This window comes from Spermophilus citellus (assembly GCF_964194105.1).
Source record: "Spermophilus citellus genome assembly, chromosome: 11".
Taxonomy (NCBI): domain Eukaryota; kingdom Metazoa; phylum Chordata; class Mammalia; order Rodentia; family Sciuridae; genus Spermophilus; species Spermophilus citellus.
The window spans coordinates 123,031,536-123,175,714 of record NC_138192.1 but is presented as its reverse complement, the minus strand read 5'-3'; the positions used below and the strand labels follow the sequence as shown (position 1 = coordinate 123,175,714).

At 35.0% G+C, this 144,179-nt stretch overlaps 1 protein-coding gene across 1 annotated transcript; it reads left to right on the top strand.

Moving 5' to 3' along the window:
* Positions 1 to 25,318: 25,318 nt before the first annotated feature.
* Positions 25,319 to 111,358, top strand: CUL3 (cullin 3). Its single transcript, XM_081261672.1, has 16 exons — positions 25,319 to 25,809; positions 45,213 to 45,410; positions 61,895 to 62,008; positions 80,191 to 80,351; positions 81,359 to 81,473; positions 83,257 to 83,485; positions 86,822 to 86,967; positions 87,615 to 87,791; positions 89,043 to 89,213; positions 89,774 to 89,881; positions 91,741 to 91,865; positions 92,435 to 92,531; positions 94,163 to 94,297; positions 101,633 to 101,819; positions 104,658 to 104,803; positions 107,094 to 111,358. The coding sequence occupies exons 1-16, from the start codon at positions 25,744 to 25,746 to the stop codon at positions 107,223 to 107,225; spliced, it is 2,307 nt and encodes a 768-aa protein (XP_081117798.1). The 5' UTR covers positions 25,319 to 25,743; the 3' UTR covers positions 107,226 to 111,358.
* Positions 111,359 to 144,179: the final 32,821 nt, after the last annotated feature.

The following is a 144,179-nucleotide window of genomic DNA, read 5'->3' as shown; positions in this document are numbered from 1 at the left end:
TTATTCATTATAGTCAAAAAGTAGAAATAACTCAAATGTCCATCAATGGATGAACGGATAAGCAAAATGTGTTATAGCCATACAAAGGAATAACATCTGACTAGGAAAACAAAAAGAAGAAGAATGAAGTACTGATACACATTATCATGTGGCGAAGCCTGAAAACATGGTGCTAAGCAAAAGAACCAGACCCCAAAAGCCACATTCATGTAATTCCATTTACATCAACTGCTCAAAGTGGGATAATCCATACAAAAGGGAAGTAGTTTAAGGGTTGTCAGGGGCTGGTGGGATGATCAGAAAGTGACTACCAATGGGGTCAGGGGATAAAAAGATTTTAAAATGAGACAGTGATGTGGCTGCACAACTCTATGACTCTACCAGACACCACTGAGCTGTACCCGTTAAGGAATCAACTATAGTATATGACATGTCTCAATTTTAAATTTATGTGATACAAATACAGTATACAAATATTTTATTATTGCTGTCATGATTTATGAGTTTTGACTTCTAGCTTTGAGGTTTTTTTCCTGAGAATATGATACAGTTCTTCTGTTTTCAAAAAGAAAAAAAAAATCTCTTTTTAAATACTTGGAGATTCCACACCAGGCTATTCACAAACTATTTTTAAACAAAAGGGAACATAATTTTATTTAGTTGGGTCAATTGGAAGAACAAATAAACAATATCGATCAATCCAAAAATATATTTGGTAAAAATTACAACGTGAGTTTTTATAGAGAATTAAGTTGTTATTGAAGTAATAAATGAATAAAGAACTTTTTAAAGTGAAAGTAGCTGAAGCATATTGAATAACAGATATAAAAGTGAAAACAGGTTAAAAAGCAACAAACACATATGATACATTTCTGTTTTTAATATGAAAACAGGAAAAGAAGAAGCTGTGGAGGATAATTTATAGGTGTCTGTAAAATAGTGGGTAATGGACCATCTTAGCTGTGTAGACTCATCTGTGTCTGGGGACTGTCTTGCAAAAAGGATCTTTTTACAATCAGAAAAAAAAAAGTTGATTGCAAATAAGAACACTGTCATTGTTACCTCGAACTTATAAAAAAAAAAAAGTCTACTTAAATAAGACCAGCTTCTCTACGGCTTTAGAAAGACCGATATAAAAACAGGCTAAAATAAGGATGGCGATGGCTCAAAGCAAGTCCTTTGGAAGGTAGAAGTTTGTTAAGTCGTTTATACTGTTTGACTAGAGTTTTTCCTTTTTCAGCTTTTTAGTTTTCATTAGGGACTCAGCCTAAATTACTGAATGCTTTTAGAGAAACACTTTTTTCATTTTATAATGAGATTTCAAAAATAATTTGTAATTAGGACATTGCTTGCAAACAGCAGATGACTTCAAGTTTTTTTTTTCCTTAAGAAAGTAGAATATTTTTGTTTACACAATTATTTGCATTAGGAAAATCTATTCTCATAGAAAGCACAAAAGTAAAAAAGTGCAGTTTGCCATGTGTGCAAGTATAGTAACTGCATCTGATTCTTATATCAAGCCAATCCTCCCTGGAGTAAAATAGAATTTCTCCTACCTGGAAGGCTTTGAACTGGCACATAAGATTTCTTCCTGCATTTTGGACTCAAACTGAAACATCGACTCTTCTTGGTCTCCAGTCTCCGGGTCTTCAGACTAACACTGCAACATTGCTTTTCCTGGGTCTCCAACTGTGGACTCACCCTGCAGATCTTAGAACTTCTCAGCCTCCATGACCATGTGAGCCAATTCCTCATAACAAATCTCTTCAGGGGTGTGTGTGTGTGTGTGCTTGTGTGTGTGTGCGTGCACACGCGCACCCGTATGTGGGCATGTGCGGGTGTGTACTGTTGGTTCTATTTCTCTGGAGAACCCTAATATACAGAGGAGTCAAGGAAATATGATCCCAGCCGAGCTGGAACCCCAGATCATGCTATTATTATCCATTCTTAGAAGTAAACCACTCCTGACAAGTGTATCAAGGCTGGGAAAATCATTTAGTCATACACTCCCCACCTTAACATTATTCAAGAATTCTGACTCTGCTAGCTTTTCCTCTTTGTTTTGCATATTCTTAAGTGAACCTCCAATTTGTCATGGAAAACAGCAGCTAGTCTTTACTCGATTTCCTTCCCTTCCGTGTATATGGATATATGTGAATTGTATACAAAGGACTGCTTATCAGTAAGCAGATCTGCTAGATCATGTGAAGAGATGGATTTTTGCATCTTTCTAGCTTTGCAGTATCTGTAACCATGATGCATTATGAATGCATTCTGCAGGTAAGTGGCAGATAACTGCAGTTGGGGTAGATGTTTCAGGCCTGGGAATTGTTTTTGCTTAATTCAATTGCAATTGAGAAAGGAAGGATTTTAATAAGCCTCAGAATGTATATGTGCTCTTGACTTCTGAGTAAGAAAACAGAAGGATATTAACAAAAATAATTAATCTTATCACTTATGAGGGAAATAAAAGACATCATAAAATATCTGGGAAATAAGCAATTTTTTGAAGAGAACATTAAGAGTTGAACTTAAACTTGCAGGGAAGAAACAATTTGGCAATAAATTCTAAAGGGAATATATGCAGACAGAGTACATAGGCTAATAAACGGACAGTGGAAATGTAAAAAAAATCATAACAATGCATTCATATATGCAGCCTCATTTGATTAGTAAAACATCTGAATGACAGTAATGGTCCTGTTTTACAAACAAGAAATGTTAGGGGCTTGGAGGCTTCATTAATTTTAGAATATAAGACTACAAATCAGGGAAAATGCTTCCTTTTATCCACATTTCTTGTGTGTTCTGCTTTTCTTGTGTTCATTGCTCTCTACACAGTTCCAAGACAATAGAAATTGTGGTTTTCCCAATATAAGTGAATTGTTATGTAACCTGTGGAGTGAACTTGTCCTCTCTTTTTGTCCCATGAGGTATTCGTTGTCTGCAAGGTGCTTCTTCTGGACTTCAGGAGCACCTGGTGAGGGCCCCATGTAGGTAGGAAGCAGCTAGGGAAGAATCGGGAGCTGTGTCTCTGCCTCATATAGACACTTTCTGGGGCCCTATGGCTGAAGGGGCCATACATAGGACTACTTGAAAGGCCAAGCAAAGCTTGCAACCAAGACCAAAGGTATTCCAAATCATCTGGTAGGAAAAGCAACTTTTTCTTTTTCCTTTTCTTTCCTTCTATTTTTTTTTAATTTGAGTCTTTAGGTACATACAATTGGATGCCTCTGACATTTGAGATAATTCTAGGGCCTCTAAAGGCATTTCAATCTGTAGCTCCAGAAACAGGTCTGTACCACCAGAGGATAGGTTATTCCAAAGCTGCACCGAATGGAGGTGCAGGGACACGGGGTGAGGGGGCAGGAAGGAGGATGAAACACTGCATCCAAGGGCTCAGTTCTCATTACCTCACTATGGTTAAGATTTCACGTCTCACTTTCCCAGGAGGGAAGCTTTCAGAGGGTGCCCTGCCTGTTTTCTTATGTCCTCTCTCACTCCCTTTAACCCCTTCCACTACAATATCCCATTCCCTAAACTTTCCCCAGGATTTTGCACCCCTCCCTAAAGCAATAGCCAATTCTACAATCCTAGATACAGACTGCCAATGACAATGACAACCGTTTGCATGGATAGGGTTTATACTGTGTGCCAGGCACCATGTGCTAAGTCCTTCAGTACGTTGTCTGATGCTCAGGGGAATTATTCACTCTGTTTTATGTAAGAAAAAGTTGAAGTTCCAGGCACAGAATGACATTATTGGTGCCACCAGGCTATGGGATTCCAATCCAGACCTCTTGTCATGTCCCAGGATCTCACCCCCAGCACTACCTCTACCCGATGTCCTTCCTTTGAGGAAAGAGGGCTGGACTCTGAGGCAAGCTAGGGAAGTCTTTTTCAAGGAAGGAAGAATCAGGGAGGAGAACAGACAGAGGACGGGGAGGCAAGGGTCTGTCTTCCAGGATAAAACCCCTCTACCTACTTCTCCACATCTCCTCTGCAAAACCAAATACATCAGTAACATAAAGGCTCATTTCCTTCCGAAACTTGGTCTGATGGTCTAGCATGGAAATTCATGTTCTTCCCATTATAAAAAATTTGACTTTTTCCTACAAATTCATACCCTAGTCTTCTGCCTTGAGAACATTGCCCTGACTTTTCCTATGGATTACATTATGAAGTGTCCCATAATACAAGGCCCAAATCACCTTTCCCAACAAAGAATGTAGAGAAAGGGAAAACAGAAGGAGGGAGTAGTCTCAATGTTCCCTTTAATAGTTTAAATGTATGATACATTTTGATTAACCTTTCATGTCTTTATAATATTATGTCTTTACATCTCTACATATAAGAGGGAAAGACACCTGAAAAAAAGGGAAATGCATCCTGAAATAAAATCCTGGCGGGGCTGGGGATGTGGCTCAGGCGGTAGCCCACTCGCCTGGCATGCGTGCGGCCCGGGTTCGATCCTCAGCACCACATACCAACAAAGATGTTGTGTCCGCCGAGAACTAAAAAATAAATATTAAAAATTCTCTCTCTCTCTCTCTCTCTCTCTCTCTCTCTCTCTCTCTCTCAAAAAAAAAAAAAAAATCCTGGCAATCCAGAAATACACAGACATCTCAAAGCTGGCTCCACTCCTGTGCATTACAAGAAGTTGGCCTGTGTTCATGGAGGTGAAGATGTGTGGAGGGCTGTTGTGGGCCACCAGAGAGTGGCCTGATAATGATGCGAACCTCCCGCGCTCTGAAAGCCATCCATGTGGTAGTGACTACAGTGGCTTATAAAAGTTAAGTAAAGAAATAAGAAAAATAAACTAGGCATACACACATTCATACATTTATAATGTATTCAGGGTGGAAATCCATTCAATGCTAATTGCTAAGCAAATTAACAGACTAACTGAATTGCCAAGAAATTGTTATTTAGTTATGGGTAACATAATGCAGTGTGTTAAATACAAACTATTGCTGACCCTAGAGGAACTTTTATTTAGGAAGAGGGAGAAATTAAGCCTTAAAGCATTCACTTTTTAAGCTATCTGCCATCTGTTTGGGTGAAAGACTATATAAAGGCCGGTAATCACCATTATCACTAATTATCTGTCACTAGAAATCTTTTTCAGTTTACCATTAGCATTAAATTTGAAGCAAGAGGCAGGCTTATTAAATCCTAGAGTGGATTTTTATTCTCCTCAGAGACATGTAGTTTACAAAACACTTTGATATTCTAATGTGGACTCTCAGGCCAAAAATACATTCTCCAAGTCAACTGCACCTCTGTATATAGCTCTGCAGGTCTAGTCCTTAGGCTCAGAGGGCTGTATCATCTGGAATCTGCTAAGATCTAGGTGGATGGCTAGTTACCTGGAAGACTCTGATAACTGCTAGGAGTCTAACATGTAAGTTTAAGGGGTACTTTGACCCAGACTGAGTGGCAGAAGAATAGAGACTTTAAGGCTGAGCTTATTTAGGTTAAGGAAGGAAAAGTACAGAGTAAAAAACCTTTTCATCATCCTCGGACAAATGTAGTCATGAGCATATTCAATCATTGCTTCCAGAACTGTGACAAAACAGTGTTGGAAAGACCCTTGAGGCTTGGTATGATTACATCTGTCAGATAGAACTGAGATTTTGGCATGAGTTGAGACTCAGAGGAGTTTCCTGGGACTACCCTAAAACTTTGTGATGCTACCTCATTATGACCCACCTGCTTTCCTATTCTTTTTTTTTTTTTTTTGAGCAGAAAAACTCTATTTTTTTACAATGAATTGTCACACAGAATTCCAATAAGAAGAAAGGAGGAAAAAAGGCAATACTGAAAATAATTCTTCCATGAACATTAAAATCAAACAAAATTGTATCTGAAACACCTCCTCTTACCCCCTACTGGGTGATCATATTAATGAAGGAGAAAACATGTAATCTTATTTTAAAATATTAAATTTAAGATATAAATAATAGAGACTTCCAAAATCTTACTTCCTAGAGATAACCGCTATTGAACTTCATGTATTTTACCTCATTTTTAATTTTAATTTTTCTAAATTACATTAATAAGTACATTGTAAAAACTATAGATTCTAACAATACATTGAGAAAAAGAATTAAAATCCCTCTTACTCCTACCTACCATTACTTACCCTGCGTATGCATTCACAATGTTATATGCATTCTTCCAAAACTCTTCTGCATTTTATATATATGCAAGTACAATATTTCTTAAATATATTCAATCAAATGTGATCTTCCTATTCTTATGGTCTTGTAGTCCCTGCCTTACATAGAGACTTAATAGCCTGCTAGCCATAGAGCAGTGGTTCTCAGCCTGGAGTGATTCTGCCTCCAAGGCATATTTGGCAATGTCTGTTGTCACAGTCAGATGATGGAGATGTGCTACTCACATGTAGTGGGTAGAGATCAGGATTGCCACAAAACATCCTACACTGCACAACAGAGAAGTACCCAGCACCAAATGACCATACTGCAAAAGTCAAGAAATCCTATTAGAGTACTAGACAAATGACCTTGAGCAAGTTGTTTAACTTTATGCTTCAGAATCTCCTTCCATAAAAATATAGGCATATTTCCCCTAGGGATGTCATAGTACTTGTAGTGTCTGTATAGCTTTTAGTACTCTGCCATAATTGTTAGCACAATGGAAAAAAAAAAACTTGTTGAACTACTGTGCTGTTATGGAACTATTCTTTCCTTATTTTAGCTATATCTTAGGATTGAAAAAAATATTTTGAGACACAATCTTGCTAAATTGCCCACATTGGCCTCAAACTTGTGATTCTGCTGCCTGAGCATCCCAAGTTGCTAGGATTACAGGGGCTGTGCCATCATGCCCAGCTGAAAATATTCTTGACAGTGATGAATTACGTGTTTTCTAATCTAAAGTTTCAGGATTCTGAAGGCTTTGATCACATCCACTTGAATTTTTAAATCATTTTTAAATAAAATATTTTATTGTTATAAAATACACATAACATAAAAGTTTCCATCTTCATGATATCTAAATGTACAGTTCAGTGGTATTAAGAGCATTTATATTATTGAGCACCCATCACCACCATCCACCTCCAGAATTAGCCTCATCTTGCAAAACTGAAGCCCTACGCTCCCTATTTCCTGCCCTCCCAAACTCCTGGTAATCAGTTTTATTTTCTGTCTATATGAATTTGACCTAGTACTCACATACACAGAATCATGTAGCATTTGTCCTGTTGTGACTGGCTTATTTGACGTATGAGAAGAATGTCCTCAAGGTTCATTGACGTTGCAGCATATGTCAGAATTTCCTTCCTTTTTACAGCTGAGTATTATTTCGTGATTTCATACGAATCACGTTTTGTTCATCCATTCACCTGCAATGGATGCTTGGTTACTTCCATGTTTTAGCCATTGTGAATAATGGTTCCAGGAACATGGATGTACAAACATCTCTTCAAGACTCTGCTTTCAATTCTTTAGGGTACATCCTCAAAAGTGCAATTGCTGGATCATATTGTAATTCTATTTTTAATTTTTTGAGGAACAGTTGCTATGTCATTTTACATTCCTATAAACAATACACAAGGGCTCCAACTTTTTCATATCCTCTCCAATAGTTGTTATTTTCTGTTTTGTTTGTTTATCGTAGCCATCCTAATGGGAGTGAAATGATTATCTGCCTGTGGTTTTGGTTTTTGCATTTCCCTGAGGACTACTGATGTTGAACATCTTTTTCTGTGCTCATTGGCTATTTGTTTATCTGTCTGTTCAAGTCCTTTGCTTATTTTTAAATTAGGTTGTTTGATTTTTTGGTTGTTGAGTTTTAAGAGTTCTCCACATATTTTGGATATTAATCTTTTATCAACTATATGAGTTGCAACTATTTTCTCCCATTCTATGCATTGCCTTGAACCCTGTTGCGAATGTCTTTGATGCACAAATGTTTTCCATAAAGTCTAGTTTGTCTACTCATTGCCAAATCAATACTGTGACGTTTTCATCCTTTGTTTTCATCTGAGAGTTTAATAATTCATTCTCATTCTCCTCTTGATTTGTTTTAGAGCTTTATTTTTTGAGGTAAAGTCTGCAGCTTAAACATGCCCTGGGTAAAAATATTCACAGATATATTATATGTTGACAAAACCCAAAGGTAGTGATTGTGTATGTGGGTGTGTGTGCACCCAGTGTGCACTCTTGTGTACGCATGTGTAAGTTTTAGGGTATCACTTGCTACCAGAAAAAGCTTTTAATAGCAGTATAGAGAAATACAGGTATATTATATTGGCTAGACTAATTTAAAAACCTAAAAATATATAGTGATTCAAACAAAAAAAGTTATTTCTTGCTTGATGTCCAAAATGAATAGTAGTAGGCTGTTCTCAAACACTGATTTAGAGACACACATCTTTCTCTCTGTGCTATCTTTATCACAGGATGCCATGTCTTTTCCCACAAGCTGGTGGAAGGGACTAGGGAGAGTAGAGAGTTGTATCTGATTCTGATTCTTCACCACCTGGTTTTGGAAGTGACACACATAGCTTCCACTCCCAAATCTTTGGTAATAACTATCACCTCGCCATTCCTAGATGCAAAACAGACAGGAAATGTGATCCCTGAAAGCATGGTTGTTTTCCAATGACTGCTCTTTCCCTGTACTGTGCAATATGGTAGCTACTAGCCACAGGTGGCTGTTGAGCAGTTGGAATGTGCCTTGTCCCAAATAAGATGCATTGTAAGTATAAAACATACTGCAGAATGTAATGACTTAGCATATAAAAATAAGAATGCAAATGTCTCATTGATAATTTTTATATTGATTACATGTCGAAACAGCAATACTATGGATGTATTGAACTAAGTGAAATATATTGCAATTTATTTCATCTATTTCTTTTTTTAAGGTGATTACTAGAAAATTTTAAATTACATATACTGCTATGGAAGTTAACCTTCTCTGTTATACAGAATATCTATCACAAAGGTAGAAAGTGCATCTAGGCCACTCACAGACCTGGAAGAAAGAATAGGGAAGCTCTTTGGAATCAAGATATGTGTTCTCCCTTTTTCTTTCTTCCTCCCTCACTGGAGTCACATGGTCACTGTTTTCTGTCTTGCTACATATTGGCTTCATTTAGCCTTCCTTTTCTCTATCTCTCTGTCTCTTTCTTGTCTGTCTCTTGTCTCTCTTTCTTCTCTATTCCAATCAGCTGTGGTCAGAAGGGTAGGGTCATATGGCTTGCTGTCCATTCACCAGAAACAATGGGAACAGGTTCTCAAGAAGGGAGCAAGGGCAGGTCAGACAAACTGACTGACATATTTGCTCAGCATGTAAAACTTGTAAACACTGTATGGGTTTGGCCGCTGTCAACATTCCCCAGCTTTTACACTTAATAATCTATATTTGCTTTCAGTTCTTGTGTAAGAACTTTGTGTCAAATAGATGATATATTTAATCTAAAGTTATATTATTTAACTCATGTCATCATAAAAGAAAACATGCAACTAATCTTTCTTTCTGGGGCTTTTACCAGTGCCCAGAAATAGTCAACGTCACTAACACGCCTTGACTTTCCAACCCTGCACCTTGGGTTCAATGCAACTCATATAACATCAGATTCAACCCATAAGACAGGGTTCATCAAACCACATGCATCAATTATAAAAAGTAAATAAGTGGGTAGTGTACCCTCAAATCTGACTGTCTTGATGGTTTGGAGCTTTTACATTTTATTGCTATTCTTTGTAGTTTAAGAAATGAGTCAAAGTAGCCCCAGTTAGAATGTATTTAAGTGTCCTAAGGATCACCAGATGTTTTATATTCTCAGGAAGAATTATGTGGTAGACATGTTGTGCTAAATCTATTATCACAATTAATTGTTTATCATAAATAAATCATTCTGAGGTATTGGGGATTAAACTGGGAGCACATTCTTTCTGAACTACTTCCCCAGCACATTTTAAATTTTATTTTGAGACAGGAGCTCACTAAGTTATCTAGGCTGGCCTTGAACTTGCCATCCTTCTGCCTCAGTCCCCTGAACAGCTGGATTACAGACATGCTCTACCATCCTATCTAGAAATAGATATTTTGTTATCTTTCACCCCAAGAAAAGACAAAACAAAAATGGGGTCCATAAGGAATGGAATAAAAGGTAGTAACTTTTGTTGAAAGAAAGGATTTGGTTTGTTACAGACTATGTCTAGGAAAGATGAGCTTTAGTGGAAACTTACAGTAAAATATAGGACAATTAGGATCTGGACTGGAACACTTGGTATTTGGGAGGGAAATGAGGTAAGCAATGGTGCATAAAAAGGAGAACTTGAGTATTGACAGTGATACTGTTCTCTGCTAGTCCAGTTTCATAACCCTGCCTTGAGGCTTTGGTCTTCAAGTCATTAGGAGACTCCAAAGGTCCTAAGGTTCTTTTGGGCTGACCTCATCAAATGAATGATCTTCTAGAAATGAGCTGACAATGAGGAAAGAGACAGAATTCAATCAGTTATTACTGATACGTTATTTTTATAATTACATAAATACATAAAAGACTATTTAAAATATTTTAAAACAGTAAAATGTTTCTTAATAACCATAAATTTGTAATTCAATTTGAACTTATTTTAAAATCTTGAGATTTATTATATGTTTTATTTATAAAAGCATAGGTTAAAATATGCTGAATTTTGCTTGTTTTCCTCTCTAATACCTGAATAGGGCTGGGGATGTAGCTCAGTGGTAGAGCACTTGCCTAGCAAGTATGAGGCCCTAGGTTCTATCTCCAATACTGCAATAACAACAAGCCTAACAGCCTGAATATTCTAAGACAAAATCATTTAATTCCTCATTATCTAAATATACGTGAGTGTATATATATATATATATATATATATATATATATATACACACACACACACTCATGTGTGTGTATCAATCATATGCTTAAAATATGTTTTATTAAACTGATATTCAGCATGGAGGGAAATTGTAAGAAATAAAATTAGTGTCATATGGATAAAAATTGTAGAAAACTATCCTACCTTCTACTTAGAAAACTTATATAGGTCAATAAGACATCAAAAGTTTGAAAAGAAAGTTGACTAATGGATGGAAAGAAACTTTACAGGTTTTCCAAGTCTTCTTAGTCTGTAATAAAAATCAAGCACCATTTAATAGAGTTGAAATGTAAGACATTTAATATAGAAAAAATAGTAGCTAGAAAGAAATGTTTGTTAAAACTGTCAGATTTTTAGTGTGGATAAATTGCTTTTAGACTGTATTCTTATAAAATATTTATAAAAAGATTATTCTCTACTTTCTCATTTATGTCTGTATATAATATATATATATATATATATATATATATATATATATATATATGATATATAATATATGAGGGGCACTCAACCACTGAGCCACATCTCCAGCCCTATTTTGTATTTTATTTAGAGACAGGGTCTCACTCAGTTGCTTAGAGTCTCGATTTTGCTGAGGCTGACTTTGAACTGAGATCCTCCAACCTCAGCCTGCCGAGCTGCTGAAATTACAGATGTGCACCACTGCACCGGTCCTGACTGACATCTTTAAGTTAGGGGTCAAGAGGCAAGGCAGAGCAACCCAGGAAAGGCTGTTGGGTTATTAAAATTAAAGAAACGAAAAGGAGGGGAGGGAATAGAAGGGATGTTATTAGGGTGGGAAACAGGCAAACCTATGTGCCTCTGTAGAGTTAGTTTCCATAATACAGGTCTTGCTAGTAGGTTGTGGTTTTCTACTGATGTTTGTTTAACAGAGGAATTTTATCTAAATCAAAAGTGAACTAGGGGGCTGCAGTTATGGCTCAGTGGAAGAGTGCTTGCCTCATATGGGTGAGGCGCTGGGTTCAATTCTCAGCACCACATACAAATAAATAAAATAAAGGTCTAACAACTAAAAAATATTTTTTTAAAAAAGTGAAATAGGCTTACTAGAATTTTTGATGGTGAATCCCATTGTTACCATGATGTTGATTCAGAGGAGTCTGACACAGATGATACATAATGTTAGAAAATTTAGTTTAAAACACCCTTCTCTTTTATATTCTCATTCCCATAATAGAAGAACAAAAAACTAAATCTAATGCTGCTGTGTTAGTGACACTTCAAATAAGATTTAATTAGTTTCTCTGACAGAGCAGTAAATCTTTAAATTAAAGAGTTCAGGAGTGCTTAGCCCCATAAATTCTCTAAGGAAATTTAAATAGGAATAAGTTTTAAATACATCTTTCTTGATGCTTCCCGTGTGGCACCAATGTTGTCCCTTGACAAATGTCAGACATAAATACACCTTGAATACACCTTGAATATATGAGATCATCCCAGGCATTTAGTAAAATAAAACTTCACAATATTAAGGAAATATCAACCAACGAATAAGCTTTATGTTCTTCCAGAACAATAGCTGACATTTACTAAGTGCTTATGAATTGCTGTGATCTGTTTTAAGTGTTGTACATGGACTGAATCTTTAATCCTTCTACCAACCCTGTATCATTGATGGTAGTGCTGCTGCTGCTGCTGTTGCTGCTGCTGTTATTATTCATTTGTGGCAGTGGGGATTGAACCCAGGGCTTAGCACATTCTAAGTAAGTGCTCTGCCACTGAACTACATCTCCAGCGGTTTTCTTTTCTTTTTTCTTTTTCTTTTCTGCCTTTTTTTTTTTTTTGAGACAGGGTCTCCCAAAATTGTCTAGGCTGTCCTCAAACTTGTGATTCTCCTGTTCCAGCTTCCTGAATAGCTGGGATTACAAACATGTACCACCACATCTGGTAACTGGTACAATTTTTGTTCCCATTTTACAGATGAAGAAATAGAGGGGAAAAGCCAGGTTTGAGTCACTTGATAGGAATATACTCCTGGAGGGTGTCTGAAACAAAGGCTATGTGTGTGCCAACTATATTCCCTTGGGACTTAACAATGCCAGGTACAACCAGACCTCATTTCAAACTGCCAGAGCCTATTGCAGCCAACTTCTGCATGAAGGACAGGCCAGAAAATCCAGGACCTGAATCAGCACCTGCCCCACCCCAGGAACCCTCAACAAATGACAGATGGTATTTGGGGTATAGTATCCTAACTCCCTACCCACTCAGGTAGGATAACTCTGAGGCTCACATTCCCTATTGGCTACCAACAATTCCTGGGTAGAATTAAACTTTAAATGCCCGCAGTCATAACTTACTTGAAAATCCATCATTTATTGTCTACTTTCCCTTTTCTGTCTCACTTTCTCATTCTCTACCAATGAGTGCTAAGATCTCTTCACTCCTATCCTTGTCTCAGGGGAATCCAAACTAAAAGAGACCTCTAGCCAGAAGAACCTAGAGAGCCTGGCTGCAGAGGGTAGGTGCTTAATTACTAAAATATACTGCCCATTCTCCCCAAAAGCTGATGCAGATTTTCCAAAAATTGTCTCAAGAAATAATAGGAGGAAGGATCTTTGTCTCCATATTATATCTGAATTTCCTGTAAAGAACTGTGAGGAGTAGAGTGTTTACTTCTTGGCAGGTTAACAAATTAGCCTGATGCAGTTCAATAAAGGCTGTTAGAATGAGACTCCTGTGACAGAGACAAAAGGCTTTGTCACACTCTGTAGTTGAAGTATCAGCATTTGCACTGGTATTCCAAGGCCCATTTCCCATAGAGTGATGCAGAGGGGGTCAGATAGATAGCTGCACATACAATGGCTTGTGTTTAGTAGAGAAACCCTGAGTTAGGGAACCCAAATCTTTTAAACAGACAATAGCATATCTGCTCTTTGCTCCAGAGAAAGACCCTACCTCTATCATTCAAGGCTATTCTTATCCAAAAATCCTTGAAAAGATAGTCCATAATAAAAATAATGGGTGCCTCACAAGCTCATGGAAAATTGTCTTCCAATCCATCTATGTTCTGAAATCAAGAAAGATGTTGTTCATAATCTCATTACACATTAAAACTATATCACTGTGCTTGACAGAAAATGGTAAAGATAAACATATGTTAAGATTTTAACTGTTTGTTGTATTGGTTCTTACTTTTTATGCTTTTATTTTTTGTTTTCAAAACAAAAACACATTTGCCTGTGATGTTCATGATAAACCTACTATTAACTATGCTATCAGGTCAGAACTTTATAGTTGATGGGAAAATTGCTCAGAAATGCTCTTTTTATTCTTTAATGCTCAACTTTCCTTTCCTCTACCCATGTGTTTTTTTTTAATATTTTCAGTTGTAGATGGACACAATACCTTTATTCTGTTTAGTTTTTTTTAATGTAGTGCTCAGAATTGAACCCAGTGACTCATGCATGGTAGGCTAACACTCTAACACTGAGCCACAACCCCAGCCCCCTTGTGTTTAAGGTGGTTTGTACCATGTAAGTCAGTCACTGCTAAAATTAAACAACAATGAAAAGTCACAGGACTGTAATTGAGCTATGAAAAAAATTCAGAATTATCTGAATTATAATATTTTCACTCAAATGGGTGTAATATGTATTTATTTCAGCATTTCATGCATTTTTTTCCAGTAGGAAAATGTGCACAATGAGTGCATTTGAAAGCATAAGCTACTGTTACACTTATGGACCTACTGTTTATAGCATCAGGGTGCCCACATTTGTGGCATATTTCATACCTTAAAAAAGAATATAGATCAAATTCTATATTCTATTAAAGTGCTTTATGGAAATGATTTGCTTAAAAGAATCCTAAAGTAAATTCATTTTCTAAAAACAACTTTACTTAAAGAAAAACCATGATTAGTGGGAAGAGTCTTGGTCAGAGTAGAAATCCAGGATTCTATTGCTACTGAAACTTTATGTCATTTGTAGTAAGAGTTGGGGAAACGGAACCAGAAAAATCTCTTAAGTTCCCTAATTCAAATTTCTCTTTTGTAGAGAGACTAACAGTATTGGCTATACACTAAGAATGGTATGGTTTCAATCTCAGGTGTGCCTCTTGATGCACACCATCCTGCAAATTATGTAACCTTCTTATGCTCATTTCCAAACTAATAAAATAAGGAAAATAATACTTCAGGTGATACTTGTATTAAATTAAATTAGATAACACTTATGTACAGTTTCTGGCATACCCTGGATGCTGGATAAATTGTAGCTAATTCTATATTTTAGCGTACTGATTTCATTTAATGTGATATTTTTATAATATAAGCATATTCTGAACTCTTAAAATCTGACTCTAAGCAATTTACTTAGGTATTCATGTTTTCTCTAGCATAGTACTGAAGAATTTCAAATCTATCATAAAGTTAAGAGAACTGTTCAATGAACACTCATATACCCACCACAAAGATTCTGTAATTTACATTTTTACCTATTTGTGTTAGCTCATTTGTCTACCCATTCTTATATCCACCCAATAATCCTCCTTTCTCTGATGCAATTCATGTTTAGTTGAATAGGTCAGTGCACTTCACTGTGTATTATTAAATAGATTTCACAATTTTTTGTGTCTTTTTTTTTTGCCTTTGGAGCTAAAATCTAATATACAATAAAATAGTGCGTTTATTTTTGCATTTTGGAATTTATTTAAATATTAAAAATGCAATCAAAATTATATTTAATATAACAATGCATTGGAATACTTTTAAGATTCTGATGTTGAAGGACAACCTTACTCTACTAGGTCAGTGGAGGCCGACCTGTCATTTGCAATAAGGGTTGGGAAGACTGAACCAGAAACTCTCTTAAGGTCCCCAGTTCAAATTTCTCTTTTCTAGAGTGCAGTGGCTAACAGAATTGGCTGTATACTCTGACCGATATGGTATCAATCTCAGGTGTGTCTCTCGTTGCACACCATCCTGCAAATTATGTAACCGAGGCCTTATTACAAATGTCAGCCGAGAGAACATCAAGTTCCTTCCTCTTTGATGGTTGTCCAATTTGAGCATGTGCAATTTTACCCAGAGTATATCCAAATCCATAAATAATAAAATTTAATAAAAATAATAAATTGTGGTACAAAAGAAGCTCTGCTGTAGTTACTGAAGATTAGTTAATTTTAGCTGGGACATTCAGATATGTTTAAATTGTCTGGCAAATTAAGGAAATGTATTTTTCTCCAAAACTTATGTTGAAAGTTTAGTTCCTCTCTCTAAAATAGTAAGAATACATTCAACAAAACTGAATCTTTCTTTGCTAACTTATGTCTTTTTTTTTTTTTTTTTTTTTTTTTTGGTACCAGGGATTGAATTCAGGGGCACTCAACCACTGAGCCACATCCCCAGCCCTATTTTGTATTTTATTTAGAGACAGAGTCTCATTGAGTTGCTTAGTGCCTCACTGTTGCTGAGGCTGGCTTTGAACCTGCAACTCTCCTGTCTCAGCCTCTAGAGCCACTGGTGTGACAGGCATGTGCTACCACGCCAGGCTAACTTATGTCTTAAACTACAAAAAAAAGGGTCTTCATTAGTAAAGATGATGTAATGTGGGTAGAAATAAAGAAGCTGCAGATGGCATGAAAATTGACTGACTACAAGACCCCTGCCCCAACCCAAATCAAGCCCTCAAACGTATTACTGTTTTCAGTCCATCACTCAAAATTGTAGCAAGTTTGTTAGGATCTTAAACATAGATATCCCATTTGTTGTTCATTCAGTTAACAACCACTTAGTGATTTGTAGGTGCAGAACACTAAAAATGACACCAAAAAATTTTTTTTTTGATACCCACTTTTAGGAGCTTCATTCCATTGTCTTGTATAATTGGAATACGGTGTCTGGAATGGATGACTGAAATGAAAAATGACATAATTGTGAAACATACAGACTCTAGAATTGGAAGACCCAACATTAAATAAAAGGGTTCAAATCCCTCTTAGATAGAGATCTTCAGCAATATACTTAACCTTTCTCAGTTATGTTTTTTAATCTGTCTGAGGTGATTTTGGTGTGTATAAAATGAAGATAATAATGAAACAAGAGTAGACGTTTGCTAAGTGCCTAGTATTTTTGAGGTGCTGATCTAAGAGCACATAATGTTTCTTGGCTCATATAATCCTCACAACTATCTCACAAGATGGGTATTGTTATTATCTCTTTTTCTGTAGGCACATCCAGGGTCATTCAGCTAATTAGTAACAGAATCTAGCTTGAACACAATGCTGTTCATCATGATGCTAGCAATATTTAGTTGCTCAGGATCATGTGAGGAAGAAGGTGATGATGTCATGGTGAAGACAGGCATGGAAACTTCTCTAAATATACTTTTGTACATAACTTTGATTTTTGAAGTATGTATGCATTTTGCCTGTTTAAAAAGTAATTAAAAATAAGCCTAACTCTCCATAGAAAAAAATGGCTAAGAAAATTGTCACAAAGTTGGGCTGAAGCCTAGATGTAACATGCCTGGATCCTATCCTAACTCTGGACTTCTTGTTATTTGAGATAATACATTTGATTACTGCTAATTCCAATTGTATTTGGGTTTTTTGTTACCTGCAGTGAAAAGCAATATGGCTGATTTGGATGCACCATAATTTTGAGGCCAAACTTAAATGTTAATGGTCATCAAATTTCTTTTATATTTCTCCAGTCATTCAGCTACCCTATGGCTTTGATATAACTCTATAATAATTGCTAATATTCTTTAAATTCAAAGAATGCCAGTATTGATATAGAAGAAAGTCTCATAGCTTGTTTTAAAAAGCAATATTTCCTGTATTCAATTAATTCGTAATCCTTCCCTATCCTTACCCATGGCAACTCCTTACGATGCAGCACTGTAATGTGTAACATTAGGTGGTAGCTGTGGAATTTCACCAAAAACAATGGTGAATAAATTGACCAAACAAGAGTGACATGGATTGTTCTATTAATTACTTCTAAAAGCCTCCCTCTCAATAGAGATGAAAAACATCATACTTTTGATCAAATTCTTTTTTTTTTTTGAAAGAGAGAGAGAAGAGATCCTCTTTTTTTTCTTTGAGAGAGTGAGAGAGGAGAGAGAGAGAGAGAGAGAGAGAGAGAGAGAGAGAGAGAGAGAGAATTTTTAATATTTATTTTTTAGTTCTCGGTGGACACAGCATCTTTGTTTGTATGTGGTGCTGAGGATCGAACCCGGGCCGCACGCATGCCAGGCGATTGCGCTACCGCTTGAGCCACATCCCCAGCCATGATCAAATTCTTAAAGAATTTAATTTGCCATGTACTTAACATTTGAGGTGAGACTTGTAACTTTTCTGTTCTTGTCATGATAGGAAGCCCAGCTTTGTTGGCCTCTTGTACATGATAAAAGTGCCATTACAGCGGGGACAGAAATGCAGGAGCACTAATGACCATGCATTGTATCATGTATAATATACATACCCCAAAGTTTATAGTTTTTATGTTTAGGGAAGAATAAAAGAATAATCATGGTAAGCAACAGTTTGAGTTCAAACTGGTGTTGGGCTAAAAACTTTATCTACATTATTTTATTTAATCTTCACACTAGCCTTGTGAAGCTGGTACTATTATTAACTTGGTTTTAACTGATGAGAATAAATGGGGTTCATTCAATACATTGAGGAGTCCAGGTTAGAACCCAGGCCAGGGTGTGATGTCACATGCCTGTAATCCCAGAAGCTCGGGAGAATGAGGCAGTAGAATTGCAAGTTTAAAGCCAGCCTCAGCAATTTAGTGAGGTGCTAAGCAACTTAGCGAGATTTGTCTCAAAATAAAATGTAAAAAGAAGGATGTGGCTCAGTTGTTAAGCACCCCTTGTTCAATTCCTGGCACCAAAAAAATAAAAATAAAAATAAAATAAAATAAAAAACCAAAAACAAAACCCAAGCTATATGACTTCAGGACTGACCCTCTAAACCATGGTGCTATAGTATTTCGTAGTTTAAAATAATAGTGTGCTGGCCACTAATATTAGTTGTGCACAGCTGCTGTCAGTTTATATGGTGGCTTTGTGCAAATTAGAAAAAGATTCCCTCCACCCAAACAAATGCAGCCCTGCAGCATATAACACAGTTGGCATCTTTGAGCTCCTTCCTATGTGTGACAATAGCACTTGCAGGGCACATGGCTTGAGCAACAGCCTCTGCTCTCCTAGTTACCTCCTAGCTAGACACCTTATTATACTGCACAGACCCTACAACTGTATGAGGGCTTTAAAATAATTTATACATTTGTGTGCATATGTGTGTGCACGGGTATACACACATACACACACACTTTTATCAAAGGTCTTGTTTGCAAGCACTCTACTTGGATAATCCTTGCTATCCTCTTAGGATCTAGTCTCCACCCTTCTCCACCCAGTGCCCTGCTTGGGTTTTTATGGCCTCCATCAATGACTCCCTTACCCTTTAATTCATCCAGTGAGAGGCATCAGCCAGAGGTCCAAAGGAAGAAGGAATGTGAGTTCAAGGTATTTTGTTCCTGCCTGTCTTCCTACTTCCACAGAGCTTGTCAGTAAGTTCTCTCCTAAGGCCTCAGATTGTCAGGCAGCGCTCTTGTCTGGAGACAGCAAGAATTTCTGGCGGTCACTCTTCTCCTTAGTCCCTGGAGCCTAGATGTGTCCTGCTATTGCTAGTCCTGAGATGCTTCATCATCCCTTGATCACTGCCTAACTCTGCTGCTTTTTCTGTAGATAGTCCCTTAATTACACTGCCCTCAATGTCCCTCTTACAGTGAACCATCTGTTTCCTGCCAGGACCCTGACAGATACACAGCACAAACAAACTTTGACTATTTTTAAGCAAAAATAGAATTTGGGGAAGAAACATTTGGGGTCCCAGAAACAAGGGGAGAAGGGAAGGCAATGGGTGGAAAACAAACAGAGATTAGAGGACAGTTTACAGGCTGAGGAGCAGCAGTGAAAATCATTCAGTGCAAAGAGTCTAGGCCACCTACTGCCACTGCCTCTGAATGCTCAACTGACCCAGATCCATCACCTCCTCAAGTCAGTTTCTAGACAATTTGATTGCCTGTGTTTCCACTATACATCTACTCACAGAGCAAGCTGAGAAGTGGAGAGAGAGGATCAGGCCCCCTTGAGTATGTGCTTGGAAGTAGAAACCAAGACCTCACTCAGTGGGGGACTCTTTGAAAATAAGGGTCAGGGTGCTAATAGGAAACACTTCTCTACCTCTAAAAGGACAAGCACTGCTCTAATAAAAAATGTGAAAATGCCTTAATAATCCAAGCACCTAAATTAGTTGTTTAAAAAAAATGAAGATTCACATGGAGATAGGCGATACTTAATAAGAATGTCAGTAACAGAGAAATACTATTTCTAATAGTTTCATAAATTAAAAAAACTTAAGAAGTTTTTAACTGGGTTAAATTTAAAGTTGCCAGTTTCATCTTCACAAGGTGTTCATGGTGCTACTGTCTAAGAACTTACCATTTAAATTTATTGCTCAATAGCCAACCACGTAAGAATTAGAGGATTCAGAAAATAGTGACTAAAAATCAACTTATCTCTAGAACTTAATTCATCAGATCAATATGTGGCTAGAAATAGGTCCTAACAATTTTTATATCTTTTATTATCTTAAAGATTATTCTTGTCTTTTATCAGAGTTCCTTTATCTTTCAAGATTATGATGTCTACCAGTTCAAGATCTAAGAATTAAATATAAGGTTTTATTATGAACTCAAGACAAACAGCTTATTGAAGAAGTTTAAGCATAATACTATTTTATTACATTTGTTGATGGTTGTAGCTATAATTCATACAATTACTAAATTTCTTATAAAATTTAGACAATTTACTTTTATGACTCTTTGATCCCATGCTTTATTTCAACTCCAAAATTAACTTAATTCACAAAGACAGAGTTGGTGAATTACAAATTTCAATGTATACTTTACTTGTCACGAATGAAAGCGGTACATATTCATAATTGTCCCCTAGAGGCTTCTTGATACAGTTAGTGTTATAATGCTATGAATAAAGGGAAATTCTTTTCCTTGAAAATAAAATTACATGCAACAATGCCTTTAATTTTTAATTGAGAATTTATAGTCTGTTAAGCTAGTTGGTTGTGTATATATATATATAATTTTTTTTTATTTTCAAAATATTTAATTTAATGAGTACATGTGGAATAAACAGAACTACCCAAGTCAACTGGGAAGTGTCAAGAGCTGTCAGTGAGATGATTTTATTTGGCATGGTAGTTGATGAAAAATTGAAAGGAGGAATCTATGATATAATCAGACATTTAAGATGCAACTGTCTCATACACTTCATATGCTTTTTTTGAGAGAGAATTTTTTTAATATTTATTTTTTATTGGTGGACACAACATCTTTATTTTAGATTTATGTGGTGCTGAGGATCGAATCCAGTGCCCCGCACACGCCAGGCGAGTGTGCTACCGCTTGAGCCACATCCCCAGACCCTCATATGTTTTTGTTCTCAGTGACACAAGGAAATGGCAAGAACAAAGTAGAAACAGCACACAGAAAAGGCCTAAAGTTTTCATATGTTTAAGTGTTTATAGTCAAGTTCTCAATGGTCCACTTACTTTCCTCAAATAACATCATCTTATAGTGCATATATGTGTCCTACTACCCCACACATATATAATTCCACATCTAATGTCCTATAATATTTACCAGTTGCCTGGTGGGAACAATAAAGAAAATAGTAGATCCAGTCTTTCCATTCAAGGAGCTGGTAATATCACTACATTTTTTGTCTTCCATCTGAAAAACAGCCAGTTTTCCCTAACACAGTCTTGATCTATTCAAAACTATCGAACAAGTCTTTCTAATTGAATTGGTAGGCTGTGAGCTGATTTAATAACTAATATCTTCACAATCAAATCGGTGGGTCTGAAACAGTGATTAAAGTGGCTTGGTATCCTGGAAGAGGCTATTATTCCCTTTTGCAGTCTCCTCATACCTCATAGTGCCCCTTTACAGAAGGGGCAGAAGGAAAGAACACCACCCGACCTGTCTGACTGCACGTGCTCCATGTAGATAAATGAAAATGGGGCCACCATTTTCCTGTGTCAGGACAATGTCAGCATGAGTAGGAATACCAACTGTCAGGCATGCAAGATCTAGTGAGTTCCTATTCCAGGGCTGCTTTCTCTGCTGGATCAGTTGGCAGTCTGCAGAGAAGCTAACATTCTGAAAGTTCATTTGTTGTTTGCAAGTCAGGGAAAACCACTGGGCATAGAAAAATAGGTTCACCTCTGCTTTAGAGGGTAATTTCATGTACATTTGAGAATGATGCTTGTCTAGAATGGAAAATTCCTGGTTTCTGGACAGAAATATATGAAAAATTGTTTGCTAACTCTATTGTGGTTTCCAAATTTTGAGATGTAAAAAAGGACTACATGTTCTGTGATGGCAGGTCTCATCTGCGTTATTCACCCTAGTGTCTCACACATGTAGTGACATTCAGTAAATGTTTCTTGAATATATGAATAATTAAGTGAACAGCAGATTTTGAATGAAGAATTCATCTTGAAGCATTTTCCTACTTCTTTTTTTGTTAAAAGCATAGAAAATAAACAGTTGATAGTGATTCTTTTAAATGCAGCCAAATTTTGCTTAGGCAACACAAACATGAAAATGTGTGCTTGTAAAACAAAATGAATTAAATGGTGATTATACTGATTTACAATTAAAAAGAAACATACCTAAATTTGTGGGTTTTTAAATGCTGGTCCAGGGTGTCTTCTTAGGTTCATAGTGAAACAAGAATAATCAGTGCAATGTGTTGTTTATCATAAGGCTGAATTATCAATTTAAAGAACTGCCCTTTATTAAAAATATACTTTTGAGGTTGACATATTATTTTTTCTTTTATGAAATGATGAGAATGATCTACGATGCTTTTTTTTTTTCCTTCCTTTTCTCATTACTGGGGATGTAACATGGAGTTACATGCCTGAACTACATACCTGGCCCTTTTTATTTATTTATTTATTTTTAAATTTTTGAGACAGGGTCTCCCTAAGTTGCCCAGGCTGCTCTTGACTTGCAATCCTCCTGCCTCAGTCTCTCCAGAAGCTGAGATCACAAGAATGTACCACCACACAGCACCCCCTTCATTTTTAATTTTTTTGAGATGCGCAGGGCCTTGGGCATGTGAGGCAAATATACCACCACCAAGACACATCCCCAATCCCTCCTTATTCTTCTTTAATGTCCTTACTTGCCAAAGTAAAATTATCAACTCTCTATTGACTCCCTAGCTTATCTTCTTTGCTTTGTAAAATTCAAATGGACACTGGCTTTCAGATATAATCCATTTTATATAAGTATATAAATACTTCTTTTAGAAATCTACATATTGAGGGGCTGGGGATGTGGCTCAAGCGGTAGCGCGCTTGCCTGGCATGCGGGGGTACGGGTTCGATCCTCAGCACCACATACACACAAAGATACACACAAAGATGTTGTGTCTGCCGAAAACTAAAAAATAAATATTAAAATTCTAAAAAAAAAAGAAATCTACATATTGAGTAAAGGACAATAGTATAACTTCGACCTTAATGCCCCATAATCCTCATCAGAGGTTGAGTGGATGCTCTATGCTGAGCATTGCTCTAAGGGCTTTTAAAATATATTCTCTCATTGAAATTTCACAGTCATCCAAGGAGAAGTTATTCGTATTGTCTCTATTTCACCTTTGAAGAACTCTGTGGACAGTCAGGTGTTTGGCCCAGAAGAAATATAACACAGCTAGTAAAGCAGTAAGGCTGAGATTCAAACCAATGGTTCTATAACATAGATCCTTATATTACAAAGAAATTGAGTTAAAAGTCAAGAGGACCAATGAAAAAAACACCATTATGATATTCTAATGATTATGCAAATAAATGTTCGATTAGCATACATATTATAAACTCCCATCCTAGACTTATTATCTTATATACAAGTCAGAGTCCCTCCCAATTTTACATTATCAACCTATTGTTGATGACCTATTTTTAGTTTCAGTATTTACAGATATTGCCTTAAATAACATTCTCCTTAAATTCCTGTTTTGATTAGCAACTACACAGCAGGAAAAAATAAATTCCACAGGGGCATTTTTACCAAGAGGGACTGAAAGCACCATCATAATAATGGTGTTTTTTCATTGGTTTTTCCTGTCACATAGCTGAATTTCTTTATAATATAAAAAGCTTAGACATCAGGATTCAGTTAATTTAGGGCAAATTCAACCTGATAGTCACTAATAAAAAGTACCCCTCAGTTTACTTATTAAAGTTTGCTATTAAAAAACATATCAAAAGTCCAGTTTTTAAATGTAGATATTCACCCAAACAACAGCTTCTTACTTAAAATGGGAAAATCAGAAACTTTAGTAGGAACTCACACATTCTCCAGCAGACTTGAAAACCCAAGTATAGCAGCAGTTGCGCAAGCAGGTAAATCGGGAAGTAAAATGCATAATAAATGAAAGTCAAACAAACTGGACATTTTGACTATATGATGACTAAAAAAATAAAAAATTCTTCCAAATTCACAGCAAACTGAATCCAACAGTTACTTTGGTTTTAAATATCTACCGTGCTCTTGATAATGGTAAAAATGACTTATTTGGCAGGTTATAGATAGATTCTATTTAACATAATTTACCAAATATTGCACTACATTAAGGAAGCTGTCATTTTATTTCAATGGAAACAAAAATCAGATTTCAATAGTAAGCCCTGGGTTCCTCATAAAATATCAGTGAATCAAGAGGTCCTGGTGCTTCTCCAATTTAAGGAAACTGTAGATTAACGTCTCCACCCCTCAGACCTGAGAGCTGAGGTGGAATTCTTGTCAAGAATACGATACACTAATTTCCAACAGTGCAGGTAACTCTTCTTTCGAGTCTCTGGCTTCTGCTCAAGTGCCCATCCCTAGTCCAAGATGCCCTAGAAAAACACAGGAACCAGTTCTAGGACGTAGTGATCCATCTAGCTCCCCACGCTCATTGCAGGTCTACCCTCCGCCCGCTGTAGCCCAGCCCAGTCCAGCCAATCCGGCCCACTACACAGTCTTACTCTGGCCCTGCGAACTTCCCCCGCCCACTGCCACGTGACCAGAATCCCTCAACCCCACTTCGCGCTCCACCAATCGCAACCATTTCTGCTCAGAACCAAGTCTTCGACGCTCCTCTTTCAAAAAAGCTTTTACTCCTTCTGCCTCAGCCCCGCCCCTTTCTCTCCTCCCGCCCCATCGGCCCCTCCCACTTCCTCTCTTTCCCTCCTGCTCCCCAGTTTCGCCCCACCCAGCCTGGGGCTACGAGCTCGCCCTCTTCTCGCGAGATCTGAGCGTCCCCGCCGCGGCCGCCCGCCTCCCCTCCCGTCCTCCCACCCCCCCTCCCCCCAATCTCTCCACTCTCCGGCTCTCCTCCCTCCCTCCTCCCCCCTCCACCCTCTGGGCCGGATCTCGTCTCGCTGAGGCGGAGGAGGAGAAGGAGGAGGAGGAGGACGTTCGGCCTGCGCAGTGAGATGTTTGTCCGTCGCCGTCGCCGCCGCCATCGCGGAGGAACGCGATAAAGGGAGCCGAGCCGGGCGTGAGGGGGACCCTGCGGAGCCGCCGCGCCAGCGCAGCCCCCAGCCGAGTCCGAGTCGTCGGAGCCCGAGCCGTCGCCGCCGCCGCCGCGGCCGCCCAGGGGCCGGCCCGCTCTCCAGCCCAGCCCGGGGGCCGCGCCGCCGCCGCCCCCAGCGTCGCCCCTCGCCCGCCCGCCCGCCTTAAATGTGACACCGGCGCCTCGGAGTGCGACCCGAAGCCGCCGCCGGGTAGGGGACGAGCACCATGTCGAATCTGAGCAAAGGCACGGGCAGCCGGAAGGACACCAAGATGCGGATCCGGGCCTTTCCGGTGAGTCCCTCCTCGGCGCCCGGGACCCCGGGGCCGGGGCCCCGGCCGAGAGCCGCACGCGAGGCCCGGGCTGAACTCCCCCAACAGGCCGCAGGCCCGCCTCCCCTCCCCCACGCCGCCGGCCGCGGGGCGCGAGCCTTCCCGGCAACGGGGCTGCGCGGGGCCCGGCGCGGCCGCCCTCCCGGGCCGTTCCCCGCGCCCGGCCCCCGCCGCCCCGGGCGTCGCTGCGCGGGGCCCGCGCCGCCTGGTCCTCCCTGCGTCTGTGGGGTGTAGGCCCGGGCCCCCGCGCTTCTCCTGACGCCCGGCTCAAGCACTCCAGCCCTCGGGGATGGAGACTGACCGGAGTCCTCGGTGTGGGGCGTGTGTGTAACTTTTCACATGTGGTCTAGCTGCGGCTTTAAACATGACCCAGCCTCGCTTTACGGCGACCAAGGGGGCTGTGCCCGCCTTCTCCCCCCTCCTCGGCAAGGGTTGTGCCACCAACCTGTCCCCGACGCAGTGACAGTGGTTCCACGAAATGCTCAGTGGCAATATACTCATAACGTGAAGCGTATTTATAGCATCTTTCATCCCACAAGCCTCCTAAGCACTTCACAAACTCTGGTTCAGGAACTGTCTCGCCACTCATAGGAGGGCCGGCGGGAAGGAAGCGAGACCCAACAAATTGGACAATTAGTTTTCCGTTTCTTAGCCTTGGAAGCCTCAAAGAACGAGTCTGGTCACCACGCAGAGCTGCTTTACTTTTCTGCTGTCACTTTTAGCGACAACAAACGTATTCTGTTTAAAAACTTTCTCTTTTGTCATTACATGGAGTCATACACTCTTTAGTGTATAGGGTATAACTCTGGATGTCACACTTGATTCAAACAGCCAATGGCAAGCAATTAAAATATATTGTTGTAACAGAAACTGGACGTACTTGCTCAAGTCGCTACAGTAACAGGTATAAGTCAAGATAGACAAACTAGCAATCAAACAAGTTTTTGAAAGTAGAACTAGAGAAATATTTTAATTTTGCCTTAGATTCAAAAATACATTATATCAGGTGTGAAATGGCGGGTTTGTATTCACTTTTTAAAGCATACTTTTTCTGAAGTTTAGTTGTGATGAGAAGAGTGACCCACCTTTTAATGGAATTGTCCTAATTGAGTGAGTAGCTTGGTCCTAGAGAACTGAGGATCACTTTAAATTCATAAAATTTAAAACGAAAGAATATACTTGGTGAAGAATTTTGAAATTGCCTGCACATAAGTACTAATTAGTGTCAATGTGTGGAAACTTCGGCTTTATGTAGATAAGTAGGATATGTATTTTTACGTTATATTAAGGAGGGTTGGATGCTTGAAATATTTTCTAAATGTTTGTGAGAAACTACATCAGAAACTGAGAAGTATTGACAAAAGAGCATTAATAAGTTCACTAGCACATTTTTCTTTGTAATTGGGCAAAGAACTGGGTTTATGAATTTGCGACCTAAATCGTCCAGTTGACTATCAAGTCCATTTTTTTTTTTAGCAGAAGTGAGATTATTCACAATTTTGTCAAGTCACTAGTTTTGTATAACAGGTTATGTTCATTGTCTTACACAGTTCATTCAGGTTTTTTTGCTAAAATATGGAACAATTCATATTTGACCTCAACACACTTAGGTTGTTATTATTCCCATTAATCAATTCTATCATTGTTTGTGATCAATTCTTTGATAGTTTTAGGTTTGCCTGCTCTTAACCTGTTCTCTACTCCCAGTCATTCGTTTGTTCAAGAAATACTGAGGACTAGTACCAGGCACTGATCTAGGAGTTTGGGATTTGTCAGTATACCTTAAAAGATCAAGATTACTGCTTTCTGGAACTAGAGAAGCAGTAGGAGAGAATTTCATTATTCTTTTAGCTTAAGAGTAAAGTATTTTATGATAGGTAAATACACCATACTGGAACTAATTTTTTTTTTCCAAGTAGCATTATGGCTGTGAGCTAGTTTAGATCCTTTCTGACTATAACTTGTTGCTCAAAGCTTTTCCAGAATTCTTAGTAAAGTCTGTAAGTAACCTGATGTTTTCATATTCAGTGTTTAATACCTGCTTGCTTTTAAATGCCCAATAATTTTTCATTACTATTTCATAACATCTTTGACAAGTAGTCAAGTTGCTTCAGTCTTCATTAAGGATAGGTGTATGCCTTAGTGATAACAACATTTCACTGACTTAGCCTTTGGTAACTGTATGAGTATTTACAGACCTTCAGAATCCTTTCCTTCAAGTTATCAGCCTTGTACATTACCATAGTCTGTGTGTTTTGCTAGTCAAAAGTCATAAATGTGTAGTATTCCATAAAGAAATAGATATTATTTCTGATTGTACATATATGTATATTTAGAACTGTTGTATTTTATGTATATCATTTGGATATATAGTCATAATTTGTGGGAAACTGTAGTTTAACCAAAAATTTCAAGTGTTTATTTCAGATTGCCTTTTACAAAAATTGGTATGTAAAAAAGCATGAAAATGTGTTTTGTGATTGTTTTGTTTTTATTGAAGAATAGTGGTAAGTGAACTTAAAGAATATTATGTAAGACTACTTCAGATATAGTCCCATCTAGTAAAATCAGATTCTTTTTTAGTGTTTTGAGTGCATATTTTAAGTATGCCTTTAATCATTGTTAAGCAAGAGTTATACCACACCATAGTTTAATGCACAATTTATGTTTTTTAAGTAGAACTTTTCAAAGAGATTCTTTTTAAAATGGAAAACAATAAGGAACTTTATGCACTTATAAATTGTTGCCAGAGGAAAGTTTATTCCAATTTTTAGGCTTTCCTGCATTGCACAAAATACCATCTCATGTCACATTTTTTTGTCAATAATGTTTTACTTGTATTTTCTTTTTTTTTTTTAATTTTTTTAAAGAAAGGAGTCTATCCTTAATGAAACTCTTGGACACATGGGTTTGGATCAAATAATTTCTCTCTTCCTTGCGTTTACCATGTGTCTTGTGTCTGTTTTTGTTGCACTATGTGGGATTAATTGCTGTCAGGTAAACTTTTGTCCTTATCTTTGAAAAGCCATTCCTCATCATCTCTAATGTCCAGGGTTTTGTCTGTGTAAGCTTGTTAAGCATGATTGAAATTGGAGGGGAAATAATTTGTAAATGCTATCCTCTTCTTTGCCTTTCCTGGCTTTTAGCCTTCAGAGTTTAGGAGACCTATTGTAAAAGTGACCTTCTCTAATATATGATCTGATCTCTACCTGAAATAACTTTAGTTATTAGTTTATGAAGCATACTACATCAAGGGAAGATAGATTTTCTGGATGTAGTGTTCACTCCATAATTCTAGATGAATTCTGCCTGTGTAGCATGGATCACAAGTGATGTACAGAGGTGAAACCCACATAGTTACTGACACTAGAGAATGAGATGAGTTTTAAGATTGTTTTTGATGTACTTAAGAGCACAGAGATAAGGACAAATAGGGAGTTGATGATTTTTCCCTTTCCTTTCCCCTCCCAGATTGGGGAAACAACTTTGATCTTCATAATAGTTTTCGCTTTCTTAAGGAAGATAATTATTGCATAGAAGTACTTGAAATGTATATGTGGCAATTGAGTAATAGCTTTGCAAATCACATAGAGTTGGAATTTAGCCATAAATTTGTTTTTCATTCTTTGTATTTTTCTTACAGAAATTATGGAGTAAGATGTAATTTGTGAAAGTGTTGCTTACACTTAGACTGATTCTCTTTCTGTTTAGTAAGTTTTGGGATAGCCATCTGTGTTATAGGCATTAGTTCCCTTTGGGAATCAGAAGTTAGAAAAATAAAAAGCATGAAGTTGTTATCAATAAAGTGTTTATTTTGGTAACATTTCAGAGGAATTTGGAAAATGGTTAGTACTAATGTTGAATTTCAAACTATTTTAGTAGTATTGGACATAATGTGAAAATACGATCTTTTGTACAGTAATTACAACATTGATTCATACAATATAAAGTGTTATTTGTTTGCATGTCATTTATTCATTAAATGTAGTTAAGTAGGAACAACATTGTCTAGTTAGGAAGATTATATGATTAAGACTTGAAGAAGTAGTATGCCTTCTCTTTGTGTTACAAATTGGGAGACCTTGGAGGTAATATTTTGTTATTTTCATTCCAGATTGTATGGATGATCTTCAGCAGTTTTGTTAGATTTAAATATCAGTTACTGGATGATTTGTAGTTTTATATAATGCAACTTTTCAAAATAATTCATGTTCATCCATTGTAAAGTCATCCAAAAAGTAAAGGTGTTACCAGAGAAAACTATGAGATAAAATATGAATTGCAGTTATTATCAGTAATGGTGAAAACTCTTGAATTATAAGTCTGTCAAAGGAAAGAATTCACTTATAAGCTAAAAAAAGGGGGGGGGAATTTGTAATCCTATCACTTGGAAATAAATTATATTAACATTTTGATGTTTCTTTTCATCTTTAATATGCATGTGTGAATAAGTAAAATTGAAATTTTAAAGTAGTTTTGAAAACATGATCTTTAATGGCTTTTTGATTACTTTACAATACCCGAATTTGCTTACCCATTCCTCTACTGCTAAGTATTTTGATTGATTCTTAGGGAGTCCTTATTTTCTCTTGCATACAGAATACAGCTGTGACATTATCCTGTTGTTTGAGCCCATTTATGATTATGAAATTATTGAGCTTAAAGTAGTTGCTATAAATTCTCTAATCCATGTTCAGAAAGATAGAATTAATATCTAAAACTTATTGAATGCTTATCATGTGCCAGACACTGTTCTCTGTGCTTTGCATGTCTAAACTTATTTAGTTCACACAACTCTCTAGAATACTAATGTCGTCTGTTTTACAAATGAGGCCTTGAGAGGTTAAATAATTTGCTTAAAGTTATTTTTCAGTGCAAGTGGCAGAACTAGGACTGTAATCTAGGCAATTTGGCTCTACATGGTTTTTAAAATTAAACATGCCAAAATTTGTATCAGTTTAACTTCTTTGTAGCAAAATCTTAGCCAATATATCTTTAATGTTATAGGTGAAAAAACAGTATTTTAATTTGCATTTCTTTAACTTTTTAAGAAGAAAACTATGTGGTATCCACAGGAATTTTTTATTCAGTTTTTGCACTTGAGTTTTCAATGTGTCTATTAGAAGTATGACTAAAAGGTAAGGAGACTGAAAACATAATAGTTAAAGAGTGGGTTCTGTACTGTCAGGGTTTGAGTACAGCTCTACCTCTTTGTAGCTATACTGTATTTAGCAAATTATTTATTTAAATTTTTTTTTTTTTTTTTTTTTTAGTTGTAGATGGACAACAATACCTTTATTTATATTTAGTGGTGCTGAGGATCAAACTTCACACATGCTAGGCAAGTGCTCTACCACTGAGCCACAACCCCAGCCCATATCTTTATCTTTTTCATCTTCTCTAGCCTTAGTTGTTTCCTATGCAAAATGAGAATACTGAAAGGACTTACCTTACAGGATTGTCATGCAATAAAGAAAATAAAGCTTCAGAATTGTATCTAGCACAGTTAGTTATGTCAACTTTGAGGCATGAGTATGCTGAAATTTAAATATTAAAATTGGATGTTTTTGCAAGTAGTTGTATTGAAATGCTGTGTACTTATTTTAATGATGCTACTTTTTTGGAGAGGGGTACAGATTCTAGAATTAGTGTTTTGAAAGGCCACAGAATCCATTTGTGAACCACTCCAAGAAATTAGTCCTGAAAGATATACGTATGGTACCTCTGTGGCACTGTAAAGGAATGCTGCTGGCTTTGGGAGGATGTCTTCAAGAAAGAATTTCCAGTAATTCTCATGTAAATATATGTGATAAGCATTCAGTAAGTGTTAGCTATTATTTTACTTTGCTGGACATCTGTTTGCTATGTACATCCTAATATGTACATTGAATATTCATCTAAAAAACACATTTTGTTTTTCTTATTTTCTTCCTTCTCCCCCGCACTCCCCCCCTTAATATCACTTCTGAACTAGGTTGTGGTTTCTGCCCAAAGCTTATACTGCACACCCTTTTGAACCACAGAATACTTAGCATAGTGTGGGTGGTTAGTGGATGATTGATTTAATGAGAAACTAGTTCTCTAAGCCAAGCCATAGTAATTGATTAATTAAGTCAATGCAAGTGGTGCTCTGAAGTACTTAAACTATTTTTGTGGCTATAGTGAGTTAATTTTTTAGATGTAGTAGCAGGTCATTAATGATCTTATGCATTTTTCTTAGGAGGGTAGTCTCTTTAGTCTCTGGAACAATAATGGCCTGAAAGTAAATGTAATATGTTGTGTTGGCATTAACCCTGGATTAAACATGAGACAACTTAATCTCTGGTCCAGTCCTTTCTGTATACTAGCAGTTCTCAGCATTTCACTTCTTCCACCATGACTCTTCGCATCTCATCCCTTCTTTCTTGCTACACTTTACACTCTGATCCCTACTTCCACTGCAGATTCCACTCCTATATACAGGCTCATCTCCTTTAGTTGAGTTCCTTATTTTCCTTATAATTCTTCAGTCATTGAGCCCAGATGCCATGTATTGCCACATCCATCATTTATCCTTTGTTGCTCAACTCTTGAATTCTTTCTCACTGTGTACTAACTTCTTACATTGCCTTAGTCATTGAAGATTTTAGTACATTGAATGTTTTCTTCACAAACATTACCTCTAGTCTGGATCTTAATTTTATTCATTGTATGTGAGAGTAGATATTTATTTATTTAATTTAAAATGTGTTTATTGTGTGTTCCTATTGTGAATCTAGCATGTTCCTACAATGCTGATCAAATAGTCCAGGATTCTTATATATATTAGAATGATCTTCACTGTGTCTTGGAGTATGTCATCCCATTACTTTAGAAATCTTAAAGACTCCAATTTCTGACTCCTCCATTTTTAAGATACAGAACTTTTGAGCAAATCACTTAGTTTTTCCTGTTTCTCTTTTGTAAGAAGGAGAAAACAATAGTACCTACCTTTCAGACTATTTTAAAAGTAGCTGATGCGTATAAAACTTTCAGTAGAGCCTAGCACATAATATGCATTGTAAATAAATGCAACCTGTTATTATTTAGTTGTTCTATCCTACTTGTTGTTTGCTTCCTACTCATATTAATGTGTTAGTGGATCTCAAGAAAAGACTATTTCCATTCTCTTGAGCCATGGTGATTTGCGTCTTCCTATGTTAGCAGTTGCCTCTTTCCCTACCTCTCCAGAACAAGGCCAGAAGTATCAACAAAAATCATCAAAAAGTATCTTGCTTTTAAGGCTCATATTTTCTAGACCATTATGGACTCCTAGAGAAAATTGTAAGACAGTGGTTCTTAATTTAGCTAGACTCTCAATGCCTCAGGGCAGTTGTGTGTATGTATTCCTGGTAAATTCCCTCTCCCATTTTCTGCCTAGTAATTCCAGACTTTAATCACTGTCCTGAAGCTGTTTATTGAGAATTCTCTTATCTCTAGAAACCTAACTACAGCTTCATCATGAAAACTAATGTTAGCAGATGAAAGTTCTTCAGTGATCTTTTCTTTGAATTATATTCTTTAGTCTGTGATTTTTACACACTCCCAGTTCTCTCTTTGGTCTCCTAAGGAAGGTTTTCTTTTTCTTATCATCCTCATTATAGTCACTATCATCGTATTTCCCTTCACAGCCAAGATTCCTGAGACAATAGTCTCTGTCTGCTTTTTAAAAACATAATTTTCTTTAGAGGAGACATTGAATCTCTCTTGTATTGATCTTTTTTTTTTTTTTTTTTAAAGAGAGAGAGAGAATTTTCAATATTTATTTCTAGTTCTCGGCAGACACAACATCTTTGTTGGTATGTGGTGCTGAGGATCGAACCCGGGCCGCACGCATGCCAGGCGAGTGCGCTACCGCTTGAGCCACATCCCCAGCCCCTCTTGTATTGATCTTAATCAATGCAACGTAATAGTATTCATATAGTATGCAATGTTCAGTGACTAAACTAATATAATATGATACCATAAGTTTGTTTCTTCATCTTTAAAATGGGAACTGTAGCAGTCAGGGGTGCTTAACCACTGGGCCACATTCCCAGCCTACTTATTTATTTTTGAGATGGGTCTCATTAAGTTGTTTAGGACCTTGCTGGCAAGGCTGGCTTTGAACTTTCAATCCTCCTGCCTCAGCCTCCTGAATTGCCAGATTACATGGATGCATCATCACACCTAGCTCTTGTGGATAATTTTCTGTAAAAGCAAGCCATCATTGCTAAGAGGAGTTAGCAATGCTTACAAATTATTCTTACCTAAAACAGTTCTTAACTGAGCAATGCTTAGCCTTTTGTGTTTGCTTATCTTCTTCAAAAGTAATGATGAAAATTCCTTTTTCATTTTCAACAAAGAGTTGTTGCTTTATAAGTTTAGTAATTAAAACTTATTGAGGTTTTTGCCTTGTGTTATGTTCTGTTTGATTAATTATTTTAAATCTTTAAAACGATTGTGAGTTGAGATGTTGTCGTTCCTGTTTTAAATTTAGCTGGTGCTCAGAGACACCTAGTAAAATGTGTGTAATCACACATATACACTTTGGAAAGAGCAGAGCTGGGATTCAGATTCCACCTAGGGCTGACTTAAAAGTCCACATTCTTTCCATTACAACATACTACCTAATTATATTGTTAACCATTTTCTGAAATTTGAAATATTTTTTCTTAATAGGAATTAGAAAATTCATTGTTACTCAAGGGTTCTAGGCTTAGACGGTGCAGTATATAGTACTCTCTTTGCAGAAAGAAATCAAGGTTGTTGTGGCATCTGCCTATAATCCCAGTTACTTTGGAGGCTTAGGTTGGAGGATTGAAGGTTTAAGCCCAGCCTAGGTAAAATAGTAAGATCCCTGTCTTTGGAGGGAAAAAATAAGTTATAGGACCTGGAAGGAAGTTTTGCAGGCTTGAACTTTACAGGTTTCAAGGCAGATTGGCTGCTTCTTTTTTTTTTTTTTTAATATTTATTTTTTAGTTGTTGGACACAATACCTTTATTTTATTTATTCAATTTTATGTGGTGCTGAGGATTGAACCCAGGGCCTCACACTCTACCATTGAGCCACAACCTCAGCCTCATGAATTGGCTTTTTTTTTTTTTATTAATATGTTTTTAGGTGTAGATGGACACAGTACCTTTGTTTTATTTTTATGTGGTGCTGAGGAAGGAACCCAGTGCCTTCCACATGCAAGGCAAGCACTCTACCACTGAGCTACAACCCCAGCCCTGAATGGCCTTAATATAAGGGGATGAAAGTTCTAAAAACTTTTAACCAATTGAAATATATATTGTTCAGGAATATTTGGATATATATATATATATATATATATATATATACATACATACATACACATACATACATACACACACACACACACACATACACACATAGGCTTAAGAAGGCATTAGTGTGATTGATTTGAATAAAGCAGTCAAATTCAAACCTGTAAGAAAAGACATTGACATTATTTGTGAAATAACACATTTCTATTTTAAATTATAAGGCTGACAGCACAAATTTTAAGCTTTTTTTTTTTTCAGTTTTTAAGTGTATATTTAGAGAAAAGTTTCCTTGACATAAGGTTTGAATCTTTAGTTTTGAATTTCTTTAAGAATATATTAAAACAGAAAATAAATAATAAAATGAATTAAAGCACAAAAGATTAGATACTTCAAATTAATGGTACTCATGGTAAAAATAAGACATGATGGAAGTATTTTTTTTTATGTATATCATCTCTAGCCAAATAAACTCATTTGCTCCTAATTTTTAATAGCTAAATAGGACTATCTTAGTCTGCTATAACAGAATACCACAGATGGGGGAACAGAAATTTATTTTCTCACCTTTATGAAGGATGGGGAGTCCACTATCCTGGGTGCTTACAGGTGCTGCTGTTTGTTGGGGGCTGTTCTCTACTGCAGGATGGTGCTTTGATGCTATGGGCTCTGAAGGGAGGAATGCTGAGTCCTCATGTGGCAGAATGCTGAGAGCAAAGAGGGATGTACTTCCTTCATGAAGCCCTTTTATAAGGCCACCAGATCCCATTCATGATGGCTTCTACCTAGTGGCTTAATCACCTCCTGGAGGCCCCACCTCTTAATACTGATACATTGGTGGTTATTTTCAACATGGGTTTTGAAAGATACACAGATATTCAAACCCTAACAGGTACTTGAGAAAGAATCTGTTCCTTTTTAACAGATGAGGAAATGGAGGACCACATAGGGTAATTTAACGAAGTGGGATATGTACCTGATGTGAATTTATGGAAGAACTACAATTAAAGCCACATTTCTGGTTAAAAACACTTCTCAACTGGACTGAAATAAGTCTATAGACATAGTAACTTCATGTTAACACTGGTCTTTTTAATTATAGGGTAATTTCTCACTATTGAGCATTTTGATGTTTGGGGTTCATGTGGTAAAATGGAAGGGCACTTGGCTTCAGACATTTGAACTTTAGTGCTCTATCTTGCTGTGTGATCTTGATAAATTACTTACTCTCTTTTGTAAAATGAGGAGTTTTTAATTTGGGTGTGCCATAGGGTCATTCTAGCTCTAAAAATGTGAAAAGCAGTGTAGTTATACGTAAGTCTAGGAACTGAATCTGGTGTGTTGTTCTTGGCCTTTATGTGATACTGCAAAAATGACTTAGCTTTTCAGTCTTAGATTATCTTTAAAATGGCAATGATCTATTTCAGTGATGATGGTTAAATCCTAATAAGAAACAGTGGGAAAGTTAGCTGTGTTTTCATGTTTTTGGTAAATTATTAGTTTCAGAGAAGTTTTAAGCAGACTTGATGGTATATTTTTATAATTTTATATATGGGCCTTTTGCTCTCATCACATTTTATTGCAGTTGCATTTATTCAAAGACTAACTATGGCAGTTTACCCTGTTTTATGTTTGGGTTTTTTTTTTTTCCCCTTACTGGGTTATGTGTAATTGATTTGGGTGTGACACAGTTTGTTGTCTTACAGTTTACTGCTTTGTTTCTGATTAGAATATTACCATTCCCTTGTTTATAATTTTTTTTAAAAAAGAAAAGCTGATAAATTGACTCATTAAAAAAACTTAAGTGACTTGAGCTAAAGACAGTAATAATAGTAATATTATTAAAATTTATTTTAGAATATAGACTAGCATTATGGAATTGAATTATGCACTTAAATATAGAGTATTTTTAAAAAAATACTACAGACTGCTTTGAAATACAGAATACATGATTTCTGCTTTTTCATTATGTCTATCTGCCAGATAAGCATTTAAAAGAGTAGTTTTATATTCATAGCCCTTTAATAATAGTGTTTTGGATTTAAGACTATGTTGGGAAGTACAGCAGATTTTGGTATTTGACATCATAAATATGATAGCTAATTTTCTTGATAGGGAAGATCTGAAAAGAATAGTGTTTGAACATTTCCATAAAGTTCTAGTAAAGATTTCCTCTCTAGCCAGATAAACTCATTTGCTCACAGTGTGTTTCAGGGAGCCTACTAATAACATCTCTTTTTTTCCATCAGTGATGAAAACAGCACCAATAGTAGAACAGTGACAGGACACTGTGCCTGAATAGGAGTATAGTATGACCAACCTACAGTGGATCAAAAATATTTGGGGAAAAAATTGCATCTATTTTGAGCATGTACATACTTTTTGCCTTGACATTCCCTAAACAATACATCAACTATTTATATAACATTTATACTGCATTAGATACCATAAGTAATCCAGAGATGATTTAAATTATATGGAAGTATGTGGGTAGGTTATATGTAAATATTATACTATTTTATGTAAAGGACTTGAGCATTTTTGGATTTTGGTATTCATGGGTGTCCTGGAAGCAATCCCCTGCAGATACTGAGTAATGACTGTACTTATTTGATTGCCTTTTTTTTGTTATGGTCATCATCAGATTAAGAAGTGTTATGTGTATATATATATTTTCATATTTTATTCATATAAAAATCCTTCACAGAATATAGTTGAAGTAGAGTTGCTAGTACTCTTAATTGTTCTGCGTCTTAAATGGATCTTAAAAGACTATCCTAGAAGCTTGACTTTGTGTATTTGAAAAAAGTTCCAAATTTACAAATTGATTTTTGGATATTCTTCTTGTGTTGAGGTCTGAAATGCAGATTATAATTGAACTTTCTGTTGATGATTTCACTTTCTTATTAGGAATGTTACTCTCCTGTAATGGTATTAGAGGTCAAGTTAATGTAGATCAGGTTTAGTTTGTGATTTCATGGAATTATCCCAGACTGCTATGCTTTTCTAATTGATAATCTTTTTCTCCCTTTTCTTGACAAATTTTTTTCCCCTTGGGCAGCATACTTCCATTCCAGGTAACCAGTTAACCAAACATCAGTATTCTTTACATTCTCCTTTAAGTCATTTAGAGGCTCTTCTGTGGAAAAAAGGAACAAGTATATATTAACTAAGCAAATATATGCCAGATGCTTCCATAAACTTTCTTGATTGCCACACAGTCCACACCTTCCATTTTTCAGGCTATGAATAAATGAGGAAAATGAAGTTTGTTAAGTTTAATAACTGAAAGTTTGTTTGAATGTGCCCCATTGGGCTGTTTGCCTCATACATCATCTGGATCTTTGATGATTGACATTGCTTAAGGAATCGCTGATAGATAAATGGGAGTATTGCAGATATCATACCTACATCATTGCATAGTCATTTGTCATCAAGATTTCTTATTGTTAACTGTAAGTGGATTATATTCAAATAATAATATTGAATGTAACATATGCATCAACTGTGTATTACATTGTATGAAGGAAGAGAGATCTTATCTATTCTGAAGTGCCTATAGTTTGGAAGGGAGCTTTTTAATATAATCACTGGTAGTTATGTATGATTAGAATACTGCCATTTCTCAGATGTTTGCATCACAGAAGCTATTTTGAAGCTGTTGTTTAAAAATAAGATCCAGCATTTTTCCTTGTTTATTTTTTTCTAGCTGTGTCATTCTGAATTGCTTGGAATTTCAAAGTCGCACCCTTTTCCCCCACCCACCCCGTTTCAGATTTCTTCCTGTAGATTATTCACAGGGGACTGAAGACTTCTTGTCCTTTGTATATAATGGATGTGAAACGTATAGTTCTCTTCGTTTTAGTTTTAATTTATCTCATGATGTAGTTCTGTTCAACTTTTAATAATACAGAACATTTAAGATGTGTAAGTATATAATTGACTCATCCTTTCAAATTCAGGCATTTTGAAGGTTATGTTGTTATTTGAAGTGATAAACAATTAGATGTTTTTGAAAGAACAAAGTGTGTTAGAGTTATTTTTGTTATTAATACTATCTTGAATTGGGGGAGGTAAGGAGCAAAGGCCACTTCTAAAAATTAGAAGTCTTGAAAGAGCTCTTGTTTTTTTTTCCTGCTATGACTTGTTTACTGATGATCACTTTGTAACTTAAGCTTCTTTAGGAACTATACTGTACGCATCTCATATCACATAGTAAACATTAAAAGTTTTGTGTGAATGTATGTGCATTTCATTTTATTTTTTATTGTTTTGCTTAAGCCTTGTTTACCAGATTCCTTCCTTAGTGCATTTGCATTTATTACAACCTAAGTAAATCAGAGTCATGAATGGGATTAAAGTCCTGCTTGATTTAGATTGGTACTTTAAAAGGATGTTATTACTCTTTTAAAAATATAATAAATTTAGAACCTTTAGATTTTATCACTCCCTGAATGTACTGACTGATGGTTTTATAGTTAATGTATTGATGAGTTTGAGAGTTGAACATTTAGTCCTTTTAAAATAAAGTTTCCATGGTGCTTAATATTGTTTGTATATCAAGGAGACACACACACACACACACACACACATATTAAGCAGCCTTCTGAGTTCCTTAGTAAGGTAAATGGAGAAAAATCTGAAAAACATTACTTGATAAAAATATTTGAGAGTCTTGCTTGTATATTTTATTTGAAAAATATGTGGTTATTGTAAAATTAGATTAGTTACTGCAGACCAACACAAGCACATGTTTTTCAGTATCGTGCCTGATTATTAAAATGTTCACATTTTAAATTATGTTGGTATATGTAGGTAAAATAGTATTCATTCAACAGACATTCGTTTTCTGCTATCTAGGTGGCATTGAAAAAAATGCATAATCCTTTGAGAGAATCTCACGATCTCTTAGAAGAAGAAACATAAATTGATAGTTATGAAGCAGTAGGAGAACATGGTAATAATTATAACTTGAGCATTATGGAAGAGCTGAGGAACATTAACTTTGAGGAGGTCTAGTAAGCATTTCTGGAGATTATGTCACCTGTGCTATGTTCAGAGGAAATGTAAAGAATTGGATAAAACTGGGTGTGGTGGTGCACACCTGCCTGTAATCGAAGCAGCTCTGGAGGCTGAGACAGCAGGATTGCAAGTTCAAAGCCAGCCTCAGCAAAAAGTAAGGCATTAAGCAACTAAGTTAGACCCTGTCTCTAAATAAAATACAAAATAGGGCTGGGGATGTCTCTATAAAATGCAGGGAGTTTTTTTTTTTTAACTGTTTATTTTTTCTATTTTTTAAAATTGGGGCATTATAGTTGTACTAATGTTGCTATTGATTGTTACATATCCATGCATACAATATGACAATATAATTTTGCCAGTATCATTCCCCAGTATTTCCCCCTTTCTTTCCCTTGGTTTCTTTCCTCTACTGATCTCCCTTTAGTTTATATGAGATCCCCTCCCTCACCTTTTTCTTTTTCTTTCTCTCTAGCTTCCACATATGAGAAAAAACATATGACCCTTGACTTTGAGTCTGGCTTATTCACCTAACATGATTCTCTCCAGTTCCATCCATGTCCTGCAAATGACATAATTTTATTCTTCTTTATGGCTGAATAAAACTCCAGTGTTTGTATACACATATATACACACACCACATTTTCTGTATTGATTCATCCACTGATGGGCATCTAGATTGGTTCCATAGTTCAGATCTTGTGAATTGTACTGCTCTGAACATGGGTATGCATGTATTGCTCTGGATATGGTGACTTGAAGTCTTTAGGATAAGTATGAGGAGTATATTGGGTCGTATGTTGGTTCCATGTCTAGTCTTTTGAGGAACCTGCATGCAGATTTTCATAATGGTTGTACTAATTTACAATACCAACAATATAAGAGTGTTCTTTTTCTAACATCTTGAGGGGTGTGTTTTCCTTTAAGGTGCTCCTCCCCATCCCTTTAGAAGACTTTTCAAGGATGAAAGAATGTAAGTTAATGCTTTTGGTTTGTAAAATTAAGTGATCTGTATTCCTATGACTGAATAAGAGAATACAGGAGAAAGGTTTGAGCAGGTTTGAATAATGAGGACAAGTTGAGTTTGATCTGTGTCAAGAGCATTGATTTGGAAATAACACAGCAGGGTGTTCAATAGAGGAGTTTAGGCAAATATCTGGGCTGGCAGTATGTATTTGGAAGCCATTAACATAAAGCCAGTAATGATGTTTCTTCTTTAAGATGTGAGCTAAACTTTTTGGGAAATCTAAATTTCCAGAAAAGAAATACACATATTTGCAAAAATTTGTGAATAGTTTTAGGAACTTCTAGAATTTCTTGCAAACTATATAGTGTTTCTTAAGTTGTAGAATCCTACATGTATGAATAGTAGTTGTAACTTTGATCCTGAATGAAAATACACCAGGGACTCAGAGTAGTATGAAAAAAGTCATAGAGTTATTGGGCTGAGAATGATTTAAGTGGCTCTGGAAAAGTTAGGAGACATAAGGTATGGGGAATAATATTTCTGAAAGAAAGCTACATTAATGACTTATTTTGATTTGTATTTGTCATAGTTGTGCTCTTGATGTGCTTTTGTTTTAACATATTTATTTATTTGCAAAGCTTGAAAACCTGTCTGTCTTTATGTTGTTTGTTGTTGAGTTTATCTTGAGTTCAAGAGATTGTATCTGTGTGTAAGGGGATTGATTATATTGTGCCCTGGACTAGGCTAGGCTGTTCACTGACATTCTCATTTAATTTCCATGACAGTATTTTGAGATAGAGTTATTAAATACACCTTGCAAGTGAGGAACTCAGACGACTTACAGGAGTTAAATAGTTTGCTCAAGGTCACCTGGTTTGTAAGAAACATAATACATTTCCATGCCTGTCTGACAAAGCATATATTCTCTAATGTACATACTATGTTTACCCAGATAAATCAGTGACTCACACTTTGATAATTAGCATAGTGAAATATGAGTTACTGTTATTATTTCATATTAGCATAGTGAAATATGAGTCCAGTGGTTTGGATTTTGGGATACTTGAATTTTAGATCTAGCTCTAATTTTGAGTAAGTCATTTAATCTCTTTGGATCTGTTTTCTTCTCATTCATTTGAGTATATTTTTACTTTAGCAATCACACAGCAGGAACATAAGTTGTCTTCTGGCCCCATTAGTGTTCTATTTGTAAGGCATAAACAGTGCAAAAAATACTATGTAAGTCTTGAATTATAAAGCATCTCTTATAGGTGAAAAATAGTTCTTGTATTATAACATAATTGTATAATATTTGAAGCCTCTTGGCTTATATATTTAAAATTCTTTATTTTCTGATAGAAATTGGTAGAGACATTTAAATACTTTTTCTAGCTAATATTGGTTCTCTTCAATAATTTTGAAAAGATTATTTGATGTCTTGCTCAACTGTTAGCAACACACATTGTCTCCGGAGTTGATGCTCCACATTCACTTTAGTCTTTCATTGAAATTATATTGAATATTCAGTGTTATATGATGTCACAAGACAATGTTTTTGTTTGCTTTGTTATAACCTCAACATATGCTTCATCAAACTAAAACCACATTGCACACAAAGGAGTTGAGGCCATCATTTATGACTTGGGCTGATATCTTTTATGTGTAAAAACTTATTTAGAATATATTATCCATGTAACTTTTTTCCTATGGATGACATTTTAGTATCAAGATATTTGATAAAACTAGAAAGCAGTGTAGGCATAGGGATAGATTCTCTTAAAGTCATTTGATAGAAGTCTCTGATAGACCTAAGATTTGAATAGAATTTGGGTAAAAGCAAAGAAAATGGCTCTGTTAAAATATTCCTTTTTTAAACTCTCCAAAAAAGATTGAAGTAAGATTCATTTTGAGTCATCTGCTTAAGGAGCATCTTGATATAGGGTTGAACTTGTATTTTACAGGTAGGCTGACTGAATGATCTGTCTTGCCTACTCTTTCCTTTTTCATACTTACATCCATCATATGTGACTTGGAAAGGATTCCACTAACTAATTTTTATCTCGTTCAGGTCGAAAGTATGTGTGACAGTGACTCATGTTACCTAGGTTGTAAAAATGCAGAACTGGGTAGATTTTTGTGGCATAAAGATGGTTCCTTAATTAAATAATTGTACAAAATCATTAACAACAACAACAACAAAAAATCCCTGCCTTCATGGAGCTGACATTTGGCTGAGGGATGAGAAATCAAAGCAAGAAATAAAGAATGTGGGGTTGAATTTAGGGTCAGTAGTTAGGGGAGTCTGTTACTATAAATAGAATGGCCATTTAAAACTCCATTGTTGACAGTTGAGCAGAGATTTGAGCTGTGCAGATAGATACCTGAGGGAAGAACATTATAGATAGAAAGTAGCAAATACAAAGACATGAAATGAGCTGATTTATGTATTCCAGCTAAGGAGGCTAGTCTGCATGGAGTAGAGTGAGCAATATAGAAAAAGATGAAGTTGAGAGGTTATCAGATCAAAGACTGCGGGGGAAGCTGGGGGTGGGGGCTTAGAAGGTTGAGACTTTGAAGATGCCTGCTAGGCTTAGATGCCTCATAGGCATTCAAGTAGTCAGATAAATGACTTGGGTATGCAAGGGAGAGGGCTAAATAGGATATATAACTTCTGAGATTGATTGGAAGTGAGGAGAATAGATGATCAACACTTAGAAACTTAATGTGGATAGACAAGCAGTCTAGAACCAGAGCCTTTTGGTATGGAGATTTGGTGATGAGTAAGCAAGTAAAGAAGACTGACAGGTAGGAACCAGTAAAATAGGAAGCAAGATGAGATTATGGTGCTTGGAAGGTACAAGAAAAATCAGTTTCAAGAAGTGGGTCTGTTTAGTGCTGCCAGATTAGTCAAGTAAGAGGAGATCTAAGATGTTAACCATTAGATATAGCAATGTAGAAATCAGTGGGGAGTAGTTTTAAGTGAAATGGTAAAGATGAAAGCTTTATTGGAGTGGGTTCAAGATATAATGGAAAAAATAGGACTTGGGAACAGTAAAGGTAGAAATCTCTCTCTCCCTGCCTGTGATTTCACTGTACCTAGTAAGAAATTAGGTGGTACTTGAGTAATAGAGGGATTGTGAGGATTTTTTTTTTTTAAGACTGAAACTGCTGACATGTGAATGTGAATTCTTTGGTAGAGAAAAAAATTGATGGTATTAAGGGTGATTTCCAAAAAAGGGGTCTTCGAATAGGTGATTTGGGATGGAAGTACTTCATCAGATTTTATTGTATATTATGTATCACCTAGAGTTTTTATTCAAATGTAGGCTCTTGTTTTTGTCTGAAATTCTATGTTTCCAACAAGTTCTTATATGATTTGTGTGTTTCTGATTCCTGTAATTGTGAGTGAAAGAACTCAGTACTTTGAGCACAAGAACTAGCAGATTGTATTTGCATAAAGTGCAGTGGATATGGTCAGTTAACGCAGTATCTCTTCAGATTGTTTCTGTTTTCTGAGTGGAACAAGAAATAGTCATTTTAGATTGAGGATATAGGAGGTGATTTAAAAACATCTAGGAGAGTAAAATCAGACTAGAAAAAAACAGGGTTGTGGTGTTGTAGGAGGGGGGTACACTTGTAGTTTATGGCTAAGAACCTAAATGGAGGTGAATCAGTGTTGGTAGGTGTATGTTATCCTCCATTTATTTTCAAACTACATAGGTTCTTGTCAGGAATAGGTTGGCTGTTGGGATACTCCATGACAAGTGTTTTGGAAGAAGTGGGGGAGAGGGGAGAGTTAAGTGATTTCTGGATATATAAATCATTATGGTTTTATTTAAAGTGGAGAATTCTGCCATAGGTTAAGAATGTAGAGGCATGTCTTAAAGGATTAAAAAAAATTACGTTTTTCAGTTCCAGAGACTTTTTAAAAATGTATTCCTTTATTTCTGTTAAGACAGGTTAGCATCCTTGTAAATCATGCAGATTTATAATCATAGTCATAATAAAATAATTTACTGTATGGACAAATACAGAAGAAAGATTTTCAACCATTGGTTTTTTTTTTTGTCTCTTCTCTTTCTTGGATATTACAGATGACCATGGATGAAAAATACGTAAACAGCATTTGGGACCTTCTGAAAAATGCAATTCAAGAAATCCAGCGTAAGAATAACAGTGGTCTTAGTTTTGAGGAGCTCTATAGAAATGCATATACAATGGTTTTGCATAAACATGGAGAAAAGCTCTACACTGGACTAAGAGAAGTTGTTACCGAACATCTCATAAATAAGGTATCCACTTTAAAGGACTGTTGCTAATGCAGTATTGAATGTAGAGAATCTTTTATACCATATTGTACTTTGATCAGAAGTATTCTTTTTAAAGGCTCCAGAAAGCCTATAGAAATTTTTAATTCATATATTACAAAAGCCTCATTCAAAAGTTATAATCAGCTAACTCAGGATTTTTGATAATTGAGAGAAGTTGAAGTTTGTGAACTTATAAGTGTGTTCTCTATAATCGTAATTAATGAAACAAAGACTTAGTAGTTGGCAAATATTTATTTACTATTAGAGATAATATTTTTTTCTGAAAATGCTTTAATCACCCCATTTTAGCTTTTTCCTTTTTCCTGTATATTTGAAAATAATAAAATTATATTGTTTAAAAATATTCTCCAAGACTTTTCACTAATTGTAATTAATCTTACACATTTTAATTGAGTTGTGTGGTAAACATGAATTTTTTAAAAAATAATGGTGTGCTAACAATATAAAATGGTTCGGTGATTCCAAAAAGCTATATATATTTTAGAACAAGTGTTTTAACAGAAACACACTGCAAATAAAATGTAATCTCCTTTGTGAAATAACTTCACCACAATGTCTTGCTTTAAGATCTTTCAACAAAACATAAAATATCACAGATTCATAAAACACTTTCCATATTTTTTTGTATGGCATGAAGAAGGTATTCATTTTTAAAATTTTACTTTGGGGAAAAAAGCCATAAAAATTTCATAAATGTGGTACAATGAATTCCTGTGTACCCTTTACCAGTTGTTAGCATTTTGTAAATCTTTCTATTGATACTTGTTATTTACTGCTATTATTATCAATATTTTTATTACTGAACAATTAGAAAATAGGTTTTAGATTTTATTTACCCTAAAATACCTAGTAATGTTTCTTCCAAGAATGAGGAAATTCTCTTACGTAACCAAAGAACTTTGATCAAAATTAGGCAGTTTAACATCAACAAAATGTGTTATACAGTTCATACTGATATATCACCAATTGTCCTGTCCTGTGTACAAGTGATGTCCTCTAAATAATTTGTTTTATGATCGAAGATCCAATCTAGGATCATATATTCAAGTTCCTCACCCTGTTCTTATCTTTTGACACATTGACGTTTTTGAAGAGTATAGGTCAGTTGTTTTTTAGACTTCCCCACAGTTTTTGATTTTTCTGATTGTTTCCTCATGACTAGTTTCAGGTTATGCATTTTTGGCAGGAATAATACATAAGTGATGTTGTGTCCTCAGTTCATCACTTCAGGAGGCACATGATGTCAGTTTAACCCATTATTGGTGATGTTAACTTTGATCCCTTGGTGTCCGCCAGATTTCTCCACTGTGAAGGTACCATTTTTTTCCCTTTGTAATTCATAAGTAATCTGTTCAGTTATATTTTGAGACTGTGTAAATATCTGTTTCACCAGAAACGTCCATGTAATGGTTTTTGCGTTCATTCATGATTCTTGAGTGAATCATTAATTACTATGGTGGTGGCAAATTAGCACCTTTCTATTTCTGGTCTTCCTTTTATACTTACTTTGAAGAAGATTACACGAGTGAGGTAGTTTATTATTTCATGAAGGTGATCGTGTTCTTCATACAATCAACAGTTTTTGTTAGGTTCCTCCTGTGCACAGCTTACAATGAAGATACAGTAAATGTGAAGAGACATTATATTGTCCCTTTTAGGGGTTGTTTTTACTCTGATGTGAGAAATGAAATATATTTAAATAACAGTATGAAGCCCTAGATAATTGAGTGGCAAGTGAGTTATAAATAGCTTAGGAACGAAAATGAAGAAGAGATTATCCTGGACTATAAGATTTCATGGGAAAGGGTGAAATTTAACTGAGACTTTAAAAAATCAGAGATACATATGAAAATGTGGAATGCACTGCAGGGTGGCAAAATAGCATGTGATTATAAAGAGTTGATCTGATTACATTTAGGTGGCAAGTGAAGTTTGATTGAGATTTATAATAGTTGTGGGAATTAGTTTAATTACAGTGTTTGAAAGTTTATATAGGAACTGATTATAGAAAAATTTGAATGTGAGACTAAGGGATTTGGACCAAACAGTTCAGAGTTTAGGTAGTTTTAAAAATGGGTGATAAGGTGATAAACTATTTGAAGGTTAGTATAAGAAAGATGTAAATGTAGAATTTCGAGGACTTTCACTAGAATCAGGAGATGACCTGGAAAAGTCTGGGTAAAATCATAGACTGGAAATTAATGTATTTTCTAGGCCAGAAATTTTTAAGTAAGATTAGGCATAATTTGCTTAATGGAAGGACTTATGGTGCCACAAATAGGAATGTTATGAAGTTATAGTGGAAATCTGACTTGGAATGAGGAAAGGGTAGGTTTTGTTTTAGATTAAATTGACAATTTTTATAGTTGGTAAGTACCTTAAGAATCAGTGTGAGGTCATAAATTGCTCAAGTAAAAAAAAATGTATATTTGTAGATATGTTTAGAACTAAGGCAAGAACTTAAAACTAGATAAGGGGATTTGGCATTTGATAGCATATACTGGTGAGTAAGTGTTAGATTTAGAGAATGAAGAGCCAAGGGATAAATGTTCAGTAGCAAACTATAGTTAAGTCGTGTGGGTAAAAAAAAGAAGATTAATCTAAGAAGTTTGGCATCAAAACAAAGAAAGAAAGGAGAGTGGAAGACTTGTTTAGTAAAACTACTGAACGGTGGAAGATTGGAGTGTTTTATATGGTTAAGAGTATGAGATTAAGAATAAAGAAGTAGCATGGTAGCACCTACCTGTAATCCCAGCCACTAGGCAGGCTGAATCAGAAGGATCACAAGTTTGAATCCAGCTAGGGCAACTTAGCCAGACAATGTCTCAAAATAAAAAGGGTTGGGTATGTAGCTTAGGAATAGAGTGTTTGCCAGGTATACCCTGCATTCGACCCCCAGTAATGCCATATGGATAAATAAAAAGAATAATGGAAAATCAAATTACAGGCATGCTCACATTTGCCAGAAGTTCTATACGGAATGTTAATATTAATGATAACTAACATTTACTGTATGTTAATCTCAATTCTAGTGCTATTATGTTTATTAATTTAACTGATGGCGTCAAGCCAATGGATCAGATAATATCTGTTTTACAAAGGAAGAAACTGAGGCACAGAGAATTGATAATTTGCTCATATACATGTAGTGAGTAATCAGTCTAGCTGGAACTGAATTCAGGCAGTCTGGCTTCAGGCTGACCCCTTAACTTCTCTGTAGATCTGCTTTTGAGGCAGAATGGATTGATCAGAATGCACTAAATATGCTAAAATTGAGGTGATTAAGAAGCTTCAAATTAGTTGAGTCACTTCATTCAGCTACAGTTCTTTCAGTTATAAATTCCACTTATGTAAAAGGAGGGAGTTGGATGTAATATCTGAAATTCTTTATTTTTAAAACCATTATGAATCTAGTAATCAAACCATCCATCTTCTGAAAATGAGATGAAGAAACGTGGAGTAGCTCTCGTACGGTATATACTAAGGAATTGACAAGTGAAGAAAATGATGGTTTAGTAGGGGTTGATCTGAATGTGATTTTTTTTTTTTTTTTTAAGCAGTGTTTTGTAGCTTGGGCATAGATGCAGGAAAAGCATCTTTATACTCATGTGTTGTGGTTGAAAATCGGCTCTTAGAAAAGTGAGGAGCAGAGGGGAGGCCATAATGTGAAGTCAAGTGTTTTAAGTGAATGATTTTTGGACTCTAAAACATGGTCAGATGGTAAAAACTCTACTTTCATTGAGGATTAGAACTTCCACATATGAATTCAAGGGTGATATAAATGTTCAGTCCACAGCAACTGTTGTTTCAAAATATAAAGCTGTTTCTTCTAGTACATTTCCTAAATGTGTATTCAAGTTGATTATACTAAATAAATGAAAAAGCATATATGCTGAATGAATTTTTTTCTCTTATGCATGATCATTAATAATATGTCTTTAATTTTTTTTCCTTTTTTTCCCACAAAAACCATTGGACCAGTTTTTGTCTAGGAAATGTATCAATTTCAGCATATCTGATTGTTGATAGACGTATGGTTATTAAGTTCTTGAAACTTCTGCCTGTATCCATACTTTCATTTTTATCTTTTTTTGAGGGAGGCGTACTGAGACTTGAACCCAGGGGCACTTAACCACTGAGCCTCATTCCCAGCCCTTTTTTGTATTTTATTTAGAGACAGGGTCTCACTGAGTTTCTTTGGAGCTCTCTAAGTGTGGAGACTAGTTTTGAACTTGTGATCCTCCTGCCTCAGCTCCCAAACCACTGGGATTATAGACATGTGCCACCACACCCAGCTTCTTTTCCATTTTTCTTACTTCACCTTTTTATGAAAAACTTGTAATAGCCATACAAATATAGTTCTGGTACCAAAAGAGAAACTGTTAACTGATAGGGCCAATATAAAGTAACTGTAAATGTTTGCCTCCTAATATAGAAAATGTCAGTGTTTTACTAAATAAACTTAGGGATGCCAAGTATAATATAATGAGCAAAAATATAATTTGCGTGAACATCCATATTACCTCCTGCATTTCCCATTTTGATTTGAAGGTAAGGGAATGGCTTAGGGTTCTGTGGTATAAATTACCTATCTTTAATGTCACAGTAGGTACCCATTTTTGTGGTTCTGCAGCATTACTGTTTTGTCACTTTTTTGTTCATTATGTTTTTAGCAATTAGCTGAGCTACTTATTTTATATTAACATTTAAAATTTTTTTCCTAATTAGTTATACATGATACCAGGATGCATTTTGTTTCATTGTACACAAATTGAGCACAACTTTTCATTCCTCTGGTTGTACATGATGTAGAGTTGTACCGTTTGTACAATCATACATGTACCTAGCTAGGGTATCCATCTCATTCCACCATCTTTCTTACCCCGTACCCTTCCCCCTGCCCTTTGCCTAATCCAAAGTGTCTCCATTCTTCCCATGTCCCCTCCCCCCATTATGGATCAGCATCCGTTTACCATACCATTCAGCCTTTGGTTTTTTGGGATTGACTTACTTCGCTTAGTATGATATTTTCCATCTCCATCCATTTACCTACAAATGCCATAATTTTATACTTGGTCTATATATACCTAAAGGACTTAAAATCAGCATACTATAGTGACACAGTCAAATCAATGTTTATAGCAGTTCAATTCACAATAGCTAAACTGTGGAATCAATGTAGATGCCCTTCAGTAAATGAATGGATAAAGAAACTGTGGTATATATACATGGTGGAATATTACTCAGCATTAAAAGAGAATACAATTATGGCATTTGCAGGTAAATGGAAGGAGTTGAGCTACATGTTTTTTTTTTATATCCACATATATAATTTTTTAGTTCTGTGGTATAGATAGCTATGACCCATCCTTTTACATTGAAGAATTGAAGGGAAATACAGTTTTTGCATGGAATTACATAGGGCTGGTGTGTGTGTGTGTGTGTGTGTGTGTGTGTGTGTGTGTGTGTGAGAGAGAGATTTTAGTTGTAGTTGGGCACTTATGTATTTTTATGTGGTAATGAGGATCAAACCCAGTGTCTTGCATGCACTTTACTGCTCAGCCACAACCCCTGAGCCACAACCCCAGTCCTGGGCTGGTGTTTTTGTTTTTAATACTTTTTAGTTGTCAAAGGACCTTAATTTTATTTACATATGCAGTGCTAAGAATTGAACCCAGCGCCTCACACCTGGTAGGCAAGGACTCTACCACTGAACCACAACCCTAGCTCCTGAGCTGTTTTTTTAAAATGGAGTTTGTTGTTACTTTGATTTCAAGGAGAGAATAGTGAATATTTTGACAAATGTTTTTGGTAAAATAGAGCAGTACAAATGACCAAAAGGCAAATGAGCGGAAGTTACAGAGAGGATACTTCTTGAGGATGAAAGGAGCTTATTTTTGGCTTTGGAAATAAGTTCCCCAAATTGAATCAGGACAGAAAATGTGCTAGTCCTCTGGTTCACTTTTGGTAGTGCAATTTTTTTTCTATCCTAGAAGAATGTCTCCTTTGAGGAAACTTAGGTTCAAAGGAATTCAGTGAAATTCTCAAGACCACAAAGCAAAATATAGGATGTGATATGACCTTTGTACCTTTCCATGAACAAATCGTGTCTTGTTTAGTAATTATGAAAATATTTCAGTTTTCATAGAAATGTTTCCCTCCCATAACTTTTGTCTTAAAAAAATAAATAAATAACAGAGGGAGCATCTAAGTTAATACTAGAAAAAAAACGTTCTGCAACCCTTTAGATTTAAGGACTCATAAAATTTTGTCAGTCTCAAGGCTGTCGTTATAAGGCTTCTCATCACAGAATTCAGCATTCAGAAGTATTTTTCAGGCTTTGAGTTAGGGTAAAGGAATGTATTAGTAAATAGAGCACATCTGATCCCTGCACTTGTGAAACAGGTAGTAGATGTTTAGTTATAAAATATAATGAAAATAGGAGACAATAATAGAGAAAGGAATGATGGGAAGTAACTACATAGGTCAAGAACTTTGCATTTGAGAGGTGTTGATGCTTAAACTGGGTCTTAGGAATGAGAGGTTGCTAATAAAAGAGGGTTGAAGGGCCATTCCAGACAGAGGGAATGGCTATACAACATATTTCTCTGTAAAGGACCAGATGGATACTCACTATTTATTTTTTTTTAACTTGTGTTGTACCTCCTCAGCTTTGCTGCCAAAGTCATGACAGAGGGTTCTGTACTTAGTTGTATGTATATTAGGAAGCCACTCAATGATTTGAAGCATGACAATGACAAACTGCAGTATAGGTTTTTAAAATATGACTTTGTCTGCTGTGTGGAAAATAAATTAGAGGGCTTAAGTGTTGAGGGGACTGGAAAGAAGTAATCCAGTAATGGGTGGTAATAATGATTTATACTGGTTTAGTGACATTGGTAATTGAGAAGAGTTTTCAAATTCAAGATTCATTTCACATGTACAAAGAATGTTGCCTGCTGACTGATTATAGTGAATATAGTTTCTAGGTTTTTGGCTTTTGAAAGGTAATTGAGGTGATTCTACTTTCTGATGTAGATTTTTTTAAATTTTTTTTATTGGTTGTTCAAAACATTATAAAGCTCTTGACATATCATATTTCATACATCTGATTCAAGTGGGTTATGAACTCCCATTTTTACCCCGTATACAGATTGCAGAATCACATCGGTCACACATCCACGTTTTTACATATTGCCATACTAGTGACTGTTGTATTCTGCTATCTTTTCTATCCTCTACTATCCCCACTCCCCTCCCCTCCCATCTTCTCTCTCTACCCCATCTACTGTAATTCATTTCTGTCCCTTGTTTTTTTTTTCCCTTTCCCCTCACATCCTCTTATATGTAATTTTGTATAACAATGAGGGTCTCCTTCCATTTCCATTCAATTTCCCTTCTCTCTCCCTTTCCCTCCCACCTTTTTCTCATGCTCTTCCTCCCTGCTCTGTTTTTAGTTGCTCTCCTTATATCAAAGAAGACATTTGGCATTTGTTTTTTAGGGATTGGCTAGCTTCACTTAGCATAATCTGCTCTAATGCCATCCATTTCCCTGCAAATTCCATGATTTTGTCATTTTTTAGTGCTGAGTAATAGTCCATTTTGTATAAATGCCACATTTTTTAATCCATTCATCTATTGAAGGGCATCTAAGTTGGTTCCACAGTCTAGCTATTGTGAATTGTGCTGCTGTGAACATCGATGTAGCAGTATCCCTATAGTCCGCTCTTTTAAGGTCTTCAGGGAATAGTCCCAGAAGGGCAATAGCTGGGTCAAATGGTGGTTCCATTCCCAGCTTTCCCAGGAATCTCCATACTACTTTCCAAATTGGCCGCACCAATTTGCAGTCCCACCAGCAATGTACAAGTGTACCCTTTTCCCCACATCCTCGCCAGCACTTGTTGTTGTTTGACTTCATGATATAGATTTTAAGTAGGAAATGGTGCGCCATTTGAACAGATTAATTTCTAGATACCTCTGAAATTGAATATGATATATAAATCTAGTTGTCTGAAAAATTTGGACTAGAAATGTAATTTGGGGAATATGAGCATAGGTAGATTATATTTAAAGTACTAGAAGTAGATGAAATCACAGAGAGAAGGAGGTCTAATATCAAACCCTGAGAAATTTAAACATTTAGTGTTCCTGACAGATTCAAGATTGTATTGGAAACTAAAAATTACCAGAGAGTTGGTAGTACTTTAAGAATTAGCTCTAATCTTAATTATCAAATAATTTGGACATTTATTTAGCCATAATTTTGGTTTTTCATAGCTGGTGTGCTTGTGTGTGTGTATGTGTATGTGTGTGTGTGCGCGTGCGCATGCACGCACATGCATGCTCGTGTATATCTTTTGAATGTTAGAAGACAGTTTTCTTATGCGCAGGGTATAAAGGTAGAGCCATCTCTCTTCATTCTTCTTTCATAAGATTCTTACTTGGGGGATGTGAGCATAGGTAGACAGACAAGTGTCTGAAGTCATCTTACAGTAATCAAAGCTTTGTCTTGTCTTCTCCCTCATGTTAGACACTCCATATTTAAAAGTAAGCAAAAGATGACACTTCAGTGGGAAAAGTACTAGGTAGAAAATAAGAACTGAGCTTTAAGAGTAATTCTTCCACTATCAGTCTTGAACAAAATTACTAGGCCTTTCTGGATTTTTCAGATTATTAATCAATAAAAATTAGATTTTTTTAAAAAAGAATTTTAACATTATATAGTAATAATATGATACATTTGGGTTATTTAGACTTAAGAATGTTCTAGTGTTTTGAACTTTACCATTATTGTGCCATAATATGTGTTTAGAATAAAACCATTTCAATTTTACATTGTTTTAAGTCAGAGGAGAAACTTTTAATGTAGCAAGAGCTTTATTAACTCAATTTGCTAATGTCTCAGAGGTTTCTTACATTTTCCTTACGCTTAAGTTCTCATTCAAATTCATATTCTTAGTAATGATTGAATAGCATGGTAGTCTTATAAATGAGCCTTGTACTTGGAAATTTTGTTTTCCTCTTAGAAAAATAACTGAACAAAAGATGTTAACTTTTAAAATCTAGAAACAACTCAGTGTTACTTAGAAGATGGTTTGTTTCAGTGGTTTACAAAGTCATCTATATATTCTGTTATGAAAGTAATATTTTATTTTTAGAAGGTGGCAGAATAAGAGGAGCTTTATCCTGCTCACTTCTATTCATTCAGAATGCTTCCTGTTGAGGATGTTTCATGCCAGGCACTGGACAGGCATTTGCAGTATATTGAAGATCACTATCTTTGTGGAACTTTAGTTTTTTAACTTACCTCCCCAGATCTGTGCTTTGTAATCCTGATCTAAGTGTTTGGTTTACAGATAGAGAAATTGAAACTTTTGAAGGAGATATAGGGTGTCATTTGCTGCAAATGAAGTCTCTATGTAAAACTACTTTTTCAGTATACTGTTTTTCTGTTTATTCTTTGGATGGGGAAGGAGAAGAGCCCGTGTTTTAAATTTTATATTTATTTGTAGGTAAATTAAGATCTTTATGTGAGGGTACTATAAAGGCTGAGTATATTAGTTGCCTATGAGATTGAAGTTGATAAGTTCTGTACCAGTTACTTAAGCAGATTTGACTTTTATATTAAAGTTTTTTGAGTGCTTTTTCCTAGGCAAATGTGGTGAATGTAGAGAGGTATTTTAATGGCTTGTATGCATAAAATAAAAGTAAATGGTAGCAGTAAATTAAGAATATTAAGGGAAGCAGTTAAGAATAAGACTTTTGTTAGCAAAGACAGATTCTGTTCAGAGGCCCACAGGTACCAAGTTTCTCCTGTGTTTCAGCCACCCCAGAATAAGTAAGGCATGATATCTGCCAGCAGGAAACTCATAGCTTTAGTGAGATAATCAGATTTGAAAGGACATTATTTTTGCCTGAGCATTTCAGGGTGAGGTACAAAGAAGAGGTCACTTTTAAGACCTTTAATGGATTTTTAAAGATTCATCATGTGAACAAAGGCAAGATAGAGTGTTAATAGGGAAAATTGCATGAGAAAAAAGGCTAAGTTACTATGATTTCAATGAGGTGGATCCGGTGCAGTTGGGACATAAAGGATCTTCAGGTACCTGGGTAGGAAACGGAAATGGTAAAGTGAGTTGGATTAGATTTTGAAAAGTTTTGTGTGGGTGGTCTTATTCTGTTGGTGGGGGAAGCCATTGCTTTTAATCTATAAAAAGAGGCTGACTGTGATGGAGAAAATGGAGTAAAATATTTAATATAAGTGCCATTTTCAGTGTTTAATTGATGATTTAATTCTGCTATTTTGTCTTGTGCTTTTTTCCTAACTTAAAGTAATTGGAAGATAGTGGGAATGTATTATGTTAAATATTGCAGTTGCTTCGTATGATGATAGGAGTCAGAAAGCAGAGAAAGAAAGGCTGAATATGGGGTGATTGTCCTAAATGTGAAAAGGATAATCCCAAAAGTAGAGACTTGGGATAAGATAAGGAAAAGAAATTATTAAAAAGTCAGGAAGATAGTAACCATGAGATATGAGAGACTAGGAAGATGATGACTTCTACTTTGAAAGGGTTGGAGAGAGATGATGTTGCCAGGAGAGCCAGGGTTTCAAATGTTTACTGATACTGAATACTAGCTGTTATGTAAGTTGTTAAGTAGATTGCAAGCTCTATGAGGGCAGTTATCTTCTCTTACTTGTTTTTATATTTTTTGATGATATTCTTTTCATATTATTAAATATGTGAAGGAATGAGCTAGGGCCTTTCATTCATCTTTGTGTCTGTTGTTGCTTGTTTGTGGTTTGCATTCATTTTTCTTCTAGAATGAATCTCTAGCATCTGGGGCAATAAAAATGGAAAACATCATAGTATATAGCCACAGATTGCTGAGATCTATTTTGTCTTTTGTATTTTATCTTCTTCCTGTACCTGCCTAAACACAGTATGATTTGGCTGTATACATCTGTTTGTTTGAAATCAGTATATTAGTTTGTTGGAAATCAGATTGTGATTTTGTGAAATGATTTTTTTTTATCTTAACCATTGGAAATGGATAATTAATAGTGGAATCTTTCTGTGGTGTAAAATACCTTTTGTTCTAGGTTCATTCCTTTCCACCTAGTAAATAAAAGGCTACATTTTTTTGTGTGTATGATGATTATTTTGTACTCAGAGAAATCCTCATTTTCTAAGGTATGTTATTTTTAAAAGTATAAAAGAATATTATGTTTAAGAAAACTTCTACCACTGAGCAACATCACCAGACCTTTCTTTTTACTTTAGTTTGTGACTGGTACTTGCTGAGTTGCAGAGGGTGACCTCGAACTTGAAATCTTCCTGCCTCAGCCTCCCAGAAGTAACTGGTATTACAGGTGTGTGCCACCACACCCTGGGAAGAATGCATTTTTTAAAATGATATCAAAATTAGTTGATTCTTCCTTGTCCTCATATGTAGTGAATTATGAAAATGTGTTATCCTAACACCATTTTTGTGCCTCTGTTTTCAATCTCATGCTATTTTTGAGGTCATATGAATGCTAATACTAGGATCCCCCTATTCCTGGTAAAGGAGATAAAGTGGTTAAATGCCTCTTGTATCCTCCATAGTGCCTAGCACCTTGCTTTGCTTGTTGGAAGCAATTAAATTGGACACTTAGAGCAAACAGTGAAAGTGGGGAATATTTGTTTTTGAAATTCAAAATAGTGTACTTTTGTAAAAGTCCTTAAAAATTATATTAGTGTGTACATCAGTGAAATTACTTAAATAAAAACAAACTTCTGACAGCAGTTAGAAAAAAAAATATTTTTCCTTGTAGTAGCTCTTACTGTTTTATTATGGGTACTAGTATGATTTCTTTGATTACCACCCTTATTCTTTTTTAAAATTTTTTTAGTTGGACACAATATCTTTATTTAATTTATTCATTTTTATGCGGTGCTGAGGATTGAACCCAGGGCTTCACACATGCTAGGCGACTGCTCTACTTCTGAGCAACAACCTCAGTCCCCCACCCTATTCTTAAAGCTAGTGAAAAATAATGGAAATAATATTGTTAATCTAGCAAATACCAGTAAAATTTATATCATTCATGAATCTCGCCATTAGTAAATACTTGGAAAGTTTAAAATATTAACAAAACACAGGAAGAAACTTGCTTTGTAATGTAGAAATCTAAAAGTAGTAATGTAGTATGAGAGCGACAGTATTTACCACATTTATATTGAATATACAAATAATTGAAAGTTGGCTCGTTAAGAACTTTCAGAGTATGAAGTAGAAGAGTTCCTTCCAGTCATGTATAAATTTCTGTTCTTTAACATTTTACAAGCATTCATTATCCTGTGTTGCCATTATTCACAATGTATGAATATTGATATAGAAACATATATGCTATATTCTATAAGTAGCAAAACATTACAACACTCTTTTCAACTTTTTAAATCAAGAATTCTTAGGGAGAGGGGAAGGGCTGTGGACCTGTTTTCAAACTGTGTCAGATTGGAAGAGATGGCCTCTATACTCCATGACTTGACTCCCATTAAGATTCACTTCTATAGTAAGTCATTTTAATTGTTAGGTTGGTGTCATACCACCCTGGAGTGATAAAGTGAATAACTTTTTGAGATCTTCTAGAATTATTTAATAGCATTCCTTGAAAAAATAAGATTTGCATAGCTAGCAGAACTTGTGAAGGTGACAAAACCCTGTACCACATAATTAACACAGGACTCAAATGTAAATGTAAGTAGAAACAAATACTCTTTTGAAAGATCATGGTAAATGTTGCATATTTGGGACTGGGGTTATAGCCCAATGGTGGAGTACTTGCCTAGCACATATGAGGCACTGGGTTTGATCCTTAGCACCACATAAAAATAAATAAAATATAAAGGTATCAAGTCAATCTGTAACTAAATTTTTCTTCTTAAAAAGATGGCATATTTGTGTTTTAAACTGACTTCATATGTGAAACAGGCAACATGTTTTAGAAGCCAGGTCCAGAAAGGTACTTAACAGGCATCCAGTGTCTCTCAGTTATTTTAAAACGGCAGAAAACCCCCCTTTTAAATTTCTTATTACGAAACCAATATAAGTCATTTAATCAGGAGAAACAGCCTTCCCTGTGGTCTGTTAAAAGAGGCATCTCAGTGGAACGTGATGTGAAATGAACATCATTGATCTAATCAAACACAATCATATTACAGGTAAAAATTACTATAGATAAGATAGGTTTAAGTGACTTTGTCTTGGTTAGTAATTGCCCTGGTTGCAGTTTTCTGCAGATACTGATATTGATTATTCTAGCTTTTAGGTGAATGTTAAAGCATTGTATGTTTCTAGAAAGACACATCTCTTAGAATTATGGTAACTCTTTGTACTTTTCTTTCTTTATGATTTTTTTTTTTTTTTTTTTTTTTTTTTTTTTTTTTTTTTTTAATGCTGGGGATGAAACACAGGGCCTTGGGTATGCTGGCCAAGCATTCTACCACTAAGATATCTCCCAACCCCTGTTGTACTTTCTAATGATGTTCTTTGTATAATGAGCACGTGTTTTATGTTATTAATGCCCCATTTTATGTTTTTAATACATGGTTTATATTTTTCAGTGCAACATTATGATAAGTATGAAGTACTATATTTTAGTGCCTGATGATGGATCTATATTTTCACTATTGTCTTCAGTTTTGAGTCTTTTTAAGGAGAAATTCCTCAGTTTTCAGTATTCCACATCATCATTGGTTTTATGACTCTTCTAGTTTTAGTAAACTTTAGAATAAAAGTCTTTATAATTCATTTTAGGTAATTAGTTTTTCATCTTACCTCAACATCTTATTAGAATTCACTGAGATTTTGCTCTAGGCACTGAAACTTAAAAGTGTTAAAATGTTTCTGTTAATGGTTAAAGTTGTTTTGGAAGGTAGGATGTATGGTGCATGTTATTATGTCCTTCAGCTTTGCAACTATACTAAGGCTGCAGGTGCAGGGTCAGCTTCAGTCTATGGATACGCTTGGATGTGAAAACTCAAGAGCGAAGACTGGGAACCTATAGTTCCAGGTCATGCTCATGCCTGCTGTCCTCCCTCTACTTTCATCCTTCTTGCTAACCCTCATTCTCTTCCCTTTACCAGTAGTTTGTTTTGAGGATGTGGGTCTTATAGCTTGGGCTTTAATTTATCAGTGGACAAGATTTTATTATGCCATAAAAAATAAAAATTTTTTTTTGATTTAATAATTTCACTTTAATGTTTGCTAAGTACCTAATTTTGAAAATGCAAGAAAAGCTATATTCACAGAAGTGAAGAATGTAGTATGCAAATTTGAGCTGTTGCAGAGTAGTTCATAGAGTTGATACTCTTAAATTACTTAAATCTGTCATTGACATTCAAGTTTCTTTTATGAACAAATCATGTGGCATCATAGTTTAATGATTATGATAATAACAAAGCAGGGCCCAACTTGAATCATAATTACTGAAAGTTTTAAAAAAATTAATCCTTTATTTTCATGAATAGTTCTTTTGAGTTTTACTTGTATATTGATTCATATAACCACAATCACACTGAATATGGATCATTTCCTTCATCATCTCACTTCCCTGTGATATGTTTCCTTGTTCCTGGCAGCTTCTGCTCTATTCTTTGTCATAAAAGTTTTGTATTTTCCAGAACATCATATAAGTAGAATCATAGTTTTTTAACCGTTAGAGGCTGGCTTCTTTCATTCAGCGTAATTACCTTGAGATTAAGTTGTATCACTAGTTTGTTTCTTTTTATGGCTGAATGACATTCTGTTGTATGAACGTACCACAGTTTTCTTATCATTTTTTATATATGTAGCTTTTTGTGATTGTGGATAGATCTGATATAAATATTTGTTTACATGTTTTTGTGTGAATATAAGTTGTTTCTACAGAGTAAATACATAGAAGTAGAATGTTGGGTCATAGGTTAAGTGTATATATTTAATTTCATAAGAACTGTCAAACTTTTCTCATAAGACTGTACCAATTTGTGCTTACATCAGCAACAGAGGGTGGTTTTTCTTTTCTTTTCTTTTTTTTTTTGCTTCAAATCATTGCCAACACTTCATGTTGTTTAGCTTACTTTATTGTAGCCTTTCTAATGGGTGTATAGTAGTGTCTCATCATGTTTTTAATTTGCATTTTCCTGATGGCTAATGTTTTTGAACCATCTGTTCATGTACAAGATTGCCTTTTTCTATATCCTCTTTGGTGAAGTGTCTGTTCAAATCTTTTACCCATTTTTAATTGTTTCCTTTTTTTACTGAGTTTTAAGACTTAAAAATACTCTGAATACAAGTGAGTTGATTTTTCACCCAGTCTGTAGCTTCTCTTTTTTAGTATGCACATTGTCTGTTGAACAAAAGATTGTAGTTTTGATGAAGTCCAATTTATCCCATCTGTAGCTTTACTTTTTCTGTGTCGACAGTGTCTGTAGACCAAAAGTTTTTGATTTTTGATAGTCTATGTCACCAGTTTATTTTACAAATCATGCTTTTCTAGTCAGGTTGGCAGTTGCTTAAAATTTTTAGATGATTTGTTTTTTTCACTATAACATAACCATTGTCTTTGAATTGTTATGGTGCTTTGAAAATATGATACAACTAGGTATTATTCTCCTAAAGCAAATTTTAGTGGCTGAATGTTATCAATGGCTTAAAAATAATCAGGAATCAGCATTGCATAGTATAGTAGTTAATGATGTGTACTGTGAAGAAAAATGAAGTGTAGGATAAAGAAGTATATAAGGGTTATTTGAAAAAGAGCATCCAGGGATGAGACCATCCTGAGAGATAGCCATGCAAATTGAGGCAGAAAAAAATGTCAAACCACACAGTTGCTGTTTGTAGTTTATGTTTATTGATTGTTTACTGAATGCTAGAACTGTGCTGAATACATTACTAGCATCAATTAAATCCATATAACAATCCTACAAAAAGGATACTATTTCACATATAAGGAAACCAAGGTCCAGGGATTAAATAATTTATCCAAAATTACACAACTTGTCAGAGCTAAAATTAGAAGTCAGATGGTTTGATTCCAAAATCAGTACTCTTAGCTATTATTCAGAGGTGGCGGACGAGAAAGTATAGTAGGAAATTTAGTTGGAACCAGCTCTAGGGCCTTGTATTGTAGTTCATGATAAGAATTTAGGATTTTATTCTGACCATGTAAGCCTTTGTGAATTGAGAAATTCCCAGAGGTTGCTTTTGGAAGTCAAGAGAGAAAGTGGGAGTCTACATACACACTTGATAATCATCTCTGTATATGTGATAGTATAAAATATTTCTACTGGCCTATAACATATTTCTTTGGTTTAAAATTAAGAATTATATTCCATTATTAACAAATATATGTGCATGTTTATGAGAATCTGTGTGTGTGTGTACATAAACAAACTGATGAACTATTCTGTTAATAGGTGCGAGAAGATGTACTAAATTCATTGAATAACAACTTTCTTCAAACACTAAATCAAGCTTGGAATGATCATCAAACAGCTATGGTGATGATTAGAGACATACTAATGTATATGGTAAGGACAGCTTTTTTGTTATTCTTTAAGAAAACATTTCAGAACAGTGATTTTGTTAAATTTTAGTTTGAATGGTACATCTCAGTGTAGAAGGTGTTTTTTGTTGTTGTTGTTTCTTAATTAGTATTTCTTTTGTAAGGACCAACCTTAGCCTATGTGAGTGAAAAATCTTAAATTTTCACAGTTACTGAATTGTTAAAATGGAAAACTGAAGGAGAATGACTTAAACTTTTTTTCATAATATTTAGCACTTGTGAAAAACAAAACAAAAAATATAACATCTCTTAAGAATGGTTAAATGATGAATATTCTTCTATAAGTTTTTAAAACCCAAGTATATGTCTTCAGTGACACAAATGTCATATTAATGTAAATATTTTTCAGAATAAATCTAGATTCTTTTAGTTTAATTATTATATTACTGCAGAATTAATAACTCCAATAACTTTTCTCATTATTCAGTGTTTATATTTGGAATTTGAACACAATGACGTTCTTATAAGGTTTTACTCTCTTTTTATTTTCAGTTTTTTTTTAATTTTGATTTTTAGTTGCAATGTAGAAATAAGTGCTTGTTCTAGTTTCTTTTACTTAATAAAATAAAGCAGTGTTTTGGAAAGAATTTCTAATGAGAATCAGTACATTTTTTGTCTGCTGAGTGAATTCAGTCAAGCCATTTACCAGTGGTTTAGTAAGGGCTTAGTGGAAGGGGTCAGTGAGAGGCCACTGTATTTTTCAGGAATGTAATAAAAGGTATAACAAATTACTTAGCTTTTCTGAGGATTTCTTTGCTTGTCAAGTTATGGTTTCACTTTGTTATCATTTCGAGGATAATTGAGATAGCATGTGAAAACATACTGACTGGCATATAAATGTGAAATAAATAGTTGACTTGCTGCTGTTTTCATCTTGAAATTTTTGATTTGGTAAGTCTTTAAATTCCATATCAACCATCAAACACCAAGATAAACTATTTGTGATTTCATGGTCTATTGCTCTATTGATATTGATGAAGAATTTTAAGATGTTTATTATATATATTTATGTTTTTAAAAATCTCTTTTCAGTTCCTTTTTGTGCAGTGAAACCTCAAAACCTTAAGTCCTGGTTCTACCTCTTTTTGACCATGGTTAAGCAATTAATTAGTTCTTGCCTCAGCTTTCTCATTTATAAAATGAAAAAAAAAAATTGTGCCAATTGGGGATAGGGTAATGATGGGTCTTAAATAAGCCATTCATGTGAAACACTTAAAAGGATTGGCCTATGGTAACAAGCTCAATACAAATTAACTAATGGCAATATTTTTTGTTCCATCTTTTTTTTTTTTTTTTTTAAATCAAACCATTGTGGTAATTCCATAGCACTGGATAAACCTAGTGACTTGCCTATGTCTCTTCTGGAATATAGGCCAGTGCTACTACTGTTGGCCCATTGTACAGATCTGCAGTGAACCCTCCACACTGCCCAGCAGTTTCACATTTTCTCTGGTTACCTTGCTATACCAGTTATTTTTCTGCAAACCTCTAGCTCCCCTCAATGATCTTGCCTTCTGCCTCTAAGAGAAAACAGAGTTCTTTGTTTATTTCATGACACTAAATCTATAACTTTACATGTATTTTCTCCCCTCTGTGTTTCTCTTTTTCTTCCTGTGTTAGTACAGGATGTTTTCTCCTTTCCTGTCAAAGGTCAGTTGTTTACCTGTTTTTGTGTCATTTGGAATCTTTTAAGTATTTGGGGGTTCTGTCTTTTTTACTGGATCTTATTCATCAGCATTGGACATGATCAAGCCATTCATACCCTCAAAATAAAATTCCACTTAATTTTCAGATGAACTGTCATCTCCCAAGGACATTCATCTATCATTCACAGCTTAATGTTTCATGACAAATGTTGACACTTGGCTATCTTTCTTTTCTCATCTTTCATTCACTTTGTATATGTTCCAGTTAAGCATCTACCTCAAATATTCTATTCAGTTTTGCCCTTACTAAGATCACCGTGAAATCTGTACATCTCTGAATGCAAATATCACTGCTAATCTTCATTCTTGATTTTTTTTCCCCCAATAGCATTTGACAAAGTTGACCATATTTTTCTTCTCCATGTGGGTTTCTTGATTACTGTGACAGAACACTCGGAATGCTTCTTACCTTCTGCCTATTTCTTCTTTCTCTGCTTCTTCTTCTTCATCCATTCCTTAAACAGCTGGATTCTTTTTTTTTTTTTTTTTTTAGTTGTAAGTGGACACAATACCTTTATTTTATTTATTTATATGTGGTGCTAAGGATCGAATCCAGGCCCTCACACATGCTAGGTGAGCACGTTACCACTGAGCTCAGCCCCAGCCTCTAAACAGCTGGATTCTTCAGACTTAATCCTAGATTTTCTTCTCACATTGCACAGTCTTCACCTCATTCGCTACCGTAGATCCTTATGCCTTTGCAGATGATTCCCAAATTATTTTTATAGTATCACTTTCTGAGATTTAGATTCATAAATTCATCTATCTAGTTGATAATTCCCTTCATTGTTTTCTAGGTTACTTTGGACTTGGCATGTCCAAATCATAATTACTATCATTTCAATTGTTCATTGCAGAACCCAGGAATTATTTTCTTATCAGTTACTTCAGCCTCTGTATCTATATCATCTCTTGCTAGAATCTACAATTTTTCCTTGGTTTCACAAGTCTATTAGATAAGACCAATTCACCTTCATTTCTGTCTTGTTGGAGTTTTCAGTATAAATAGTCTTAACATTCATTGGACTCTATAGTTTTCCATATTTATCTCAGTTATTTTTATTATTTTAAGATTTTTTTTTTTCTTGCAGATGGACATGGCACACTTATTTATTTATTTGTTTGTTTGTTTATTTTATGTGATGCCAAGGATAGAACTCAGTGCCTCACACATGCCAGGCAAGCACTCTACCACTGAGCCACAACCCCAGCACCCCAGTTATTATTTTAAAGCACAAATGTGATCATGTAACTACCCTACTTAAATCCTTGTTTGCCCTGCTTAAATCTTATTTCTCATCTTGGAATCCTCACACATGTCATTTGTTTTAAAATCTTCCTAAAATGTTTTCCTTTCTTCATCTCACTTGCTCGCTTTTGTCCTATAAATCTTAAATTTCTTGTCAGCTTTCACTGACTACAGACTCCTCACTGACTGCACTAGCTTTCATTGTGCCTGGTACTATTCCTTTTCAGCATTTGTAACAATTGTTAAAGTTGTTCCCTCTCCCCCTTTATCACTACTCTTGCAGTTTGGGGCCATTAAGTAAAATAAGGATTACTTGAACACAAGCACTGTAGTAATGTGACCTCTTGATCTCATAACTGAGACAACTACTAATGACGGGATTGGGTGGGATTAACACAGCATTGAAATGCTGGACAAAGGGTTGATTCACATCAGGCATGTCAGGGTGGGACTGTACAAGACTTCATCTTGCTACTTAGAGCAGTATATAATTTTAAACTTATGAATTGTTTATTTCTGACATTTTCTGTTATTTTTGGACCATAATTGTAGCACAGCTCCTTGTAGGAACTATCTTGTGTGAATTGATACAGGTGTTATATATTTATTGTGTGTTCTTTTTTAATAGACCATACTTTTTCAGAATGCTTGTTTAAACTTACTATTTTAGATTCAGAAAGAAAAAATTGATAATCTTCACATGTTACTTTTGAACCATAATTGTAGCACAGCTCCTTGTAGGAACTATCTTGTGTGAATTGATACAGGTGTTATATATATTGTGTATGTGTGTGTGTGTGTGTGTGTGTGTTTAAGTAAACCATACTCTTTCAGAATGGTTATGTAAACGCTATTGTAGATTCAGAAAGAAAAAAATTGATATCTTCACATTCCATAAGATAAAATTTTAAAAATTTCATATCCTCAGTTCTCTTATTTTGCCTTTTTAGTGTATATTGTTTTGATCTTAATTATGATATATCCAAAAGTCAATATTTCTACCAAAGGAAAAATTTATATACATTGGAATTAACTAAGGTGTACAAAATGATTTTTGAAAAATGTGTGCACTTCTGTAACCAGTACCTCAGTCAAGATAAGTAACATGGCTTTTCGTTTCCCAAAAATCAAAAAATATTTTTCTGTTGGTATTTGCATTATTTTCTTTGAAGATTTTTACCTCATACTAAACATCTCAGGTCATGTTTCCTAGCCAAGTATTTCAAGTTATATCCACGTAGAACCCATATCATTTTCTTCTGTGAATCCCCTGCTCTGCCTTTTGGAATTTTAGATCTCAAGCTGAGAGGAGAAGAAGAAGGTGAAGTTTTACTATTTATCTCCCTGTTACCCACTCAGCTGACTTTTTTACTCTTACCAAGGAGGTGTATCTAAAATGTCATGCATGAACCTCAGTGTATGTATCATATACCAATGGATATATTAACTCTGGGAATTAAATGGAAGCAGGCATGGGTCAGAATTTATCCCATGTGACTTTGTTATTTGGCAAGCTCATTATTTTCAGAAAGAAAAATATACACGTCTCTGGATGGAACATGTGACCTAGTTTCTGCCACTCTACCCTTCCTAATGTTTGAGACTTGAACCACTTGTTTAGACCCTGAAGGCGTTAAGTTTGTAATCTCTGCTTTACTTAATTTAAAGGAAAAAAAATCATTGATTTCTTAAAGAAATGATTACATGTTCAGCTTTTAAGATAGTTTGGGTTTAGTTATTAAAAGTTTCATTGTCAGTTTTAATTTTTCAAAATACTAATGATTAGGAAAAGATTTTTGAGTATTTTGTAGACACAGTGTCATAATAACATTAGTTATTAGTATAATTTGTATTTATTTATTTTACCCTTAAATTGTGAAAATGAATACAATATTAAAGGAAAATTAAGTTTATGGATAGTACTCTGTAGGCCAACTTGAACAACTAGAATTAATGCCAAAGGAGAAGAAATATAATTTTTTATCTTGGCATATAGGGTTAATAAAAGACTTAATAGAGACATTTTCTACATAAAATTTTCTTGTGAATTTCAAAGTTTTTTTGTGTGTGTGCTTTTACTTGACTTTATATTTCCAGTGTTTTTACAAACAACAAAAGTAGGAGTGGTACTGCCCGTCATCCTTAAAGAAAATTTAGAGGGGATAAATTCACAGGGAAGGGAGTAACATAGGAAAGGAGGGCCACTTCTTATTTGGCCTGTTTGGAAGTTACCAAGGATGGATAAAGAGGTAAAGAGGAGATAAGCTGATGAACTCTCTATTGATGCTTAGCCTGCTTATAAAGAAGAAGATGAGAGTGTTAGTTTAGACAGACCGAGCATGTGAGTTGTTGGGAGACTGCAGAAGGTAGTAAGTTGAATAATGACCTCCATCACTAATATGTCCATGACTAATCTCTGGAACCTGGGAGTGATAATCTTATATATCAAAAGAAATTTTGCAGGCATATTTCAGGATCTTGAGATGAGATTATTCATAACCATTCTCTTAGGCCTGATGTAATCATAGTGGTCCTCACAAGAGGGATGCAGGAGGAATCAATAGTTGAAAGTAAAGGAGTGGAAAGATAACCTCTTTGAAGATGGGCAGTGGGTCTCTAGCCAGGGAATACAACAAATGGCCACTGGAAGCTGAAAAAGGCATGGAAGTAGATTTCCCCTTTGGATTCTCCTGAAAGAACCATCCCTGCCAGCACCTTGTTTTAGCCTACTGATCTGATTTCAGTTTTCTGAACTCTAGAATTTTAAGAGAGTAATAAGCAAATACATTTGTGATAAATTTTTACAGCAGCAATAAGAATTTAATAAAAGAACAGAGTTTGGAAGACCTGCTGTCCAGGGTCAACTACTTGTAAATGAATGGGTAATCTGTAGTTGTGAGGGTATAATCAGGTGTGTTTGGCACATATTTTGTAGAGTGGACCCAATCAGTAGTCTGTACTTTTTTTAGGAGTATGTAGCAGCCTCAGAAGAATGCTCAAAATAAGGAAAACCAGTTGATAGATTTTTCCATATTGGGGTTGGGGGAGAATTCTAAGATAGCATAGTGGAAATGGTGATCATGAGTTCATGATGTTTCAGGAGGCAAGTGAATCATAAGGTTCCAGGAAATAGAAATATTAGATCCATTGAGGGTGAGAACATTCATTTAAATGTAACTAAGTAGCAGGAGTGGGAAGAAAAAAGATGATCTTCTGTGCCAGAGTTATTTGATATCTTCTGGGGGTAAGATTCGGGGTTTGCTTACTACATGAATGACTGAAAGGAGTTTTGATAAGATGGGGGATGAAAATTTAGGAGTGAGTGAGATTGCTTGTTAGTATGAATGTTGTAATTACGAAAGATAGTACATAGCAAGGAGCTGAACTGTAAGCTGTTGTTGAAGCTACCAAGGAGGAATAAGGTCAAAAGATAGGATGAGAACATGGAAATGATGAAACTGTGGGTCTGTATTTTCTCCTGTAGATTTTGGTGCTTTTAGTTCCCCCAAAAACCTTTTTTCATAATATTCAGATTGCACATTTTGGAGAAGTTTGATAATAGCTATAGAGACTTTCCTGACACCTTTTTTGCATTCAAAATGACATCTTTGGACTACTAAGCTTCAAACATGTTGAACATTTTTGCCAACTTGCCTTTTGCAGGAAGGATCTGTTTTAACACAGGCTTTTCTTATAAATGCTCTAATTTTTCTGTGACTGATGATATCCAAGACCATAGCATTTTTTATAGTTAAGTCAAAAACTTCGATTTTGACTACTTGCCTTTATGTGAAATAAAACCAGGACAATGTTTCCTTTTTGTTTTATTTTGGTTTTGTTATGCATAGTTATTTTATTTTTCCCATTTGTTTATTGTTACTGGATATCTTTTAGCTCCTGTATGAAATAAATTAATGGAACCATAAACACCACATTCCCTGTGGTCTGTGAACTAGTTTCTTGCGTGTGCAGTGATAGTCGAACAGTTCATAATGTTAAGTTTAGGGAGACAAGTGTTCGGTGTTTACACTGTCCAGCATGAAGTAGACCCTCTTACATAGTCAGAAATAGAGCGCACATGTCTTGATGGAGTAAATGGAATGAAACTTTTGTACATAAAATGGATTGCTACCAGTATATATGGGAAATTTGGAGTAGTGATAAAAATCTTTAATAATGAATTAAGAGACTCATGGCTTTAGTTCCTATTTTGTCATTAATTTGCTGAAGTCATTTAACCTCCCTGGTTAAGATTCTTGCTTTCCTTAGCAATAAAGCAAATTCATTGGTTAAGAACTCAAGTTGTTATCTTTTTGAGAGTCATAAATATCTTGTGAGTGATCAGGATATGTTGACTCTAGTAGATATTTTTACATCTACATATCACCCAACCATACTTTTATTTTCAGTTTCAACAGGATTTGGGGGTACTTAAGGATTTGTTGATTAGATTATTTTAGATCTTTAGTGCCCTTTCAGCTTTAAAGCTTTTTGTTTGTTTTGGTTTTTTTGGTACTAGGGGTTGAACCTAGGGGCGCTTAACCACCGAGCCACATCTTCAGCCCTTTTTATTTTTTTATTTTGAGACAGGGTTTTTCTAAGTTGCTTAGGGTCTAAGTTGCTGATGCTGGCTTTGAACTGTGATCCTCCTGCCTCAGCCTCTTGAGTTGCTGTGAATTCAGGCATGTGCCACCATGTCTAGTGGCTCTAAAGCTTTAAACCATTTTAACATTGAAAGTGAATAGCTAGATGTCATGTCACAGTTTCTTTGAGAACTCTTCAAATGGGTTGATACATCCTTGATTGACTATGAGTCTATGCAGTACTATTATAATAGCAGGTAACACTTAACTCCTTATTGTGTTCGAGACACTACTTTAAGCACTTTTAGTGTATGAATTTATTTAGCCCTTACAATATCAGTTTTGTTATTATCTTTAAGCAGTAGTGTGGGAAAGTGATAAAATTAAAATTATTATTGTGCTTCTTTGAAAAGTTACAATTCTGAGTCTGCAGCAGCAGGTATCTCCATCACAAAGCTGTATCACTGCATTGTTTTAAACACCGGATTTTCAAGTTGGTCACGGTAATTTCCATTTTGTAGATGAAGAAATTTAGATTAGAAAAATAACAACTAAGGTTAGAGCAATTAACTAACTTGCCAAAGATCATACAGTTACTGTTTAACCAGAGTGGGATTGAATCCAGTCTTAAATTTTTAATTCAAAGCCTATGGTCTTCACCACTTTGTTGTACCACCTCAGTGCAGAAGAATTAAATTAATTGACTCTGTTTGATAGAATTTATGATAAACCCAGAGTTGAGTTAACATTCACCTTAATGCCATAAGTAAATAAGTTTATTCAGCAAGCATTTACTGAGTATGTATTGTATATCAAACACTGTTCTAAATGACTATGATTCCATTTTCTAAATTCTTCTTTCATTGGCAGTTTGATAATGTAGAAATTCTTTTGAGAAGATAAACCTGATTTCCCATATTTAACTTGAAAATAATGACTTTATCTATGATCCTATTTCAAGCTCTTAAAGCATATAGAAAGTCCTTAGTTTTTTCCTCACTTTTGATTTTGAACCTGATACTGCAATTCTCACTGAAGAAGTGACTTTCTTAGAATAATTGTCATTAGAAGTTATTAGCTCCATTGTTGGAATACTTAGAAACTCGCCAGAAACCTTAAATACTACTTGATAATCCTGTAATGCTATGCCAATTTAAAAATCCTTTTAATAGTTTTGGAAAACTTTTGCTGTATAACATAGAAAATGCACACATAGTTTGCCCATTTTTTAAAAATCAGATGTATCTGTTTTTGTAATTTCTTTGAGTTTCTTTATTCCAGATAAAGTTTTTTGTTAAATACACAAATTGCAAGAAAATTGTCTTTCATTCTGGCTTTTTTCTCTTTTTTAATGGTATCTTTAATGAAAAGTTTCTAATTGAAGTTAAATTTTGTAGCCTATAGTTGTTGGATAGAGTATTGTCAGTTTGATCAGATTTGTTAACCAGGTCGGCATGTTGTTCACATGATCCATATCATTACTAAATCTTTTTGTCTATTTATCCTGTCAGCTATTGAGAAGTATTAAAATCTTCTTATTGCAATGTGGACTTATCTGTTTCTGCTTTTAATTTGTGTATTTTGAGGTTGTATTAAAATGAGTATATGGGCTGGGGATATAGCTCAGTTGGTAGAGTACTTGCCTTACATGCACAAGACCATGGGTTCAATCCCCAGCACTCCACACACTCATATACAAAAGTATAAGCTTAGTATTTTTTTAAATCTTCCTGTTGAATTTGACTCTTCTATTTTTATGGAATATCCCTCTTGATCTCTAGCAGTACTTCTTTCCATAAAGTCTATTGTTTGATATTACTATATTAGCTTTCCTTGGTTGATACTTTGCATAGCAAATTTTTTCCCATCCTTTCAGTTCAAACTTTCTGTTATTTCATTTGAGGTGTGTCATATGTGTAACATAGTAATATGCTTTTTTTTAAGAGAGAGAGAATTTTTTTAATATTTATTTTTTAGTTTTCTGTGGACACAACATCTTTATTTTATTTTTATGTGGTGCTGAGGATGGAACCCATTGCCCCCCCCACATGCCAGGCGAGCGCACTACCCCTTGAGCCACATCCCTAGCCCAGTAATGTGCTTTTAAACCCCATCTAACAATCTTTGTTTTTTTTTAATTGAATCATTTATTTTATTTATATTTAATGTAATTATTGATACATTTGGGTTTAAATAGAGTATTCTATTTTTCTGTTCTTTATTGCTTTTTCCACTTGTTTGCCTTTGTTTTCCCATCCTCCTCTCATTGGCTAACCATTTATATATTATTATTTTAGTGGTTACTTTATAGAGCTTAGAAATTAAAATGAACTTCCTTGTACATTATCAGTTTTTAACAAACCCCTTTCCCTTTTTTTTAATACCAAGGTCTGGATAGCATAAGGATCTTAGAACATTTCAACTTTCTGGGATTCCACTTGCCCCTCCCCTCTTAAGTTTTTTAGGTATTTAATCCTGAGTTGGTTTTTGTTTTGTTTAAAGGGGAGGGAGGCAAGCCTAGGAATTTTGGGTTGAGTGTCAGTGTTACCTATGAAAAAGTGGAGGCACTGGATAATACTTCCTCCAAATAAAATTTTAATTTTGTTCTAGCAGACATGTAAAGTATGGGAAGAGCTTTGTGATCTAGATGAAGCTGTTTTTAGGCTTTGTAATTTATTGTTGGTCTGTTTTCATTTTACATTTATTTCTAGAGCATACCTTTAGGCAAGGTGCCTAGCCCCAGCTGAAAGCCTAAGGTGTTAACCAGGTTGCTTTCTGCAGTACTGTGCCTTGAATTTTTACTTCTCTCTTTCCTGTAAGTCTGCCAGTAATCTCTTGTCAGTTTATAAGCCTCATGATAATCTTGGGGGCTGGGGAGGGTTTTGTTTTATTTGGTTTTTGATGTTTTAGTAAACATTCACAGTGGAAAGTTGTTTGTAGAATTTCTGGTTTTTCTTGTATAAGTCCCAGCCAGCTTCATATCCAGCCCCTTCTGAGACTTTGTGCTTGGCCTTATTTTCATTCTTCCAAATAAAGACAGCAGCTGACTCAGGGTAATAAGCAAAGGCAAGTGTGGGACTATTCTCAATATACTGTATTAACATTTTCTTCAGAATTTTGGCCCCACGAGTCCAGGTTGATTTTTGTTACTTTTTGATGCTTTAAACAGTTGGCTTTTGGACCTTGTTGTTGTCTTTTAAATTGTGGTGAAATATACATAGCAAACTATCTTAATCATTTTTATTTAATTGTTTAATTCACTGCTGTTAAACACATTGACATTGTTGTACAGCTATCACCACTTCCATCTCCAGAACCCTTTATCTTAGAAAACAGAAATTCTGTACCCATTAAACAATGACTTCTCATTTCCCCCTGCCCGCCGCCATTCTACCTTGTGTCTATGAATTTGACCTCTGTAAGTACTTCATAAGTGAAATCATAGAGTACTCTTCTTTTTGAGACTTGCTCATTTCACTTAGCATACATAGGCTTATTCATGTTCTGGAATATGTCAAAATTTTTCTCCTTTTTAAGGCTAAATAATATATTCCATTGTATGTGTATACCACAATTAGTGAATTTATTTATTCATCAGTTGACACCTGGAGTGTTTCCATCTTTTGGCTGTTCTGAATAGTGGTACTGTGAATTAGGGTATACAAATAGCTCTCCAATCCGTGCTTTCAGTTCTTTTCAGCATATACTCTGAAGTAGAATTGGTGGATCATGAGGTAATTCTCTCTTTTTTTTAAGTTATAGTTGGCAATACCTTTATTTTATTTATTTATTTTTATGTGGTGCTGAGAATTGACCCCAGGGCCTCGCATGTTCTAGGTGAGTGCTCTACCACTGAACCACAACCCCAGTCCTGGTAATTCTGTCTTGAATGTTTTGAGGAACTGTCCATACTGTTTTATCCACAGCATTTGGACTTATAAACACGCCTCCCCTTTTCTTTTTTGTGTTACTGGGAATTGCCAGGCTCTTGAATAGTTGCACAAGTGCTATACCATGCAATGCACTGCTACTGAGATCTACATCTCCAGTTTGTTTTTAATTTTTATTTTGAGACAGGGTCTCCCTGAGTTGCTGGCTGACCTCCAACTTGTGATCCTTCTGCCTCAACCTCCCAAGTAGCTGGGATTACAGGCGTGTACTAGCCAAGAGGTCTCCTTTGACTATAAGTGAAATATATGAAATAACATTTTGAGGTAGATGTTATTTTACAGATGAGGAAACTGAGAAACAAATATGAAAATCAAACCTATTAAATGGCAAAGACAGGATTGAAATAGAGGAGGCTGGGTAGGTCTTGAATTAGTGATCTTAATCATTGAATTATTTTGCTTTTTAATATATATGTCTTGTATTCTAAAAGATAGTCTTCTAAGTTGACTGCTCCAAGTTTTCAAGGGCAGTTACTCCTATGGTTCTAATAGAGACTATTTTCTAGTGTTTCTTTTTTTCCACTCAGTCTTAAATTATGAAATTTTGGAATAGAGAACAGTGTTTTTATCTTAAGATTTGGTACAATTTGTACAGCTTTGGAGAAACATGTCTAGGGTTTTGATTTGTCTTGTATCTTGGTAAATGGTTCTTAAATAGAATCCCCCCGCCCCTTTTTCAGTACTGGAATCTTAACCCAGAGTCTCGAACATGCTAGGCAAGCACTAAACTAACATACCCACCCTTGTTATAATTTTATTTTGAAACTGGGTCTTGCTCAGTTGCTGAGGCTGGCCTCCAACTTGTGCTCCTCCTGCTTCAGCCTCCTGAGTAGCTGGGATTAGGGGCATGTACCACCATGCTTGGTGCTGGAAATTATTTTTTAAATACAATTTTTTTTACAACTAATTTTTTGTTTGTTAAAAAGCATCTTAATAGCTATGAGAGATTTTGAGCCTGTTTTATAGTGGTAAAACTATGACTCTGAGCTTAAGTCAATTGAAATCTTCATATTGTATCCTATGCTTTTCTCCTTTAAATTTATCAGTTATATTGTAAAACCCAGAAATTTTAATCTGTCTGAACAGTTTACTGTTTCATATCTTACTGGTGTTCTTTAAAAAAAATATAGTCAGGCACTAGCATTGTGGAATTGGGCCAGTTCTTTAAACTTTCATTTATTTAACTCCCACTCCAGTGTGATTCTGTAGTAGAAACTTTTTGGTACTTTTCTGGCTTCTCTGTTTCTGGCTTGTGTTAATCCTTCCTTCACCTATATTTATTTTGTGACTTGAAAGCAAATCCTGTTTGAAAATATTTCATTACTTGTGGATAGAAAAGATTGCCTGGTGATTAAGCTTGAGAAGGCAGGTTCAAACATGTTTTAGCAGGCTTGCTATAGAGTTGCTTGTTTGTTTTTGATGTGACTTTAACTTTTCAGGATTATTTCTAGCTCATTAGGAGGACAAATATTTATATTTGTAAAGACTTTTGAATCTGTGTACCTCTTTTCTTGTCCTTTTGTGGGGAAAAAATGAATGAAAACATGGTTAAAATTCTCTTACTGTGAGGAATTATTAATCTGATTTGTAAGAAAGACTGTATCTCTTTCCACCTCAACTCTTAGAGACCTACCTGTCCTTATTGTTTTGTTTTGTTTTGTTTTTTAATCTAGACTTTATAGTTGTTTTGGCAGGGAAATCGGTCTTAAGAGCTATTCTTTCAAGACTAGAAGAACATTGTAAAATATTATGTTGCATGTGATGTGCTTAAGAGTTGGTGTATCGAAATAATTGTATGAATGATAGTAGATGAGCATTCTGATTTCTGCCTAGCTCTAGGAAAAGGTGGACATAATATGGTCCCTTTATCTTTGGTTCATAGCTTGTTACCTATCTGTGAAGGGTCCACCTATCTGTGAAGGTTCTTGCCCTCTATAGGCTTGATTGAATAAGAGAGAACTATAAATAGAGACTTAAATTTTCATATCACTTTATGTAAATCTTTCAGAAATGCTTTTAAGAACATTTTATATTTTAAATATCTGTATTTTGGCATTAAAAATGCAAATAGAAGCAGCCTCCAACTTTGTATCTCTGCTGAGCTCTCTGCAGTACGTAAGTGACTAATGTTGAACTCACACAAAACTACATTTTGGTCTAAGCCTGAGATTAGAATATTTCAGAGTTCAGTCTTTCATATATTTTCTTTTTAGATGATTTCTTAATCTTGTCAACACTTTAAGACAGTATTCTCTTTGCTAGTTAGAAGTTAAGTAGAGCTGGAACTTTAAAAAAAGTGATTTAAAAAAAATAAATATTAACAGAAAAACAAAAGTAAAAACCTCATGGTACTCTAATTGATTAGAGCTAAATTAATATGGTATTACATAAAATGAACCACTTTTTTTTTAAACAAAGGAAGTTTTTTTTTTTTTTTTTTAAACAAAGGAAGGTTTGTGTTAAAATCTGAAAATGCTATTGTATACCTCCAGGCTGAATTCCTTTTGATAGTGCAGATAACTAATAAACAGATTTAGTATGCTCAGTCAGCAAATATTTTAATGTATATTATTAGAGGTATACTTAGTTCACAAATTTACTGCACATGTGTGCATACATTTTTGTTTAACATGCTCACACAAAAATTTGAGTTAATGCGTATTTTAGCCTTTATTTGACTTGATGGTAATTAGTCATAAAACATTTAATGTAAATATATGTTTATTTTATGTGATCACACTTAAGTGTCTGGATTTTTTTTTCCCTTCATTTATTAGCTCTGGTATCTTTGATCACATTTCAAATTTAAGTTTTTCTTATTATATGTCATTTAGTTATAATCATTATATACACCTTGATAATATCAAGTTGGAAGACAAAATGGTTTGGCTCTGATACTATAGTATCTGTATTTCCCTTAGTCTTTGGCTTAAAGTGTTCTGTGTTTTGTCCATACCCCCAACTATATTCTGTCATCATGCGTAACTTTCTATACTGACGCATCCTCCCTGTAACACCCGCACTCCCCTGCCCTCCTCCCCCAGTGTACACAGTGTACTGAAGGAATGTACCAGCTGTGCCTGTTCCTTTCTGCCTTCTTGCTCAGGCTTGAGATAGCAAATATTGTAGGCCTTAAAGTTATAGACTCAATCTACTTCACTAGTGAAAGCATTACATTGTGCTGAGGTGTTGGAAGACCCAGGCCTGGGTTGACAGAAAATAAATACAAAAGGAAAAGGTAGCGAAATACATCTTGATCCCCATGTACATTAACTTTTGGTCAGAGGATTAAGCTTTATAGGAAATTATATTAAAATTTTAGAGATTGCATTCCTTTTGTTTTACTGGGGGCCAGAATGAATAAATGACTTACTCAGGGTAACATAATAGTTAATAATAGAGTCAGAATTGTACTCTACATCTACTATTCTTACCACTATTGTAATTTTTATATCCAAATTTGTCAATATGTAAGTTCCATACCTGTAATGAAATACTGTTTAGCACTAAAAATAACTAAATATTGATATATCTTATATTATTAGTGAACTGTAAAGTTTATGCTTAGTGATAAAAGTGATCATGGACAAAGATTATATATGATAATTGTGTGAAAAGTCCAGAGAAGGAAATTTATAAAGACAGAAAGCCAGAGATGCTAGGAGTGGGCATGAGTATTGACTCTAAACAACTAAAGGGATTATTTGGGGTGGTGGAAATATTCTGTAGCTGGATTATTGAAATAGTTGCACAGCTTTAGAAATTTACTGTAAATTATTCAGCTATCCACTCAGTTAGGTTGGCATATAAATTATACAGCAATAAGATAGTATAAAAAGAAAATATAGAAACACTGTTTCACTCTGCAGATTGCATTGTTTAGATGTTTTTTCTATAATTCTTGAAGGTAGTTCTTTTCTCCAAAATGTAATAAAATCTGGTTGAAGTATTGGATGATTCTCTTAGCCTTTATTGAGAAAGGGGGTTAGACAATGGAATATTACTCAGCCATAAAGAAGAGTGAAATTATGGCATTTGCCAGTAAATGGATGGAACTGGAGAATATCATGCTAAATGAAATAAGCCAATCCCCAAAAACCAAAGACCAAAAAGCAGATGCTAATTCACAATAAGGGGGCATGGTTAGGGAAGAATACAAGTACTTTGGATTAGACAGAGGGGAATGAACGGAGAGGATGGGAATAGGAAAGATAGGACAGTAATGCTTGATTCATTCCACTATGTGCATGTATGATTACATGACCAATGTAATTGTTGTACATCATGTGCAACCAGAGAAGGAGAAGTTATACTTCTTACGTGTATAACATGTCAAAATACATTCTACTATCGTGTAACTAATTAGAACAAGCTTTAAAAAAATTTAAATTACAGCATCTGACATTGCAAAAAAGAAAGGGGTAATTTTAATAGGCATACATTAAACTTGGTAATATAGTGTTTACACACACACACTCACACACACAGGTATTTTTTTCTCCCTACAAGATTTACCTAATGTCCACTAGGCTTGTTGTGTAGTTGAAACTTACAAGACTTGCCACAATTCAGTTCTTTCTTCTCTAGCTATAAAACATCCTCACTAATAAAAAGTGCTTTCATGGATATTGAGGTAATTTTGTAAGTTTTTTAGTTCTACTCTTTCCAGTTGAGATTTGTGCTTTACTGAATATCGCTTGTATTTGTTTTTAAACCTGTTTTTTCTTGTTATTACATAATTTAATATATAAATTGATGCAGCAGTGTGGAATTTTTTTCTTTGGCAAACTAAATTGAATGATTTTGAAAGACTTGATAAAGACAAAGGCTACATATTGATGTGGATTTGGTGTGGATAATTTTAAACATTGGAATAGAAATTGTAAAAAAAAAAATCTAGGATTTTATATTCACAAATTCCTCTAGTGTTATGCTCCACCTTTATGAAACTAAAACTAGGAATGTTGGACAATTTATTACGTATAATTGCATGTAAGAAAGGCAGTGTTCAAAGAAAGTCGTAATCTCTAGAGAGTTGGAATATAGCTCAGTGGAAGAATATATGTGCTTAACATGTGCGAGTACTTGGGTTTTGATCTCTAGGACTGAAAAAAAAATCTTGATGTCTGAATGAGCATTTATGTGTTTAATTAAAATGTTTAAGATAAAATATGTGTGTATGTTTAATAGTTTCCCAGTTTTACTACCAGTCTTTAAATTTAAACTGTTTTTTTTTATTATTATTAAATAGGGTAGAACACATTTTCTCCATTTTCTTGTGTATAATGCTTTTTTCTACCATAGAAATTTGTATTTGGAACTATGAAAATCAAATTTACAGGCTGGGATTGTGGCTTAGTGGTAGAGCCCTCACCTAGCACATGTGAGGTCCTGGGTTCAATCCTCAGCACCACATAAAAAATAAGTAAAATAAAGGTATTGTGTCCAACTGCAACTAAAAAATAATATTTTAAAAAAGGATACTTGTTGCTTTTTAATCATTAGAGTTATGCCAGTTTTTACTGTTCATGTGTTATTTTATTGCTAAAAACCAAGTCAAAATCAGGATAATAGTAGGGAAGGGTTGGACCTGGAGGTCACAGAGGGAATAAGAAGCCAGTTTGGTGGGTAGGAGCCATGAAAAGAAAGGAAGAATATAGTCAGAGGGAAGCTTGGAATTTAAGACCTCCATGATGGAAATGTGAAGTCCAAGAACTTAGAGAAGTTATCAGTGAAATTTTGACCTCCCTAAAGTTGATGTCAAGATTGGAAAAACATGACCTAATGATAAGATTATATAGAATATACAAAAATGAGTACTGAATATGCTGATAAAAGAAATGGTTTTCTTTTGGCTAATAGGTATCTACCATTGTATAAAAAAACAAAAGGAGAGGTTGGAAGAATTAAGGTACATTAACTGAGGGCTGCACGTAGAGAATTCAATTAAAATTGTTTGGAAGGTTGATCATTACCATTCAGGTTATATTGTTAATAATAAAACTCTGTTCATGTTCACCTTTTGGTTCTGGTTATATTGGTTTTCAAAAGTTCAGTTTGTTTTATTAGTTCTTCACTGTTTGTTTTTTTTTTGTTTTTGTTTTTGTTTTTTTAAATTACAGGTGCCTCTAAGAATCTGGTGAAAGCTTTGGGCTCTTTCCCCAAAGTAATACTTAATGGTATTTTTTAATATGCATTGGAGCTTTTTAGTTTCTACCAGTAACAGTCAACTTAAGTCATATCAGTCTGTGTTTCATTCAGTTCTCAGATTTGTTTCAGAGAATATGATCTTCCAGTACGGAATTTAAGGAAGAACTTTGTTGGAGCGTGGTATAGCTTTCTACCTTTTCTCCTTAGCTCTCTCCTTACCTACTTCTCTGGATAATACTTGCTTTCTCCCCTTTATTTTCTTAGAGTAAAGGGGCAGTCATCTATGGCCGTTATTTGTTTTAGTAACCATTATAAATTAAAGACAATTTTATATAATGTGGGAAGTATGAGGAAATTGCATAATGCTTAAGTTAGTTTGAAATGTTTCTCACCTGAAAAATGACTGCTTTTGGAATTTTATTTACGTATTTTTTATTGTAGGTCATAGTAATTGTTTTGATGACTATAAGAATTGTGCTTATATTTACATGATTTTATTTTGACTCCAGGACCGTGTATACGTACAACAAAATAACGTAGAGAATGTCTACAATTTGGGATTAATTATTTTTCGAGATCAAGTTGTACGTTATGGGTGTATTAGAGATCATCTTCGGCAAACTCTATTGGATATGATTGCAAGAGAGCGGAAAGGAGAAGTTGTAGACAGGTATATCATTTATCTTTTCCTTTTGTGCTCCCCCCACCCCATGTGCTTTGGGGGTTTAGTGCTTATGTTTTAAGAAGTGACTCACTTTCATATTAAAATCTTCAAAATACTATCACAGCTACTTAGAATTTCAACATACATCTATATTTTTAAAAGAGACCATACTAGGCTTTGGAAAAAAAAAAAAAAAAGAACACGATTTTTTGAAACAAATTAGCCACTGGTGTTTTGGTTTTTCATATATTTTTCATGCTGGCATTTTGTTTCTCTGTCTCTGTTTCTCTCTGTTTTCTTCCCTCTCTTCCTCCCTTCCTAGAATTTTTATTTCTTCTCCAAGCTCAAGTGATCTTCCTGTCTAAACCTCCTGAATAGCTGGGACTATAGGCACATGCTACTATTGCACCCAGCTGGGCTTTTGTCTAACCTTCATTTTTAATATTTTTGAAAGAACTGTTTAACATACTCTAAAAGTTTAACTAAGAACTACTAGGTTATATGTTCTGTTCCCTTTCCTGATATGAGTGTAATACCACTTTTATGGTGGTACTGCTAGAGTGGTTTGAATTATGTAAGAGCAGCTCTTTGCTGAAAACTTGTGAAGTTGTCAGCTTTGATGCTTGCTTAGGATTACCCAAATGCCATTTACTACAAAAAACTATTTTGCCTAGGAGTAGCTGTATTCAAATCTGGTAGTATAACCTTATTCGCCTGTCTGCCTTCCTTCCTGCTTCCACAGCCTATGTTTTTAAGTACCATGGAAATATTTAAGCATTTTTTCTTTAAAAATTTTAAGTTAGAAAAAGGTAAGAACAACTTAAGTAACTGTGGAATCAGGATGTTTTTCAATTAAAGTTACTCTAAATTTCTGTTATAAAGGACTAACTTATTAGAGATTGGTCAATTTGATAAAAAGTAAATGTTCCTGAAAATATTTCTAACTGTTGTTTAGAATTTTTATGAATCTCTAATGTACTTGGATTATCAAGTGATGTAAATTCTTTTGACAGAGGCGCAATAAGGAATGCTTGCCAGATGTTAATGATTTTAGGTCTTGAAGGAAGATCTGTCTATGAAGAAGATTTTGAAGCTCCTTTTTTGGAAATGTCTGCAGAATTTTTTCAGGTAATCAGCGAAAATGTAAATAAATGATCTTAAAATGTTTTTAACATGATTGAATGTAGTTAGTTATTAGTTTTAACATTTTGAACTTTTTTTTTTTTTTTTTTTTTTTTTTTTGACATTTTGGTCCATTGGAGAAGGGGATAGAGCAAACAACTGCCACAAAGCACAACTACTCCACATTCTCATATTCCAGTAAAGGAGTTCATGGATAAAAAAGTTGAAGAATTTAAACCTGTACACATATAAACTTAGAAATATCCTTAATATTTTATATTGTATTTATATGTTACAGATTTTTATAAGTACCGTAAATTCACAGGCTACATATCACCAATGGATTCTTGCCACATAGGCTGTTAGTAATATCAATTACTAGTGAAATAAACATGGGGATATGCATAATCCTAAACTGCATATTTGCTCTAAAGGTTATTGACCAGGAAATTATAGGCCAACCCCAAACCAACTAAATTGTTAATGGTGAAGCTAAACTAATACTAATTTGTAATGATATCATGGTAATAACAATAATTGAGCACTGATAAACGTGAAAATATTTGTAAGGTAACGTTAACAAACATCCTGCCTAAATGTTGCAACTGAGTATTTGTAGAAATTTTGTAATATTGCCAAAAAGGATGCCTTAGTGGAATATTGATTGAAAGTTTTTACTCCATTAAGCAAATGAATACAAAATTATAATACCTTTTAATAATTCAGCAGTTCATTTATAAGAGCATTAGATGTATACATAGAAAAGAATTGAGTGAATTTTCCTGTCATTTACCCATAAAGAAACAAAAGAATAGACTTCCTGTTTTCTTTTTTCCAAATCCATTTGTCGTCCTTCAGGAATACTGTTGTGGCCACACTGGTGAACTCAGACAATGCTTTATGAACTATTGACTTAAAATGTAGAGAGCAGTCTTTATTTTCTAGTAGTATGTCCACTAATTCTATGTATTTTTTACTTTTTCATAGTTTTAATTTCCTTCATTACCAAAATTTACTACAGGGGTACATGTGTAAATGTGTATAAATATTAATATGTACTGTTTTCAATAGTAAGTGGAGATAGTCTTACTAAGATTTTTGTTCAGTGTTTTAATGTTTGTTCTAAGGATTTGATTGTTTTTAAGGATTAGAACTACTTTTTTGTAAAGAAAGTGGGAAATGTTATTAAATTTTGTACTTAAAGTTTATGTCAGTGTGTCTTCTATTATGTAATTCTTAGATGCACATACATTAATGCTAGTATCAAATCAGTTAAAATTAATTGGGATACCATTTATAATTTAGTGGAACTTATGTAAGGCTAATGTTAGCAGGTCAAGATCAATAGTTATTTAAAAGCTCTGTTTCTTAAACTTTATATTCCTTTGAACCTGGGAATGGAGTGGCAGGAGAACTTTAGTATGCCAGCAAAGCTTATGATAAACATGATTAATCTTTGTAGTTATAATTTTATAACAAACACATCAAAGAAGATTCAATTCCCATTGAGGGTGAGAGGCTTCCATTTGGAGTTTACTGGCAAAGTTTAAAGAACCGTGTTTACAGATAATGTATTAATTTAGGTTTACTTAAATAAATGCTTTTGAAGACTATAATTCAGACTATATGAATATGTAATAAGGAAATGTTAATGGTCCTTATTTATAAACAGTGTCGAAACCAAGTTAAAAGCAGAAACATGTTTTCCTTCTATATTTAGATACATTTAAAATATATATATATACACATATATATCTATATATATCAATATCATGCTTTTTAATTGCAGATGGAAAGCCAGAAATTTTTAGCAGAAAACAGTGCTTCAGTATATATAAAGAAAGTAGAAGCTAGAATTAATGAAGAAATAGAACGGGTGATGCACTGCCTTGACAAATCAACCGAAGAGCCCATTGTAAAGGTAGTTGAGAGAGAACTTATTTCCAAGCACATGAAGACTATAGTAGAAATGGAGAATTCTGGGCTAGTACATATGTTAAAAAATGGAAAGACAGAAGGTGAGCATTACCACTTGAAAAATAATTAAATCCTTTTTCTACGTTATTGCTAATAATTTTTTAATTTGTGAATGTAATTTATCACTTCTCGTTTTAATGGGATTTAATGATAATACTTTACAATGTTTAGTAAATGAAGATTTGGGGTATTTTCAGTGAATTGAGTCTTTTTTCCCCCGGGTAAGGAACGAGTAAAGTTTTTTTAAAAGGAGAATTATAAAGAGACAAGGATGTAAGAGAAGAGGGGGAAGAAAGGTTTGTCCATCCCCATCTGATAGAATCCTTCCTTTTGTGTTTATGTGAGAAGGTAATGGAAAGTTGATTATAAATTTGTTCTTTTAAACCAGAGACATTCCCATTTAAAAAAAAAATTTTTTTAGTACTTTTATTTTATAATGTGGTGCTGGGGATTGAACCCAGTGCATCATGCGTGCTAGGCAAGTGCTCTACCACTGAGCTACAACCTCACTCCGAGAAATTTCCTTTTTTAAGTATTTTTCTGACCAACCTGTTTTTGATAAAACCAAATAACAAAACATTGTCATGTTTTCTAAAATTAGATACTCTTGGATAATTGTCTGTATTAGGGGTTGGCAAACTTTTTTGTAAAGGTCCAGATGGCACATATTTTATGGGCTATATAGTCAACTGCTCATCTCTGCTGTCCTAGTGAGAAAGTAGCCATAAACAGTAACACAAAGTAAAAGGCCTGTGTTCTTAGAAGCTTTATTTGTGGACTCTGAAATTTTAACTTTATGTAATTTTCACATCACTAAATATATATATTTTTTCATTCTCCCTCCCCCCCAACTTATAAAAAGTGAGAAAACTATTCTTAGTTTATGAGTTGGACAAAAAAAAAGATAGCAGGATATATTTGGCCCATGAGCTTTGAGTCTTGATCTAAATGGCCCCTGCAGACTAAAGTGGAGATTAGGGACTGGAAAATGTTTGAAGTTTCTGGATGTGCTTGAATTACAGCATTTCTGTAACCTGCATGGAGACATGTGTTGAAGGTATTTATTAGATTTGCCCAACAAGACAAGTACTTAATAAATATATGACTAGAGCAATAGCATAATAGTTATTTACTAGTTTTTCCTGTTATAAGTATTTCAATGTTTTCATCAAGTAGTTGATTGTAAATTATTGTTATTTTTGTGTGTGTGTGTGTCTGTGTCTGTCTGTCTGTCTGTCTGTAGGGGGATTGTGGCAGCTGAACCCAGGGGTGCTCTACCACTAAGCTGTATCCCAGCCCTTCTTTTTTTTTTAGTTTTGAGCTTGTTAGGTTGCCGAGGCTGCCCTTGAACTTAAGATCCTCCTACCTCTGCCTCTTGAGTCACTTGACTACCGTTTTTCCTGACCTACCACGAGAAACCTAATTGCAAAATGTCTCAGTTGTGGTAGGCCCTGCTCTTGAGCAGTTTATTGAGAATATGTCAGAGTCACAGTCACCATTATGAAGCCAAATTCTCATGAATCAGAAAGTGAAAAACAATTTTCTCTATGAATGGAGGATAAAGTTTCATTGGTTATTAGATGCACCATAGCTGTATGAAACTGCTTAAATGTTATTTCATTTTTATTGTTTTATTAGGTATGTGAAGAACTAATGATATTTAATTTTTTGAATGCCACTATTTTTCATTTACTCTTTCATTCACTACTATATCAAGACAGTTAAATACAATGAACATATATTAGTTTACATACCATTAAATATATATCTAAGCAAAACTTATAACAACATAGGAACAGATTAGACAACTCAAGAATAATTTTGCTAGAGGTATTTGATGTACCAAATTTGTTATAGTTTGGGTATATAAATTGCTGCTGTTACATTTTAAAATACCTGTTTTTGATGTGGGAAATTTGTGATGATTTATGCCAAATATATGGAAAGCTATAAGATAGGATTTTTATAAGATTTGCTTCTAAGTTTTTAAAAAATACATATAACTTTAGTTTTAGAGGCAAATTATGGCTTGTCTGCCAAATCTGGCCCAACACCTATTTGAAGAAACATCAAATATTTCATTACACATGAAAATTTATATGAATTTTCAGTGCCCATAAAGTTTGTTTTGAAACAGTTGTAGTATCTGTGGCTGCCTTCTTGTTACAATAGCAAAACTTGAGTAGTAGCATCTGAGACTAGATGACCTACAGGCCTAAAACATTTAGTATCTGGTGCTGTACAGAAAAAAAAATTGGCCAACCCTTGATCTAGAAACTGCTGTTCTAAAACTATTTTGAAACATTACTGATAGTAAAAATTCTTAGGACATAAATTTCTGACATCATAGTCTCCCAGTAAGTTGTTATTTCATAGAAATACTTCACCCATGGAAAAAACGGTATTTCAAATCTACATTATAGGTTTGTGAAAAATGATGGAGACCAGAGTTTCCATTCTAAATTTAAAAAAATATATATACAGTCAGGCTAATTTGTAAAATATAGATGTTTGCTTAGGATACCACTGGGAGATATTAAGAATAGCTGTGAGGAGAATACTAAAGAATAGATTTTTATATCATAAATTTAAACTTAACATGTAATGAAGTAAATCCTATTACACTTCACTTTATTTATTGTAATCCTTGTCAATTGAGTGATAAAATTTTAATCGGTTTTTAAAGATTTTTTTAATGAAGTATCTGCCAGCTATACCATAATTAGAATTATCCTTTGTTGCATGTTTATAGATTCTATGTTAGAGTTACATATGATAAATTATGTTGAAAGTTTTCATTTTTTAAAATATTTTTTTTTAGTTGTAGGATGGACACAATACCTTTATTTTATTTGTTTTTATTTTTATCTGGTGCCAGGGATTGAACCCAGTGCCTCATGCATGCCAGGCATGTGCTCTACCACTAAGCCACAACCCAGGCCCCCAAAAGTTTTCATTTTTAATGACATTTTTTTACTATGCTGTGAGGGCAGCTTCTATTCCATGTAAATTAAAATTAAAGTTTCCTAAGATATTTTATTGATGCTTTCAAAGCATCTCATTTAAAAGCTGTTCATAGATCATAATAACAACTAAGCTTTTTAAATTTTTTTTTGATTTTGCTATTTATTTTTAAATGCCTTCATTTCACTCATTTATTTTTATGTGGTGCTGAGGATCGAACCCAGGGTCCCACACATGTGAGGTGAGTGCTCTACCACCGAGCCACAACCCCAGCCCCCTGATTTTGCTGTTCTTTAATAGTCCTAGTGGTCAGCAGATGGTGGTAATGGAAAAATAAACTTCTCTTAAACACAGACTGACATTTTTTCTATAATTTTTAATGTAGCCAATTTGTGTTTTCTTTCTAATTGCAGACCTTGCTTGTATGTACAAGTTATTTAGTCGTGTGCCAAATGGTTTGAAGACAATGTGTGAATGTATGAGTTCTTATTTACGGGAGCAAGGTAAAGCCCTTGTTTCTGAGGAGGGAGAAGGAAAGAATCCAGTTGACTATATTCAAGTGAGTTACAGAAGATTCTCTTCAAGTTTTTATAAAGTCATTAGACAAGTGCTAAAAAAGATCACTTTTATCAATGTGTAATTATCCTAAACTGTAGAATTTTGCAAGTTTTACATATTTATATCAAGGAGCCAGACTCTTCATTCGTTATGCAACTCTTCATTCATTAACCTGATCAAGACCTTGTTTAAATAGTCTCAATAATGAATATGAATTCTATTTTATGTACGTGTTAATGTGTTGGAGGGAAAAACATTTTTTAAGTTAAATACTTTTTTGTTCCAAAATGTTTTGCTTGCAAGCAGAATTGTTAAGTAAATTATACTCCAGATTGTTCATGTTTTAATATAATCCCCTCTTCTTCAAGCATTTTTAAGCTTCTCTCTGGCTAACCTGGTAGGTCAAAGCAGTGAGGCAGATCATGATTCATCTCTAATATAGTATATGTATGTGGAAAATAACATGCTTTCTCATCACTGACATTTTGAATATGGGCTACATACAGACTTGAAAATTATATAGATCCTATAAGTTTAACTGTGAATGTATACATTTATTACCAACAAAGTTAAGATAAACATAAATGATCGTAATTATATTTGTACAAAATTTTTATAATGTGTCCTAAATTTGTTTTTATTTATAAGGGCTTATTGGACCTGAAGAGTAGATTTGATCGCTTCCTTCAGGAATCATTCAATAATGACCGGCTCTTTAAACAGACTATTGCTGGTGATTTTGAGTATTTCCTTAACCTCAACTCCAGGTCTCCTGAATACCTCTCATTATTTATTGATGATAAGCTGAAAAAGGGAGTCAAAGGGGTAAGTCGTCATGCATTTATAAATATATTAAAATGTATTTGTTGATGTAAGGTTAGAAAATAAAGTATAAAGTTAATAAATTTTATAGATAGAAAAATTAAGCCAAACCGCTGTGCTTAAATGTGCTGTGATCTATTAAAAAGTATTGTTTAAAATATTTGACATGATCATAATTTCTTTGACATTTCACTTACTTTACTCTACAATTGGCATTAAAAACTGGCATACTCTCCAGTAGTACAGTGTTGCTTTCTTTTATCTGGTTCTGGATTGTATTATCAGACAGTAGTTGAATTCTGGGAACATATAGAAAGTAAGTTTGAAAATCTAACTGCAACTCACTTTCAAGCCTTTGTAATATATCTGGGGCCTTAGGAGTTCTCTTGAGAACATAGAAAGTAAAATCAAGCATGTTTGAGGGGTTTTTTTTTTGTCTTCTTGTTGTTATTATTTTTTTGATACCAGGTATTAAGCCACTCCCCCAGCCCTTTGTTATATTTTATTTAGAGATAGGGTCTGAGTTGCTTTAGGGCCTCACTAAGTTGCTGAGGATGACCTGAGCCTCCTGAGCTCCTGAGATTTCAGGTGTGCACCATTGTGCCCAGCAAGCGTGTTTGATCACACTTGATGAAATGGTCATCTTTGAATTTTTGAGCCAAAAGGAAAAGTAACAAGTAGCCACTGGTTTATACAGGAAATAACTATAGTAAGAAAATGATATTACTAAGAATGCACAGAAATCATGTGTCTTTTCATTTTAAAATACATAAGCTTAATCCATACGGTCTGTCACAGTATCATCTTGCCTTTATTTTAGAGATAAGGGCAAGGAGTCTTTATTATCTTGATTATAACAAATTTTTACCCTTCTGTGAAAAATTTAAGTTTGTGCTTAAGTGAAAAGGTCTATCTTTTGGGTATGTAAGTTTCTGTCTAATTATTATGTAGAGGTTTCTGAAATATTCTTTAAGTTTTATTTCTGCTGAATTTAGTCATCCCTTAATTCAACCTTGTGGTTCCCTCACATTTCCATTTCAGTGGTAGTCCTATTGGAAATGGAATTCTACTCTAATACCTCATGATTGTTCTGCTATATGAAGCAGAAGGCAGTTTGTCAAACTTCATCTCTTCTGTCCCCTAGATATTTGTGTTTGTTTTCAAACAATGTTTTAAAACTGTAGATGAGCTATAGTGTGCTATTTTTGTATAACTCAAATTTTATAGTAGTTGTCTTTTAATTTAATTTTGCAGCTAACAGAACAAGAAGTAGAAACAATATTGGATAAAGCAATGGTCCTTTTTAGGTTTATGCAAGAAAAAGATGTATTTGAACGTTATTATAAACAACACCTGGCAAGGAGACTTCTCACGAATAAAAGTGTTTCTGATGACTCTGAAAAAAATATGATATCTAAATTAAAGGTAAGGTGTAAGTTAGTTGGAGTGGAGTATATCTAAGTGTAATGCTTGTCGTGATTGAGCACCAGTATCATGTGATTGGAAATTATTTATTTGGTTTTAAATGTGTGCTTAAGATATTGTTAAAGGTAGATTATTCATGAGAGTGGCAGTCTATCCTTATATTTGTTCAAGTTGTAGGACATTATGGTATGGTAGGATACATTCACAGAGGCCTATGAGAAGATTAATTAATAAGGAAATAATAAAGAAATATCACCATGTAATTCTGTTTCATGAAGAGATATTCATAAAGTACCTGTAAGTGAATTACCTGAGGTCCTTTTCAAAAATGCAGAGTTTTGGGCCCTGTGTATTCCATGGAGTACATAGGAATCGCTGAAAGAGTCTGGAAATTTGCATTTTTACAACAAAATGCTTGGGGTTATTCTTAAAACCCTAACATTTGGTAACGAGGCATATAACAACTCATAGAAAAATTTACAGAGATTATCAGCAGTGCCAATAATGTAGAATAACTTGTTTTTGTATTTTCTCATTATACTTGTGTTTTTCCTCCATAGACTGAATGTGGATGTCAGTTTACTTCAAAACTGGAAGGAATGTTTAGGGATATGAGCATCTCAAACACAACAATGGATGAATTCAGGCAACATCTACAGGCAACTGGGGTAAGGTTCTTCTTGGATTTCTACTTTTATATATTTTTGTTAAGTCTTTCATAATGAGGATTTTCATCTATATAACAGTTAACTGATCTGGTGTCATTTCTTTAAATTAGAGACACTCTATTATCTGTGGGTATGTAAAAAATAATTTAACTGTGTTTCCATGAAAATTTAATTTTTATTTTTTCCCCACTTGAAGGAATGCACTGAAAATTAATAGAATTACTTTTTATAAAACCATTATAGAGTATAGAAAAATACAGAGCTTAGTAAAGTTTACTAGAGTTTTAATATTCTTCACTTTATCCTAGAGTTTTTTTTACTTTCAGATAGTTACCTGACCTCCTTTACTTCAGTATTTTCATTCTCAAAGACAATCTCCCATTCCAAGAAAAGGTGGGGTGGGGGAGTAAACAAACTATACAAATGCAGAATTTAATGTATTAAGTGTTTTTGTTTTTTATTTTTTATTTAACTTTTTTTTTTTTTTGTAGATGGACACAAGATCTTTATTTTATTATTTTTATGTGGTGCTAAGGATTGAACTCAGTGCCTCACACATGCTAGGCAGGCGCTGTACCACTGAACTATACCCAGCTTGTGTTCTGTGTATTGTGTTGTGACTCCCAAAGACACTAAGCTGGCACTTAAGTTACTTGAGGATTTAAAATTTTTTTTAAGTGAACCCCCAGGCATTTAACAACTGAGCCACATCCCTAGCCCCCCACTTTTAAAAAAATTTTATTTTCCAGACAGGGTCTCATTAAGTCCTTAGGGTCTGCCTAAATTTGAATTTGTGATTTTCCTGCCTCAGCCTCCAAAGCTTCTGGGATTACAGTTGTATGCCACTGCTCCTGGCTTAAATATCTTGTTTGTCGTAGAGAAAGGCCAGTAAGACAGTGCAAGTGTGTGATAAATAAAAGTCTGAGTCAGCAGGAACTGAATGATGAGATTATCCAAGATGGTATAATTTAGATTGCTTAGTGATTTATTATCTTAAATGTATAAGGGGCTGGTGTATCCTCAGTTTCTTCTATGGTGTTATCTTCTATGCATCATCAAAGATATCTAGTTTGAGTTTCTTTGAAGTAGAATAACTTTTGAAGAAATCCAAGTCTGTATTGCATCTTCATATTTATAAACCCAACCACCCCTTTAAATATCTGTATCATTAAATCATACAGATTAGATTAAAAATGGAATAATGGTTTGTAACAAGAGGTATTAGTAGTATAGATAATAGTTTGTCCTTAAAAGTACCTATTGATATTCTTTAAAATTTTGTTTGAAAAAAAAATCTAATGGTAACGATTATGTTTATATTTTGTAAAAGTTGTTAACCATTGTATATATGTATTTGGAGGGCACCTGCTCTGTAGCATGATATCTACGGTGTCTTATGCATAGTTTGTTAGAATGTAAACTATATGTTAAATCATGAAAGTTTTGATTAATGTAATTGAAATGTAGGTAGGAAATTAGGAACATGTTATTTACACTAAGATGGTAAAAATATTTAAAAACAGATTAACGATACCAGAAGTTTCCTCTAAAATGATATTGATATGACCTCTTGACATTTTATCTTTTTAAAAAATTTTAAGTCCAAAACTACAGTTCTCAATGATATGGGTAAGACTTTGTTACATGCTAAGAATTAACATTTTAGGCAGTAATTTGATTATTTGCCACAGTTGTTAAACTTTGTAAAACATTAGGCAGACCTAACCTTTCAGAACATCTGTTTTGTTTACCAGATATAAGACATAAAGATAGCTGCTTTTATACAACTACTTTGATAATTGTAATGGAGTGTCTAAATGGAACTGATAATGTTAGGAGACATTTTCTGTTTTATACAGGTATCTTTAGGTGGTGTTGATCTCACAGTCCGGGTGCTCACGACTGGATATTGGCCCACTCAGTCAGCCACACCAAAGTGCAACATCCCACCAGCACCAAGACATGCTTTTGAAATATTTAGAAGGTAAACCTAAATCAGACTTTACACCAATAATTGTCCAAAATTAAAATAAATTTTGGCATTAATGATGTCCCCAGTTAAGGATGAGTATATTCCATTTTATCCTCATGTTCTAAAGGAGAATTTATCCTTTATCCTTTTAATATTTAAGAATTAGTTGCATAAAACTTTTTGCAAAGGAATATTCAACTTCCTTTCTTCAGCATTTGTACAGTATATTTTATACAGTTGATGTCTGTCACTAGGATAAATCAATTATTGGGTTACTGTGGAGAAAAGTTAGTCTTATAAATAGCAGGAGCTCAGCAACAAGTTGAGGCAACGTGTATAGTAGCATTATTATTTAGTGTGCTATCTTTATCATTTAATTTTTAGCTAGGTTGTTGAGACCTCATATTCCCCCATTTCATTTCCTCTTCTGTGAAGAATTGAAACAAAAAATAATTTCCAAGATGTCTTTTAACTTTTAAGGTCTCCCTTACATGTATATTTGTTCAGGATTGTTCCCCTGTAGTATGTAATTTAATATGCAAGTTGTATTATTCTCTAAAACCTAGTTTGATTTGCTGAAGGTTCTACCTAGCCAAACACAGTGGTCGACAGCTCACACTCCAGCATCATATGGGTTCTGCAGATCTCAATGCCACTTTTTATGGTCCAGTTAAAAAGGTAAATGTTCACAGTTTGAACATTCTAAGTAACTTAAAAATTTTGTTTATATAACTGACCTGGGTAAACAATTTGTTTTATTGTTAAACCTGCCTTAAATATAAAAAAGTTTAAATATTCAATTTCATTTATAAGATTAAACTTGAGATAGTGTAAATAAATATAAAGAAACTTGAGGTAATAATGGGAAAATGTAAGTTGATTTGAGGGCATACAGAGCTGTGAGCCCCTTTTAAAAATTCTGTCTTTTATAATCCCTATTGCTAATCAAAACCAGTAAAATTAGGATTTGAGATTTAAGAAACACACATTAACAAAGTCATTAAAAAATCAATAATGCATCAGTGATTCGTCTTCCTCTTAAAAAAGTAGTTGACTTTTTAATATCTAAAATCGTTAGTTTTAAGAGTAATAATTTGTTTTCATTAGTTTTAATCAAATCAGGGTCATTTGCCATAAAACTGAAAATTAATAAAAGACTTAGAAAACATTAGATAAAAATAAGTTGTTATCTGGGCAGCAAATATGGTTTTGTAGTTGTCAGTGTGTGTGTGTGTGTGTGTGTGTGTGTGTGTGTGTGTGTGTGTGTATATATATATGCAGTGCTAAGAATTGAACCCAGTGCTTCACACATGCTAGGCAAGCATTCCACCACTGAGCTATAACCCAGTCCTAGTAAATATGTTTTATTTCAGATTTTAATTAGAATCTTCTAATTTTCCACGTTATGAGTCACTATAACACCAAAGTATTTTTTTTAGTGTGTAAGTACTTTGGTTTTTATATTAAAATGTGTAATAGTCCTTGGATAATATTTATCACTATTATATATTTAAGTGGAAGAGAATCGGTCAAAGATACTACAGAACAACTTTTGATTATTGCTTGTTTTCATAGAGCAGCTTCTTTCATATAGCATAGTATTTTTGTATAGTGCCAGTAAATCATTCCTTTTTATTGCTGAGAAATATTTTATCTGAGCAGTGCTACTAAGGTTTATTAAAGAGATCAATAGACTTTTAAAGCATCGTATATGTGCTAATTATTGAAGACATAGAACAGGTTCAGATTTTGTGAATGGAAGTTTTCCCCTCTGCTGGTTTTGGTTTTGTTTTAATGTTTTACTTTGATTGTATCATGAAAAGAAATTTTTTTAATATTTATTTTTTAGTTATAGGTGGACACAATGTCTTTATTCTGTTTTTTATGTGATCGAATCCAGTGCCTCACACATGTGAGGCAAGCGCTCTTCCTCTGAGCCACAATCCCAGCCCCATCATGAAAAGAAATTTAACCCTGCTACTTTGGGTGGTAGTGTGTCTGCAGTGTCATTTATAAGGGTGGTATTATCATCCAGTTTTACAGTGTTAAAATAACTTTAGCTTTAAATTTAGGGAACTCTTGGTTAGTTATATGCTCAGGTAGCCACCTGAAAATATTCACAGTGGTGGGGGTGTGGGGGATAGTCCTAAGTAAAGACTGTGTGTGTGTGTGTGTGTAAATAGATTTCTTTTTATATGGGAATAAGTTTTGGTGAGGGAGTGGAGATTCCAGGACTTATTTCTAAAATATATTGTTACAGATACTAGGAGATAATTATCTTTGTTCATATTTTTTTAAACATCAAACAGGAAGATGGATCTGAAGTTGGTGTTGGAGGTGCACAAGTAACTGGCTCAAATACACGGAAGCATATATTGCAAGTTTCCACTTTCCAGATGACCATATTAATGCTCTTTAATAATAGAGAAAAATACACATTTGAGGTATGAGTTGTTGTTGTATATGTTTCTAACCACTCTTCCATTTATTATCTGAGTCTTATGTGAGAAACCTTAAGAGAATCTCTTTGAATACCTTAACAGAATACTGCATAAAATTGGGCCATGGAACTATAAGAATATCATGCATTATTGGATCATTTTGTTGCTGCTTTTTTAAGGTGCTGTTTTTTAAATCGGCATTATTGAAGTACAATTTTCATATAAAAATTTCATATAATTTCACATTTTGAGTTTTAAACAAGCACCTATGTAACTTCCACCTCGGACCTAAGTATTATTTCCATATTTTTGGGTAACCCTTTTGTAGTCATTTTCATCCTATCACCCCTCGCCTCAGGCAGCCAGTTATCTGTTCTGTATTACTGTAGATGAGTTCTGCCTTTTCTACACTTTCATACAAGTGAAATCTCATCATATGGGTTATTTGTGTCCCATTTCTTCCTTACATAGCATAGTATTTTTGAGATTCAACCTATTATATAATATCAGCAGTTCATTTCTTTTTACTGATGAGTGATATTTTATTATGTATACATGCTCCATTTTCTTGATTTCTATTTGTTGATGGGCTTCTTTGGGTTGTTACCATATTTGGGTTGACATGAATAGAATTGTATGTTTGTTTTCTTTGCTTTGTTTTTAAGAAACCGCCAAACTGTATGATTTTACATTCCTACCAGCAGTGAAAGAGAGAACCAGTTGTTCCACATCCTCTGCAGTCTTCATAGTTGTAGCCTTTTCAATTATATAATTGTCTCTCCTGGATTTGATTTTCTTTTCTTTGATGACTAATGATATTGAGGATCTCTTATGTTGTTTGTAAGCCCCTTATATACATAGTTTGTGAAGTATCTGTTCACAAACTATATATAATAGTTTGTATTTAATATTATATCTTAAATATAATATGTATTTAATAGTTTTATGTAATAGATTGTGTGCTAATAGGACTATTTTTCTATTAAATTATAAAAGTTCTTTATCCTGGATACAAGTGCTGGTAAATGTGTTATGAATATTTCTTAATTCTGTCGCTTGTCTTTTCATTTTTTAATGGTAACCTTTGAAGAGAATTTTTTAATACTAACAGTTTTTTATTATCACATTTTTCCTTTTATAATTTGTTTTTGATGTCCTAAGAAATTATTAACCTACCCTGAAATTAAAAGATTTTCTTCCATTTTTTTAAGCAGTTTTTAACTTTAATTTTTACATTTACTTCCTCACATGGACAGTTGCTTGTTCCAGTATCATTTGTTAAAAGCACATCTTTTTTTTTTCCCTCTTTAATTACCTTGGCACTTTTACAAAAAAAAAAAAAAAAAAATTAACCATATATGGGTCTATATATTTCTTCACTGTGTAATCTGTTTGTTTGCCTGTCCTTTACACTATCCTGATAGCATAGTCAAATTTCTTTTTTTTTTTGCTGCTTTAGAAAATTATTATTATATGCTTTTCAATTCCTTTTTAATTTTCCCTTTCTTTCTCTGCAGTAAATTATCATTTGATTACATTAAAATCATGTAATTTTTTTCCTATGCCTTTAAAAGGGTCTCTTGGAGTTGAAATGAAGATCATAATGGTTCTTAATATAGTTTAAACTTGAGATAGTGAATGACTATTTTATGAGGCTTGAAAATTGGTGCTATATTTGTACTTAATTGAAAGCCAGTTTTCAGATAGAGGTGAACACAGGAAGAACAAAAGTATGAGTTTGAATATTTTAGTATTCATCTCCATGGCTCCCATTTATGTGGGAAACATAATAGATGACCATTTTTGTGTGATACACTTAAAATTTTTTAAATATATGTGTCATAAAGTGGCTAAGTCAAGAGGGTTTTTCCCCCCTATATATTTAACAGGTGGATCTTTCCTAGAGCATAACCTTAATTTTTATACACAAGTATGTGTGATTGGGAGTCCTAAGAATATCAATTACATTATACCTTACTCAGACATTGTAAGGCTTTTCAAATAGTTGGAATTATCTCTAACATGTTTTGCATAGATATTTTAATCTGCAGCTTTCATAGATCATATGTACTCTAAGCAAAATATACTGCTTGATAAATAACTTGATTTTCAAAGGTCTGTTTTTTAAAGAACTGGTAAAAATAATGGAATAAGCAAAAATATAAATTTGTTTTCTGAAGCCATTATTAGTATTGCTATAATAGTGATTCAAGCTTACTCTTTCCATTCTCCAGTTGGGTTGAGATCATTGGTGCTAATGAGCAGTTATTAAGTAGAAGATAAAATTATCTAATATTCCCCATTTTAGCTAAGTCACAAATCTGAAACCTGATCTTAGGGTACCTAGAATTCCATGCAGTGCCTCCCTGTGGCTCCAAAGCCTGCTTGCTCACACCTCAAATCTAGTACATAGTGAGAAGACATGAAATTTATTTTTACTTGTGCCATGTGTTTCTCTATACTCTGCTGCTTATAGGAGATAGTTGAAAGTGTTTAAAAATTTTAAAGGGAACTCATCTTTATCTTTGTATATTCTTGACTTTAGTAAGATGATGTGTTATATAATACTACATATCAAATCTCAAAACTGAATGATTTTAAAACAAAATTTAACAATTTATAATCATATTTTCTATGGGTTAAGGGATTCAGGAGGAGTTTGAGGTCTTTCATGAGGTTGCATTTAGATGTCATCTGGGGCTTTAGTCATCTAATGGTTTAATTAGGGCTGGAGAATATACTTCCAAGGTGGATCAGATGGCTGGAAAGTTTGTTTTGGCTACTGTTAAACAGCATTAGTTTCTCTCCATGGGCCTTTCTACTTAACTGATTGTTCTCAAATCCTGGTGGCTGACTTTTCCCAGAATGGGCAGTCCAGGAACCCATACAGTGTCTTTATGACTGAGCCAGCCGCGAAGTTGCGTACTGTCCCTTCTCGTTTTCTTGGTTTCCCAAATCACTTGTAGAACAGTGAGAGGACCATACAATGTTAAAACATACCAAGATTATTAATGAGCTATCTGGAAGCTAGGTACAACAGGTTGTGTCAATTTGCAGTGTCACATTTGATCCATAGTAGGATGCTGTAGTCTTTTCTTGTTTTATGTTTTGCATGCATAAAAATTTTTTGTGTTTAAAATACCTAAAACGAGGATGTATGGAGATATATATAGTAATCATATACCTTGGATTTTATAGCTAGCATTTGGTTTTCAAGAAGTATGGAAAATAATACATATTTTTCTTAATATTGTTATACTTTTAAAATATTTTCTAAGAATAAATTTCAGTTATAAGGACTTATTATGGACATTAATGGGAAACAGAATTGAAATAGAAAGAGAAATGTAAACAAGAGACTGAGAAATGGAGGATATATATATATATATATATTTTTTTTTTTTTTTCCCCCCTAATTTTCCAAATCTTTGTCCTTGCCCCTGTGAGACCCAAGTTTACCATCTTCCCTTGGAGACTATCAGTTACTTCTTCTAATAAATTGCCTTGTTGGAATGGGTTTCTGTTCTTTACAATTAATGTGAGGCTAAGAGAACTGAATATACTATGTATACAACCAGAGATATGAAAAATTGTGCTCTATATATGTAATAAGAATTTGCATTCTGCTGTCATATAAATAAAAATTTACATAAAAAAAGAATTGGTAACAATCATTAGTGATATGACTTCACGATATGTAAAGGAAAATGGTTGAAAATATAAGGAGAGAGAGACAGTTTCACTATCATAGAAATCACAGGTTTACTTGTAAACAGAAAAAAGGAGGGATGTAGATTTGAACAGCACAGAGAATTTCGGATTCAAAAAGCAAAATACACTCTTGGGAAATATCCGAATCTGACATAGCCTTGTTATCAAAACTGAACAAAGAAGATACTAAACAGAGAAAGTAATAGGTTATTTAACATAAATGCATAAATTTTAAATATTAATAAATTATATTCAGCAAGGTATTGAAGGACTAATGCACTGTGTTCAAACAAGATCTATTAAGTCCATCTACACTCCTTATTTCTGGAATGTGGCACCCTTAGCCACCTAAGAATGGAGTGAAATGTTCTTAATATTATAAAGTTGTAGTTAAGAGAAAATTGAAGCACAACAATAAGTAATAATAAAATACTAGATACGTTCCTATTGAAGTTAGGAACAAGGTAGGATGCTTACCTTTCATACTACCTTTACACCTTGCTCTGCAGGATTTAGCTAATAAACTAAGAAAAAGGAGTGAAATTTATAAATATTAGGAATTTAAAGTTTTTAAAATCTTTGAACATTAGATTGTCAGCTTGGCAATGTGTGATAATTAACTTGAGAGAAAGCATTCTCTGAGTTCTGTTTGTTAAAATCACCTTTTCTGTAAACCAGCATTAATTAGGAAATGACATGAGAGAAAAAGGGTATTTTATCAAGAATGATAATCTTCCTAGTAATGATTCTGCAAGATAAATCATTCGTTTGAATAAACAGTCCAGAAGCAAATTGATATATATTCGTGCATGTTTGAGATGTGATAAATTTATCATTTTTAAATCAGCCTAACTTAAAATAATTGGTGGTTCATTTGAGGTAGAAGGGAAAGGGGTAATAATGGGATCTAATTCCACTTATCATATACAAAGTTAAATTTTAAGGTAGATGTGAAAATATATGCATAAGCATAAATCTGTAAAAATAATATAAGAGAATATAGAGTATGTTAATAACCGTGGCAGGAGATACATTTTTATAAAATCTATTACAAAAAGGAAAAGACTCATACATTTAAACAGTTCTGTTCCTGTGTGAATATACATACCACAGTGAATTTCACCTGTATGTGTATTTATAAAGCACCAATTTAAAAAATAGTAAATAGGGCTGGGGATGTGGCTCAAACGGTAGCGCGCTCGCCTGGCATGCATGCGGCCCGGGTTTGATCCTCAGCACCACATACCAACAAAGATATTTTGTCTGCCGAAAACTAAAAAATAAATATTAAAAATTCTCTCTCTCTCTCTCTCTCTCTCTCTCTCTCTCTCTCTCTCTCTCTCTCTCTCAATAAAAAAATAGTAAATAGAACGAAAGTAGAGCAGAGGGAAGGAGGAAGACAGGAAAAGAGGAAGGTACTGGGGACTGAAATGAAGCAGATTATATTCCATGCATGTATAATTATGTCACAATGAACCCCTCTGTCATGTACAACTATACTACAGTAATAAAAACATTCTAAAACTAATAAAAACCTCTATATGATGAAATCTCATAAATTAAAAGTCTAGGCAAAATTAACAGAATTGAAAACTAATATATAAAGAGCATCAAAAATCAATGTGGAAACATACAATTTAGTAGAAAAACATGTAATGAATATGGCTAAACAAAGCACAGAGGAAAAGTTACAGATATCCTGTAAATATAAAAAGACTTTTTTTATCCCAGTGATCATGAGACATACAGGTTAAAAAGAGAACATTTAAAGTCCAACCATTGTCAAAGAAAAAGAAAATTAGTGTTGAAGATGTGAGGGAATGGATACTCAGGCATATTGTTAACAGGGCTTAATATTTTAAGAAACTTGAAAGATAGTTTGTCAGTATCCATCAAATATAAAATGTTTATCACTTTGAGAATCCAAATACCTTTCTAGAAGTCTACTTCAGAATACCTGGCTATTTGTGCTCAAAATCAGAAATGCATCACAAAATTTAATTACAGTTTCATTTTCCTTCTGTATGATGATAAAACAGTATAATGGAATGCCTTGTGGCTTTAATCTGTCTTAACATGGGAAATCTGAAAATCAATAGAAAAAAACATTATGGCCAGGCATGGTGGCGCACGCCTATAATCCCAGCAGCTCAGGAAGCTGAGACGGGAGGATCGCAAATTCAAAGCCAGCCTCAGCAAAGCTTAGGCACTAAGCAACTCAGTGAGACCCTGTCTCTAAAATACAAAATAAGGCTGGGGATGTGGCTTAGTGGCCAAGTGCCCCTGGGTTCAATCCCTGGTACTGCCCCCACCCCCCAGCAAAACCAAAAAACATCTGTTGTGGTTCCATGTATGTTTAACACTAATACTGGTAGTTAAGTGGATATTTTCATGTACAAACATGTGTATGTCTGCATTTGTATTCATGTATTTATAGATGAATGGGAAAAGGCATCAGTTGTTACATAATGAATTGTAATAGTTACTTCTGGAAATAATCTGCAATTTCAAGATATTGCCTAAGAAGTTGTTTCCAGGGTTTTTTTTAATATTTTTTTTTTAGTTGTAGTTGCACTGTAGTTGGACATAGTACCTTTATTTTACTCATTTTTACATGGTGCTGAGGATCGAACCCAGGGCCTTGCACATGCTAGGCAAGCGCTCTACCACTGAACCATAACCCCAGCCCCTGTTTCCAATTCTTTGATTAAACAGTAACTAAAATAGTTCATTTTATCATATGCATAATTACCATCTCCATTTTAATAGTACCTATTTTATTTGGGGGAATGATAAGTGTGTACAATATTTGAAATGTGTAAAGTTTAATGAATGTTTAATAAAGTCAAACAGATAAATATATAGCAAAAGATTATTTGAAGCAAAGGAATATTTAGAATCAGGAATTCACATTTCTTTGAATCCTTGTACTCAATTAAATGTCCCTGTTGTCTTATGAGGAGTAATTAATATCCGTGTACAATTTCTTTGCTGTCTGATAAGACATAAGAATAATGAATTTAAAATATTTTATTTTTTCCTCAGCTGCTTTTTAAAATTTTTTGTTTTATTCATGCCATAATATGTAGCAAAGTTATTATCTGAACTTCCAAATGTCAATGTATTTCTTACTAATATTTATATTTAATGTTAATTTTCAGGTATTTAAACTTTTCATTTGTCACACAGGCAGTAAATATTGTCAATTGGATTCTAAAGTTTTGATTTTGATTTTGATTTTGTTAGCCTAAAGTCAGTATTACTTTGTTTCTTTATATAAAAGACATTGCTAAGAAAATCTGATCAGCAGTTATATGTGGTTAACAGTTTATTTGTATCTAAACATTAAAGCAGGTTCCCAACAATCTCTGTGGAATGATATTTTTAAAGTAATCCTGTCTCCTGAAGCAAAAATGTACACCTGTTCTTAATATTTTATAACTTCAATCACCCTTTAGTTTGTTCAAATGAGATTTTAATGATGAGTCAATAATATTCTTTGTTATAAACTATTTCTTGATTGGAATTACCTCTTTCTAACCACTGCTTGATCATTTTCTTCTCTAATTAACTAATCTCCTTTAATCTTTCAAAAATTCTAATTTTGTCAATCTGGTGAAATTTCAGGAAATTCAACAAGAAACAGATATCCCTGAAAGAGAGCTGGTTAGAGCCCTACAGTCCCTCGCCTGTGGTAAACCAACACAGCGGGTTCTTACGAAAGAACCAAAGTCAAAGGAAATAGAAAATGGTCACATATTTACAGTTAATGATCAGTTCACATCCAAACTACACAGAGTCAAGATTCAGACAGGTATCTGGTAATTATATATTTCCTCTAGAAAAATTCTCATCTGCTAAATTTCTTCCTTAAAAAAAAGGAAATTAATGCTTTTTTTTTTTTAACAAAATGTTCATAGTGCTATATGACTGACACTTGGCATAAGAAAAACAGCAGGTTCTATTAATAATATGTTCATATCAATATATGGTTGAATCCAAGTACAGTAATAAGCCTTTTAAAAAGTAATTATAGTGTGGAAAAGTACTTCTTTCTATATGTTTTTCAACAAATGAGCCATGATTTAACTTATGGTTTATATATAATTTAAATTTCAGAATCTTAAAACCAATATTAATTTAAAAACATGCAATGTTTTATGACAGTCAAGTTTTACAGCCTTTCAGGTTGATAGTGAAAATACTATATTATATATATATTAATGTAAGATGTGGGGTTTTTTTAAAATGTATTTAAGCAGAAAAAAGGACACTTAATTCTTCCTGATATTTGAAAGTAAAGCAGCTTGCTACCTTGACTTTTTTGTAAAGCGGAGTGATATTTTGGTTAAAGTTTTGATTCCTATGTGTGATAGTCGCAAACTGTATCATTGTAATTTTCATTAGCCAAAATTAGCCATATCTTTGTGACATACTGTTTGATAAAAACAAAACTGTCTAATTATGAGCATCATGAAATAAAATTTCTTTTTCTCTAAATGCAAAACATGTATTTGGGGTAGAAATAGGTTTTATATTTCAGGGCTTGTTTGTATTCTGGATCTGGAGAACATATAGGAATGTGTGTCTGAATCACCTGGCTTCATCTTACTTTACCCTAAATAAAAAATTGCTTTTGTAATTCCAGGTTATGATGTCCAGCATAGTATTATCTAAAAATAATCTTCACTTCATGGATTTTTTAGTTTGGGGTGTTAAGTGTGCGTATGCATGCATGTCTGTGTGGGATTTTAGATGTAATGAAAGTAGGAATGTAGTCTATATAAGGAAGGATTTGACTGGTAGATATCTCTTTTTAAGTTTTTTTCAGTGATGAAATTCTGTAAAAATGTTTTTCATTTGGAGATGTTTTTTAGGTGATCTTGGTTCTTATATTTTTAGTGAAAATTTTTTCTTCAGTGATAAATATTATGACCACATCAGTTTTCTTAAATTGTTAAAAGCTCAATAATGTAATCAAGGACTCAGAGACTTTAGTCTAACCTGTTTATACTATTTTTATTATAGCCAGTAATAGAAACTTTAGCAAAAAAAAAAAATTTAATTTAAAAAATTTTATTCATTTGTTTATTTATTTTTTTAATTTTGGAAAGAATTTAGAGTCCTCATAATCAGCAACAGTTTCCATAATTGACAAGCTGCTCCAACTACCCATCTGTAGGTACTTAAAGATACAGATACATGTGTAGGCATCACCTTCAGTTACTCTTCTTAAGTGTTAGGCTCCTGGGAGTGGCTCCTGTACTTAATATTTAAAAAAAGAAAAATTGTAATTTAGGATGTATCACCCTAGTCTTCCCATTTATCTTCTTTTGTAAGAATTTATGGAGTATACCCAGATCCACATGAACCAAATCACTTTTTTTAAATGATTTTTTCCTAATTTTTTATTTGAAATAATTTCAGATCCACAAAAAAATTGAAAAATACTGTAATGGACATCAGTATGTCTATAACCTGTGTTTACCTAAACAAACCTAAATTACCTTAATTAAAATTTTGTCATACTGACTTTCTCTTTTCTGTCCCCCTTATATCTCTTTTAATTGTTTTTAACCTAAAAGAATCTCTCTTTGTGTTTGTGTACGTGACATTGACTTTTTTCAGGAAAAACTTTATTCTTTCTTTGTAGACTACATCATCTGATCTCTCTCTTTTTTTTTTTTTTTTTTGGCCAAGATGATATGATGTCTTAGCAAATGATGCTGGATGCTCTATTCTTTACCAAGGGATTCTAATTAGAAACAGCTGAATGGATATGCACGCTAGAATGATCTTCTTAATTGTACTATCTCCTGCCCATGCCCAAATCAGCAGTGTTCCTTGCACTTCTGTGTAATTGTCCAGTCCTTTCTTCCAGAAACTTTACATCTGCATCCTTTTAATGACCAAAAACTGACTTGTCTTCTTTGCTGCTTCAATTAGAGCAGAGTTGTGCAAGAAAGAAAATGCTGTATTTAACCACTTAGCAGTTGCTTTGAAGACCTATAGGAAGTACAGAGTGAGATTCTCCAAAAAACTGAAATATGGTTTGGTAATAAGGTCATAATGAGAAATTGTTAGATAATAGGAGATTTTTAGCAGGTATAAATGAGTTGTTTCACTGTTAAGGAGTTTCTTTTACTGACATTATAGTGGTGGTTTTTAATTGATGATTTAGCTGCCAGAATCTTGACTCCACATACTCTTTTCTTCCCTTAATGTCTTTTAAGAGATTATTGCTATATTCTAAGGAGGAAACAATAAGTATTTGCCTGTGTAAAATATGTTTGGTGAAGTATAACTTGAAGCCATGGTGTGGTAAAATATTAGTTGAGCCCTGGAAGTCACAAGCAGTGAAAATTGTTTCTGCTGAAGAATAGCCAGCTACCATTTTCCTTCCAGAAAAGGACTTGTGTTTTATAAAAATGAAATTGATTTTGTTATCTCTGTATAGTTCCTAATTTATGGAAAGAATAATTTAGAATTGAACATTGAATGTTTACTTTTTGATATTTTCTTAAGTTAATAAATGTGTGTGTGTACTTGAAGGTTGAAATTAATTTTTCTCTGAGGATAGAAATAAACTATAAGTATGCTTGTAAACCAAATTTTTCATTACATTTATGGAAAATATCTGTTTCTATTTTAGTTGCTGCCAAACAAGGTGAATCAGACCCAGAAAGGAAAGAAACAAGGCAGAAAGTAGACGATGACAGAAAACATGAGATAGAAGCTGCTATAGTGCGAATAATGAAATCTAGAAAGAAGATGCAGCACAATGTTTTAGTAGCAGAGGTAAGGATACTTCAATACTTGATGAATAGAGAAAAGCAGAATAACATTATTAACAACTTAAATTAAGGAAGTACTGTTTAATTGAAACTCTTTGTGTATTCTCATTGAAAACAAGACACTTGACAAAACGTACACACTGGAGGAATTAATGTATTTAAGATGAAAGGATAATAATGGCACAAGAAGAAGAATTATTGCTATTTAATATCTTTATGTAAACAAACTACCTGTATTTCTGAAAATTAATAACAGTTGCCATTTATTGAGGGTTTGTATTTCACACACTGGGAAAACAAAAAGGGGGAAATCCATTGAAAGACTATTGAAATAGTAAGATGACTAGGGCCATGGTAAAGTATTAATAACTAGTGAATCAGGATGATTGAGAGGTAAATTTGACAGGATCTGTTCGCCGATAATGAGAGTGAGGAGTTGAACATCTTAGGTTTCTGGCTTGAGAGGTTGTTCCCTTTAACTGAAAAATGAAGAATAATGTGCTGGTGTGTTCCAGGTGTTAGTTAATATTATTTTGCACAAGTTTGCTCTATTGTATTTTATTAGGGGCATATCCATAGGCCAATTGGAAGTCAGAAGAAAGGTAAGAACTAGAATTCACTATATGGGAATATAGTTAGAACCACAGATTTTCCCAGGAATAACATGGAGGGCAGGAAGAGAAACAACAATAGGGTAGTCCCCCTTTCTTACCATATAAAGAGCAATGATATGTGCCAACCAAGGCATGACATAAGAATGGATAAATGTGCATATAAGAGGTGAGAATTTGTGGGATTTCAAACAAACGGTCTCTTTTGTGCAGTGCTTAGTTGAATAACTTAAAGAGGAACTTGTCCGAAATTTCTTTTGAAGAATGGTGCTCAAGAATTTCCTGAATGTGAATCTGTAAATTTATATTGGCATACATTTTGTAAATGGCCAGTTGTAGCATGAAAGCATCTGTAGACAATACATAAACAAGTTGGCTATATTTCAGTGAAGTTTTATATAAATAAGCAACAGGCTGTATTTGGCCTGTGATCCACTTTGTTGGCTCCTGTCCTGTGTATACACGGTATAAAAACTGCAGTTTGACTCAGCAGGGAGCTGTAGTAGATGGAAAGTGAAGTAGTAGATGTAGAATGTAGGTTTGATCAAAGGGTGTTTATGGAATAGGACCAGAGAACCAGTCAGAGTTGTAGGCACTGTTGATAGTGTAGCTGAAGTGATTTTGAAAGTAGTCCAGGCTCTGCAAGGAAGGAAGAAATGTCAAAAGAAGCTATTCATAACCTGAAAGACAAAGTGGGTCAAAGAATTGGAGATCTCAGGTGGGTTGAGAGCAAATTTGCTGATACTGGAGTGATAATCCTGGAAGTATGACAGATTTTAGTTACAGAGTGAAGTACTGAAGTTTCATATTTCAAAGAATTGATCAATCCATTGTGACTTTGAGAAATGAACTGATCAAGAGTAAAAGAAAAGATGGCTTATGAATGAGTGGATGATCTGCAAGAGAGGCAGGATGACTTTTTGGAAAGAGCATCAACTTTGAGGTCAGAAAGGTTTAGATTCATCTCTCCTGGCTCTGTTACTTACTACTTATTCATGTCAGTTTTTTCTGTGGCATATTTCCCTCCTTTATAAAATAAGACAGCCCCCTTTTCAGTGTAAAGAGCATTTAAATACATTAATGTGTGCAAAATGATTGACAAATAGTGCATAGCAGGTTGTGGTTGCTGCTATACTTACTGATGACACAATACTTAGGTTCTTGACCACAGGTGGCGAAACAAGTGACAACAGTAGTACTTAGTATGGATGGACATTATTCTAAGATATTGCATGTATTAACTCAATTAATGTATATAACTTCTTAAGGATCCAAAGCTAGTAAGTGATAGAGCTGGGATTTGAACCAGGCAGTCTGGGTTCAGAATTTGTGCTCTTAAGTATATTATGCTATCCAAGTTCTATGAAACAGGAGAGTATAACCCAAAGGTCAACCATTAGTAAACAGCAAAATGATTAAACTGTAGGGTAGTATGTATTCATACTAATATAATCCAACTAATTCAACAGCTTATTCATTTTAACATTCACATTCAAATAGAATTGCATTCTAATCATGCATTTTCAAATAAAACCCTTTTGAAATTTTCTGTACTTTCAACTTTTTTTTTGAATCTTAAAATGATACAACAGTTCTATTCAAAGATAGAAATTTTTGTGTTTTTAAATGAAAATGTTAATTTTTCTGGTAGAAATTAGTCTTTATCCCTTTTTTTTTTTTTAGGTAACTCAGCAGTTGAAGGCACGATTCTTACCAAGTCCAGTTGTTATTAAGAAACGTATTGAAGGACTTATTGAGAGAGAATATTTGGCACGAACACCTGAGGATCGCAAAGTATACACATATGTAGCATAAAATGTGTTCAGAAATTTGATTTATTCTTGGACTGTATTCTTCGCATGGACTGGGAAGTTCTTTTAAATCATTAATATTAAGACGACCATCTCTTCTATTAAATTACAGTACGTGTTCTAGACCATTCAGATCAAGCCTTTACTCCCTTTGAGAGTTTTCAACATCAAATTGATTGAGCTTCAGGCTTTACGACGTTTATCCCTGTAGAGATCATCTTTACAGTTCCTCGGGAAAATGTGAATGTGCCGCGTTTTGTTTTCAATACTGTATGAAAACAGGAAAAAATAAAACAAAACTTTAGAAAATACAGCTCATTAAAATAAAATTGTTGGATTTCACTTCCCCAGGTCTTCAGTGTTGATGTAAATGTGTTTCTGTAGTGTTGCTTATTAGCACTTTGCTCATTGTGTAAGTTGGGTAACAAAAATGGCAAAAGAAATGCAAAATCCCAGTTATCTTGCTCTGCTTAAAATATTTCTTTAGCTAGTCTTATTTAATTTAAAGATTTGATAACTACACAAAGACCCGAGCATAGAATTTGAGCATGCTTCATCCTACCACTTGCACTTACTAATCTCATAGCCTTATGACCAAGAACCTTTGTTTTGGGCTCAATACATACCCTGATTTGTTTTTTCTCTATTGTAATTTGAGATTTCCCAAAGTCTTATAATGATTAGGTTTTGTTCTGAGTTATTTCTAGAGAAAGAAAATATTTTAGTATGTATAAATTGTACAATAATTTTTTTGCTGTTGTACTCACTGCTAATAGTGGATTGTATAGGGTGGTGTTTTTCTTTCATTTATTGTGGACAAAAATAAATGAATTTAGTATACACATGCCCACTAATTCAAGTATGTCAGAGCACAAAGTTGGCAGCTGGTTATATTTAATTCGTCCCCTTTGAAAAGCACATGCAGTCTATAGTTTGTTTATAAATACCTTAGGTTCCCTCCATACACACACTTTAAATATGTATTTTGGTGAAGCTGTAGTACACTTAATTTTCTGTCTTGAAATGCAGTCTAATGATGCAATAAATATCATCTTGATAGTTTTAACAAAATCTTTAGTTCCTTACAGCTATGTTTTGGAAAGTGATTAAGCAATATTTTAGAAACCTGATGATTCTTGGATTTTTAATAGCTATTATCCTGAAGAATCATCATTTCATGTTTTCAAAGGTGTGCTTTGTGCTGAAGATTCATGTCAGTTATCCTGTGCTTCCAACCATCACCAATGTTTTTTACCAAATTGATCTGCCAAGGATTATAGTTTGCTTTATTTTAACATCAAAATATTTTTATGGTCAATTTTATTTAATTTTGTTCTCATAAGACAATGGTTCAGATATGTAATTGGGGAGAACCACTATAGATTTCCTATGGATAGAATAATGAAATGTTGTAAGTTCAAATAACCAACCCTCCATTGAGTATCCATACTGTTGATACATTTATTAGGCTGTATGTCTCAGAAGACAGTTTCTGTTTAAATTGATGATAAAGTTACAACAACTGAATTCTAATATGGATTAAAAACTACACATAAATATTTTTCCCCATGTGTCTTGGGTTATAATTTTCTTTTTAGATTTGCATATGTTTTTATAGCATTCAGTTTTGTCTCCATTGAACTGTAGAATTATAAACCTTATGCTCTTAATCTCTACATTTTCCACTTTTACATGATGCAATTAAGATGCCAATGAAAAATATGAACATTTTCCTCAGGACAACTTTCACCATACTTGAGCAGTGATGAGTCAGATGCTACTACCTTCAAACACTGAAGAATTTCACGTCCTGATTTGTTTGAAATTTTCTAGGAAAGGTGTTTGTCTACGGGAAGGTATTAGTATTTCAAGTTTTGAGTGTTTTTTATTGGTCTTAATTCCCAATTAGATGATCTATAACACCTTGAAAAATAGAACAGCTCAGATTGTTAAGTTAATAAACCTAGTTATTCAAAGTCTAAATTGAGACATTAAAAGGAAATGTTAAGTGTTTAAAAATCATTAAATTTATGTCATTGTCTCAATTAAATTTATGTCACTGTCTCAAGTGTGGCTGTACAAACCAGGTCTAGAATTTAGAGACATACAGGTTTGATGTTTATGCTTAGAAATGCTTGCTAATACATTGAATCACTTTTCTGAATTGCAGTAGAGTTAAGTGGTTGGGGAATATTAGTGATGCTACCTTGAAAAACAAAGCTCACCTAAAAAGTTAATATGTTTTAGTTCCTAAGTATTTTTTCAGTTCCTAAGATACATTTTGATATTTGTTTTCAGCAAGAGATGGTTGATGGTACTTTTCTCCACTTAATGTTTTAAATTTGAAAGAATAATGCATCCTAACCAGTCATGTTAGTGTGAATAAATTTTGGTGACTTACTTGAAGTTTTAAAAAGGCTGAATACATAGTTTTCCAACTGAAAAAAATGATGTAATCTCTGTTCAGCAATTGTAAAATTGTAATACTCTTCTATCATTTTTAATCTAGAACAGTGTTTACTTTGAATTGTTATATTTAAAGGTTGAGAGTTCACTGCAGTGAGCGAACACACAGCCTCACAAAATAAAAGGTGGTTGTGATTGCAAGGATTCTTTATTTCAGTGAATTTTAATGGAATGGGGGAAGGGATGTATGCTTCTCTATAAGATATACTTGGGTGACCTGGATGGCGTTGTAAACAGGCATGTGTCACTCCCCAAACCTCAGGATACTGCCCAGTAATAATCCTTGTTATAATGAAGTCCCATTGTTCTCTTTTTATCGGGTTGCAGGCAAGGTTTAGGTAGGAGCCCCTTGTCTTAAGAAAATGCTGATATTTCCAGAAGCCTAGGACACTGGGCATCATCTCAGACTTCTAAATTTGATTTAGTTCCACAGTTTGATGAAAAATATTTAATCTTTAATTCAGATAATGCTGTTTTTATTCACCATTTTGAATATTCATTTTGACTGACTAGTATTAACTGTAACTTGAGAATTTTTATAGCCTAATTTTTCATAAATTATGTATGCTATTATGTGGTCTCAATCTTAGAAGGAAAGCTGTTACGTATCAGTTTTAGGTGGTGCATTATACTGTATGGCATATAGACAGTCAATAAGAATTTTGTGTTTTTTTGATAAAAGTGTTGAAACATTTCAGGTTAGCAAAACTATTATAAATCATTTCTAGTCCCAAGAGCAGAAATAATAACTGGAAACATTAGACCATATTAGCAATTAAGCACTTACCATGTCCCAGACACTACTCAATCTGTTCATTTAGTTGTATTTGGTAAGAACCATGAGACTGATGGTGCCCCAGATTACTGCCAAGAAGTGGCAAAGCCAGATTTAATTCTGGATTCTGACTCCTGACCCTATCTACTACATTTCATGTTGCAAATAGAGATGATTTTACATTTTAAGAATCCACTTTGTACCTTATTCACATGAATAAGAATGTGAAAACTAAAGTTAAAGATAATATATGAACACCTCAATATGGAATTTTGCATGGTTTTTTATTGGCTTTACATTGCTGATAACTTGGCAGGGAGAAAAGCAGGAATTTGTGATGCCTGCTATTCTGAAGTGTGATCATTCAAAAGAAAAGATGCTCCCTTTCCCCTACAATCTTAGTGAAAGTTTTACTTAATTAAGTGGGTCACATGGAGAGATGTTTAATTTAAAGTCAGATACACAATTTAAAGTTTCCCTTATTGCATGCTTTTCCTCTACCAAATCAATTATTTAGCCAGAAGGCATAGGAAACCTAAGAGTGACAAGACGTTAATGATTCAGTGATTGGTCATGAAGCCAGCCCTCAGGAGAATGAACACCTAAAATGTCTTGAAACCTCATTTAATAATTTTAGAAATGGCAAATTTATAAACAGGTCATTTGATCCTCAATATTATAAGTTAATCTTGAGTGAGCCGTGAAAAAAATAGCTTTAAATTTATACATGAGGAGCTCAAAGTAAATGTGTTGTATATTTTTAGTAACAATGAAGTTGTCAAGTTTACTATTCTAATAACAGTACCGTTCATGTAATATATAAAACTTTAATGCATATAAGAATTCTTGCAGTGTGGAAAAATTAAAATTCTAAGTCTCCAGATTCTTTTGCAGTTGTGATTCTTGAGTAAATGCCTCAGCACAATATCTGGTATGTGGTGGGTGTAGGCACTCAGTAAATCTCAGATGAATGTGTTTAGTGATCAGTGTCTGGAAGGTCTTAAAATAACTTATTAAAAACTTCAAAAATAAAATATGTACTGCATCATTGGGATTATGACTATTCATGGCTATCAGGATTATATTTTTTGCTTTTATAAATGAAAATTATTTGGGCTTTGATTTTCACCTAGGTAAAAAGTGGAAAATGTAAAACAGCCACTGCGTTTTTTAAATGGCATGGAATACTGATTTTAAAGTCCACTCAATGTGCCATCATGGTGATGATAAGCACTTTGCCAATATTAGTTTCTTTGATCCTCCCCAGGTCCTGTAAAAAGAATTTAAGCATAATGACAAAAACTCATACAAGATCCCACCAATAATGGGGTGCAGCAATTTGGGCCCATGTCTCATTCTAAACCATATGAACCATATGCTCTCAATCACTCTTGATATGTCCCAATAACTGGTGTTTGGATAGACTAACTTTATAAATTAAATTTGAATCATAAGGTTTTCTTGGCAGATATTTTAGTAAAGGTTTGTGTGTATTAGTGTTTTTGATACTGTGAAATTTTTATAGGCCTACATTAAAAAATAGATAATGTTAGCTGTACATATTGGTGTATTTGGTATATGCAGACTATTTGCAAATTTATAGAACTGGTGTTAGATATCAATACTTATAGGACTGGACTTTTATTTTCTATATAATGCTATCTGTACTTAAAAATAATGACTTGGGTGATTTTTTTTTTTAACATGGAATTGTAGACCTAATGAGAGAGAAACTTAATCTACAATCAAGTGGGAAAACAAATGAAATCTTTTGTTCAAATGCATCTTTGGCCATATGTAAACAGTATATGAATTTAACTACAAAATAGGAAGATTCAAAAAACTTTATGCATCTAAATGAAGGGGAAGAGGCTCTGGGAGGTTGCCCTTTTAAGCAAAAAGTAATTACATATTCTGTTCATGCATCACATTTTAGAAATTCCCCTCATTAGGTTGCCTGCAGAACCATTTTGCAATCCTCTGTAGAAAATATTTTTTCCACCAAAATTGTTGTTATACAAATTATTATCATACAGGTTTATAATAAGACATTGATATTCACCACACTTGAGTTGAACTCATTTTAAAAGAATGCAGTTCATTTGAGAATGAAATGGTTTATACTCATCAAGGTTGTAGAAGAGTGCTCCAGACTTAAAAGCAATTCCAAGAAAAGAGTAGCAAGTAATTTGGTATTTTCCAACCTAATTGCACACCAGAATTGCCTAGGGAAGCTTTTTAAAAAATAATAATAATAATGCCTCTTGTGGAGGTTATAATTTAAATAGTCTAAGATGATTTAGGGGCAGCTAAATTTGGGAACGTTTGTTTTAGATTATCATGTTATAATGAAGTATATAAGTTGCCAGTTTCATTAGATGAGAACATTTCATTTGGTAAGATGCAGTTTGTACATTTTTTTTTAAACGTATCTTACGTGCACTTACTCAGCTGGTTGAAGCAACATGTTGCTCAAGTCAAGGAGTTTGAATACATGTGAGCCAGTTAATTTCTAGCTACTGATGGTCATAGATGAGACTATTAATCATCCAACCAATTAAATTGTCATTACTCATTGGGGGAGAAACCAGTAATAGTTTATTCATAGCTAAATGACTACCTGTGATATTACTATATTAATGAGGCATTTTCACTAGGAGGAATAAAATCAAGAATTTCTTACCAAGTGTTCACAGCTCAGTGACTTTTGTTCCTTAGTAGAAGTTTAAATAGCAACACTCGAGTGATTCTAACTAAAAAGCAGGTGCCTACTGAACAGGTTTGAAATTTTACCCCATAAGAACCATTGTTGTGAAGCAATTTAGTGAGGGTGACAAAAATTGGAATGTTTGTGCTGCCAACTTTGTAAGATTCTTTTTAGAAGTGTAAACCATAATCTTGGCTACTGTCTGTGTAATCCAGATGGTACAGTTTTCTTGTGAGATTAAGACTTTGGTGTGACCATACATCTAATCTGTCATGTGGTGACTCCCTGGAGAAAGTGAGACTCCATTCCTTAATACACAAATATAATTTTTGGATCATCTTGGTAATGAGCTTTCATAGACCTGTCCATGTTCTCTTGAACCAGTAATTAAGCAAAATGCTTGTTTTTAAAGCTTTCTTTCATTCTTGAAAACAAAAAAATGAAAGAAGACTCCCTCAGACTGCCGCTGCATAGGTTAAATAAGGTGTAAATGTATATCAAAACCTATTGGCAAAATCATACTTCTAATTCTTAGGGTTGGTAGAGTAGGGAAAGCCCCCCACACTCAGCCCCACTTTGAGGCTTGTACTATAGCCCCTTAAGATGCATCTTCCCCTTTAGAGAGTGCTCACTAATTATTGCTGTTCTCATGGCCCTGGCCACAGTAATTGCAACTTTAGCCTGTGTGTGGATACACGACCTATTAATGTTTACTATTCTACATAACTTTTCATTCTCCATAGGACTCAACTGTGAATCCAGTGGCAGAGGTGATTGATAGGTGGTGTTGCCATTGTGAAAGATTTTTCCCACAGGAGCCTCTTCTGGAAGATCGGAACATAAATTTACTGAAAGAGCAGCTGATGGCTGCCATCACTGTAACAGCTCTGAGCATGCCTTTACCAGTAAGTTTTCAGTAACTGCTAACTGGATTCTGACCTGTCAATGATAATAGCATTCATACATCAGCTGTTAAATAGGTAGGGTTGAGTATCACCAGTTCTATGAAGTTAATGGCCTGCATGTGAACGCAAGCTGCCCATTAGTCTTAGTGTTCTATTCAACTGACTGCCGAAAAACTCTGATCTACAAACTAAACAAGATTAAAGTATTTACCTTTCCTTTAAAAAAATGTTTTTTCAGTTGTAGATGGACATAATACCTTTACTTTGTTTTTTTGGAAGGGGATTCATTGTGATATTTTTATTATTGCTTATAACACATATTGATCATATCCATTCATGTTTCTTCTATCCCCTCACCTCTCAGATATTAGCGCACTTCCCAGTACCTAGAAATCAGTATTCTTTTTTTTTTTAGTTTAGCTTTTTCAGTTTCTAAATATGTCTTTCTGTGTCTGGATCATTTTACTGAACATAATGTTCCTCAGTTCCATCCATTTTACTGCAAATGACAGGATTTTGATCTTGTGACTGAATAATAGTGTGTGTGTATGTGTATATATATAATATGTATATGTATGTGTGTATATACACACACACACCATATTTTCTTTTTTTTTTTAAAGAGAGAGGAGAGAGAGAGAGAGAGAATTTTTAATATTTATTTTCTAGTTCTCGGCGGACACAACATCTTTGTTGGTATGTGGTATTGAGGATCGAACCCGGGCCGCACGCATGCCAGGCGAGTGCGCTACCGCTTGAGCCACATCCCCAGCCCCACACCATATTTTCTATTTCCATTCATCTGTTGTTGGGCTCCTAGGCTGATTCCATTACTTAGCTATGTTGAAGAGTTCTGCAGTAAGTGTGTGCACGTATGCCTTTGGTATGCTGATTTCATTCCTTTGAATAGATACAACCAGAATTATGGGATTGCTAGATGATAGGATGGTTTTATTTTATTTATTTATTTTGGTACTGGGGATTGAACCCAGGAGCACTTAATCACTGAGCTATATCCCCAATCCTTTTTTGGGGTCTCACTGATTTGCTTAGGGCCTTGCTAAATTGCTGAGGCTGGCTTTGAAAGCACGATCCTCCTTCCTCAGCCTGCCAAGCCGCAGGGATTGCCAGCTTCTTAGTTTTAGTTTTTTGAGGAAATTCCATATGATTTTACATAGTAGCTACATATATTTATTTACATTCCCACAAGCCATATATAAGTGTTCCTTTTTCTTCACATCCTTGCTAGCATTTATTATTATTATTATTATTATTTATAATAACCATTCTAACTAGGGTGAGAAAGTATCTCACTGTAGTTTTCATTCATATTTCCCTGATGATATCAAACATTTTTTCATATATATATATATATGTGCGTGTGTGTGTGTGTGTGTATTTATTGATTGATTGATTTGCCATTTGTGTTTCTTCTTTTTAGAAGTGTCTGTTCAGATTATTTGCCCATTTTAAAAACTGGATTGGTTTTGTTATTGTAAGTTTTTTGAGACATAATACCTTTATTTAGTTTCTTTTTTTTTTTTTTAATATGGTCCTGGGGTTCAAACCCAGTGCCTCACATGTGCTAGGCAAGCACTCTACCACTGAGCCACAACCCCAGCCCTTCCCTGTCCTTTTTGAGGTACTATAACTTCCTGAAAGATGCCTAGTTATCAACTGTGAACTTTTGTAGTGCTTCCTTAGAAAACCCAATTTCCCTCAGTTATTTTTTCCAATCAGTAGGACCAAAATACAAATTATTGAAAGTTATGAAACAATTATATTGTGGAAACCATTTCATGCAAATGTTTTTGCACATGTTTATTCATTCACTATAAATTACTACATATACAGTTCATCAAATGCCATGTCACATATTAATCAAATTAGTTTAAATCCCAGTTTTGCTTTATTACCTTTGCAAAGAAACAGCATATTAAATATCAATATAATTCTATTAGGCAAAAAATGTACCCATACATATAAACTCACATTCCTAAAATGTTAGGAAATTCTGTTTGCTAAGAAATAAAACTCAGTTTATAAGCTATTGTTAAGTTTCAATATCAGATATTGTGAATACTTTCCTTCTTTGGTGAAACAAATAGTTTTACTAGGACTCTATAAATGTATCAAGATGTTTACATATGTACAAAAATGTTACACAGTGCTGCCAAAGATTTATGTGATTTGTATATGTGTCATAATTTCTGATGTCAGTTTTTGGCAACTATGTAACTGTACAACTTAAAATTGTCTTTTCATATTGAATTCTAATCCTTCAAGATATGTTTCAAGACAGGTTTTTTAGGAAAAACTCTTTTAAAAAGGAGTGAAGAAGTTGAAAGAGAATCAGGGAGGGTTGGGTGTCACTTCCAAATCCCCCAAAGATTTCAAGTTCATTCTCTAAATTACTTGAAACAATGAGCAGACAACTCTATGCAATGGGTACTTTTGAAAGTTCCATATGTGCTGGTAGTGTGAAACTTCTGTCCATCCCACAGATGGAACCAGGCTGTGCAAAATGAACATTCCCAATATGTAACCTGATTCATGTATTGTACATGACCTGATTTTAAAGAATGTGAATGTAATGAAATACTTTTAAACTATACTGGCTAGCATTTTGTTTTTCATAGGATTCATTTTACCATATTCATTGAGCACCCTCTATGTGCCAGACAGAGCAGTGGAGACTCAGCAATAGACAAAATAGACAAAAAGCCTTATGCAAGAGATATACAGCCAAATCATTTCAATTATGTGCAGAATGCAAAATTGCTATGAGAGTGAGTGGCATGATGGAAAGAGTTGATATATTAATTTTAGATCATTATAGGCCTTATTTAGGTGATGTTTTTAATTAGCCCTTGAGGGAGGAAGTAAGCCATCCTACTTATTGGGAAAGAATGTTCCCAGACAGCGAAAGAAGATAGTCCAAACCCCTGCTTGGAGTGTTCAAGGGAAGAGAGGGATATGATATCATTGATGCCAAGTTGAAGAGAGAGTAGGGGTAAATGCCATAAAGAAGAGGGAACCAGGGGATACAGGGATTTGCAGGCCATGGAGAAGACTCTTGCTTTGACTCTGGAATGAAGAATCATTGCGGGGGGGGGGGGGGGGGGTAAGCAGAGAACAGCATGATCTAACTCGTTTTTCAGATTACGGTTGTTGATGTGTCATTTGGTTATTGCAGCAATTCCAAAGCAAAATATGATACAAGGCTGGGTGGAATTGGTGAAAAGTGATTTGATCCTGCATGTATTTTGAAAGTAGACTCTGATAGCATGTGAAGTGTTAGACAAAGGCATTTGGTCTGAGACGCTGTAAAGATAGAGTTGCCATTAACAAGGGGAGATGATGAATAGAGTAGTTTTGTTACATTTTTTTTCTTTTTTGGTTTTGGGCTTTTTATGAGACTTTTCTGGAGCAGCTTCAAATAAATACACAGCAAAACTGACACACATTTGGGGTTTAAGGTAGGGAATCGGCTGGAAATATAATCTTAGGCGATGTCAGTATGTAGGTGGTATTAAAGCTGTGAGGAGAAACTTCCCGGGGCATTGCGCTAATCAGAGCATTGCTTCTCCACTCCAAAAGCACTCTTCTGGGAAAAGGGATGTGGATCTTTTTATTTAAAGTGTTTCTTTAGACAGTTCAGCTCTGCCAATAGAAGGTTCTAATGAGATACTACAGGAGGAAGGGGCCGGCTGTCCCAGTTCTGGTGTTTTGCCCACCAGCTTTCTGTGGAGTGCTCCTTTCCTGGGCATCCAGTTCTCCACTTAGGTGGTTCATCCAGTCTTAGGTGCTTGCAAAGCATACCTCTCTCCAGCATGGGACTTTCTTAAGCCCTTGGCCCAGATTCAGTAACTTAACTGAGACTCCCAGTGTGTCCTAAGCTCCAGCCAAGATTGCTACTCTCCCACCCTCTCCACAATACTCACTCCCCTTAAGCATGCTTGAAGGCCAAGTAAACTAGCCACCTTGCAATATTCTGGAACCACCTGGATCAGGGTATGCACAGAAACCCATTAGGTCTAGCAGAATGAGGCATCTGGTTGTGCATTCCCAGTACCTTCTTCTGACTCATCCACAGGCTCAGCTGTCTCATACCCTGAGGGTTTGTTCCCATACCTTCCCAGCATGGACACCAGTGTGTCCAGGGCCATGCCCACACAGTGGCAGCCCATCTCCTACACACGTACTCATCAGCCTTGGCTTACCTGCTTCCTAGAGGAGTGTTCCTGCTTGCCTATGATGAGTATCCAGCAGATCTCCTCCATCCAGTGAACTATAGCCATACCTTCTTTACTAAGGTCTGAACCCCCTTCCAAGTTTGTTCTTTTTTGAGTACTCTGTCTCAGTTCTAGGGTAGCCAGTGGACTTCTTGCCATTTTCATGGTTATACTCCCATAACAGCTTAATAATTTCTTAAAGACTATAGTAATGCTTTAATATCTGTCTCTTGATTAGACCCAGGCTGATACAGTAGTTGAGAGTAAAGAAAAAAAGACTGGGGACCCTGAGGCACCTCACTGATAGGAAATTGGGAAGATCATCCAGTAAGAGATACTAAAAAGCATATGGCCAGTGAAGGAGGATAAGCTAAAATAATGTGGCATTATAGCATAGAAACTAAGTAACATGTTTATAAAGAAGGAAGTGATCAACCATATTGAAAGCTACTAGTAAGTTGAATATAAGGAAACTGAGGATTAAATGCAATATTTAGCAATGTAGAGATCATCAGTAGCATTCACAAAAGCAGAAAAGAATTTAGAAGGAAAATGGAGATTTGTCTACCAACCTCCTACCCAAAGCAATAATACTGCTTTCCCGGGCTCCTGTAACAGATCTTCCACCACCTATATGAACACCCAAACTAGCTTGGGATATTACTAGTTGTCATTTGTTAACTTTAGGGCCTTATGTGGGTTTTAAACAATTATAAGCATCAGTTATTACAGAGCTAGAAAAAAAAGCATTTCTTCATATGAATTAATATTTACTGAACATTTATTGTGTCAGGCATTGATCTAAGAACTGGGATAGGGAAGTAAAATAGAGAAGCAAAGAGCTTGTCATGAAACTTGCAGTTTGGAGAGAGAAACAGATAATAAACTAGTAAAGAAATGTATAAACTGGTGAGGTTTTGGAGTGATTAGTGCAATGAAGAAAATAAAATTGAGTAATAGGAATTGCAGGTCAAAATTGCATCAGGAGTTAAAAAAGTCCTCTCAGAGAACATTGGAACTAGGATCCAGATTTGGAGAGAGAGATGCAAAAAATCTGGGGGGAAAAGAGTTTTAGGCAGTATGTGGCAAATAAAAAGGAGTTGTTTTGTAGATTCAGTGAACAAAATGAGGAAATCACAGAAGTATGATGTGAAATCTGGGAAAGAAGTATAAGATAGGTAAAAAGAGGCACTTCCAGTTTCAGCTAAGATGGAATAGCAGGAGTAAGGTTAACCCTATTGCATTAATTAGAAAACTGGACCTCTGAGGAGGTTCCTGTTTTGCCCATTCCCACACATATATCTGGCTTTAACTTTTCCAAACAGCTTCCTTCCAGGGCTGGGCAGCTCTTTCCACCCTGTGAGGACCCAGCATGTAGGTGCCATCCATGAAGTAGCAAGCAAAGCCCTCTTTGGACCCCAAATCTGCCTGTGCCTTGATCTTGCTTGCCCCAACCTCTTATAAACATATATTTATGTTGTTTATAAGCCACCCAGTTTGTGGCATTTTGTTATAGCAGCTGGAAGAGACTTAAGACAGAGTCTTACCATATAGAAAAGAACTTGGGACATGCCCACATTCTGAAGGGCAAAATTGCCAAATGTAACCTCCTGGTTCCAGTCCACAAAACCTGACTCCTTAGCCAATTTCCAACCATTCACTAAATAGCATTTTCTTTTAAAAATTTGAACCTACAGGGCCAACCATAATGGTCCATGCCTGTAATCCCACTTATCTGAGAGACTGAGGCGGGAAGACTGCAAGTTTGATGCCAGTCTGTGCAACACAAGGAGACCCTATTAACCCCCACACACATCAAATTCTGACCTACAAATAAATAGTCACGTATGCATTTTTTTTGATTAATGGTAATCCAGCTATTCTAAGTCAAATTCTTATGGTTAGATCTGAGTTATTTCCTGATGTAGAATTCAAATCCCCTAGATATCTGCTTCCCAAATAGACATTCAATTTCCTGGAGTCCCTGGATTGACTGGGCATATTTTCAGCTCCGTGACTCCTCAAGCCATTTTGTTGCTTTTAAAAATTTTATTATTATTTTTGGAATTTGAAGCTATCCCAGAATAGAAGCTGTGGTTTAATGGAATGTCTTTACCTGAGTTTATAATGTTTCCTATTGTTGCTATAATAAATCACAAATTTAGCAGCTTACATTTATTTCATTACAGTTCTAGAAGTTAGGAATACAAAATCAGTCTCAAAGCCAAGGTACCAGCTGGGTTGGCTCCTCTTGTGGGCACTAGAGCAGAATCCATGTCTTTACCTTCACCAGCTTCAAGAGGCTGTCCACACACACCTCAATTTATGGCCTCTTGCTGCAGCAGGGTAGCATCTTCAAATCTGTCTCCTGCTACTTCTCTGATCCCTCCTATGTCCCTTTTAAAGAATTCTGTGATTATCTCAGGCCTACCTGGACTACTCAGGATAATCTCCCTGCTCTCAATTTTAACTTAATCACATCTGCCAAACCCTTTTTGCCATATTATGTGTCTGGAGATGGGCATATAGACATCTTGGGGGAGCCACCATTCAGCCTACTATACCAAGCAAACATTTTATTTTTTTTCAAAATCATAATTAGGTTAAGATTTATTTTCTTTATGGGTAGATGCCTGAAGAATTTAATAACCTCTGCATACTAATGTAATAAGAGCTGGTTAATGCAAGTTCAAGAGATGACATTTTGAGATCAGCATGTAAATTTTTTTGTTTTTTCTAACATTGACCATTTTCTTTCCTCTTGCTACTTTACAGCACAGAACATTGTACCCGAATTATATCAACCTTTTGATATGGTTGTACAGTTCATTTGAAGAAGACTGCCTAACTAATGTAAAGTTATGATCAACAGTGGTAATTTTATTATATCTTAATTTATTTTCATGATGATGGTAATATATTTGACAATATCTTGTGTTTGAAATACCAAAGATAATTTGAAGAATTGGTGTAGAATTAAGTTGTAGCTAGTAGCTATCAGGATTCACTACATACAAGATCATCTTAGAAAATACACCACCTGGGAACAAAAAAAACAAGATTATAATAAAAGCAAAGGCAGTTTTATTCGGACATAGAATAGATTCACAAATTGGGAGGCATTGGTCAAGTTAGAAAACCAACAAGTGTTCCTTCCACCTAAAGAGAGAAGTTAGGGTTTTTATAGCAAGTAAAGGGGACAGAGGTACATGCAACTCAGCATTCTATGTGAAGATTATTAAGACTGAGCAGGTCCACTATTGGAGATCTGGTGCAAATGAGGGCAAGAAGTCACAAGATTTAGAAATTCGTTGAAATGTCCAGGCCAGCACTGAGGTTGAATGGTTGCTAGGCAGATGTCTGTCCCTGTGAAGTACTTGTACAAGATTGCAATGGAATTTTTTGGTTGCAGTCTTTGGTAATAGTTATTATCAGGCAGTGAGGTCTAAGAACCCTTCTTTCATAGTAACCTCCCAGTTTTATTTATTAATATTTTGTTAAGGTTGACACAAGGGATGTAATTTGCATTTCCAAATCATATAAGTACACAGCAATGTGGGAAGTACAGGTGCTGTTGAGGAAAGAACCAATAAATCCATCAAAACTTTTAATTATTACTTATTTTTCCAAAAATTTTAATTAATATGCTTAATTTTTAAGAGCAGTTTTAGGTTTACAGATAAGTTAGCCTGATTACATTTAGTTCCCATATGTCCCTTCTTGCTCCTGTGACGGGTTTTGACAAATGCACAATATCATGTATTTTGTGGTGTTATACAGAATATGAAAGTCCCCTGTGTTCCATCTTTTTATACCTTTCCTCTTTCCTTCCAATAACCACTGGTCTTTTTACTGCTTATGGTTTCCATAGTTTTGCCTTTTCCAAAAGTTATATTGTTAGACCCATATAGCTTGCAGCTTCTCAGTCTAGCTTTGTTTACTTAGCAAGGTGCATTTTAAGCTCCTCCATGTCTTTTTGTGCTTCATAGCTTGCTCCTTTTTCATCACTGAATAGTGCTATATCCCAGTGTATGGATATATACCAGCTTGTTTATCCACTCACCGATTAAGTCATCTTACTTGCTTCATTATGGATAAAGCTGCTATAAATACTAGTGTGCAGGTTTCATGTGGGCAAAAGTTTTCAACTTCATAAGAAATTATCACACTGTCTTCCCAAGTGGCTTCCCACCAGCAATGAATGAGTTTTCTCCTTGCCCCATGTCTTAGTCAGCATTTCTTATCAGTTCTGTGGGTTGATCCATTCTATAGGCATGTAATGGTATCTCATTTTTAATCTGCAGTTCCCTATTGGCATATGATATTGAGCGATATGAATATTATTATATTAGTATTATTATATATAATAATATATATTATTGTTATATTATTATAAGTGATGTGCTTATTTGCCATCTGTATGTTGTCTTTGGTAAGTTATCTGCTCAGATATTTCACCCATTTAAAAACTGGGTTATTATTGTTGAGTTTTAAGATTGCTTCATATATTTTGGATATAAGTTCTTTTTGTAAGATACATGATCTGCAAATATTTCCTCGCAAACTGTGGCTTATTTTTTCATTCTTTTGACAGTGTATTTTACAGAGCAGAAGTTTTAAATTAGAGTGAAGTCCAACTTTTATTTCCCTCATGAATCATGGTTTTGGTTTTGAATCTAAAAACTCATTGCCCAACTCAAAGCCACATAGTTTTTTTTTTCCAAATTATTTTCTAAAAGCTTTATAGTTTTTCATTTTAAACTTACACATATAATCCATTTGAGCTATTTTTTTTTGAAAGATGCAAGGTCTTTCTACTAGGTTCTGTTTCTTTCTTGTTTTTTGCATGTGGTTAGTCCAGTTCAAACACCATTTCTTAAAAAGATCACCCCCTTTCCATTGAACTGTTCTTTGTTCCTTTGTCAAAGATGGAGTGTATTTGTGTGAGTGTATTTCTGGGTTATTGTGTCCTGTTGATGTATTTGTCTATTCTTTATCCATAGTATGCTGTCTTGATTATTATAATTTTATAATAAGTCTTGAAGTCAAGTAGTGTCAGGGCTATAACTTGAAAATCTTATTTTCAACACACCCTTTCTACTTTCCCATGAAAAAATGAAGGTTTAGATGAAGGTTTTTTCTGAACATTAAAAACCTTTTCTACAGGGGCTGGGGTTGTGGCTCAGTGGTAGAACACTTGCCTAGCATGTGTGAGGTACTGGGTTTGATTCTCAGCGCCACATTTAAATAAATAAAATAAAGGTCCATCGACAACTAAAGAATATTTTTTAAAAACCCCACTTTTTCTTCATAGTGAATATCATCTTGTTATATTTTGTTATAGTTCCAAATTCTAGGAGACTTTTTTCCAACTCATTCACAGGTGGAACAATTTGTTATAAGTGGCCTTTAATAGGAAAGGATTATTACCTAGAAAGAGAACAAAGTAATCCTCTTTGTAACCTATGATCATGTGAATGAAGTGGGTTTTTATGCTGAAGGTAGAAGCTTAAACCCCTCCTACCCCCAATCATAAATTATCAGGCATCTGGGACCATAAGTGCATTCTAAGAATATGCCATCTCCATTTCTATTCCTCTCTTCATTTCACACCCAGGAATTTCAGCTAATGTGGGTAGAAAATGCTCTCTCACTACTAAAAACTAAAGATGGATACCAACTACAAACCTGGTGTCAAGACATCAACTGGAATGGTACTGATATTTGCCATCATTATTATGCAGAGGAAAGCTCACTTAGCAAGTAATTTACCTCAGGCCAACATGAGTAAAGAATAGGTCCACCAGCTTCCTAAACTCAGGACAACTCATCTCTAAATTACAAAAGATTAAACTGCTCCAACATATTTTCTGGCCTGGAATAATACATAAGCTGGGGCTGGCTGCAGTCACGCCAACATGAACAGTGATGGAACCCACATCTACAGCAATAAAATTAAGCTATCCAAACAGGAAAGGATGGACTGAGCAGGATCAGCCTCTTCAAAATATGGTGCCAAAGTACATACAGTTAATGGCCCAGGAAGACAGAATTAACATACAAAGCAGAAAATAATTTAATAATATTTAAATGTGTGTCTCCACTCTGATTTGGGGAGTATTGTAACAATAAACTGATATTGTCAGGAGAGGGCTGTAACTACAAAATATGAAAAAGTTTTTGTCAAAAAAAATCTTTACTCACTAGACACATTGAATGGGAAGACTATTCCACAAAATGAAAATAAAGATTTGAAGGGTAAAGAACTCTTCCAGAGTGCAGAGCCAAACAACTATAAAAGAGAATTCATAAAAGAAAAGATGAAGCACAACAAATAAATCAGAGACCCCACAGTTATGAAATAGCAGTGCCAGGAAAGACAAGCAACAAAACTTCCCCAAATTTAAGACTGACATGAACTCCAACTCACAATGCCTCACAAATGTTTGGCAAGATTATTGAAAAAAAACAAATTGAAAATCATGCATTTGATTTCTTGGGATAGAATGAGTGTTTTGCAAACTAACAAGCACAATGCACAGCCTTCCTACAAAGGAGAGGGAATTGGACTGACATCAGAATTATCATTTGCAATACCAACTGCCAAGTGCAACATAGAGCAATGATGGCAAAATTCTGAGGAAGAAAAAAATGTTTTCTAAGAATTCTATACCAGACAAACTATGGGTCATGGCCAAAGACAAAAGAAAAAAAAAAGATGTCTTCAGACCAGCCATATAACTTTCTAAAAAGTATGACTGAAGTTCTCCATCCAGAGACAAATTTGAATCCAAATTTGAATTTTAAAAATGTGAGCAACTGAAAGACAAAATATCACAGTGATAATGAGCAAGGAAACTCGTGCTTCATCCCAGAACTACTGAATCAGAATCTTTAACAAGATTCCTAAGTGAGAAGTTCTGTTTTTAATTCTGAACTCATGTAAAATCCCTATCTGCTGAGTTGTGGGAAATTTTTTAATTTTTTCTCTGGTTAGTTTTATGCCAATTTGATTTAAAACAATAACTTATACAGTCTCTAGACTTAGCTTATGGGACATGACTGTGCCATCCTGGGGTTTCGTTCCACCTCCCTTGTTCTGACCAGCATGACAGCTGGAACATGGTAATGAGGTCCACAGGGTCTTGGGTCATTTGGGACTAAAAGGAATGTGTTGATCTCACGTTGGTCCTTGGGTATAAAATGGCTGGAATCTGCTGAACGACCATGGTCCAGTCTACTCTGGCATCCTGCTGGTGTCTGCATCTGGCCTCTGGAAGGGATAAATTCAGAGATCATTTTTCTAGGCTCTATCAGGGCTCAGTCTGCCTCCCCTGCATTCATACTGAAGGTGCTCAACCTGCAGAGCCCCAGCCACAGCTTCCTTCTGTTGCCACTCATGTAGTCCACGCCCTAACCTACTGCAGCTTGTCAGTCTAACATTCCTACCTCTTAGGTTTGCACAAAGATGGGGCCACAAATTTAGTGGTATGTGACTACACTCACTGCCCACCATGTTGGTTGCACTGGGGCCTTCCTTGTTAGAATAGGGCTGCCCTCAGGCACCTTCAGATCCCAGCTAAGTAGAGGCTTCGCTGCCATCAGTTTAACACAAGTTTGCCTCACCAGGTCAAGTCTCCCAGAGAAACAGACACCCATTTGACTTTTTACTCCTATGTCCCGCCTCTTTGTCTTGCTCTTCCAATCACCTCCACAGGACCAAAAGGGACAAACTTTTCCTGTGCTCCTCTGCTGGATATCCTCTGCCTCTCTGGATTCCAGCTTTTCTGGCTGAACCCTTATGGCAGACAAGATTCTTTACTATGATTCTGGCAGGAATTCTACATCCTTTTGATTCAAGCCCAGCGCTTGCTATACTGAGTAGAAGCAAAGGAATTGAGGCATTTCTTTGTTTCCAACTGACTTTCAAGCTTATTCGCCTATTGTCCTACTGTAAAATGCCATTTAAATGTCAGAAACTGAAAGCTCTTTGTTCATCATTATGTTTCTTTTCTACAAAGGAATCTTAATCCGTCTCATTTTCCAACATCTCTTTGATGGCAGATGAACACCTTGGATTCTTGTGGAAAGGCAGAAGAGAAAAGCATATCAATGTTTTTAAAAACATTGTGCTATGTTACTTAAATTTTACAGTGAAGTCTAAATGATTTCCATCAGGTTATCTAGAAAGTTGACAGGTGGTAAATTTTCATAATAAAAGTGGAATAATATAAAAAACATTTTAATAAAGTTCTCATAGGCCTACTTTCTCTTGTTGGGAAATGAAACAAGGTGTACATTAATAGATAAAAAGATAATAAAAACTAGTTCCATTAGGAAACTTAAAGACTGCTCTTCTAAAACAAAACAAAACAAAAAGAAAAACTAAATCTTGTCAGAGAAGAAATCAAAATCGAAACCACTACCTCTTTAGCATTGAATGACAATGGAAATTTAGAAAACTGTGGAATTGGTTATAACTATATGCTGAAGAAAATTAAGCATTCAATCCAAGCCTCCAAAAAAAAAAAGCCACAAAGCAAATCAAGACAGTGTTATTCATTATTATAAGTAAGCAAAAGTGGAAGAGATGGATAAAACCAAGATTCTGGGCTTTGGTCGAGGTGAATAGGATTGCAGACACATGTGTAGCTGAAGTTCATCTGAAAGATTAAATGGAGACCGTTGTTTTTAAAATTGTCTGATTGGACACATGACAAAATCCTACAAAAATAAAAATAAAGGAATTTTTGCTTGAGTGCTTTTGAAGTAACCCTCAAGGACAGAGATGGTGGGAGAACAGTAGCCAAAGCTGCTATTGGCAAAGCAGTTCCTAGACTCAGCTTCTCAGCTGGCAGTGGAGAAAGATAAGCAGCAGCCACACATGGGACCTCAGAACCCATCAGTGTGTCGGGTACTGATGAAAGTGGACGAGGGGGGAGCATGGGAGGAATGGAGAAACTTTGGATAGGGCAAAGGGGAGGGAGAGGAAGAGAGGGGGTAGGGGGGAGGAAATATGGTGGAATGAGATGGACATCATTACCCTAAGTACATACATGAAGACATGAATGGTGTGACTCTACTTTGTGTACAACCAGAGAATTGAAAACTTGTGCTCTCTATGTGTACTATAAATTGAAATGCATTCTGCTGTTATGTGTAACAAATTGGAATAAATAGATTTTTTTAAAGGGGGATAAAAAGGTGAAGTTGAAGACCAGAGAAGTTGGTTGCCTGTCATTTTGAGAAGAGAGAATTTCAACAACCCCTTCATAGACCCACACAGCCTTTCACTTGGCTCCTTCTCACCCCCCAAACTGAACTGGAGTTATGGACTTTCTTGGAGAGAATAAAACTGGGTTCAAAACAAGTTGAGGGTGAGATATTCTGCTGAAAAAGGAGATAAATGGAAGTCAATACATTAAAATGAAGCTTATTGTCCTCTTCCCAACAGAGCTTCCAGAATGGAATCTTCTCCTTGGTTATATATATTAACAAAGAGGAAAGCATCTGAGCATTAACCTAAATAACACAAAGAGGACATCTCTAAAGGTCAACTAAGCTTCTCTGGAAACAGCACAGCATTAGAATGGGAATACATATAACACAGTACACTTTGTACATATTGAAGGAGGTTTAGGTAAGGGAAGTCTGTAAAGGAAAGATGAGGATTACATAAAATATTTTGAAACAATATTCCTTGGCTGCAAGGGTTAACAATAAGGGTGCATCCATCCAAGATTAAACAGTTGTTGGGCAGATGTCTTTGTGGAAGTATTTGTGTGTGTGTGTGTGTGTGTGTGTGTGTGTGTGTGTGTGCTTGTGCGCGCGCACAGTTGTGGTTCTGGCAGAGTCTTTTTGTAATAGTTAGTCTTTTTGTAATAGTTACTGATACCAAGTAATCATGCATGAGAGCCCTTTTTTCATAACCTCTGGCTTTATTTATTTGTTTTGTTAGGGTTGACACAAGTGACTCCATTTTGATCCTGATAACTTTCATATGAGAAACCAAGACAAGGAGAAGTTACTTGGAAGGTACACAGAGAAGAGAAGGAAATTTCAAAACAACTGTCAGTATCTTCAGAGGACAAAGACCAAGATATAAATGAAGCAAGAACAGGATGCTCTACAGAAAGGATATTTCAAGAATAAAGAAGAGTTCTTAGAAAGTTGAGAAATTTGCTGGAAAGTGGGGAGAAAGGATGGAGGACTGCTTTGGGAGATTGTATATGTACATAAAGGGAATTCCAGGATGGGAGAAAGGGAGCAGAGGTGGGAGGAAGGTTATTATCAAGGAAATAATTTTTAAAAGTCATTACTAAATGACATGAATTTTCACACAGATTGGATCTGGTAAGTGCTCAACAAACAGATCCAACACAAAGTTCATCATCATGAATGCTCCAGTTCAGGGTAGTCCAGGGCACACCCCCAGTGACCCACCTCTTCCAACTCACCCTTCAAGGAACTAAGAAAAGGGCCTACAAGTTTCCAGACAGAGCAGGAATTTCATATAAAACAAAATCAGAATGACATGTACATCTTGACAGCAACCTTGGGAGCTAGAATACAGTAGGAGTTATAGTCCAAATTAAAGGAAGAAAGATGATTCCCCAATAAACATGAGAAACATTTCTCAATGTCATTAATCAAAAGGAACAATTTGGATTGCAATGACCATAAAATGGAAACAATTACAGAAATTGAGAGTCAGTGTTGGTAAAGACAGAGGAAAACAGTGTCCAGTTGAAACAACTAAAATATAGTATTATCCCCACTTACCCACAGGAAGTTTAAAGGTCATGTGGGGGTCAGGTTGTGTTATTCCGTGTCTGATATTGGATCCGGGAGTTAGAAAATCTGGTACTTAGTTTTTACTATTCATACAACAAATCTGATTTATTTATTTAATACTTATGTTTCAAGCATTGGGCATAGGCTTGTGATGATAAATAGGACTCAATAAGATCTTAGGTTTCAACAAGTGCACACCTATAATCCCAGCTACTTGGGACCTTTTTTAGTCAGCTTTCCTCACTGAGACCAAAATAACTCACATGAACAACTTAGGAGGAGGAAAAGTTCATTTTGGCTCCCAGTTTCAGAGGTTTAGACCATGGTCCATTGATATCACAGCTCTAGGCTCAAGATGAGACTGAAATTCATGGCAGAAATTTGAGATGAAGGAATGGGCTTACCTCATGGTGGTTCAGAGGCCGAAAGAGGGAGGCCACAGGGAAGATGCATCCTTCCAGGGCACTACCCCAGTGAGCTGACTCCTGCAGCCACACCCCACCTGTCTGGGGTTACTACCCATTTAGCCCATTCAAACTAGGATGGACCAGTTAGGTTACAGCTCTTGAAATCCAATCATTTCACCTCCAACATGACTATACTAACAGATTTGGGGAACAACTCATATCCAAACCTCAACAGGACCTGAATCAGGAGGATAGCATATTCCAGTCAGGTCTGAGCTATTTAGCAAGACCCTGTTTCAGAATAAAACTTAAGGGGCTGGAGATGTAACTCAGTGGTGGAACTCTTGGTCATGCATGAGACCTTGGGTTTGATCCTCATGTGTGCACATATGTACATACACAGAGAGAACTTGGGGTTCCTAGAGTTTTGCTTTGTCTGCCTAATATGTAAAATGAAGGCAGTGGGCTTAAGATGGCTTAGATTTGTACAATCTTACAGCCCTACGTGTCATACTTTCCAATAGCTAACCTGTGTTTTGCAAACACTATCTCCAAACTCTTTCATTCCAATAGCATAAAGAAACCATGTTTATAGTGGCCTCACTCAGAGTCAGGCTCAAAGCAGTACAGTAAAGTCCCAGTGATTCATGACTTCCAACCTCTTTCCACTTTTCCAGAGGTCAGCTTTGCTCAGCCTGCTGTGACAAGTCTACTGTAATGAAAACCTATTTAGAGAATTGTAATTGACATCTAAAATTAAAATAAACTAAAACTGAAAACATATTTTTAAAATTAAAAAATTGGTAAGATTCAAGCTGGGCTTGGTGTCATGTACCTGTAGTACCAGCTATTTGGGAGGCTGAGGCACTTGAGCCCATGAGCCTGGGCAACATGTCAGACCCTGTCTCAGAATTTTTTTTTTCTTTTGGTAAGATTCAAGATTTTTGTATTTATATTTTCATAATTTTAGTTATGGAATAAGCACATCATTAATAATGGACTAGGAAAGGGGGTACATTATTTGGAGAAAAAATATTCTTCACAGTACTGTTTATCAAAGGGTCATCCCTGAATTGCTTTTCTTGGAATTGACTATATGATGCTTGCTGCTGTGGTTTGGATATGGGTTAATATTTCCCCCAGTGGTGCATGTGCTGGAAAGTTGGTCCCTAGGTATGGCCTACTGGGAGGTAATCATGTCATTGGGGCATCACCCTCAGATGACATTAGTGTAGCTCTTAAGAGAGCAAGTCCACCCATTGACTTGGTCTGCTGCAAACAGCTGATCCCTTTCTGAAGCCTTCACCATGTTATGATTCAGTCAATGGGGTCCTTTCCAGAGGTAATAGATGGGACTGCCCATCTTTCAGCTTCCAAAACTGTGAGCTAAATAAACCTCTTTATTTAAATAATTACTCAGCTTCAGGTATTTTCTTATAGCACAGTAATCAGCCCTACTTGATAAAATAAACCATAATGTCTGGACTTCTCCCCATACTACTGAATAAGAATCTCTATAGGGTGGGCCTGGTAATTTTCAATTAACAGTAGACACACAGTTTTCTATTTCACACTAAAATTTAAAAACACTGTCTTAGAAATCAGTTAAAATTTGTATGTAAATGTAGTGGTAGCTGGTATTGGTACAGGTGAAAGTTTGTATGTTCATGTTATTTTTTTAAATGGAAATACTTTTGAATCATTGAACTATATAAGAATTTCTTTACTGTATTTGAAATTTTGTAATTCCTCTTAATTATTTCAAGCCATCAAAAATATATGACGTGCATGTATATGTGTATATATATGCACACATGCACATATATATTTAAAAAAAAAAGATTCCTGATTTCAGCATGGTGGCACATGCCTGTAATCCCAGCTACTTTGGAGTCTAAGGCAGGAGGATCTCAAAACCTAAGGACTGGGGATATATCTCAGTGGTTCAATCCCCAGTACCATTTGGGGGCAGGGAGAAGAAGAAGGAAAGAAAGGAAGGAAGGAAAAGAAAAAAGAGAAGGCAAAGAAAGAAAGGGAAAAAAGGATTCCTCAAGTTTCTTATGCTGTGCTACCATAAATCTTTGTCAGGAACTTGAATAGTTGTGATTGGGACCACATAATGAAGTTTGGTGGTGAATGAGGGGAAAACAGATCTGAGAACCCCATTTTCACAGGACTGAAGGTTGGATGAGATGCTTATGTGGATCAAGGGCAAGGCCAAAGGTCAGGAGCAGGCAGTGCTTCACATGAAAGAAGAGCAGACAGATTTTCTTAAGTAGTACAGTGCAGACCAGAAATATGGTGGTGTTTAAAATATGGAGAATGATAGTGGAGACCTGTTGGGAAAATTTGAGATTTAACATGGTAGATAATAAGAACCCACTGAAGTATTGATGTAAGACATCAGACAGGTATTGGAAAAAGAACTGGATAGGTAAGTTTAAATCTGGGGGGTAAAGTGGGAGAGGGAAGATAAATGTCTTTCAAAAATTACAATTAAAATTAATTAACAATATAATTCAGATTTTTTTTGAGAACTGAACAAAATAAAGGATTTAATTGATTTCAGAATACCACTGCTCTTGCTTTTTCTATGTGATCCACTTTAATTATGCTTGTCAGCTAAAAATATAGAATACCTGGATTTGTTTCTGGTTTTAAATATTTCAACTTTGACTACATGAAAAAGCCAACAAAATTTTTAATAAAAGTTCCTTTTAAAGTAGATAATTTTGCTATACAAAATCCCAAATAATAAAAAACATAAATGGGTGCCGCAGTCTTGGCTGGGCACAGAATCACGAGCCACTCAAGCAGGAACAAAACTTTATTTTTGAAAAAGCCTCCAATACTCCGTAGGCGCCGGCAAGCCAAACCCGGTCCTCCCACACGGGCGTCTACCGGAACCGGCGTCTCCCGGAACCGCGCGTCTCCCGGAACCGGGGGGCCCGGACCTTCCCCGGAATTTCCTCCTACTATCCTTCCCCAACAAATGGGAACTCTCCAGGAGTCCCGTAACATGAGTCCGGTAGCAGGCCAAGGTGAACAGCAGGAGTCCAATTTCCATATGAATGTAAATCTTAACATAATCATATCATCTCAGTGGCTAGCTGGCGTCACTTTACAACCAAAGGTGCCATGCATCATATTATTTGCTTGTGGCTCCTAGCATCTGCCCCCTTCTGTTTAATTAAGCAACAAGCAATGTGGCTAGGGACCGTGCCTGGTAGGTTGTCCAATTCAACATATGGTTCTTACCCGTCATGGGAGAACTGACCTTTAGGCGTCAGCTTCCTGTCTTAGGTTGAATCCACTGCAATCAGATCAACCCGTCACTGACTACCGGTCCAGCATTCAGCCATGCTTGTGGATAGGCCTATGCACCAGTGGGGGGGTGAGGTTCTTGGCTCACCTCTGTTGGCCCCCAAATTTTGCCTTGGTGCCAGTGGGGGGGTGAGGTTCTTTGCCTCACCTCTGTTGGCCCCCAAATTTTAGACCATCACTAGTAGAAGGGAGGAGGATACAGAAATGCCACGACACCAAGCCAATTGATGGCTCCTTTGGGAAAATTGCGTCACTGGTGACACCATCAGCAAAGATATGCCAGCATTACCACAATTCGGTGCACCAGATGATATTTCACAATGCATGCAACTGATATATAGTCCAGGCAAGTTCTGCAGGCAGTTCAAATCGGAGGAGTCTATCAATATATCCATTTCCTCCCAAAGTAAATCAAGTCCTTGATTGAGCATTACTTGTTGAGTTATATTCATTGATGCATCAGTTTATACAGTTTACTGTGATAGCTATCATAGAAGCTGTAGTTTGGTTTTATCTCAGTCTTCACCGGAATTGGGATGGAGATGGAAATTCTGGCAATGATGCTAAAAAGACATTATCCTGAACAGAATTATTAAATATAATGAAAAGGAAAGGTGAAAGTAAACAAACAGATCTGTTAAACTCCTTTAAAAACAATCCTTAACAGCTGTTTACCTAATTTAAATTAGTAAACAAACAGATCTGTTAACCATCTTTAAAAACAATCATTAACAGCTGTTCACCTAATTTAAATTAAACCATATAAATCACGTGAATAAAGAAAAAATTCGGATCCATTTTTTCACGAGCGCTCCTCATATAAGAAATATGGACATACACACATACAGACATACAACACAAAACAGAAGTGTGCACACAACATACAACACATAAGACAATAGTAAATAAAGGCCTTGTAGCTATACCTAGGTGAAATCTCCATTGCAATGTTTAAAAACTCCACAGTCAAAAAATAAAACAGTCAAAAAATAAAACTGATCAGAAAAACATTAACCTAGGTTTGTATGAGCTCAAAAATAAAATAGAACTTTATGATGTGGGAAAAATGCAATAATAAAATAGATATTGAAAAAAAAAAACACCTTGGTTAATCACTGTCACAGATGTAAGAATAGCCAAGCTGGAGCTCTGGATATCAGCTGTTATGGATTTGAGTCAAATCATCTTCTTTTTCTGTAGAAATTGTTTTAGTTAATCTCTCTGGAATCCAAATCGGTTGCTGTTCCTCCTGTGGAAAAACACAGACACAGCCCCGATTCCAGACTATCACTGGATCCGGGCCTTTCCATTGTCCTGTTAGAATATCTTTCCAAAGTACCTTAGGCTTATGTACATTTTTTGGGTACAAATGTCTTTCCGCAGCACTAAGTCCCGATGAATCCAAATTTTAAAAGTTTAGAGTAAAAAGGGTTATTTTAAGTTTATCTTTGGGGGATATTTACCCCTTTCCAATTCCCTCCTTTTGTTTTAATAAGTACATTTTAATAGTTTGATGAGCTCTTTCAACTATGCCTTGCCCTTGTGGATTGTATGGAATTCCTGTTATGTGAGTAATGCCAAATGATGAGCAAAATTGTTTAAAAGAGGTGGAAGTATAACCAGGACCATTGTCCGTTTTTAACTGTTTTGGAACGCCCATAGTGGCAAAATTTTGTAAGCAATGAGCTATAACATCTTTAGTTTTTTCTCCGGCATGAAGGGAGCCCATCAAAAATCCGGAAGAAGTATCAACTCTAACATGTAAATATTTTAATTTTCCAAATTCTGGCAAGTGTGTGACGTCCATCTGCCAAATATGGTTAGGTATCAGTCCTCTAGGATTGACTCCAAGATTAACTTGTGGTAAAAATGTCACACAATTTTGACATTGTTTTATTATATGTCTGGCTTGTTCTTTAGTTATTTTAAAATGCTTTTGTAAAGTATTAGCATTGACATGGAACATTTTATGAAAATTTATAGCTTCTTCTATTGTGGAGAAAATATGTATGTCATGTGTAGATTTATCTGCTAGTTCATTGCCCATACTAAGGGCTCCAGGCAATCCTGTATGTGCCCTGATATGACCTATAAAGAATGGATCTTTTCGGTCCCAGATTAGACTTTGTATAGCGGAAAACAAAGAGAAAACAGTAGAAGAAGGTGAAATCCTACCAGCATCTTCAAGGGATACTATAGCATTAACTACATACTGACTATCAGAAAATAAATTAAATACAGAATCTTTAAACATCATAAAAGCTTGTAATACTGCATTAAGCTCTACCTTTTGAGCTGATTGTTTGGGTACTAAAAATGTAAAAGTTTGATCAGGAGTAACTACTGCTGCTGTACAATTGTTTGACCCATCAGTGAATATATTTGGAGCATTTATGATAGGGTTTTTTTTGGTCATTTTTGGAAAAAATACAGGATGCTTAGACCAAAAAGACAACAAAGGATTAGATGGTAAATGATTATCAAATGAAACACTAGTTTTACACATGATTATTGCCCAAGTATTTAACTCATTAGCTAACTCATCAATTTGATCCATAGTATATGGAGTAATAATTTTATTGGGAGAAATCCCAAACACTCCCTTTGCTGCTTTTATTCCTTTGAGTATTAATTGTCCTACAGCCTCAGGATATCTAGTAAGAATAGTGTTAGGAGAATAAGATAAATGTAACCACAATAATGGACCTTCTTGCCAAAATACTCCTGTAGGAATATTTTTTGTTGGTAGTACAATAAATAATAAAGGCAAACATATCAATTCTATCCAAATGCATATTTTCCATATATGTTTCAATGATTTTTAATGTTTTTCTTGCTTCAGGCGTTAACATGCGGGGTGAATTTGGATCTGATGGACCTTTTAGAATATCAAATAAAGGTCCTAACTCTCCTGTTGGTATGCCTAGATAAGGCCTTATCCAATTTATGTCTCCCAATAACTTTTGAAAGTCATTAAGTGATTTGAGTTGATCTACTCGTATTTGAATTTTTGGTGGACGGACCATGGTTGAGGATAATAGAACTCCTAAATAATTAATTGGAAGATTTAATTGTACTTTATCTATTGCTATCTCTAGATTATAATTTTTCAGTAAGTTAGTAAGTGTGGCATAACATTCTAGTAATGTGTTTTTATCTTTATGTGCCAATAACACATCATCCATATAGTGAAATATTTGTAGTTCAGGATTTTGATTTCTAAGTGGCTGGATTGCTTTATTAACATAAATTTGACACATAGTTGGGCTGTTAGCCATCCCTTGAGGGAGTACTTTCCATTCATATCTCTGATCAGGACCTTCATGATTCAGTGCAGGGATAGTAAATGCAAAATGTGGACTATCCTCGGGATGAATTGGAATTGAAAAGAAACATTCTTTAATATCTATAGCTAAAACATGCCAGGTTTTGGGTAAAGCAGACAATTGGGGAATCCCTGATTGAGCAGGTCCCATAATAACCATCTCATTATTAATGGCTCTTAAATCTTGTAATAATCTCCATTTACCAGATTTCTTTTTAATGACAAAAATGGGAGTATTATGGGGGGATATAGAAGGTTGTATATGTCCTTCCGCTAATTGTTGTCTGACCAAGTCATGGGCTACTTGTATCTTTTCTTTAGTCAGGGACCACTGAGGAACCCACACTGGTCTTTCTGATTTCCAAGTAATTTTGATTGTCTCAGTGTCCCTTTCTGAAAACCCAATCCATGTCTAATTATTTCTTGATCTATTTGAATATGTGCTGTCATACCTTGTTCTTGTTCTCTTAATCTTTTTTCTTTCCTAAAGCCTTGTTTAGCCCTAGTAGTGGGCGTGTTAGGATTGATGTTATTTGTTAATGTCAATCCTAATTGATCTAGGACATCTCGTCCCCATAAATTTATGGGAAGATGATCCAATACATAGGGCTGTATAGTTCCTTCACATCCTTCAGGATCCCTCCAATCTAATACCATAGCACTTCTATGGGGATTTGTTGCCACTCCTAGGCCTCGAAGCGTTTGAATGGCTTGTTGTAATGGCCAATGTTTTGGCCATTCTTGACGAGATATGATGCTGAGGTCAGCTCCTGTGTCCAGCAGCCCATTAAAGTCATGTCCTTGAATATTTAATTTTAGCATTGGGCGAGAATCTAAATTTAAAGACAGCATAGCCCAATCTACACCTGTGGAGCCTAATCCCTTGGAACCTCATTCTACATTACAACTGGAAAATTTATCATGTAGGCTGGGTATTATTAATAACTGTGCTATTCTATCTCCTGGTGAAATTACTGATATACCTCTTGGAGAACTAGCTATAAATTTTATTTCACCCTCATAATCGGGATCAATTACCCCAGGACTTATCATAAGTCCTTTTAGTGTAGAAGAACTGCGTCCCAATAATAAGCCTACTGTTCCCTGGGGAAGAGGTCCTTTTACTCCTATGGGAATGATTTGAACTCCCATCTCTGGAGTTAGTACTGCTCTGGCAGAGGCGCAGATGTCCAGCCCTGCACTCCCTCTAGTTTGTCTGATGAGGGATTTAATGGATAATGCGTCCTGGGCACTACCTTGATGGTGCTGCTGGGTTCCTCCATTGCCCCATATATTTGTGGTTTTGGGCCCTGGGGCATTGGGCCCTCTAGTCCGTTTTTTGGCAATGGAGCTTGATACCTTTCTCCACGATATCGTGGGTAAACACTTGGTCCTTGTCCGTTTTTTGATAACGGAATACCCTCTATGGTGGTTTGAGAATGGCATTCATTAGCCCAATGTTTCCCTCTATGGCATCGTGGGCAAATACCCGGTATTCTATTCCTTTGATACCCAGCTTTGTTAAACCCTCCTCTTATAGGGCAGCTCCTTTTAAAATGTCCTGTTTGATTACAATTATAGCATGTTTTTGGCCTGGCATCTAAAGCCTGTTGTACTGCTGCTAAGACTTGCCCTTGTTCATTAATGTCTCTACATAATTTAATATATGTGTTTAAATCTTCATGTCTCCATGGTCTAATGACCTCTCTGCAGCAACGATTTGCTTGGTCATAAGCCAGTTGTTTTATAAATGGCATTACCTGTTCTGTATTTCCAAATATCCTAGAGGCTGTCTGGATAAGTCTATCTACAAATTCAGCATAAGGTTCATTAGTTCCTTGTATTACCTTAGATAATTGACCTTGTAAGTCTCCATGCCCCTGTAAAGTTTTCCATGCCCTAACTGCATCTACAGCAATTTGTGCGTATACGCCAGGGTCATATTCAATTTGCTGTCTTTGACCCTCATAAGGTCCCTTTCCCAATAGCATATCTATATTTCTTTGAGGGTAACCGGCTTCTGCATTTCGCCTAGCTATCTCCATGCAAAATTCCTCATTGGCAACCTTCCATAACAAATATTGTCCTCCGTTTAGCACAGATCGACACATGTTAGCCCAATCTGCTTGTGTCATGTCCAAGTTGGTAACAGATTCGACCATGCTTATCGTGAAGGGAGCTTGCGGCCCATAGGTTGTTACAGCCTCCTTTAATTGCTTTACTGTTTTGAAATCTAAAGCACGGTGAATTCGTTGCCCTCCTGCCTGCTCAAGTACAGGGCATGCTAATCTTTGGGGTCCTGCCTCAGAATTCCGTCCATCAACTACGGGAGTTGAGGGCCGCTCAGTTGTAGATGGAGCTGTTGGTTGAATTACGCCCTCTGGTGATAGAACGGAGTTAGTAGCAACCTCCTGTTGTAATTCTCCACCTGATGGCTGTTTTTCCTCTAAGCTTTCTTTCTTTAAATTTTCCTCTGTCTGACTAGCTTGAGAGAACTTCTCTTTTGGTTGACCTAGCGTTTTTTCTACCATAGTTTGGACCTCTAACAATTTACTTAACAGTTTTTCGGTTTGTTTTTTACTAGATTCTAATCTACTATAAAGGTAACGTAACCCAATAAGATAGCATAAAACAAAGCCAAAACAGAATGAAACAAGAACGGAACAGAGAATGGTTATATCAATTTTCTCTTTCTCAGGGCTGAATAACTTCAAACCTTGAGCCAACCATTTTTCCCAGTTCACCTGAGAAAATTCTAGGGCTAGGGAGCTTGAAATAAAAACAAAATAAATCAAAACAAGAACACATTGTTTTTTGAAATGGTCACCCATTCTTTCGCCTTCCCTCAGGGGCGAGCAATTTTACTCACCTCTAAGTTTCAGGCGTTCCCCGCACGGGCCACCAAATGCCGCAGTCTTGGCTGGGCACAGAATCACGAGCCACTCAAGCAGGAACAAAACTTTATTTTTGAAAAAGCCGCCAATACTCCGTAGGCGCCAGCAAGCCAAACCCGGTCCTCCCACACGGGCGTCTACCGGAACCACGCGTCTCCCGGAACCGGGGGGCCCGGACCTCCCCCGGAATTTCCTCCTACTATCCTTCCCCAACAAATGGGAACTCTCCAGGAGTCCCGTAACATGAGTCCGGTAGCAGGCCAAGGTGAACAGCAGGAGTCCAATTTCCATATGAATGTAAATCTTAACATAATCATATCATCTCAGTGGCTAGCTGGCGTCACTTTACAACCAAAGGTGCCATGCATCATATTATTTGCTTGTGGCTCCTAGCAAATGGGGGCTAGGGTTGTGGTTCAGTTTAGTAGGTAGAGTGCTTGCCTAGCACGTGTGAGGCACTGGGTTTGATCCTCAGCACTACATAAAAATAAGTAAATAAAATAAAATAGAGTTATTGTGTCCACTTGCAACTAAAAAAAGCATTTAAAAAACAAATAGCACAATTTTTTTTTACTTAAGATGTAGAAATAATACATGAATTGATATTAAAAAATATTTCCCCCCATTGGGTATAATTGGTAAATGTCTAATTATTTTATTAAAATAGCCCACGATCCACTGATGAGTTTTTGTTCCATTTTTGGAAAGTAAGAACAGATCATGGGAAGAGCACTCTTTCTTAATTTACAAACCAAGCTATGAGTATGACCTTGTCAGAGCCTAATCTTTCTGTGTATAGCTTAAATAAGGTAATTTGAGTCAAACTGATTGGTTCAATGAGGCTCTGACTCTTCATTTCACCTATGTGTAAGTGTGTGTTTGACCAACATTTTTCTTTCTTGCTTGCTTTTTTTTTTTTTTTTTTTTTTTAATGGCTTTGTCAGAGCCCATGTTCTCCAGTGCTGCCATACTTGAGATCATGACTTGTTATCATGTCCAGGGTTACCTGACTCATTGAAAGAACCTGCCTGGCCTCTGGAGGCATTTGAGTCTGTGACTCCTGGAATAAGATCTATCCCACTGCTAAAAATGGTCATAAATAGGCACTTGCTGAATCCACCAGGGGTCAGCACACAAGCATTATCACCCCAATATGGTTGTGAGTTGAACCAATAAAAAAATATTAAGAAAGCTTAAAAGAGCCAAATACTTTCTGAAATTTGCATATGCACATAGCTTAAAAGAAAATCCCCTTTCAGGCAAATTTCCTTTACACTGCTTTGGTCCTTCCCTTTGAGGATCAGGAACTTGTCAGTCAATTCTGATTTCTACCCACGGTGACTTTATCAGTTAACCTTTTAATTCATCCCCTCACCTAAAACCCACAGCAAAGACTGGCCATTAAAAAAAGGTCAACTGTTAAAGTAGAGTCTGGTTCAAAAAGAAAGTAAATTATTTCATGGACCACAAATTGATCGAAAATGCAATGTTACAAATCGAGCTCCAAACAAAGACCCTCACTATAAAGCAAGGGTGAAAGAATATACTTTGCTGGAATGAAAACAGAGCCTGAAGGGAGGCAAAAAGGGGAAGCACAGAAAGTGATAGAGTGTAAAACTAATGTTTATAAACTGTTGGCTGTAAAAAGAAATCTCCATTTCTGGTTTGCTTCAAGAACAAAACAAACTCTAGATAACAATAAACGATGGAGGACACGTGAATGCCCAGTTAAAGTGTGTTAACAGCCCTGTTGTCATTCAGGACAAAAATAAAATTATAGAGCATTCTAGGTATTTAGAAAAGCATATGATCTGTATATGAAATAACGAAAGGTAAAATAGTTGAAAAATACAAACCCTATTAAATAGCTTCTAAAACAAAAAGGGTCGAGATAGAAAGTCAATAGACTATAGGAAAACGAGAGAAAAAGCAGCAAAGATAAATGAAGGTAAGTGGAAGGTCAAAACCAAGAGGGAGAAGTTATTTTCAATTAACAAGGAATTCAAATTTTTTAAATAGAATAAATTGAACTTAAAAAAAGAGAGAGACTGTATGATCAAAATTTAAAGGACAGAAATCTTGACAAAATGTTCTAGTGCATTCAGCTTAGTATAACAAAGTACTGGAAGTTTATGAACAATGCATATTTATTTTTTATGGTTTTCAAGGATGCAAAGTCCAAGGCAAGACACCAGAAGATTGTGTGAGGACCACTTGCTGATTTCTAGATAAAGCCTTCTGGCTGGGTCTTCACGGACTAAGGCATATTTTGGGGGCCTCTTTTTCTAAGGACAGAAATTACACCTTCATGACCTGATCACCTTCCAAAGGGCCCCACCTCCTAATACCATCACAGCACTGATGAATTTACAGCTTGTGAATTTCGGGAGACACAGTCTTCTTACAGAAGATTCATATAAAATGAAACCATCAAGATAAATTGAAACTAAAGGGTTAGAAGAACTCCTACCTTGCAAATAATAATTAAATAATAATCCTAAAAATCTAGAATAGTAACATCTGTTTCAGACAAAATAAAATTTTACAATTTATAGAAAAAACATTAAATCAGTAAAGAAAGAACTTAATGGTAAGAACATTTAGCACGAACGAACTTCTATGTACCAAAAAATAGCCTTAAAATCTAGAAGACAAAAATTACGTAGGGAAACTATATCTATATATCCTATAATCATCTGGGGAGACACTCAACGAGATACTGATTTTTTTAAAAAAAAGTATATAAAGATGAGAAATAAAATTAACAGATAATGTCAATTATTAAAAAAAAAAAAACTCGGGCTGGGATTGTGACTCAGTGGTAGAGTGCTTGCCTAGCACATTTGAGGCCCTGGGTTCGATCCTCAGCACCACATAAAATAAACAAAATTAAACTATTTTGTACAGCTAAAAACTAAATATTAAAAAAACTTAAAAATTGATGAAACTCTGAAAAGCCGTGTATGGTGGCCTATGCATCCCAACTTCTCAGGCAGGGTGATCACAAATTTAAGGTCAGCCTGGGCAACTTTATGAGAGCCTGTCTAAATAAAAAAAAGAACTGTGTAAAGAAAAAGAAAAAATATGAAAAATCAAAGGCCAAAAAACCAAATATAACAAAGACCATATTCGTTCTCTGGCCACATTGAAATGAGATAAGAATTCAATAATCAACAATGAAAAAATAGCAAAGCACATTAAGTACTAATCAAATAATATTCACACACCTTTAGAAATTCTAAAATGGACTCCTGAATAATTTATGGATTAATTTTAACAGATATCACAATAGGAATTACAGCATATTTAAGAACAGAATGATAATAAATGTATTGTGTATCAAAGTTTGTAGGGCACAGCAAAAACATTGCTTAAAAATGCCTTTTATAGGCTTAAATGTGTGTTTTGAAGAAGGAATATTGAAAAATAGTAAATAAAGCATTCAATTCAGAAGTTACCAAAAGAATAAAACTTAAAAAAAAGCATAAGAAAGTAATTTAAAAAGAATAGGAGGGGTTTGGGGCTAAGATATGAAAATAATAAGAGAATAGAGACATTTACACATGAAAAATATTTGGAACAACAGCAACAAAAAAGAGAATAACTGTAGAATAACTGTAGATTTGATGGGTTTTTGTTTTGTTTTATTTTCTTTGTAATACAGGGATTGAACCCAGGGCCTTGGGCATGCTAGGCAAGTACTGAACCACTGAACCCCCAGCCCTCTTTATTTTTTATTTTGGGTCAGGCTGTCACTAAGTTACTTGCCTCATCTCCCCAGTACCCAAGTCATTGGGATTATGACTAGGAGCCACAACACCTGATTATGAAGTAGGGATTTTTAAAACCACCCGTAAACATTTTAAACTTTGATTAAATGTATTTATTTTTTCATAAAAAAAATGAACTTCAAAACTGATCCAAGACTTCAAAGAAATTCTAATAAAATCAATAACCATAATTCTTGTATTTCCTGTTCATGGTTTCTTACTATCTTCACTGTGTGATCAACTTTATTTTAATTGGTGCAGCCAATATGGAACGCAGTATGAAGATTTCTTGGAAAATTCGGAATGGAGCCACCATTTGACCCAGCTATTCTTCTCCTTGGTCTATACCCGAAGGACTTAAAAACAGCATACTACAGGGACACAGCCACAGCAATGTTTTTAGCAGCACAATTCACAATAGCTAAACTGTGGAACCAATCTAGATGCTCTTCAATAGATGAAAGGATTAAAAAATGTGGCATATATACATAGTGAAATAATACTCAGCAATAAAAAAGAATAAAATCATGGCATTTGCAGGTAAATGGATGGAATTAGAGAAGATAATGCCAAGTGAAGTTAGCCAATCCCCCAAAAAACAAATGCTGAATGATATAAGGAGGCTGATTCATAGTGGGGTAGGGAGTGGGAACGTGGGAGGAATAGACAAACTCTAGATCAGGCAGAGGGGTGGGAAGGGAAGGGAGGGGGCATGGAATTAGAAATGATGGTGGAATGTGATGGACATTATTATCCAAAGTACACGTATGAAGACACGAATTGGTGTGAATATACTTTGTATACAACCAGAGATATGAAAAATTGTGCTCTATATGTGTAATAAGAATTGTAATGCTTTCACTGTCATATATAAATAAAAAATTAATTAAATTTAAAAAATCAATAACCATGACAGAAATTCAAGTATTAATCAGTATAGTCTGGCATATTCCTTAGCCCTTCAAAAGAGATATCAGGTCAGATGATTTTACAGAGAGGGTCTTATAAAACTTTCAAGAGCAGTTATCTTATTTGAAAGCATTTTGGAGTATAAAAGAAAGGGGAGGTTGCCCAGCCAAGTTTATAAGGCTAATACAATGTTGGGACCAAGACAGGACAATATGAAAAGAAAAAGTCATAGACGAATTACATGTATGATCTAGGTGAAAACTCCAGTTGAAATACTAGCCCACAGAATCATATATCTTCAAGAGGCCCACATGGCTGCCTTAGTATCTTTTTCACCTGTCCTCAGGGGTCAGATGCCACTGTTTTCTCTTAGTCACACTGGTTATTCCTGATTCAGTGGAGAGTTACCTATACGAGTAGGAGGAAAAGACCATCTGTGTTACCCTG

Coding starts and splice junctions, on each gene's coding strand:
- CUL3 (XM_081261672.1), top strand. CDS start 25,744: ATGTCGAATCTGAGCAAAGGCACGGGCAGCCGGAAGGACACCAAGATG. Junction 91,866..92,434: donor GCTTTTGAAATATTTAGAAG/GTAAACCTAAAT, acceptor GATTTGCTGAAG/GTTCTACCTAGCCAAACACA. Junction 101,820..104,657: donor CAGAGTCAAGATTCAGACAG/GTATCTGGTAAT, acceptor TTTCTATTTTAG/TTGCTGCCAAACAAGGTGAA.